The 106,912-nt window shown below is 46.7% G+C and overlaps 5 protein-coding genes across 10 annotated transcripts; 3 read left to right on the top strand and 2 right to left on the bottom strand.

Annotated features, from left to right (window-relative positions):
• Nucleotides 1-2,030: 2,030 nt before the first annotated feature.
• On the bottom strand, nucleotides 2,031-66,808 carry LOC136965315 (mitogen-activated protein kinase kinase kinase kinase 4-like). 4 transcript variants are annotated; one of them, XM_067259425.1, is made up of 32 exons: nucleotides 66,606-66,808; nucleotides 66,250-66,315; nucleotides 34,786-34,842; nucleotides 29,545-29,670; nucleotides 29,023-29,133; nucleotides 28,845-28,935; nucleotides 28,460-28,590; nucleotides 28,321-28,375; nucleotides 28,097-28,175; nucleotides 27,693-27,868; nucleotides 27,381-27,453; nucleotides 26,677-26,887; nucleotides 24,755-24,916; nucleotides 24,318-24,404; nucleotides 23,132-23,548; nucleotides 20,704-20,853; nucleotides 18,829-19,098; nucleotides 17,386-17,492; nucleotides 16,667-16,836; nucleotides 16,082-16,179; nucleotides 15,143-15,321; nucleotides 14,739-14,856; nucleotides 13,787-14,158; nucleotides 12,145-12,262; nucleotides 11,612-11,779; nucleotides 10,994-11,137; nucleotides 8,632-8,766; nucleotides 7,985-8,085; nucleotides 7,291-7,440; nucleotides 6,754-6,913; nucleotides 5,577-5,716; nucleotides 2,031-5,086 (listed from the first exon to the last, which is right to left on the bottom strand). In XM_067259425.1, the coding sequence occupies exons 1-32, from the start codon at nucleotides 66,660-66,662 to the stop codon at nucleotides 5,003-5,005; spliced, it is 4,563 nt and encodes a 1,520-aa protein (XP_067115526.1). In that variant the 5' UTR covers nucleotides 66,663-66,808; the 3' UTR covers nucleotides 2,031-5,002. The 4 variants fall into 4 exon arrangements, with proteins under 4 accessions (XP_067115526.1, XP_067115534.1, XP_067115541.1 ...); XM_067259433.1 differs by lacking the exon at nucleotides 23,132-23,548; XM_067259440.1 differs by lacking the exons at nucleotides 23,132-23,548; nucleotides 24,318-24,404.
• Nucleotides 66,809-73,435: 6,627 nt separating this feature from the next.
• ubxn4 (UBX domain protein 4) lies at nucleotides 73,436-78,700 on the top strand. 2 transcript variants are annotated; one of them, XM_067256210.1, is made up of 13 exons: nucleotides 73,436-73,595; nucleotides 74,188-74,290; nucleotides 74,395-74,423; nucleotides 74,787-74,905; nucleotides 74,989-75,190; nucleotides 75,312-75,438; nucleotides 75,572-75,626; nucleotides 75,751-75,915; nucleotides 76,440-76,567; nucleotides 76,738-76,834; nucleotides 77,141-77,272; nucleotides 77,465-77,673; nucleotides 77,945-78,700. In XM_067256210.1, exons 1-13 carry the CDS (start codon nucleotides 73,514-73,516, stop codon nucleotides 78,081-78,083), a joined length of 1,587 nt encoding a protein of 528 aa, XP_067112311.1. In that variant the 5' UTR covers nucleotides 73,436-73,513; the 3' UTR covers nucleotides 78,084-78,700. The 2 variants fall into 2 exon arrangements, with proteins under 2 accessions (XP_067112311.1, XP_067112317.1); XM_067256216.1 differs by lacking the exons at nucleotides 73,436-73,595; nucleotides 74,188-74,290; nucleotides 74,395-74,423 and adding an exon at nucleotides 74,438-74,668.
• An 87-nt stretch (nucleotides 78,701-78,787) lies between these two features.
• On the bottom strand, nucleotides 78,788-90,361 carry parp14rs3 (poly(ADP-ribose) polymerase family member 14-related sequence 3). The gene is made up of 25 exons (XM_067252312.1): nucleotides 90,067-90,361; nucleotides 89,698-89,901; nucleotides 89,309-89,479; nucleotides 88,406-88,645; nucleotides 88,052-88,285; nucleotides 85,747-87,809; nucleotides 85,448-85,565; nucleotides 85,250-85,348; nucleotides 85,053-85,115; nucleotides 84,763-84,939; nucleotides 84,337-84,521; nucleotides 84,158-84,200; nucleotides 83,925-84,029; nucleotides 83,698-83,760; nucleotides 83,153-83,329; nucleotides 82,698-82,873; nucleotides 82,426-82,504; nucleotides 82,213-82,332; nucleotides 81,902-81,964; nucleotides 81,569-81,745; nucleotides 81,206-81,388; nucleotides 80,355-81,032; nucleotides 80,085-80,248; nucleotides 79,796-79,970; nucleotides 78,788-79,668 (listed from the first exon to the last, which is right to left on the bottom strand). The coding sequence occupies exons 1-25, from the start codon at nucleotides 90,236-90,238 to the stop codon at nucleotides 79,373-79,375; spliced, it is 6,225 nt and encodes a 2,074-aa protein (XP_067108413.1). The 5' UTR covers nucleotides 90,239-90,361; the 3' UTR covers nucleotides 78,788-79,372.
• Nucleotides 90,362-90,428: 67 nt separating this feature from the next.
• On the top strand, nucleotides 90,429-94,582 carry nmi (N-myc (and STAT) interactor). 2 transcript variants are annotated; one of them, XM_067252314.1, is made up of 9 exons: nucleotides 90,429-90,640; nucleotides 90,818-90,880; nucleotides 90,967-91,125; nucleotides 91,531-91,647; nucleotides 91,928-92,084; nucleotides 92,292-92,398; nucleotides 92,647-92,839; nucleotides 93,345-93,448; nucleotides 94,044-94,582. In XM_067252314.1, the coding sequence occupies exons 1-9, from the start codon at nucleotides 90,587-90,589 to the stop codon at nucleotides 94,248-94,250; spliced, it is 1,161 nt and encodes a 386-aa protein (XP_067108415.1). In that variant the 5' UTR covers nucleotides 90,429-90,586; the 3' UTR covers nucleotides 94,251-94,582. The 2 variants fall into 2 exon arrangements, with proteins under 2 accessions (XP_067108415.1, XP_067108414.1); XM_067252313.1 differs by having other exon boundaries at nucleotides 90,815-90,880.
• LOC136958293 (glutamine synthetase-like) lies at nucleotides 93,473-103,023 on the top strand. The gene is given in 8 exon segments (XM_067252315.1): nucleotides 93,473-93,994; nucleotides 100,415-100,563; nucleotides 101,159-101,317; nucleotides 101,468-101,579; nucleotides 101,657-101,804; nucleotides 102,229-102,428; nucleotides 102,691-102,747; nucleotides 102,749-103,023. Coding segments are annotated over 8 exon segments (1,143 nt in total). The 5' UTR covers nucleotides 93,473-93,893; the 3' UTR covers nucleotides 102,966-103,023.
• The last annotated feature ends 3,889 nt before the right edge of the window (nucleotides 103,024-106,912 follow it).

The raw sequence follows: 106,912 nt of genomic DNA, 5'->3' as shown, positions 1-106,912 counted from the left end.
CACCCCATGCCTATAACGACAAACAGCACACAGAGATGATAAGATCCACCTCTCCTGGTTAGAGCAAAGAACCAGGTGTCTGCATCCCCAAACAGAACATGAATGCCCAGATCCAGGCCCCCCAAAAAGACCCACTGTCGCGTATAAGTGTTGTGTTCTGGCGTATGAGAGGGAAGGCGGGAGTCGCACTGGGCGGCTGTTTTTGTCCAGATGTGTTAACAAGGAAGGGAGATAGTGTAGAGACCCATGGGTATACTCCTCAACACGTAGGTAACTTATGTTATGTACAGTAGTTTAGGAGCAACTCCACCTGCACCCTTTGTAACCTAGAGCATAGAGTAGTCAGGTTAGAATTGAAATGCGAGTAGGTAGTCAGTGGTTTTCCAACAGGGCCAGTTCGGTCCTTAGAATAGTGCACTTGTTTGTCTCATCGGGAATCGCTCATAGTCCCTTCTCCGTGTCTTGTTTTGTTGCATGCCCATGTCTATTTTTGTATTTTGCTACGGGCGGTCAATACTTGCAGTGGTAAAATAAATGTACATCAACCGTCCTCAAGATCCCTCTGCATTGTGCTTGTGTTTTCACCATACCGTTGACCCATTGGCTAGGGTAGTACTTTTGACGTTGAACACTGTTACCTGAAACCTCGTACGTAACACCCAGGTGGTTAAGCAGGTAAACACGTACTTTTCGGATGTACAGTTCTATGTTGTTCTCCACATTGTGGCAGCATTAGCCTTTTGTGTGCATCTACATGTCCCACCTACTCTAGCCTGCTGTCTACGCATGGTGCGGGGAGCCACTGACAGGTCCACCACATGCTAGTCAGGACATTCAGAAGGAGTGTGAGCACATCTCCTTGGATTTATGGAGACCCTGGAGTTTGCGATCCCCAACAACACATGAATGACATGCTCCAGGTGGCGATGAAGCTGGTACATACACTCGCTTTCAAACCCACTTTCATCTCTATTGCTGTCCTTTTCCACAAGCTTAAGTGTCTTTATCGAACCTTCCCTCCATCCACGTCCTGCAGGCTGTCTGTGTGCTGGGCCAGGAGCCTCTGGCAGCCTCCGTGCTGGCTGCTGCTCTACCCCAGGACCAGATGCAGATGCTGGGAGAGTGGCTGTACCACCTGATCCAGGGCATCCAGCCCAGCTTGGTTGTTAGGGTCACTGTTATGCTGCTGGAGTTGGACAACACAGATATTCTCCAGCTGCTGTAGTCCCCATAGGCTGTGTGCGCCAGGGTTGATGAGGTGGTGGCTGTGTACGAGGCCTACTTGTACACAGGCTGCCAAGAACAATTAGACCAAACCGGAAGGTGTTACACACATCTACACCAAGGAATGGGGAACTGCAAAACTTTGAACAGAAAGACAGACATGCATGATGTAAAATTCCTCACCAGCAAGTGAGTCACCAGACAGCTAACTCGGCTGATTGACAACTCAGAAGCACAGTCATCAGTTTTACCGTCAACATCTGAATTTAATACTGAGACTTTGAGGAACTCTGACGCTCTTCCATAAAGTTGATTAAGAATTCTTCATATGCAGATTTTGACTGTGTGGCATGTGCTTTTGTGTGCTCAGGTGAATCCATGTTGGCACAAAGCTGATATGGGACTGCCACTTAGTGGGCCGTGTGGAAGGCAATGCTATGATCAATAACTCTATACCACAGTCCACGCATCCTTCCCTCTCTCTATCCATCCATCTGTGGCAGCCTCCTCTCTCTGGGTGCAGAAGAGCGATGACGGAGAACCCTTTGAAAGGACACATTTACATTTAGTCATTTAGCAGACGCTCTTATCCAGAGCAACTTACAGTAGGTACAGGGACATTCCCCCGAGGCAAGTAGGGTGAAGTGCCTTGCCCAAGGACACAACGTCAGTTGGCATGACCGGGAATCGAACTGGCAACCTTTGGATTACTAGCCCGACTCCCTCACCGCTCAGCCAACTGACTCCCTGTCAAGAGTGCTGACACACCACAAGAGTGTTGCAAGAGAAGAGACAAAGCGGGGAGGTTTAAATTACTTTAGAGTTTATTCAAAGAAAAAAGACCTTCAGGAAAATGCAGGACCTCCTGTCATACACATAGCGACTTCCTGTCATACACATAGGGACTTCCTGTCATACACGGAGAGGACATGTGCTAGAGTAGCAGAAACACTGGAGAGATAACACCTGCAATCAACGCTGTAGGTAACAGCCTCACAATGCTGCCACGACACTGTGACAACACTCTGACGTCATCGGAATTGTGTCTTCTTAATCCTTGTGAGTTTGTTATTTGAATGAAACTAGGATGTTTTATACAAAACAGGCAAACAAAAACAAAATGCAGGAAAAAAAATTGAACAAAAATAAGCTTTTTGAGTAAAACATAAATATCATGATGCACATTAGTGTATCAGAACATTGCCTCTGTAAACATAACATCCACATAAGGTGATCATTAGATTAAAACCACTGCAGTCGCGTAATTACAAGTAAGTAATCTTACAGAAACAACTGAAAACTCTCGTTAAGCTTCTCAACTAAGTCTAAAACTTAAGAATACACAAAGCTTCAAGTGAGATCTTAAAAATGTATTTTGATGTAGTGGTTTCTAATCATGTTTACACTTTAAATAATGTTGCCATCTTGTCACATCTTCAACTTTCTGTCAACAAGCAACTGCTTTTTTAACGGTTTTGTCAGTTAATAAGAATATCAATAGCCACAATTTGTGAATAAAGTTATATATTCCACGCCTAAAGGTCTTGATTCAATGACAATGACAGAGTGGATTATCTCTGGAGACTAGCACAACGAGCTCAGACAGAACAGCATAGGGTCCACCACTCTGACTGCTTAGCCATTGATAACAAAAACTAAAAGTTGACAAACAGCTTTACATACTCTATACACTGATTCCTAGTATGCTTCTAGAAACACCCATTTCTGGTCAGTGAAGGTCCACCACTGTGTTCAGATAATGTCTCATCACTTACCAGCCCCTCCCCCTGAGAGGGACATTGGTATAACCCATCACCATGGAAACACAGTCACAGTGCTTCCTGGGAAATGTAGGAAAAACTGTCAGGAAAAGAGTCAGTTGGCGTACTGTAGACAGGGTCAGGGACACGCAGGGGTGCTGGGACAGTTTCGTTAATAGTCTTAACATATACAGACTACCACACGGTGAACAAAACAACTCTACGCCAGAGCACTGTAACGATGCCACAGGCCCAGCAGTCCTCATTGAACTCAGCATGTATCTCTTCGATTGTTAGAACCTTCCACTTATGCGCTGTACTGCAGAAGGAGCAGAAGGAGCTCATATACTGGTTATTAAACCTTAACCTTGTGTTAAAACTAGGTCTAAGGTTAGGCGAGGTCTAGGCCCGGGTCCTGTGAAGAGCTTCATAGGCTGCTGTGAGAAGACCTTACAGAACCGCAGGCTTAGAAACGTCTCAAAGCTGCTTCCCACTCTGGTGAACGCTCCCAAAGTACAGTTTACAATGGGAGAGCCACAAGGGCAGAATCTTTTCTAAACAACATAAAAAGAAGCAGAGTTTTCCAAATACTTGAAATTGAACATCAAAATAGATCACCTGTGACAAGGAACCAAGTAACAAAAATGCCTCATGCCTTAGACCACCAAACAATTTATGTCATTCTACATTCCTGACACTTAGTGCGTTGCATTCATTAAAACGTACAATGAAAATAAATTGTTAAAATCTCAACAAAAAAACAAACATCACCACCTATCTGTTGAACTACTGAATGTTGCTGACCATGTGTTACCTTCCTGCTACAAACAACCACATCTTCGACTCTCCTGCCTGTAGGTCTATGTACATCCACATCCACACACACCATCCCCTCCCCGTCTCCTCCAACACGTTTACTTATATCCATCTATTCACAGCTGTGCTAACGCCTCAGTCCAGGGCACCGCTGATGGGGTCCGGCTTGGCTGAGGTGTCATGTCTGACAAATGGACTGACAAACATGACCACTGTCACTACCAATGAGATTGAATGAACTTTTTATTATACATAGAAACCATTGTTTGGATGAAACCCAACTCAACCTCCTTCCTCCTCAAAAACATCTGTTTCAGTGGGATGGGCGTAAAAGCAAGCAAACTGTGACTACTTTATGTGTATGCGTAATTTTTCAAAACAAGGTAAAATACATGTTTAACTCCACATAGTTACACTTATCATAGGGAATAATAATTCAAAAAATACTATTCTGAAGTCCGTCTGGTTAAAAAGCTGTCCTCTTGATCCCACTTGTCCTAATCTCATTAACACACACTTCCGTTGGGTCCCCTCGTATACTACCGAACTTACGGTAACGCTACCTAGACTCCTACCCGCCGTCGTCATGACAGCGCCAAGCCTAGCCATTGCTTCCCTTGCTTCCTCCGCCTCCTTCCTGACTGACAGCCTCAAACTCAGCCTGCTGTCAGCAGCGATTGGACCAAACAGAATAAAACATTTACATACTGTAGCATTAACACTGTAGGCCCAGCCCCTTGTCCCTCCCCGGAAGGTGAAGTGGGCGTGGCAGGGGGCGGGCCTCCTGAAAGATGCAGAGACACAGAGAGCGGTAGCAGGGAGAAGAGCTGCAGCCCCGACACAGGGCTGAGGAGCAAAGGACAACGCAAAGGGTCACGATGCAGTCACCATGGCAATGACCCCAAATAACCTGTCGTGCCCACGATCCCATAAGCACCAAAACATCATATTAATAACGGGGGAAACCACACCCCTTTTTTCACATTTCTCTTTCTCGCTCTCTCTCTCTCTCTCTCTCTCTCTCTCTCTCTCTCTCTCTCTCTCTCTCTCTCTCTATCAGATTTTTTTGTACAATTCTCATATCCAGTTTCAAGCCCGCAAGAGGCTGGTAGGGTGAAGTCAGAGGTGGTTGGCTGTTGTCCGTTGGCTGAAAGTTAAAAAGGCGGTGTGGGTGGTTCCAGTGTGGTGAGGGGGCGTGGCCTCTACCAGCTGAGCAGGTTGGTGCGCCCCAGGGTCATAAAGTACACCTGGCTCGATCCCCCAGACCGCACAGAGGCAAAGAACACCTGAGGGGAGGGAACACATACACACACATAAACACATACATACAAACACACACATAAACACATACATACACACACAAACACAGACGTACACACACACAAGCGCACACACAGAGACAATTATTGAATAAACAGATAAAGCATAGACTTTGCAAAATTGCAATCTAAAGCAACCTCAGGTATTAACAATGGCAATATACATTCATTTAAAAAATAGAAAAAGAGTAAATGGTGTATTTTAGAGGCAATGACTTGATTGTGACCATCAGTGCATCAGGGGGAGGTCAGACCTGGCAGAAGTGTCAGGATGTTTTAGTCAGAGGGAAAAGCCCTTCAACATAAGACCATCAACTGACCATGCACAACCTCAACAAGCCTGGACGCGTGGGGGTTTCATAACCATTCATGAATTGCTTCCTGTCTAAAAGCATGTGTCTCAGTGTGTGTGTGTGTGTGTGTGTGTGTGTGTGTGTTGTGTCTGAGGAAGCCTCACCTTGTCGTTCCTCTCACACAGGAACTTCAGTCTCTGGGCCCTCTTATGCATGAACACCCCGTCCAGGTGACCTGTCTCCACAGAGCGGATCTCTATGGCCTTCTCGCCCCAGCCCATGATCTGGTTAGAGCGAATGTAGGCTGGAGAGGGAGAGGAGAGAGAGAGGGATAGAGGAGAGAGAGGGATAGAGGAGGGAGAGGGATAGAGGAAGGGGATAGAGGGTAGAGAGAGAGAGGGATAGAGGATAGAGAGAGAGAGAGGAGAGAGAGAGGGATAGAGAGAGAAGGATAGAGGAGGGAGAGGGATAGAGGAGAGGGATAGAGGAGAGAGAAAGGGATAGAGGAGAGAGAGAGGGATAGAGGAGGGGGATAGAGGGTAGAGAGAGAGAGGGATAGAGGATAGAGAGAGAGAGGAGAGAGAGAGGGATAGAGGAGAGAGAGAGACAAAGGGATAGAGAAGAGAGAGAGACAGAGGGATAGAGGAGAGAGAGGGGGATAGAGAAGAGAGAGAGGGGGATAGAGGAGAGAGAGGGGGATAGAGGAGAGAGAGGGATAGAGGAGAGAGGGATAGAGGAGAGAGAGGGATAGAGGACAGGGATAGAGAATAGAGAGAGGGATAGAGGAGAGAGAGGGATAAAGGAGAGAGAGAGAGACAGAGGGATAGAGGAAGGAGAGAGAGGGGGATAGAGGAGAGAGAGAGAGGGATAGAGAAGAGAGAGAAGGGTAGAGGAAGGAGAGAGAGGGATAGAGGAGAGAGAGGGATAGAGGGATAGAGGAGAGAGAGGGATAGAGGAGAGAGAGGGATAGAGGAGGGGGATAGAGGGTAGAGAGAGAGAGGGATAGAGGATAGAGAGAGAGAGGGATAGAGGAGAGAGAGAGAGACAGAGGGATAGAGAAGAGAGAGAGACAGAGGGATAGAGGAAGTAGAGAGAGGGGGATAGAGGAGAGAGAGAGTATAAGTTGGTGGGAAGGAAGGAAGGAAGAGAGAAGCAGGAGAATAAGTAAAGCACTAAGTGTATGAGTTTGCATGCGTGTTTGTTTGTGTGTGGAGGGGGTGAGTGTGTGTGCTCTACGTGTTCGTCTAAGGGTGTGTGTGGATGTGTGTGTGTGTGTGTGTGTGTGTGTAGGAGTGTCTGTGTGCATGCATGTGTGTGTGTGAGATCCCGAGCGGGCCTTACCCACGGAGGTGGGCATCTCGCCCCACTGCAGCACCACGTCCTTGGTGATGCGCCCGTACGTGTTGACGTAGACGCCCTCGTCCTCGTAGCACACCAGCAGCTCGATGCCGTCCGTGTTGGGCAGGATGATGATGGCGTGGGACTGGATGCTGTTCTGGATCTGAGGGGAGAGCAGGGTCAGTGGAACTGGATCTGACAGCAAGGGGCAGCAGGGTGATGTGGGGTGTGCAGGATGGTATGGTATGTGTGGGATGTGTGTGGCTGGGTAGGATAGGGTGGAACTGTAGGGTGATATGTGTGGCCAGCTAGGGCTAGGGTTAAGGTAGGGTGAGGTTGAGGGTTAGGGTAGGATAAGGTAGGGAAGGGTAAAGTAGTGTCTCCGGGTAAGATAGGGTGGGGTAGGGTAAAGTAGTGTCAGGGTAGGGTAATGTAGATAAGGATAGGGTAGGGTTAGGGCTAGGTTAGGGTTAAGGTAGGTTTGGGGTTAGGATTAGGGTAGGTAAATTAAGGTAGGCCAGTTGCATCAGTGTAACATACATGTGTGGGCAGGTAGATGTCATAGACAGCTCCAGAGTCCACGTCCACAGCATGGAAGCCCGAGACCGAGCCATAGATGACCTTCAACCTCTGACCTTCCTCCACCGTCAGGTCCACCAGCAGGGGCTTGTGCACCAGGTCACCGAATGACTGCAGGGGGCAAAGGTCAGAGGTGATTTGAAATCCACTTGGACATACAGTAAGCTTAAAACTCACTTTGAGACATGCTGTGGTATTACACCTTTTTTACGTGTGTGAAAGGACAATATAACTACATCCTTAGTGTATCCTGGGGGAGCATAGGGGGAATGTCCCTGTACTTACTGTAAGTCGCTCTGGATAAGAGTGTCTGCTAAATGACTAAATGCTGCTAAATGACTAAAAATTTAAATGTATATTAGTATACTCTACTATGTACTTGTGCACTATTTGTATGTTGCTTTCGATAAAACCTCACTTCACCGCTATGTGAATACAATGTTAAATGTACAAAGGTAAAGGTTCAGAGTCATAATGGTTGAACAGTGTAGGAGTCATTGTGGAAGGTACAGTATTAGTGAGTTGACTCATCGTACGAGTTAGGGCCGGAGCACAGTAGAACTAACACCTCATCTACACACTGAACTCATTAAGGAATAAGTCCGTCATGTAGCATCATTACGTAACGTCAAATCATGCACCAAGTCGGACTCACCTTGAAGGCCATGAACTTGTGGTACGGTTTGGGAGCCCAGGCGTAGACCTCCACAGAGTTCTTCAGAGCCAGGACCAAGAACTTGATCCTTTCATATTTCACTGGGAAACACAATCAGAGACTTGTGAGGATGACGTCAATGTATAATATCCTATCAGACACACCTTTCACTCTGTACTCTGAAATCACTCTGTTAGAAAACAACTCAAAGTACATTCCAGCAAAGTTTGGAAATGATCACACATTAAAGTGAGGTGAGGACTATCCCCAATTCACCACCATCTACCGGTTAAGCATTGGGGCAGGAAGTGGATTTCCTGTCAGACAGTTTTGACTGGTTGGGGGATATTCCAAACCTGAGGCATTACAGTAACCAAGGTGACTGAGCGTGAGAGAGTGAACTTTAGGATGTTGCTGAAGTTTTCATGACCAAATGGAGGGCATTTCTGTCGCTCCCACATTGTTTCTATTTGGCGCTTGACTTCCACATACTGCACTTCTCAGTGTTTCTAATTTTACTCGGTCACATATTTCATGAATCCTGTGACAACGTGTGTTGGATATTCCATTTCCTGCTGAACTCCATGACCAGTACTCTGGCCATCAAACCTGGGAGACACTTCCTCTATGGAGAGAGAGGAACGTACCAACGTTGTAGTGCACACACCCTTCCAGGTCCCCCACGGTGGTCCAGCCCTGCTTCTTCTCCACCTCCGGGTCGTTGTGGAGGATCTTGTTCCTCAGCCAGGACAGGTAGTACACACGTAGCTTGTTCTTCTTGCCTGGAGGAAGGTCAGCATGATGAACATGTTGTGGCGCTGTCCAAGAGCAGCCCTGACGCATGCCTCACTTACTATAGTATTGCAACATGAGGAAGTTTGGTTTGTCAATCATGGAGGGGTCATCATAGAGATACCGTGACTGTGTAAACACAGTCATTACATTGTGTATCACTAACAAGCACTTCTGGGGTTTCTTAACATATTGCGCTGTTACATCAACACCCTGACCCAAAATTGAGATAGACTATGATGTCATAAGTTGTCACCTCAATACAACTCTTACACAGAATAATACCAAGGAAAGAAGAAACCATGAAATTCTACAGAGAGACATGATATCTAACGTCTGTTCATATGCTGATAAAAACATGGACCTTGGAGCTTTTTACAACTAGTTGCAACATAGTGGTAGTTTAGGCTTCTGAATGTAGGTCATATTAACGGACAGAGATCCTGTTTGTTTTGGCACGTGATTACATTGTATATCCCTATATTATTAATATCTGCACTTTAAGGTTGAAAAGAGTGCAGAAAAAAGGCTCTGTAAAAGGATAATTGGTCAGAAGTATCTAGGGCATTCAGATGCTCTTTGTCTCCTTGGACTGTGCACTCTAGCAGAGAGAAGAATTCAACCGAGTCTTGAGTTTGCCAGAACGCTATTCACGTCTAGTTTCGAGACCCCTTTAGAAGGAAGCTTACAGGTTGCCAGACAAGGAACTCAAATAAACGGACAAGATGTCGAACAGAGATATCGGAGATCACCCATTCCCTATGTGCAGACTTCTGAATGATTGTGGATTTTAGAAATTACCTTTGTAATATGTTTTTTTATTTTTATGGTTAGATTAGTAATTTGTATGTTATAAGACTGTATCTTTTAAAATTTAGGTTATTTTTAATTGTGGGTTAATTAGTATTGACGTTTTTATTGTAACAGCAAACAGTTGACAAACATCTTTAAAAACCTGTAATAATGCAGAAAATTCAATAAACAATAATATGTATGCATCATATATATATAATTATTGTCTATATCGCCTACTTTTGATATCAAGGGGTTATATTTAGCCTGCCAGTTCTGTTGTTCTCTGGTTCTCAGTTTCAGCCACTGATCTTAGATCACGTTACAACATTATAAGTCCAACTGTGCTTCCATCATGGAAAGCTTTGCTGTGTGTAACCAAGCGTGTTTTACACACACATGACCTTCCTTGCCCAACTTCCTCTGTGTTCAAATGACGGTTGTGAAATCTGTGACAACACTGAGTGATGCTAGCCATCGTGGTGGGGAGGGGGTCCGAGGGGTGTGAAGGCACGCAGGAAGGTGTGTGTCTTGTGAGGGTGTGAGCATGTGTGTGTGTGTGTGTGTGCAAGCATGTGTGTGTGTGTGTGCAAGCATGTGTGTGTGTGAGCATGTTTGTGTGAGCATGTATTTCCCAACAGATGTGTGTCTGCACGCACATGTGTGGGTGAGCATGTTTGTGTGTGTGTGTTCCCACTGGTGTGTAGGTGTGCTTGTGTGTGCACCGACAGATACATGTGTGTTTGTGTGTGTGCTTGTGAGCATGTATGTGTTTGTGTGTACAGACAGGTGTGTGTATGTTCCTGCAGGTGTGTCTGTGTAAGGGCAGATGTGTGTACGTTCCTGCAGGTGTGTGTGGGTTACTGCAGGTGTGTGTCGACAGATGTGAGTGTGTTCCAGCAGGTGTGTGTGTGTGTACAGGTGTGTGTGGGTTCCTGCAGGTGTGTGTATGTAAGGACAGATGTGTGTACGTTCCTGCAGGTGTGTGTGGGTTACTGCAGGTGTGTGTCGACAGATGTGAGTGTGTTCCAGCAGGTGTGTGTGTGTGTTCTCACAGGTGTGTGTGTACCGACAGATGTGAGTGTCTCCCATGAGGTGTGTGTGTACAGGTGTGTGTGGGTTCCTGCAGGTGTGTGGGTTCCTGCAGGTGTGTGTGGGTTCCTGCAGGTGTGTGTGTTCTCACACGTGAGTGTGTGTATACAGGTGGGTGTGAGTTCCTGCAGGTGTGTGTGTACAGGTGTATGTGTTCCTGCAGGTGTGTGTGTGTGTGTACAGGTGTGTGTGTGTGTGTACCTGCAGGTGTGTGTGTGAAATTGCCGCCCCTCTCTTCATGCCGCCCCAGGCGGCTGCCCGGTTCGCCCGTGCCAAAAAATGCTACTGTGTGTAACGACAGATGTGAGTGTGTTCCAGCAGGTGTGTGCATACCTGAGATGGTGACCAGGACGTTCAGGCCCTCCAGGACGTCCATCTGCTGGAAGCGTCGTCGACTGATGAGAGGGTAGACCTTCCCCTGACCACTACGGTCCAGCAGCATCAGACCGCTCTCCGTCCCCACTAGCAGGTTCACTCCTGGGGGACACACAGTCACGGTCACCCCACGGTCAAGCCAACATTCAGAGAGAACCAGATCGACAACACACACTGGAGCTTAATGAGATCATGCGGACAATGGCTGCCTGCAACAGCATCTCAAACACTGTGTTGTTTTCTATTCATAACATTATTATCTTCATCTGTTAATGGTTTATTCTCTACCTCTCTTTGATTTTTCTGTCTCTATATTCGAGTAACGTACTACACCAGATATTACAGTCCCTCACTGCCACACACTGGCCACAACTGGCATAACAGGATGATACACGACAACTATGGTATAGAGGTAGACAATAGGGAGCTTCTGTAATTATAAAAGGAGAAAATAACTATAAAATGTCAAACATATACAAGCTAACCCTAAACAACATTCCAAACATGACTGAATTGAATTGGATGATTAATAAATAAAAAAAGCAATTATAAGCTGTAGACGTCAGACTCCCTCACCCCAGAGAGCGGCACACAGGATCTCAGAGTTAAACCTCTTCTTGTACTTGCGGATCTCGGGCGTGTCGCTCTGAGGGCGCGTGTTGACCGGGTTCACGTTGACCACGGAGCCCTTACGAGATGCGTCCGCCCTCAGAGCCTCCGCCAGCCGAGCGTCGTTCCCGTAGCCTGTGGGGGGGGCAAAGGCCACAGGTGAGGGGTGACATCAGGTCAGGTCGACACTGGAACTCCACATCAAGCCAACTCGTTTGACTGACTTTGCTTTGATTGTTTCCTTTCTTTTCGGCGACATTACATCCCTCATCCCTCTCTCACTGTATCTCTCTACTAGTCTCTCTACTTGTCTCTTTACTAGTGTCTCTTACCGCATCCTCTGTAAGCTCTCTTTCCTGACTGTTTTCAACAACATGTTCTTTCTCTCCCTCTCTTTCCTCTCCCTGTCTGTCGTTACCGTGGAGCTCTGACAGTAGTACTTGGGTTGTGGAGGACGACGGGTCCTCCACGGGGACGTCTGTGTGGGGGGAGGGACTTACCCACGTTGTTGAGGGCGCTGCCGGTGGAGGGAGACACCTGCAGGAGGCGAGGGTCGATGAAGGGGGTGAAGGAAGAGGACGACTTGTGTTTCTGCATGGTGTTGCTGGCCGACTGGCTCTGCAACGGCAGGTAGACAGAACCCATGTTGGAAGGAGACAACCAAACATTCAGTACCGTTCTGTAATGGTACCGAGGGAACTTTTAAACCTTGACTACAAAATCCACTAAGAAACTACAGATACCAACATTCAATGTGCATGTCAAACACAGGAAGGAACTGAGGTAGAAATGTAAGGCATGCAGACAAAACGGCATTTCGACGAAGGGAAAAATATATACGAATACAAGGAAATATGCAAAAATAAATGATGGAGGAGAGTCAAACAGGCAAAACAAGATTTGTGGGGCGGGAGGGATGGAAGGTTTCCGGAAAATGCGGAAAAAATTAATCACAAGTAATGTACTTTCCTGGTAAAAAAATATTTGCCGACTCTTCAAACTTACTCCACTATGATCCTAAGCACATCTTTTATGAGCTGGTTTCCAGGGGGCGTGTCTCTAAGTCATACGATGGCGGAGCGCAACAACGGCGAAAGAGTATGTTAGACATTTGCAGTCTGGATGGGGGGTAGGTGTGGGGGGAGGTAAGGCTGGGTCTCAAAGGTCAACATGACCAGTTACATTCACCTGGGCCGACACAAACACACCTCTAGAGTTTGGCAAAACAGTATTTTCTAAATAAACTTTACTACATAAATCTTCTCTTTGTAACAGCAGCTTTGAATCTTAACAGATCTAATCAGTCTGAGAGAAAAATTGGCACCGGTGAGAAACCCTTTCAAAAATAAAGTTGACGCCAAAACAATCAAACAAATAGCCTTTACTGGCATGACCATCGTGACAGGTCTGGTAGTAGAGCACAGAGAGAGGGGGGACAGGCCTGGTAGTAGAGCAGAGAGAGAGGGGGGACAGGCCTGGTAGTAGAGCACAGAGAGAGGGGGGACAGGCCTGGTAGTAGAGCACAGAGAGAGGGGGGGCAGGCCTGGTAGTAGAGCACAGAGAGAGGGGGGGGCAGGCCTGGTAGTAGAACAAAGAGAGAGGGGGGACAGGCCTGGTAGTAGAACAAAGAGAGAGGGGGGACAGGCCTGGTAGTAGAACAAAGAGAGAGGGGGGACAGCAGCCAGAGACAGCGGAGGGAAAGCGAGAGAGGCTGTCCCTGGGGGACACAGCAGAGGGCACTGTTACCAACACCCAGTCCCAGGGCTGAACAGGAAGCTAGCCTTCTCAGTCACAACTTCATTTCAAAGCCTAATGTCACCATTAAAGGAACAGTTCACTCAAATGATTTGTTTATTGAGACAAGGATGTGTCAACTACAGACATATGGACCACACCACTGTTAATATCAACCTGCCAATACAGCTTACCGACATTTGAGTGGACTCTTTCTTTCATGGTTGAGCCAAAAGCTGACCGTAGTTCAGTGTTTCAAGAGATGTGGGGCAAAGATGCCCATGCTGCCCTCAGCCTTAGGTTTGAGGGTTAGTGTCTGCTTCAGAGTGTCTGGTTCAGAGAGTGTGTGTGTGTGTGTGTGTGTGTGTGTGAGGGCGTGGGACGTAGGGGCGAGGGGGTGGGACGTACCTCCATGAGCAGGGTGAGCTTGTCCAGGGGGCTCTGGGGGGACATGGAGGAGGGGCTGGCCAGGCTGGAGCAGGAGGGGGAGGTGGAGGCGGAGGATGACGGGGAGGGGGAGGGGTGATGGCTCTGCTGGATCAGGTCCGGTAGCAGGTGGATGCGACCGGCAAAGCCGTTCCGTTCCGGGGTGTGGTGGTGGGAGTGGGGGCCGGTGGGGGGGTGGTGGTGGTGGTGGTGGTGGGGGGCACCAGGGGTGTGGTGGTTCACTAGCCCCAGGCTGGGGACAAAGCCAGGGTTGGGGGGGCCCCCTGGGGCCCCAGGGCTGCTGTGGATGGGGCCAGGGATGGGGACCTGGTGCTTTTTGTTGTCACCTGCACTCTGGAAGTAAGAAGAGCAGCACACTGTGGGTCTGGAGGTGCACTCAGAGGCTGATTAGAGAGGCCAACGCCTGGAGGGAAGCTAGCAACTGGAATCGAGATCTGTCTCTTTAACTTAACCTGACTAGTAATACACGGCTAATGTGGAAAACACACTACTAAACCGTCTTCGTAGGGTCTATTGTGTTAAGAATTATTTGAATGTTTTACTTGATTCAAACTGTAGGATTGGATCCATTATATAACATGATTCTGTCAAAACATTTCTTTATCGTTGATATAGGATATTGATAGTGGATCTATTTTGATTTACTAACTTCCTGTCTGAGGCTACTCGATTTTATGACTTCCTTTCTGTCACCCTCTCCTATCTGACCTAGATCTGGATCCACCTTCACCAGCAACACAAATTCAAAACAAAGAAACAACCAAACAAGACCAACACGATACCAAACAAACACAGTGGCAAAACAAGAGGGAGTGAATGAGAGACTCATGATGCAGTGATTGAGGAAATGTGGATGTCGACTCCGATACCGGACTTGCCCGACCACCCCTCTTCCCTTGGTTGTCATGGTTACCTGTCGGACGATCAGTGTGCCGTCTTTGCAGGGCTTGCTGGAGGCGTCGCTCTCCCCCTCGTCGTGAACGATCATGGTCTTCACTGACTCTGTCTCTCCATTACTCAGCCTGGAGGAGCTGGGGGAAGATGGAGACACGAGAGAGGTGGAGAGAGTGAGAGAGGAGAATCTAATTTTATTTACATGATGGAAAAAAAACATTGTGGATATGTTGTATGTGTTAGTACTTATTTAGGAGTATTCTTTCCAGTACATATATACCGTTATTATATACGGTAGATCTATCTAATCAAACCTTGTATGAAGTAAATTGATATACTAAAACCTGTGCAGGATTATCTGAGGTTCACTGAGGGTGTGAGGGTCAGAGGTTAGAGAAAGGTTATAGGTCAGTTCCTACGTACACAGCACGGGAGTCCTCCGGCCCAGAGGTGGACTCCTCCCCTCCCTCCTGGTCCACCTCTTCATCATCGTCTTCATCGGTAGTCCCAGACTCCTCGCTGGAGGAGGAGTAGTCTGTCACCTTGTGGGGGGGACGCACATCCTCCACTGCACGCAGCTCCTTGGCCAGGGCTGTCAGGTCCTGGAGGGGGGTCAAAGGTCAGGGGTCAAACTCAGTGTCAAAAATGTCAGCCATTCTTTCCCAAGATTGGACTTGCAGTCGAGCCACTTGCGAGGGGAGAAATGCAGAATACAGGAAGCAGGTAGCTGCTAGGAAGGAAGTGAGGTCACACAGGTGCACCAGCCAATGAGAAGCCGGCCAGTGAGTAGCAAAGCCAATAGATGAGGAGAGAGAGAAGGGATGATGGGTGTGGCACATCGCTGCCAGAGTGCCCAGAGCTGCAGTGAAGAGCCAGGTTAATGCTACTGAGTAACAGAGAAGGATAGAAGCTGACATTATGAATGTGTGACAGGAAAACCATTAAAGAGACTTTAGAAATATGAAGAAGTGAAACATTAGGGTTAGAGAAAAGCGTGAGTAGAAGATGGCCACGCTGGCCAATCAAGAGAGAGCAAGCCATTAGTACAGAAACCCTTCAGCCAATGAGATCCGTGGATAGAAACACGTCACTGCACACAGGCTTACCACATCTCCCTATAGGGGTTCACATGAGAGGGTCACATGACATCACCCCATGGCGTCAATCCACACATACACACACACACACACACACACACACACCCAGAGAAGATAAAGATAAGAGTCAAAAAACGAACCCCATGAAACCCATTTTGTAGAGAGCATTGGCAAGTGCACTTTACTACAGGACTTAGTGTGCTACTGTGCTATGCTAGCTAGCGCACTAGCTAGGTCACGGGGATGACACGCGCCAAACTCTCACCGCCGGTCGGTTAGGCCTGACCAAGTCCTTCCTCTCCTCTGGCTTTTTCCCAGCATGCTCTGGGCGCTGGAGGGCCGAGCCCTCTGACTTTGAGGAAGCTGAGAGGGGATGACAGGGTACAACATTTAGAGCCATAGAACCAGCTGCTGTTAGCCAGGCTAGAGCCTAGCAGGAAACATGTCAGGTGTTGATAACTAGCTGGTGGTAGCCTGGATAGGAGCAAGCACAAAGCCCTCCTGTACTGATATGTAGTCAGTATGTGGGATGTGACACTGTTAAATATAGGCTCCTGTAAACCTGTCTTGTTATGGGAAGAGAGTTAGGTGTGAATGTATGGGCGGTAAATATATGAGGTGAGAATAACTACCGCTATGCCAGCTCAGTAGAGAGACTAGGCTCGCTGTGAACGTAGTTTTTCAAACAGCGGGTTGTGTGTGCTGTGAGTGTATGTATTTGTGTATACATTTGGGCTTGATCAGTCATCCAGTGCTCAGTGCAAGTGTGTGGATCATCTGTGGAGCCTGTGTCTACGTGTGCGACGCTCTCGGCAGGGCTTGCGTTGGGGTGAGTGCTCTGGAGACTCACAGCGGGCCCTGAACCTCTCTCCTGAGCCTGTGTGAGAGCCAGGCTGGGAGCTGGAGGCGCTGGAGCTGGAGGAACTGGAGCCCCCACTACCGCTGGTGCTGGTGCTGCCCGGCCCGGCCCGTGGGGTCAGCTTCTCCACCCTCTCCCACAGCAGACGGGGCTCTGCAGCACTGGGGGGGGGGGGGGGAGGACGGAGGGAGAGAGGGAGGGGAGGGAAGAGGGGGCATGGTAGGGAAGGGGAGAGGAAAATGGGAGGGATGAGGGAGAGGAGGTGGGTGGTGGTCGGAGAGGTAGGGGGAGAGGAGGGGTAGAGGAGGTGGCAGGTGAGGAAGGGAAGAGGGGGAGAAGAGGGGGGAGAGAGGGAGGTGCAAAACAAAGTAATAGTTAGGAGACGGCGCTCGGTGTGAAGGGTTAGACAGATAGGGCTGTTACATAAAGCACTCCCACTCATAGAGAGAAGAGATGGAGAGAGATAGCGGGGGGGAGATAGAGACAACGAATGAGAGAGCTTTGTGATGCAGAGTGTTTTACATTCAGGGCACTGGTGAACACCTAGAGGGTGAAGGAGAGACGGAGATGAAAGAGGAGGGATGGAGGAGAAAGCGGGCGAACAAAACGAGAGTTCGAAACAGAGAGGGGGTGGGCGTCTGTAAATGTGTTGTTTGCGTGTGTGTAAATGTGTGTGTGTTTGTGAGTGAGATACAGAGATGTACAGGTACCTGCTAGCGTTCCGTTGCCCAGGCTGGTTGCTAGGCATGGCGTTGCCTTGGTGAGGGGAGTCTCTACGCGTCAACACTGGAGACCTTGAGGTGGTCCTCACCGGAACCTTCCACAGAGACATGGCGCTCATACACACACTCTCTCGGAGCGTGTGCGTGTATGATAGCGATACGAACACAACCTAAAACCTGCAAGCCCTAACGCAGTCCCCACAACATCCAAACATCCTGACGTTCCTTTGACACACTACTTTAGTGTCGCTGCTGTGATGATGGTTCCACATAACAGAAAGGGGGGAAAACACAATATTGACGTTCTCAACCCCTGACCATGACACCAGACCACTTCTCACACAGTGGCAGAAAGACATGGGGTTAGGGTCATTCATTTTCCATTGAATGGCTGACACAAAGTTAGATGTGTAGAACATGGTTTCAGGCCTGCAGAGTCCATGCAAGTGCAGTGTCTGCCCTGTAACTGCGCTGACTGTAGGCTGTGTGTTGTGGTGTGTGTGTGAGTCCTGGGGGATGGTTGGGGCAGCATTCAAGAGCGTAGCAGTGCAGCTAAAAACACATGCAGTCCCTCCATACACGGACAACATAATGACGGGAATGTAGGCACCAACAAAGACCACCGCCAGGCGAGGTGAATGACGTCCATTACATGGCCATTCACAAGAGACTAATGACTATGGAGACTTGTCGGTATACAGAATGTGTCAAGTAATAGACTGATGGGATAGGGATTTTCATTCAAATTTCATAGTAGGATAAATGAATGAAATGCTGTTCAAGGCTCCCATTTCAGACATTTCTAAAACTAACAAGCAAGCGGATTAAAACGACACTAAAGAAATAAAAAATTGCAATCTTGTTTTTGAGGGATTCTGCTGAAAACCCCTCGGACAACGGGTGGGTTGTTCAATAGTTCTATCTTCTATTCCAACATCGCTCTCTGCCTGACCTTCTAAGAGCTCCCTCAACATTTCTGAGACATACTGGGTAGAGAAAAATAACTTTAGGCCAGTTGCTTTAATCGCCTGACTCCTTTAATACTAACCCAGATATACATTAAGGGATCTTCATTACTGAAGTATATTTCAAAGGAAACATCAGCTTTGGCCGGTTTGTATATGATCATCACTGGAGGGAGCAAGGGTTTGGGAGTCGCTGGTAATGGAAAGACATCTACCTATTCGGACTCAGTTATACGTTGTTCAGGGCTGGCCAACCCTGGCCCTCGAGAACTGCTGTCCTGCAGGCCACCTCAAGGCTCCAATCAGTTAGAACTCCCCTGACTCAGCCAGTCAACCAACATCATTAGAATCAGGTGTGTTTTAATTGGCGGGTTGGAGCGTGACACTGTGGCTCTCAAGGAGCAGGGTTGGGCAGCTCTGCTGTAACCTTACTACGCAGCTACATCAGGGCGGAGCCTGTCCTTACCCTGGGCGGGGCCTCGTCTGAGGGAGCCGGCTCATGCGGCGTGGCCCTAGGCTGGGGGTGTGGCTGCGGGTCAGTGCGTGCGGGCGATGAGGATGACGGGGAAGATGACTGCGGTGGTTGTGTGAGGCGGTGGTGATGGTGAGAGTCCTGGGGGCGGAGGTGGAGGTGTGCAAAGCTAGGAGCGACGGGCTCGCTGAAGGACGGCGAGCGCAACACGGCGGCGGGAGGGGCGGCGTTGCTCTTTAGCGCCGCCCGCTGGGACCATTGGACCTTCCGGAGACAGAGAGCACATGGGGGGGTCATTCGGGGGACAGAGGACAGAGAGGGAGATAAAGGGGTGGCGGGAAAGAGGGAGGGACAGACAGAGAGACAGACAGAGAGAGAGACAGAGAGAGAGAGATAGAGAGAGAGAGGGAGGTAGGGATGGAGGGAGCAAACACTGTGAGAAAACAAGACGGCAAACACAAGCAGTGACAGGACACTGAAGGATCAGGGAGCCTCGAAAGAGGGCGGAGCTGTCAATATGGTAGCCAATGGAAACTCTTTGGGGTTGACCTCTGAGCTTTCTCATTGGTTCACGGGGTAAAGACCATATTGTATTTTGGCTCCACCCAGTCTGAGGCTCCAAGACCTTCGTCATCTGTGGTGTTGTGAATGTGAATGCATTAAAACAAGGCATGTGTTTACATCAGGCTAGCATGCATGAAGACCATTCACATAACCACATACATGCACACATTCAACGACTCCCTGGGGAAATGGAAGAAATTCACCTGTGCTGTTTCTAACCATGCCCTAACACGACTTTAGCCTGACACTGAACTTGTCTCTAATTCCTACCAAATCCGTCAGCAAATACCCTTAAGCCAACCCAGAAAGATTTATAATGATACAAATTAGTATAGAACGTAAGGAGTCTATGTCAACAAGCATCCCGTTTGCACAACTGGCTAATCTTTTCTTCTTTCTTTTTTTACATTTTGGCATCAGTGAACAATGCGCCAATGAGCCACAGTGCGTCATCCCGACTGAATTCCGACCAGTTTCATTAAATCACCATGACATATTCCAAACGTATTGTCTTCAGTGCTGAACTGAGATTACTCATGCTTGCTTTAGTCACACACTCTGAAACGATGAGTAATTCACACTCTGAGTCACTGGAGAAACTTGAATATGCGTGTGGTTACCACACAGTCACGACGTAGCTACCTTCACAAGGTTACCTCCACTATCTCAACCAACAAGCACAGGTCATACACACACCTACACACACACACACCCAAACACACTCACACACCAACATAGTGTGGGCAACGCTGGGCAAGGATTTACATTCTAAAAGGCAGTCTGTGACACAACCTGGAGGCACCTAGTGAGGGATTTGAAGAAATGTCATTAAAAGGGAGCGGAGTTGTGGTCGCAATTTCTCCATCAACATTTTGCAGGACAGCAGCTAGAATATACATTTAGTCATTTAGCAGACGCTCTTATCCAGAGCGACTTACAGTAAGTACAGGGACATTCCCCCGAGGCAAGTAGGGTGAAGTGCCTTGCCCAAGGACACAACGTCAGTTGGCATGACCGGGAATCGAACTGGCAACCTTCGGATTACTAGCCCGACTCCCTCACCGCTCAGCCACCTGACTCCCATATATATATATATACCGCGGCAGGAGCAATCAACAACTTTAGATGAGATAGTTAACAAAACAATGACCTGCATAAAGACAGAAGGAGAGACAGAATGACATTGTGGAAGAGGCACAGATCGCTGGAAGTCAGCTGGAAGCCTGTCAGGAACAGGAAGTTGAGCAGGAAACCTAAAGGGACGAAGTGATGGGCAGCAAGGGACGTCCTGGTCGCTATAGTTACCTGTGGCTCCATGGGCCGGTGCATGGCTGGAGCCTCAGAGGGGTTCCCGTTTGAGAAGGACTCAGAGGAGCGAGGGGGAACCGGGGGCTGCTGCTTGGGCAGGGCAGCCTGTGGGGAACCCTGGATGTTCTTGCGATACCTCTCGTCGGCCTGGAGACGACACAAACAAACTGGTTCATATGGCTTGTAGAGACCTTCGTTTTTTAATGTTTCGTGTTCATTTTGTGTGTTTGCATGGTCATGGTTCACGGGGACAGTAATGGGGTGAGCAGACCCATCGTTGCCATGTTAGTTTCACCCACACAGCAGAGGCATGTCCAGCAGTACACACACACCAGCAGGCAGTGTAAATTAATCAGACACATTATCAATGATCCCCAACTACAGAAGCTCCAGGACTAAGACATAATGGTAGGTTGCTTCAGATTTTCAGAAGTTTTGTGCAAACACAGGAGGTGAGTTTACGCGTTCTCCCTATTTTTAAGACATTGGTGAATTACTCGTTAAAGGACATCATTGGCTAGCAATGCTTGAGTGATTTTTTATTTTTTATGACTGAACACAATAAATTTTTTAAAATGAAAATACTTGAAGCTAAACAAACCCTTCTGGAGAAAGTAACGCGGAGAATGTTTTCCCGAGTGTCTCAATTATACCAACACTGCACCAACCATGTCTCCACAGTCTGGATATAAGCAGGGCGATCTGACAGAAACAGTCAATACAACCATCTCTGCTCAGAATGGCACCTGAGGCATGTGACACAGAGAGGGTATAATAACAGACTTTATAATACCCTCCTACTTATTATAAACCATTGTCATTTGACCGACGTGATAGTCAAGTGCACTTGTTGAACGGATTTCCATACGTAGATCTATATCACCTAGAAGAAATGTAACCGCCTGTTTTTGTCGGAACCAACTGCTCGCAGTCCTCGTAAAAAAAACAAATAACTATTCCTTATCTTCTGCCTACGGCCATCTCTTCCCCCTCTCTCTCTCCCGCCGTCCATCTCCTCTCTCTCCCTTCATTCCCTATATTTGACTCCTCTCCCTCTCTCCATCAGTGCATCTCCTCTCCTCCGTCCCTCCCTGGGTCTGTCCTGTCTCCCTCCAGGTGATAATGAGCCCAGTAGGACAACAGTTGGGGAACACAGGAACTCGCAGTAGCCTAATGAGCCAGCTCTTTATCTGACGAGGTCATTAGCACTGAGGGGGGGGGGGGGGGGGGGTGAAGGATGGGAGACAACGAGTAGGCTAATTACAACAGCAGAGGTGCCCTCGCAAGGACAGTAGCCCACATTAAGCTCTCTCCTTGGAAGAATTGTATTTGAGGATAAACAACATCGCCTTTACGACTTGGCAACACTATTAAATGATATTTAGAAGAGTTTGTGTAAGACGAGGGTGATAGCTGCCATCTTTGGTATGATTTAGCTTGGCTTCTGGATTGATGTGGACAGGAGTGAGCAAAGCTGCACTGTGACAGCATTAATGAGAAAGAGAAGGAAATATCAATAAAATCATTCACTATATGAACCAATAAAGTGATTATGTTAAGACTATACATTAGCACATAACCCTTTATAACAGGATCATAAATAGACGCCAGACAAATAGTTGTTAGCCAATAAACACTCGGGATTGAGATGTTGCTAACTGCTGTCATGCAGCTGTCACAAAGTATCTGAGACCATGACAAACATTTACAAAGTCCTCAGTGTAATTGAATCAAAACCTTCAATTCATGTTTAATCCAGAGGATTAAACATGAATTGAGGTGGAAAGGTGGTACTGACAATGAAGCGCTTAAGTTCTTGAACACAATGTTATTGTGGGAATTTATGAGTGGGCAGTTTTATGTTCCCATGATGCTGTGTGTGTTTCCAACAGAGGTCTCCATTACCCAGAAAAAAACCTTCACTATCCATTAGCATCAGATTACAGAAGAAGGACGATTGTAAATGGTATGAATGATGGTCGGTAAGACTTGCAAGCCTCAAAGTTCTATGTGAATAGGTCCAATGATGTCGAACTAGCACTAGCTCGTAGATGTCTCTCCAGAAGAATAGATGTCTCTCTATCAATGGCAGGGCTGCCCATTCCTGCTCTTGGAGATGCCTATCAGCAGTTTTCTCGCTGCCTACACAGTTAAAAAGAACCTGATTTAACTTATCACCCAGTTATGTATTAGAATCAAGTGTGCTAGATTAGGGGTGGAGCTAAACTACCGGATAACAGCTTTCCAGAGAGAAGGTTAAGCAGTCCTGATTTAGGGTGTAAATGTGTCTTAGACAGCAGAAAGACCACCACCACCCACAGCCCCACATCAGCCACACCCACCCACAGAGGCCACGCCTCCGGCAGCAGAGTCAGTGAACAGGCAGCATTCCGTAAGAGGCGGAGCAACAAGCTGGAGGGTTCACCTCTCTGATTGGCTCATAGTCTGGGGCAGGTCGTTGAGGTCCATGGGTGTGCAACACGGCACCTTTGGCCTGCTCCAAGCTCCTCAGCCACTCCAAGTCCACGACATGTGAAGACCTAGTCTTCTCCGGATCTAGGTTCTGCGGAGATCTAGCTCTTTCCGGGGTCATTTTCGGTGGGGCCTTGCTCTTATCAGACCCAAGGCCGAGTTGGGACCTGGTCCTATCCACATCTCGGTTCTGCGGGCACCGAGTGGACCCTAGGCCTGGATCTTGAGGGGACTCCCCACTGTGTTGCTTTGTAGCTGGGGTCTTCTCTGGAGGCTGGTGGAGGGCTAGCAGATAGGTCTGCTCCAGCTGCAGCTGCCTCTGCAGCTTCTGGGCCTGACGCTGTTCCTCCAGCTCCCGCCATTTGCACTCCTGGGCGGAGTGGGGGCAGCGGCGCAACAGATGGAACCATGCGACATGTGACCTCTCAGAGATGCAGTGCTTTCATAGTGCTTTATATTTTGAATTGACACAGAAATTCTACTGATCATTCTAATTAGGCACACTGGCAGAATATCTGGGTAACATTATGATAAATCCGACCGAGGTTCAACTCTGAGACTGAACAATACTGGCTTTTATCGTAGAAGCTGAACGTCAAGGAATTGAATCAAATTAGTGTTGCTGAGAACAGACACAGTGTGAGAAAGAATGACAACAAGGACGAGTAGCTTGTGAAGCCAGGAGGCAGGGATGTGACTGGTCACATCCTCACATAAGCTAATGCCCTCTGACCTCTAAAGGAGCAGAAACCTTTAGTCATTTGAACACAGTCACCGGAACCCTCAGTACAGACCATCTCAACAGAATGTGCAACATTACGGAACAACAAGGGAAACCCATGTCTTCCTGTACAACGTTTCCTGGTGACATCATCACCTGGGGACTGTAAACATCGTAACTTTCCCAGCTAGGCACAAACAATGGCTGAAACCATAACCTCAACGACTGCTCCCTTGGAACAGATCTAGATTATGGCGTAGACTAAATCCAAGATCACGTCTCATAGATAAGCTAATAGAAGACTATCCATTCGACACATATCTAACTACACATCAACTGACCGACGCAGTTTGAAAGCGCTGGACTGAGGGGACAGCTAAGGATGGACGGAGAGGAGGACGGAGAGAGAGGTCCTCACCAGTAGCATGGCCTGCTCATGGAGAAGCTGCTGCTGCAGGATCTCCAGGTGCCTCTGCTCCTCTTCCAGCTGACGACGGATGTACTCCTGTCAATCAAAATACACAACCAATCAACGGTGAGCGGGTGGAAGAGGATGAGGCACCATGACGGCCAGGTCACTGAGGCATAGTTTAGAGGTATCAAACAATGTTTTTAAAAACACTTGTTTCTTTGTTCTAGTTTCCAGTTGGGTACTTGGGCCATCGCTTCACGATAACAGAGCACACCAATTGCCAATTCTCTTCAAAATCCTGAAACCAAAGCCTCTCCAAGAGGAGAGATACCGACTGACCACTAAAGTGACACCGAATGTGAATCTGTCTGTGTGGAGAGACCAGTATGGTTCAGCGGGGTCATAGTACAGATGGTTCACAACGGCATCCAACCCTCTCTCACCTGCTCGCGGTCAGCCCTCCTCTTCTCATCCTCCGCCCTCCTGCGTTCCTCCTCTTCTTTGCGCCGGCGCTCCATCTCCTCCAGGCGCCTCTTCTCCTCGTGCTCCCGACGGCGCTGCTCGCGCTCCTGCTGCCTCCTCATCTCCCGCTCGCGCCGCTGTTGCTGTGGGCGACCACACGGGGTGCCAGAGAGCAGGTGTCAGTAGCGGCCTCAGGATCACAAACTTGCTAATCTAGGCTAGGCTACTTATTTTTTCGCCGCCAGTATACGTTTTAAGTTTATCTGGAAGACGTGCTTCTTGCACCACTGGTACAGCTTCTTCGCCTCCTCCTCAAAACTGGCAGGGAAAAACATGCTAAGCTGAGCTAGGCTAGCTACCTTGTTGACATGGTTGTAAATATGCTCAGCTAGGCTAGACTTGGCTTGGCTGGCTATCTTGTCTGCCTGAATAAAGATGATTGGTCAGGCTGGTTTAATAATTCCTGATAACATACTGAACTTGCTTCGATTATTGGAACTGCACATGTGCACAAAACCATCTGATGAGCAGGACAGTGTGTACCCCCCTCCAGCACCACTGAGGTGTCAACATTTCATGTGAGGTTTCACGATTAAATTATTTAATCCAAGTTTAAATCTGAGGAGGCAACATGAACAAATCAGACAGATTAAAGCCTGCGATGGCCTTTTAGGCGTACAGTTGAAGCTTCGGTACTGGAGTGCTGGAGGCATCATGCAGTATCTTGTCTACATAATCTCTGAAGCAGAAAAGGGGTGATATCTCCAACAGGAGCTCACATGCACTGTGGTATTTCAACCAAATAGCCCTTGGTGAACTAACCTGAGAAGTTCACCTAAGCCTGTATGATTGATGACTGGGCTGTCATGCTTAGGAGGGAATGTTATGTTGGGAAAGGTCAGCGATTGTGTTTTGCAGATCAGACAGGTGCCGTTTGAGAAGTTGGCAAGCACAGTCATTAAAGGCAGGGTATCTAATGTGTTTAAAAAGCACTTTTTGTCATATTTGCCGAAATAAACTTCATATCTTGATAGCAACCAATACATCTAAAGGTTTGATGGTAACATGAAATCAATCCGATACCTGTGGGCATTGCAGAACTGTAATAAACATGACAAATCATTAAGACCGTTCCGAGACTAATGATTGGACGGGTTACCTGTCTGTCTACCTACCTACCTGCACGCATTCTGCCTACTGCCCCTGCACTCAATGTGCGTTACTGTAGTTTTGTGGGAGTGGCTTTGAAGGGAGGGGGTGGGATATTTTGGTTTAAATCATGTCAAACAGCAACTAAAATAGCTAGCTTCGCAAAATGTGCCTAACCCAGCTTTAATACCTAGTAATGAGAGGATATCTGTACATGGCTGAGGGGATGTGAACTCAAACTATGTGCACACAGACACACAAAAGTATCTAACGCACACTAACAACCCTACACTGCAGAAATGCCCTGCATACAGATGGGTAATGGAACTGGAGTGTGCTGTTCTGCTCCATCCAGCCAACTTCAGCAAGGTAATGTGCCTGAGCCTGTGGTCCTGGCCTCCTTATATGGGCTCCCAGTTCTCCTCAGAGATAAGAGACCAATTAGAGAGCAGACAGGCCCCAGAGCAGCAGATAGGGCTGTGAACACATGATACTCTGCAGTACTAATGGCTACTGCCAATACACACAGAAGAACAGGGCAATAACAGAGAGTTTACCTACAGAACAGCATGCACATAAAATAATCAAGCCACAACAAACAAACAGACTTTAGGGTAAACATCTAGACACACACATGTACACGCACAAACTCACAACAGAAAGAAAACGACATTGCGTAATGTTTTCTCTGTTGTACGTTTGTGTGTGTGTGTGTGTTTGTGTGTGTGAGTCAGACCGGACCACACGCTCCTACCTCCTCCAGCCTCCTTCTCTGCTCCTTCTGCTGCTCGATGCGCTTCTGCCTCTCGGCCAGCAGTTGGCGCTTGTACTCCTCCTGCTCCCTGAGCTGCTGCTCCTGCAGGAGCTGCTGGCGGCGCAGCGCCTCCGAGCGCTCCTTGTTCTCCTGCTGCAGGCGGATGAAGTCGCGGCGTAGGGTGGACTCACCTGGCACGTTCACGATGGAGCTGTCAGGAGCACAGGAGCTAGCACTTACTCTTTAGCTTGTAGCAAGCCTATTGGTAGGTTTGCTTGTTTGTGTTTGGGGCAGACCAGATCTGCTGTTAGCATGGAAGATGTTTAGAGTTAGTGGTAAAGATACATAGTTTGCCTGGCATGCTAGCTGGCAAATTAGCATTGTAGCAGATTTGTGGCAAGCCTGAGAAATATAAGCATGTAAGCTAATTTGTTAGCATGTGAGCAAATTTGTGGAATAGCATCTCAGCTAGGTTGTGGTATAAATGCATGTTAGCGTTTAGCTTCATGAAAGCTTGTTTGTGGTAAGGACCTACATTACCATGTTAGCTAGTTTGTGGTATAGACCCATCTTAGCATGTAAGATAGTTTGTGGTATAGACCCATGTTAGCATGTAAGTTAGTTTGTGGTAAAAACCCTTATTAGCATGTAAGCAATATTGCGGTATAAAGACATGCTAGCTTTAGCATAGCTAACCAACGTACCTTGGTTCTCCCTCCTGCTCCTGAGCCTCTTCTTCCTCTTCCTCACTGCCACTGTACTCATATTCCGTCTCATCTACACAAGAAGAGGAAAAATATATGATAATTACATGCAAAAGAAAATTTCAGGACGATTCAGAAAATCGCACATAAATCTGCTAATAGGCTTTCTACATTCAATAAATCCAAGTCAAACTAACATCTTACACATGATAACATTACCGGAGCAGAAAAAACTATGGTAGGACCAAGGTTTTCTCTAACTTCACAGACTACAGCAGTGACGCCAACAGCCCACCCTTCCCAGGAGCTTACCTTTCTCGCCCCTCTTCTTGCGCGTGCGGTCAATGTGGTCCTTCAGCTGGATGCGGACCTGCCGCTCGTTGGGCTGGTCCCGGATGTACGGGTGCTTCAGAAGTTGCTCGGTGGGGGGACGCTGGGTGTAGTTCTTCACCAGGCAGCCCTCGATGAAGCTGAAGAACTTCTTGGACCTGGAGGAGGGAGGGAGGGACAGAGAGGGAGGGAATGGAAAAAGATATGAAGAGATGAAGAGTAGGAGGAGACGGATGGATGAAACGAAGGAAGGAGGACAGTGAGAGGCAGGGGTAAGGAGATAGGGGTGGAAAAGTGGAAGAGAGGAAATATTCTTAGGTTTCTTTTGAGATGGTTGGACAGTGCATCAGATAGTTGTGGGCAGAGCAGGAGCTTTGGACACCCACCATTTCTTGGACTTGAGTCGAGGAGGCGGGTTTCTGGGGATGAGGAAGAGCGCTCTCATTGGGTGCATGTCGCAGAGCGCTGGAAGACAGGAGCAAACGCACACAGATCAAAACACAAAAAGTACAGATCGACCGAAGCAGGTTTGGCATTACAGTTGTGTGTACAGACGAGGGTGTTAGCTGTGGTTAGCTGTGGCAATCTGGAAAAAGGTAGTTTGACTTACGAGGAGCTCCTTCTGCCATCTCAATGGCTGTGATTCCACAAGACCACAAGTCACTCTGCAAGACAGACAACACAATGAGTATACGTGTGTATGTGTAGCGTGTGTGTGTAGCGTGCGTGTGTGTAGCGTGTGTTCTTACTCTGTAGTCGTAGGTAGCATCTGGGTTCTCGTCACAGGCAATGACCTCGGGGGCCATCCAATAGGGTGTGCCGATGAAGGTGTTCCTGCGGCCCACTGTCCGGTCCAGCTGGGCGCTCACACCAAAGTCCACTGGAGCACAGAGAACCAGTCAGAATCAATTACAAGCAGTTAAAAGCAGTCTATTGAAAGCAGAACCAGAGCACCAGTTTGAATGGGTCAGAACCAGTCTTTCGAAATAAGTAAGCTTAGAGAATTTCTATTTCAAGAATGCAAAGTAGGTGTATTCCATTGATCTTCTGCTGGGATCTTAAAGTTCTCTAACTTCAGCTTCTCCACTGTTCTTCACTGAACCGGGATACAGAACAGATAGGAGAGAGTCTCACCCAGCTTGACCTCTGCGTTCTCCGTCAGCAGCACATTCTGACCCTTGATGTCACGGTGGATCACGTGATGGGCGTGCAGGTGAGCCAGGCCCTGAGGAAACACACAGAAACACCCATAAAACCACATGTCCCAGCATGCATCGGTCGAGCTTCTGGGTTGACCCAAATGGGAACTCACCCTCAGGATCTCTCGGGAGATGTAGGCGATCCAGTCCTCCTTTAGGGTGTTGCCCTTGGTGTTCTTCACCAGGTCTGTGATGGAGCCTGCACCACAGAACTCCATCACCAGCTGCAGAGACACAGGGAGATGTGGTAAATGCAAACACACACTACACCAGTGAGAATGTAGTCAGTCACACAGCTGTGTGGAGCTGAGAGACGGGGGGCCCGACTCCCTGGCCTCCCTTTCTTCCTCTCTCTCTTTCTCTCTCTAGGAAAAGCTACGATGGGAGGTTTTTGTTCTCTCCGAACTTACTGGAGATAAATCTCTCACTTTATCTGCGGCTCTGTACATAACTCTCTGTGTCTCGCTCTCCCCTTGTCTGTGTATGTCTATTTGTCTGTGTGTGTGTGTGTGTGTCTGTGTGTGTCTATTTGTCTGTCTATGTGTGTCTATTTGTCTCTGTGTGTGTGTCTATTTGTCTGTGTGTGTGTGTGTGTCTGTGTCTATTTGTCTGTGTGTGTGTGTGTTGTGTCTCACCCAGAGCTGGTCGTCGTGTCCTGGAGGGCTCTTCTTGATGAAGGCCCCATAGTAGGTAGCTATGTTTCTGTGGTGTGAGTACTTCTTCAGCATGTTAATCTCCAGTTTAATCTCCTCCTCTTCATCCTGCAGAACACACAAACCACACACAAAGAATTACTACAGGAAGAGAACAAATTCCCATTGCCCTGGAGGGGAGGAAAAGTAATTCCGCGAGGTAACGGAGTGATTCGTAACAAATCACACATATCTCCCTTCCTCACTGTCCAAGTCAGACACACTATCAGCGGCCAAAACCCACCGACAACTGCATATCCACTCACTGAGACACATCCAGACGCACACAAACAATTTGAAGAGCATAATTTAGTTTCCAGTGTAATGGCGCTGTAACAATCCAACATGGCTGTTAACCACACCTGGGTGTTTCTGTCGGCGGGGTAAGGAGGACAACGCAAACAACAACAATAAAGTCACCCTCCGCCACACACACCAGGAGAACTCCACCATTCGTTGAGTTTGTCAGTGGGTGCGAGCATTCAATCACTGCGTGTGAGCCTTCAGTGATTGCATTTGACATGTCTGTGAAGAGCGTGGCCATAAAACAGGACACCATTTGAATCGTGAAGACTACTAAAAGACTCTTTTTTCATCTCGCTTACACACACACTCCCACACACACACACACTCCCACACACACACTCCCACACCCACACTCCCAGACACACGCGCACAAACACACCCAGATTTATCAAGACAAGCAAGCAGGGAGGAGTGAACCCATGTACACTGCACATCACTCTCCGTTCCCTCCTCGTGTCCAATCCTTGACATTTACGGCGTCTCGCTGGGTCCGCCGCTCCCTCCAACACAGCCGCTCTCCTTGTCTGACAGGATGTTTACCCCGGCCTACCAGGGGGAGATAAGCCGGGCCACCGGGGCTGAATGATTTAACACACAGGCAGGGCACTACATGGATTGCGGAGGGGAGTTTTGAAGTTGCCGGACGGTGTTTTCATACTAATAATGTATTCATGTAGCAGGCACTTTTATCCACTGCGACTTACGGAGAGGTGGGGATGGTGGCCTTATGAAGCTGTCCAACAAACTGAGCTGTTCTCACCCCAGTTGACATGTGAAGGCTTACAGGCTGGATGTGAAAGGGGGCCTGACTGTCACTACACACACAGATCTGCGTGTCCTCCACATAGACCTCCTGAGGAGGTCATGAGACCAGTCGGGAATGTGCACTTTGACCTTTAAGACTGAACTGTGTCGGAATTCCAATGGTCATCTGTGGTGGGTCAGTCAGACAGCCACACAGCAAATTGTGTTTGTCTAACAGCAGGAGTTCTTCTAAAGGTCCATCTCACGAGATTGGACTCTTTATTGAGTATTAAAACACTCAATAAGTAGAATGAACACTCCAGGTGTTTGAAATGTGCTGTGCAGCCAGCCAGTCAGACAGTCAGTAAGCCAGACAATTACGCAGTCAGTCAGACCTGAATACCTTCTTCGTGTCACAGTCATAAAGCCTCATCGGGTTTCACAGGAGTTCTCAAAGTAATCTGTCACACATGGCCAGACACACACCCCGGGTCTGTGTGTGTGTGTGTTTGTGTGTATGTGTGTGGAGGCATGGGGGGTCTAGGTTACAGCTGCTCAGGCAAGGAGACACTCATTCAATGACATCATCTCTCTCCTCTATCTCACCTATTCTCTCCTCAGCATTTTGTATTGGCGTTTCGTCGCTTGCTCTTTTCTGTCTCTCTCTCTCTCTGTTGCTCACAAACTCTCTCACACTCCCCCGGAACAGGACTTGAGCAATCCTAAAGCTACTCATTGTCGTTTGTTTTTGTGAAATGGTGGCGATGGAGGCGGACATCTTGATTTTAACACCACAAAACGGAACAGCCATCATACACAGCCCTGGAGAGATGTCCACAGAAGGCAGGTTTAATGAAACACCAAATATTCTAAGGACCCTCTGAGACGAACACACCGTGGGCAACACTTTCAGATGGGAACATGATGTAACACTATCTGTAAAGTGATATTAGATTTAGCTCTTCTAATACATTATACGCGCAAATTCAAAGAGAGCGCGGGATGTCGAGGGGAAGAGAGCCGAAGCACAAGAGAGATTGTGGGAAAGGAGAGATAGGGACGGAAATACAGAGAGAGAGATGGAGAGGGAAGGAAAAAGTGAGAGGAAGAAAAAGAGGGAGAGGTTGAAAGAGTGGATTGGAGAGAGAGAAATTGAGTTAGAGAGAGGGTGGGCAACTGACAAGACAAATATAGAGTAAGAGAATGAGTGAGAGACTGAGCGAGAGAGAGAGAGAGAGAGAGAGAGAGAGAGAGAGAGAGAGAGAGGAGAGAGAGAGCAGAGAGAGGAGAGAGAGAGCGGAGAAAGAGAGAGGAGAGAGAGAGAGAGAGAGAGAGAGAGAGGGGAGAGAGAGAGGAGAGAGGAGAGAGAGAGAGGGGAGAGAGAGAGGGAGAGAGAGAGAAGAGAGAGAGAGAGAGCAGAGAGAGGAGAGAGAGAGGGGAGAGAGAGAGCAGAGAGAGAGAGAGAGAGGGGGAGAGAGAAAGAGAGAGAGAGCAGAGAGAGGAGAGAGAGAGGGGGGAGAGAGGGGAGAGAAAGAGAGAGCAGAGAGAGGAGAGAGAGAGGGGAGAGAGAGAGCAGAGAGAGAGGGGAGAGAGAAAGAGAGAGAGAGCAGAGAGAGGAGAGAGAGAGGGGGGAGAGAGAGGAGCAGCAGAGCAGGAAGGAGGGAGGCGAGGAGACCGTGGAAAGCCCTCTTCTCCCTCCTCCCCTCCCATAATCCCACTGCACTTCTGCTGAACCTGCTCTGAGGAGAACAACACACTCCTCTTCTTTCACTCTCGTTCTGCCTGCTTTACTTTGGGTCCCTCCTTTCTCTCTCTCTCTCTCTCTCTCTCTCTCTCTCTCTCTCTCTCTCTCTCTCTCTCTCTCTCTCTCTCTCCTCCTTCCATCTACCTTTTTCTCCTCCCATCACTCGTTCCCTGTGTCGCCTCCTCTCTCTGTTCTCTCTTTTTGCATGTGAAACAGGAAATGGAATGTGGGTCAGGGAACATATGCTGAGATGTGGCTGTTGAGAGGGAGAGAGAGCAAAAATATCTAGCGTGATAGAGGAAAGGGAGAGAAACAAAGAGAGGGATGGGAGAGAGAGAGATAAAGAGAGAGAGAAAGGGAGGAGAAAGAATGAGGAAATAGAGAGGGAGAGATGAAAAAGGAGGGGAAGGAGAGAGGGGAATGAAATAGGGAGAAAGAGAGAAAGATACATAGATAAAGCGAGACAGAGGTAGAGAGACAGAGAGAGAGAGAGAGAGAGAGAGAGAGAGAGAGAGAGAGAGAGAGAGAGAGAGAGAGAGAGAGAGGAGCTGGAGAAGCACCGTTCTCATCTTGCTGAGCTGTAAAGCAGACCAGACGCACGGCCCTCTGGGCCAGGAGACACGTAGCCTGGAGGACTAACTGCTGAACGAGCACCACAACACCATGTGACCACAAGCGTCCGCCGCAAACCAATCACAGCATAGCACGGGATGAAAATCGGTTTCTAAAGTCAACAAGATCCCCCAACGGTCATTCCGGGTGCTCAGGCGAAGTGGAACGCTTGTTTACTAACGGCTGCGCTTGGAGAAAATGACCCTCTTAAAACGCAACAGCAAAACTCCCTGTGTGTTCTGTCTACCGCTACTGCTCTGTGGCGGCTTGTTTACATTAGGGACACGCAGCATGGAGAGGCTGTCCCGTTTACACTCCACAACCGTCAAGCCTTCTCTTCCTCGTCACCTCAGTTCGCAGTGATCTGTACCTGTCATCCTCCTATCTGCCTGTCATCCTCCTCTCTAACTGCCATTCTCTTCTTCACCAGTCTCTTCAACGTTGAATATTTCACTCCCAATGAAGGTATACTGTATAATAAATACATGTATCTGAGACTAGGTGGGATGCCATGTTTTTTCGACTAGACCAAACAACAGTGTTTTTGTCGTTTTTGTAGAGAAGACACCAGGATCCCACACTCCTGGGGGTTGGGGGGGTGACTAGTTTGTCCTTCAGGAAGGACAACAGCAGGAAACGGTTGTAATGTTTCCTGTGTGTGGGTGTGCTTGTTTCATCGCTCATGATTAAGATTCCTTTAGGGTGGCAAAGCATGAGAAGAAGAGGGACGACACCAGACACCTCTGCACATCCTCCAAAGTACACACACACACACTCACACATGGGATCTGACTTCATCGGATATGAGTAAGGGCTTATGAAACGCCGCTGTGGCAAACACACACACACACACTCACCCTATCCCTACACACTCCCTCCCCTCCAAACACACACACACACATTCCCAAACACACAGATGTTTCGTTCCTATACATATACTCTCTCCCACACTCTGTCTCTCCCAAGCCCACCCTGAACCTCCCAGATATGGCCCTCCCCTCACTTGCCTGCCATCATGGCCTATTTTGGGAGGGAAAACATACCGACTCGGTGGATGAGTATGAGGTAGTGAGCGCAGGCTGGACTTGGCGCTGAGAGTGAGGCAGTTTGTGTGTTAGGCTCTCAGAAGGAGGCCTAACCTGGATCAGAGTCTGGATGTGCTAAACCCCACCCAGGGGTCCAGAGTGTGTGTGGCTGGGGGGGGGGGGGGGAGCAGCTACTCAGCAGGGGTGAGAGAGCTGCTCCTGGGGGGTTGAAGGAGGAGGGGGGGTGGGTGTACAGGGGGGTAAAACCTAGATTCTTACCCTGTTGGATTTGAGTGAGGACATGGACATTATGTTTGATTGGGGACACTAATCTTGTGTTGGATTGGGGACACTAACATTATGTCTATGTCTGAGATGTACAGTGTACGCCTGTCCAATGTCCCCAAAGGACACACCTCTCTAATGAACACTGAACAAACTTGGAGATGTGAGACTAGATATGTTGTGTCACTCTGGTGTACAGTGTGATGAGGTCAGCAAAACAAACCATAGCCTAGAGAAATAGCTATATATAGAAAGCACAGACACACACACAGTCACCCTCTGTTGCCCTTCTCTTTTTCACTTTCCGTGTCACACACACAGTACATGAACTCTCACCCTTGTCTTCTTTCACACACACACACACACACACACACACACACACACACACACACACACACACACACACACACACACACACACGCACGCACACACACACACACTCACACCATATCTCAGGCAAAAGCTCACCTCAGTGACGTCCATGACCTTGATTGCGGCCAGTTGTCCTGTTTTGACATGTCGGCCCTGAGCAGAGAGAGAGAGAAGGGGGGGGGGGGGTGTTAACAGATGACACTTCAGCTCATTCACAAAGAGAAACATATTGAACAAACACAACAACAACACAGCTCGTTCCAGCGTTCCAGCCCTGTCCCCCCTGTCCCCCTGCCCCTCTGTCCCCCTGCCCCTCTGTCCCCCTGCCCCTCTGTCCCCATGTCCCTCTGTCCCCATGTCCCTCTGTCCCTCTGTCCCCATGTCCCCCTGCCCCTCTGTCCCCATGTCCCTCTGTCCCCCTGCCCCTCTGTCCCTCTGTCCCCATGTCCCCCTGCCCCTCTGTCCCCCTGCCCCTCTGTCCCCATGTCCCTCTGTCCCTCTGTCCCCATGTCCCCCTGCCCCTCTGTCCCCATGTCCCTCTGTCCCCATGTCCCTCTGTCCCTCTGTCCCCATGTCCCCTCTGTCCCTCTGTCCCCCTGTCCCTCTGTCCCCATGTCCCTCTGTCCCCATGTCCCCCTGCCCCTCTGTCCCCATGTCCCTCTGTCCCCATGTCCCTCTGTCCCCATGTCCCTCTGTCACTGTGACCTTGTCATCTGTCAGTGTTTGTGTATGTAACCCTTCTCCAGACGTGCCCTGGTGGGACACACCAAGGTTCATTAAAGTGAGCTGGTGGCTACAGAGACCAACAGTGGAACAGGCGAGGTAGGGAGTTGGCAGAGGGGAGGTGCCTTACTGAAAGAGTCAAATTAGCTGGCGATGCTAACCGTGCTAACCACTGCAGACTGGGATGACATCATTCTTTCACAGAGGAAGCAGAACACAGGGGCCCCCCCTTTGCTGCAGTAATACTGCCAGACAGACAGGGTCAACTTCATGGTGTGTGTGTGTGTGTAGGTACTATGTGTATTAGAGTGTGTGTATCAGTGTGTCTGTGTGGGAGTATGTATCAGTGTGGGAGTGTGTATGTGTGTGTTTGTGTGTATCAGTGTGGGAGTGTGTATGTGTGTGTAGCAGTGTGGGAGTGTGTCTGTGTGTGTGTATCATGGAGGGAGGGTGTATGTGTGCGTGTATCAGGGAGGGAGGGTGTGTGCACAAGGGGTGCTGGGGTCTGTGAGACCTCTGCAGGATTGGGTTTCCTTTGTGAGAACTGGGCTGGCGATACCTGAGCTGGACCTGCCCCCCCCCCCTCCCCCCCCCCCCCCCGCCTGTCTGAGATGGGCTAGTCCGGGGGCTGACTGATGAGGGATTAACCCACTTCAGCTTAACCGGAGGGGGGGGGGGGGGGGGGGGGGGGGGGGGAGTTAATGAGGAGGTCAAGGCTTTGTTGCAAGGGCCCAGGAGAAGACTAGAAAGCTGTTCAGTTCAACTGGGGCAGCTGGAGACATCTACTCCCAGAGACAGACAGGCAAAAGGAAACAGAGACACAGGAAGAGAGACGGAGAGAGACCAACCGAGAGAGAAGAAAAAGACGAGGAGAAACAGGCAGCGAGAGAGATTGAGACAGCGTCGGCAGTGTGGACCATATGTCCGCGTCGAGCTTCGGAGTTGCTCCGCGTCAGTCCTCCTCCCACAATGCTGTTCTCTCTGCACCGTCCTGCGACGAGCAGTCACCATGACGACGCCCATGGCCCCCCGTTGCGTTTAACGAGGGGAGGGGTGGCAGAGCATGGGCACAAACTGGCGGGCCTGAGACAGGTGTGTTTGTCGTGTGTGTGTGTGTTTAAAGGAGAATGCGAGTGTGTGTTACAGACACAGTTAGAGTGTAGGTGTGTGTAGGTTTGTGTGTAGTTGTGTGTCTGACTGAGAAAGCTAGTCTTTATGTGCGTGTGTGAATGTAGGTTTGTGTGTAGCTGTGTGTGTGACTGAGAAAGCTAGTCTGCATGTGCGTGTGTGAATGTAGGTGTGTGTGTGTGTGTGTGCGTGTGTGCGTGTGTGTAATTGAGAAAGCGATTGTCCGTTCCCTCGGGGGATTTGGCAGACCATTCGGCAGATTTAAAATCTCTGCTGAGACAGGCAGTGACAAAGACACCCTACTGGGAGAAGGGGCCTTCTGCCAGGAAGCAACCAGCCTCTAGCACCCCAGTACAGGACCCCAGTAGGACCCAACCACCTGCTACACAGCACTGCCCCGCCCGTAGCTGCCTGTGGATATGCCTGAAAGACCATCGTATGAACGCACCTTAAACACTGACCCACTCCTACAACACGGACTCTGTCCCAGTCTCTCTGTACATGTAAGGTGGTCAGGTGGGAAGTCCGAGAGACACTCCACAAGGAAGCTTGAGGAAGGGATGAGGAACTATCAGAGATGAGGAGCCCAACTCTTTCTGAGCTGGGAGGGGGCGGTGGGGGTTTCTGTCTGGAGGAGAGAGGGGAGGGTAATCTTGAGAGCTGTCGAATGACTGGGGGGATTAATGTTTGTCAAACATGCACACACACACACACATTCACGCACACACCCATGTTAACAGACCCCATCTGCCTCATCCTCTACCCAAGCAGAAATGAAACTACTAATCAACATCAAGTCTTACACTGTTCAACCACGAGACAGCCTGTGTGTGTGTGTGTGTGTGTCTGTGTGTGTGTGCCTGTGTGTGTGTGTGTGTGTTTGCCAGTTGGTTAGGGTTAAGGGATGACTCAGCAGCGATGGTATAATGGAGGAAGACACACTGGAGGAACATGGAGGCCAGCCTCTTAATGGAGGAAGACACACTGGAGGAACATGGAGGCCAGCCTCTTAATGGAGGAACACACACTGGAGGAACATGGAGGCCAGCCTCTTAATGGAGGAACACACACTGGAGGAACATGGAGGCCAGCCTCTTAATGGAGGCTGATGGAAGTCATCCTCTGGGGCTGGGGTGCACACCAAGGTTCACTTAAAGCACACACGCACACAAACATACCCACACTTTTAATCAGTACTCATAACTTTATATCCTATTCAGTCTGGCCCTTCCCTCACCTTGAGAATTTGTAGAACACATTCCTTTCTCCAAGGGCTTTTTGAACAATTTGCTGGTTCAAGCGCAAAGCAGTGTGAGCGAGGGGGGCTGGTAGAGGAGAGCCAGCGGGAAGGGGAGGGAGAGAAAGGAGACCGAAGAGGAGATGGGAGAAGTAGGCAGAAAGAGAGAGAGAGAGAGAGAGAGAGAGAGAGAGAGAGAGAGAGAGAGAGAGAGAGAGAGAGAGAGAGGTGAGGCTTTTTGCTGATCTAAGCTGTTATTCACCAGTCTGGGTAAAAGAGTGTGTCAAGTTGTCTTTATCATCTCAATGAGTCCCTATTAGAAACTCATTCTCACACACACACACACACACACACACACAAGCACAAAGTTACACACGTACACGCACTACAAATGCACACACACACACTAACACCCCGCACAAACACACTCACGGACACGCACCAAACATACATACTCGCACACACACACAAACACACACCCACACAAGCCCACACACACAAACAAAGTCACGCACACACAGACACACACATGGCGGCAGCACCTGTGTGGCTCCCCTGACATCATGACAGGCTGTGACGAGCATCTACTAAGTGTCAGCCTTAGGCTAGCTCTCAATGAGGCCCTCCCTCTCATTTCTCTTTCGCACCTTACCTTCCTCTCTGTCTCTCTCTCTCTCTGTTCCCTTACTGTCCTCCTACTCTCTCCTCCTGTCCTCCCATTGGCCCTGCAGCATCTCTCTCCCCCTCTCTCTCTCTTCCTTGTTTCTCTCCTTACTGTCCTCTATCTCAATCTCTCTTTCTTTCTCCCTCCTTACCTGCCTCAATCTCTCTCTCTCTCTCTCTCTCTCTCTCTCTCTCTCTCTCCGTACATTCCTCACTCTCTCCTTACCTTCCTGTCTTTCTCTCCTTCCCTTTCTCCCCCGTCTCTCTCTCTCCCTCTCAGTCTCTCTCTCTCTCCCTATCAGTCTCTCTCTCTCCCTCCCTCTCGCTCTCTCTCCCTCTCTCTCTCTCTCCCTCCCTCTCCCTCTCTCTCTCCCTCTCAGTCTCTCTCTCTCTCTCTCTCTCTCTCTCTCTCTCTCTCTCTCTCTCTCTCTCAGTCTCTCTCTCTCCCTCTCAGTCTCTCTCTCCCTATCAGTCTCTCTCTCCCCCTCTCTCTCTCTCCCTCTCTCTCCCTATCAGTCTCTCTCTCTCCCTCTCAGTCTCTCTCCCTCTCTCTCTCTCCCTCTCTCTGTCTCTCTCTCTCTCTCCCTATCAGTCTCTCTCTCTCCCTCTCAGTCTCTCTCTCTCTCCCTATCAGTCTCTCTCTCTCCCTCTCTCTCTCTCTCTCCCTCTCTCTGTCTCTCCCTCTCTCTCCCTCTCAGTCTCTCTCTCCCTCCCTCTCTCTCCCTCTCAGTCTCTCTCTCTCCCTCTCAGTCTCTCTCTCTCTCTCTCTCTCTCTCTCTCTCTCTCTGTCTCTCCCTCGATCGTTCTCTTCTTCTTCTCCTTCCTGAGGTTGGGTTTCAAACTCGTCTTTGAAGTGAAAATAAATCCTAGCTGATTGGCAACAGCCCACCAGGCCTCTCACTGAGTGTGTGTGTGTCCAGGTGTGTGCGCGTGCCTGTTTGTGTGTGTTTGTGTGTATGTCTGTGTGTGTGTGTGTGCATCCCTATGTCTGTGTGTGTGTGTCCAGGTGTGTGCGCGTGCCTGTTTGTGTGTGTTTGTGTGTATGTCTCTGTGTGTGTGTGTGCATCCCTATGTCTGTGTGTGTGTGCATCCCTATGTGTGTGTGTGTGTATGTGCATCCCTATGTGTGTGTGTGTGTATGTCTGTGTGTGTGTGTGCAAACGTGCGTGTGCGTGGGAAGGCGCTGCTAGAGAAAGGTGATAAAAGTGACCTCACATTGTGCAGTTACTTAACTATGAAGCTGTCCTGTACTCCGAGAAAATTGAGTCATAACTATTTCCATCTGTCTATCTATCTGACTAGCTGTCTGTTTGTCTATCTATCTATCTATCTATCTGTATGTATGTATGCATGTATCTATGTATGTCTCACAAAGACTACACTTACCGTACTGCTTAAATATTTATTTGACCAACAGCTGACTTCCTCTTAATGTTCTCTCTCCATGTCCAGTAAATGGATAGCTTAAGTACATGATGCTGCCCTGCTTCTGCCTATAGTGTTGAGTTACTGTCAGACAGGAAGTTGCACTGACCAATCACAGCAGCTACTGATGGAAACGTGTGCAAACCATGATTAGACCACGTGACGTACGCATCTCCCCTCCGCAGCCCATTCTACACCACGGCCTTTTGATAATCACCACTGACTACTACGAAACCAAATTCATTCCTATTAGCTGGACGTTGATTCAGTCCACAGCAGCTGACATGAACCCCATACTCACAGTAAACTAGCCAGGGATTAGGATCCACACAGTAAACTAGCCAGGGATTAGGATCCACACAGTAAACTAGCCAGGGATTAGGATCCACACAGTAAACTAGTGACATGTCTTTGGGAGAACTAACCAACACGAGACACAAACAGTAAACATTTAAAGACAACGCTCCCTCACAGGAGCCATTTTCAAAACGCTGCGACGAGTCCCAAAGTGTAGAGAGCTTCCATTAACTTCCCTACCCCCTAATCCCCCCCCTCCCTGGTCACCCTCAGATGAAGCTGTTTGAGGGGACAAGGACACATCCCCCCCCCCCACACACACACACACACACACACACATACACACATACATACACACACACCCTCCAGTTCATAAACTACAACCAGTAATCCGGCTAGGGGCTGACCCAGGAGCCAGGAACTCGGGGGGTTAATCTGGGGGTGTCATTAAGGGGTTCCTGTCTGGACAACACCCCCCCCCCCCCCCCCCCCCCCCCATACCCTCTCCCTACCTTAACTAACCATTTACCCCTGTCTCAACCGTAATAGCAAATGGCAGTTCAGACAGCCAGAGGAGTTTGACGTAAGCTGATTGGTTTAGCTCTGCAGTGATGCAATGACCATCAGGAACAGGGGAGGCGTAGTCATGGTAACGGTTCATTTAGGTTAGGATTGGAAAACAGGACAGAAGGCAGAAACCACAACACACTACAACAGCATCAGGAGAGAGAAGGGAGAAAAGGGGGAGGCGGAGAGACAGGATGATGAAGAGGAGAGACGAGGGTGAAGACGAGGATCAGGGGGAGATAGAGGAGGGTGAAGAGGAGAAAGAGGAGAGAGAGGAGGAAGAAGAGGAGGAGGAGGAGAGAGAGGAGGGTAAAGAGGAGGAGGAAGAGAGAGAGGAGGGTAAAGAGGAGGAGAAGAGAGAGGAGGGTGAAGAGGAGGAGAGAGAGGAGGGTGAAAAGGAGAAAGAGGAGAGAGAGGAGGAAGAAGAGGAGGATCAGAGCTGAGGAAGGCCCAGGATGTCATGTGTCTCTCAGGAAGATGTAGGCCAGATAAAATGGAGAACAGAGAGCTGCACTTCCCTGAGGAAATACCAGAGGAATATAGTCATTCTGTACCAACACACATACTCACACACACACACACATACACACACACTCACACACACATATAAATAGTATGTGAACATTCTCACAGGCTACAAAGATGATGAGGGTAACATAAACAACAAGTATACACACAGAAAAACTGAACTCTGCCCTGTCTGGACAGGATAAAGTGTGTGAGCGTGTGTGAGCGTGCGTGTGTGTGCGCGCGCATGTGTGTGTGTGTGACAGAGAATGAGAGAGAGAGAGTTTGTGTGTGTGTGCACGTGTGTGCATGTGTACCCAGTAGAGATGCATACAGGCCTGCACCTGGCCCCTTGTCCAGTCCACCAAGCCCAGAGGGATGCCATAAAGAACCCCTTGTCCGAAAAGAAGTCTCACACACCGGGACCAAACACATACACACACCACCAGCACCCCATCCCCCACCACCCCCATCCCCACACACACACACACACACACACTGTGGGCTCACCAAATTGCTCCCAAAACTTATTTACAGTCTCTGCCAACACTCAGTTGAGTTTAACTGCAAGTCTTCTAGTGTTAGCATGCTAATATATTGCTGTTAGGGGTGTTTATAGTAGTACAGGCCATGCTAGCTGTGCTAACCAGGCTATGCTAGCTTTGTACAATAACCAGGCTATGCTATCGATGCTAACCATCATTAGGCTTGGAGACGCTGCTGCTGTATAAGCTGATGGTCTGCCTCACACACACACACGCACACACACACACGCGCACACACATTGGGTGACATACTGCTGCAGAGCACTTAAGCGTTCCTCCCACACACACACACACACACACGCACACACACACACACACACCATGAACTGGAGAAAACAATAGGACACCAGTGTGGAGGAGTAATTAATGCAAGACCTTGCATTCCAGATGGCAGAATGCCCAAAACCTCTGAACATCTTCTAAACATCTAAACTAGTGCTCATGAAACTAGACATCTACATGTCTGTTCATACTACTTGTACTGTAACACTAGAGTACAAACTACATACGCTACATCTACACAGCTGTACATACTATTATACTGTAACACTAGAGTACATACTACATACACTACATCTACACAGCTGTACATACTATTATACTGTAACACTATACATGATACTTTACTAGAACACATCTACACTGCTGTTCATACTAGGATACTATAGAGCACCAGGCTATGCATACACATTCCAGAGCCAACCACGAAACAACCATGTTGACATCGACACCAGACCAGACATGCTATACTGGAACTGGGTCTCGGTTGATGCTGTTTTCCAGTTTCTGCACGCACGCACGCGCACACACACACACACACGACAGGAACACTTATGGACAGCCCTGTCGAGGCCTGTGATGCAGAGTTGTGTGGTAGAGTTGTCCCTAGGGAGCTCTCATGCTGTTCAACCATCTCACTAAGGAAGAGAGGGAGAGAGGAGAGAGAAGGAAGTGAGACAGAAAGAGAGAAGAGAGCATCGAGGGAGGGGATAATGGAGGGAAAGTAGAGAGAATGGAGTGAGACAGAAAGAGGGGGGAGAATGGAGGGAGAGAGGGAAAGGAGAGAATGGAGGGAGAGAGGGAAAGGAGAGAATGGAGGGAGAGAGAGAAAGGAGAGAATGGAGGGAGAGAGAGAAAGGAGAGAATGGAGGGAGAGAGAGAAAGGAGAGAATGGAGGGAGAGAGAGAGGACAGAGAATGAAGGGAGAGAGGGGAAAGGAGAGATAGTGTTGTGCTGTATCGTCCTGCCTCACCCAGACTCTTAGAGCTACTCTACTGCTGCATGTTGCGGTGTCTTTGTCCCTGTGCTCTCCCATGGCACCATCCCTGTCTCTCTACCACCACTGACTGCATTACCAGAAGACTGTTCACAGAATACAATAAAGGGGAAAAGAGCTCTATATGCTGTCTTCTTTGAAATGCTGATTATTTTGAGTCTAAAAGTGATGGTGTTGTGGTCTTGGTGCTGGTGTGGAAATGCATGTGGCTACAGATGTGATGAATGTGTTGTTCAGATATGGATTAAAGGTTCAGAAGGCTCTGGTTGGTTCAGGGTGAGGTGGGTTTGGTCACAATACTCGATTGAAATGGAGGTGGTTTGAGATGCAGAGATGCACCTGTATCTCCCTTCCTCTCCCTCTCTGTCACTCTTTCCCTCACTCTACCTCTCCCTCTTTTTCCCTGTCTCTTCTTCCTCTCTTCTCTCCCTCCCTCCTTCCCTTTCCCTCTGCCTCTCTTTCCTCTCTCTCTCCTTCCATCTCCCTTCCTCTGCCATAGAGGCTGGTCTGCCTGTGTGTTTGAACAGGGAGCTCTGTGTAAGTAGGCCAAGAAAACAGGCAGGCTCTGGAGGGATGGAGGGAGCGAGGGCGAGGGGTGGAGGGGTGGAGTGAGGGTGAGGAGCGAGGAGCGGAGGGGTGTGGGAGGCTGCCCAGTCGATGATAAACCACCATTGATCGTTGCACTGCAGCTGAAACTATATTGGTCTTCCCGAAGACAGACAGAGAGCTTTTAGTGCGGTTCTACTGCAAAACACACACACACGCACCACTTGTCAAGTGTTTCTTCACTTTGTCAACTTGTCACTTTCAGGTGAGGTGTGTTGAGCTACTCGAAATAAGAAGCAGGGTGAACATGTGAGTGATGGTCAGAGAAAACAAGCACTCTCTTTCTAGGATATGTGTGTGTGCGTGCATCCGTGCAAGTGTGTGTGTGTGTGTGTAGCTGCTATACGATAGGTTACAGTAGTAAAAGGGGTCTCCATTCTGGGCAGTGAGACAACTTTCCATCACGTAAGACCTACAGGTCCATTTTTAGATCCGCTGGAACTCACACACACACACACACACTCACACACACACACACACACACACACACACACACACACACACACACACACACACACACACACACACACACACTCACACACAGATATGGTTTACAGCCAGCAACACATTATAGCATGAGAGGTGTTCCAACATCAGCTCCCCAGATAGTGCTGAGTAAATGAACTCATCTCTGCCAGTGGTCACAGAGACAAGCTCCAACCGCCATAAACAACGGTTTAACAGTGGACCAATCGGATCCAGTGAAACATCCGTTCTAAGGGTATTACATCATCCAATTCAGTGTGCGAAGAGATCATTGGCTCTCCGTCCGAGCGGGCTGTCTTCTGACGGCATAGGAGTTTCACTCAGGTCACATGATCTGACACCAGATGAATTTTTCATCAGGTGTTTCTCCCCAGTACAAGGATCTACCAGATTGGGCCTTCAGAGTCACGAGGAGACGACTCAAGTTTCTAAATATAAAATCAAGATGACCCGGTTCTGGTTTTGTATTATTGAACAGCAGCTATAGTTTCAACTAAGTGAGAAGACAGTCTGAGGCTGGGGAACCGTTGATCCACTCTTCTATCATCCATGCATCACAGAGGAAGAGGATGAGGAGGAGGGAGAGAGGGAGGAAGAGGAGGGAGAGAAGCCAGCAATCCTCCACCCTCCCGCCGACTCTTGCCCTCATGACATTCCTCAGCCCGCCCTCTGAACCACGAGGATCAGCAGCAACAACAGCCAGCGGAGGTGAAGGTGGAGAGGCAGCCCCGCTCTCTCCCCCAAGTCCCCCCCCCCCTCTCCTCCCTGGGCCGCAGGGCCTGGCCCGAGACCCTGGATAAATCCCTGTGAAGTCCTGAGCACACAGAGGGCTTAGCTCGCTGTCTGACGCCGTTACCCGCGTCCTGACTGAGTGCTGGCGTCCAGAGCCCTAACTCCCCCTGGTCCAGGAAGAGAGAACACACAGGCCGAAGATTTGATTTCATACACTCATTGGCAGAGGCCTTGGCTAAGAGTATGCGAGTACTTTAATCAGATTGTACATCAAACAAACTCACTTAGGCTAACAATTAGGATCTGTAATCACATTTATAGTGCTTATTTATTTAGGTTCCATACTGGTTTTCTACCTGCTTTGATATTGTTATAACCCTTCTCACTGCTGCCGTTAAACTGCAATTTCCCACTTGGGGTATCAATAAAGAATGTTTGTTTCTTCATTTGTTTGTCTACAGTCACCTGCTGTACCACACTAGGTGACTGGAGCAACAACTAGCCACAAAGGGCATCTGGCACTGAAACAACTGTATACATGACCTTTGACCCTATTGTTTATGCAGTAGAGAAGAGTTGCCATAGAGACAGGAAGTTGGCCGGTGTGATATACGAGGACACTATGTTATGGAGAGACACAGGAGATGTCTGGGTAACGTTGCACAGGAAGAGTGTGTTTATATCAGGCCTACAGCTGGCTCCATGCCCACCAGACCCCCCTTTCAACTCCTTCAAGACGACCACACTGGTTCTAAGAAGTCTTATCCCCCATCTATTGCTACTCCCCCCCCCCCCTACTGGTACAGAACAGATCACTGAGGAGACAGTAACGCAGACAGGGAGACCAAGGACATGAATGGAAAAACTGAAAAGGAGAGAAAGCAATGGAGAGAAAGAGAATAAATGAGTTCAGTGGTTGTTGGGTTGTCTGTCTGTCTATTTGTCTGTCTGTCTGTCTATATGTCTTTCTTCCCATTCAAGAATCCATTCCTTCGTCAATCCATCCATCAAGCGACACAGCCTGACTACAATTCACCTGGAACCTCTGTCTGTGGTTAATGCCGGGGGGTCATTTAGCTTATTAGCAGTGAGCTGTCTGTGGGTTACCCATTAGCCTTGATGCTGCCATCGGAAAGTAGTGGGGAGTGCTAATGGTTGGCTTAGCGCTCGTTAGCGCTTATTGGGGGAGAGGGTCTGTGCTCAGATCCCACACTCATCCACTGGGTGACTCTGGGATTACCTCTGAACAGGAAGAAAACACCAAGAGGCTGAGAGAAGCTCTTCGAAACACAACACTAGGAGACTTTGTATAAAAAGTGTATTTATAGTTATTACACCCCAGTTCAGTACAGACTGAACTACTGATTGCACTTGACACGTTAACAGTGACCTCATGCCCATCTTTGTAAATGGAACACCCACAGTCCCAGTGTACTCAGGCACAGTCGACCAACCACACACCAAGCATGAACAACACGTGTTTGTCACAGCATCGCTGACTACACGTATGTGCCAGTAGTGACCAGCTGTGCATCCATTGTCTTTAAATGTGTGAGAAGCCGCTGGCTGGCTAGTTGGCTGGCCTATTTTCCTGGGCAGTGATGCAAGGAGAACACTCCTTAACAGGAGCATGGCTTTCTCTCCCAGTCCTGCCTGTGTCCTACCCAGGCAGGACTGGGTAGGACACAGGCAGGACTGGATCAGGACACGGGCAGGACTGGGTAGGACACAGGCAGGACTGGATCAGAACACGAGCAGGACTGGGTAGGACACAGGCAGGACTGGATCAGGACACGGGCAGGACTGGATCAGGACACGGGCAGGACTGGGTAGGACACAGACAGGGCTGGATCAGGACACGGGCAGGACTGGATCAGGACACGGGCAGGACTGGGTAGGACACAGACAGGGCTGGATCAGGACACGGGCAGGACTGGGTAGGACACAGACAGGACTGGGTAGGACACAGACAGGGCTGGGTAGGACACGGGCAGGACTGGATCAGGACATCAGTCAGGTGGCTGAGCGGTGAGGGTATTGGGCTTGTAATCTGAAGGTTGCCAGTTTGATTCCCGGCCGTGCAAATTACATTTGCGTCCTGAAGAATGTCCCTGTACATACTGTTTACATTTACATTTACATTTAGTCATTTAGCAGACGCTCTTATCCAGAGCGACTTACAGTAAGTACAGGGACATTCCCCCCCGAGGCAAGTAGGGTGAAGTGCCTTGCCCAAGGACACAACGTCAGTTGGCATGACCGGGAATCGAACTGGCAACCTTCGGATTACTAGTCCGACTCCCTCACCGCTCAGCCACCTGACTCCCTTACTGTAAGTCGCTCTGGATAAGAGTGTCTACTAAATGTAAATGTAGGACACAGGCAGGGCAGAATATTAATGAAAAGTATTTTCTACCTCTTCATGGCATGGCTGTGGCATGGTTAATGTTGACATCAATTCTCAAAACCTGTTCTTTGTCCATACATGGGTGGGAAATACAGAGTTTGAGTCTGAGTGTATTAGTACTGTGTGTGTGTGTGTGTGTGTATGTGTGTGTGTGTGTGTGTGTAAGGATTGACTATCTGTTTCAGTATGTGTCTGCTCCCGTCATTATGAATCTGTTTGCAGATCTCTTGTGTGTGTAGCGTCATGTATCTGACCAGTCCTGCAAGCATGCGGCAGGGGTGTGTAGGAGTGTGGGGAGCAAATTGAATGGGTAATTAGGTGAGCGTTGTTGACTCTGTATGTTTATGTATTAGCCTGTGTGTGTCGTGTATGTACCTGTGTGTGTGTTTATGCACTTGCCTATGTGTGTGTGTGTGTGTGTTTCATGACACCAGTGCAGTCATAGAGAACTAAGTGTATGTTTTGGCTCCCACCAGGCATCTGACTGCAGTTGCAGCATGAAGTGCAAGCCTTGCATCACCACGGAAACAGGCCAACGTCAAAACTCATCCACCATAGCAACCATATTCTCGTGGGTTAAAGGTCACAAAGGTCTTTTCGAAGGCAGCCTACATCCCTGCATCCACGTGTCTTTGTGTCCAGTGAGTGGCTGTATGTGTCGATGTATGTGTGTATGCATTTATGTGTGTGTGTGTGTGTGGCTCTGCCCTTCTCAGTTGGTAAGAGGCCTGGCCTGAGAAGGATTGTCCACTCAGCTGTGCTCTACTACTCTGTCCTCTGATTGGTCAAGAGTGGCCATAAGACTCCTATTTCCACAGCCTGATTTGACATAGAACCAGTCAATGGAATCATGCCCTCCCAATACGTTCAAATTAATGTGCTTCCTTTCGATCAGTTCTCTTCTCCTTCCTCTCCATTTAAGATCCATCCTGGCTTGTAACTGGAAGGGAGTTCCTGTTCCACAGTGGAGACCCTAGCTAGCGTAAATCTAAACATTCCACTCCATGAAACATCTTGAAACATGAAAAAACCAGAGCAGAGCTATTCTGAACCCTAAATGACAAACTCTCCAAGATCTCTCTCCGCAGCCTGTCATTTCCTACATCCTGCAGACAGGAAGTTGTTATCCGGAGCCTGCAGGGGATCTTCAAGGCTCCAACAACAACCCTCCATTTTGGTTAGATGAGGGTGGGCGATATCACGACCGCTGGAACTTTCTACACGAGTGGGTTTATCACCTCGCGGAATGGCCGAGTTGTGGTAAATACAGGGTGTGCAATGAGAGGGGTTCATATTCACAGCGGGCTGTGATAATAAAAGACTTGCTCGCGAGGGCGAGGTTCTGTTAATTAAGACAGAGCCCTTTTTAACCGCCAGTAAAAATATGAACCGAGAGAAGAAAGCGGCGGGCTGGTGAGAGCCGTCACCCAGGAGGGGGATCGGGTGGCGGGCCCCTGGGAGGAGCCCAGGCTGCAGTGTTGTTCCTGGGGATCTGTTCCTCACGCCACAGCAAGGCCGTGACAATAAGGTGGAGTCAGGTGGCTGAGCGGTGAGGGAATCGGGCTGGTAATCCGAAGGTTGCCAGTTCGATTCCCGGTCATGCCAACTGACGTTGTGTCCTTGGGCAAGGCACTTCACCCTACTTGCCTCGGGGGAATGTCCCTGTACTTACTGTAAGTCGCTCTGGATAAGAGCGTCTGCTAAATGACTAAATGTACAAATGTACAAGGTGGAGGTTTTCACCATCCCCGCCTCCCCACCCCACCACTACCTCCCCACCACCAGAAACGCTGTTCCTGTGGCACTACGCTAAGCTCAGGCACCACTGGAGACAGCACGAATGGTTTGAGTGGACCTTCTTTGGCTACGGAAAGGCAACGTTTGCCCAGGCAACATGGAAACGAACAGTCAGGGTCCTCTTTTTCCAAATGTGGAGCGTCGTCGACGCCCCGCCACAACGTAAACTTAGCGAGTCTTCTCTAGGCTGATGACACAAAGGAAGATTTGACAGTAAGGACCTTGTGAGATGCATAAGAAAGGCATCAGAATAACTTGACAGAGTTGTGAGACAGACATACTATAATTAAAAGTTTCACCCTGTTGCTGTGTAAAGCGACACATACCAACAGGTCAACAAAAGAGGCGTTAGAACAAATCACAGGAGGGCACAAAAATGTCCCTCTTAGTGTAAGGGTGACAGATTTGCCACTCCTGTCTCGGGGATGGAATCAGTGGCACCCTGCCAAACCCAAAGAGTACCACAAGGCTGTCAAGTAGGACCACTTACGTTTGCTAAGGCGCTGATGTAGCTAAGGGAACGTGCTAGAAATACAAGGTCAACAATGACCGTACAAAAGACCTGCCTTTGTGCCTCGCTCCAGGAGAGGGGCTAACCTGTGTTTGTCTTAGATTAAATATGTCCTTGTTTTCATACTTATAGTACCCAACCCAATCATAATAGTAACCGTGAAGCAGAAGTCTAATAATAGTGTGGTGTCTGTCTGCCTCTGTCCAGAGCTAGGCTTCATGACTGCCACCGCACCCTGCTTCTTCCTTCTGCAAACATACATACAGGGCCTGGGTTGTTTCACTGCTGTGTGTGTGTGTGCCTGTGTATTAGTGTGTATTATTGCTATGTCAGAGAGTATGAGCATGTAAGAGCCAGTGTGTGTTCACAAGTGTGTTTTCAAGTCTAAGGGGGCTCATGCTTAAAGCCCTCTCTGAAAGACGTGGACTTGGTCGTTGATGAAATGTTGTTTTTCCTTAAACTAAGCAAACACTAGGAGGTGCAAGGCTGGCTAGCCTTCGCCCCCCCCCCCCCCCCCCCCCCCCCCACCAGTCCTTGTACTAGCCTAGCTTAGCATAGCTTAGTCTATGTTAACCTAGATAAGCATAGCTCAGCCTAGCTCCACAAGCCTCACCCAGACTCAGTCAACCAGAACACATAACATGTGAAGCCAGCCCCCAGGTCGCAACATACTAACCCACAATTCAGCTGTGCTTCTGCGCGTCCTATAAATAGCCCTTAACCCACAGCGAAAGAGCACGGAGAGAGAGAGAAAAAAGCATTTAACTCGTCCTGTGCCAGGGCTATTCGGCTTGGTTAACAAGGCTCCCAGTACGGTTCTGCCTCTCGTCGGCTCTGACACAGCCTTCTGTGAACACAGCCAGCTATGTATAATTGATCTAGATGGCAAGAAGGGGGAACAGGGAATGGATAACGAACGGGATGGATAGAGGAGGGAGAAGAAGAAAAAAAAGAGGGGGGTGAGAAAGAATTGGAGCGAGGTTGGAAAGAGAAGCAGAACCATATGTGGGTCCAGGCAGTGGATGCAGCTGACGGGTCTATCTGCTGTCCAGGTGGACTTGCCTCTGCCTTGCATCAGCCCTCATCAGCCATCCCAGCCCTGACCCTCCGAGATGACCTCACCCCCACCACTACGTCCTCCCATGATGCTTTGCACCACACGGCTCCGGACACAAACAATATTTCCCTAAAAATAGGCCTGGGCTTCAAGTCTGGAGCTGGAGATGGAGGTTCTCTGGTGGCGGCCATGACAGGAAGAGTGGGGAGAGGGGATGGAGGAGGGGGACAGAGACACAGAGGGGGACTACAGACTGTACAAGACACCAGAGAGAGAGACCAGCTCTCTATCAGGTCAGCCCTCGGGAGACAAAGAGAGACTAGCAGGACTTTCCTATTCACACCTCTAACACCCTTAACCCTTTCGTGCTGGCCTGGCCGGACGCCTCCTCCCCTCCCTAGCTGGTTTCACCCAGGGGACTAACAGGAATAGCAGCTATCCCAGCATGCCCCACTAGTTGCTATGGGACTAAAACAACGGTGGTTGGCAAGGGCTTGTTTTAATCACGTGGGGGATGGGGGCATTAGTCAGAAGGAGGGGGGAAAAGAGATATAAAGACAGAGGAGAGACAGATAGAAAGAGGGAGGGAGAGCGTCAGAGCGATTACAGAATGATTACAGTGCACAATGATGGCATGGTGGTAAAACAAAGAATGAGGCCCTTCCCGGATATGGAGATTTCCAAATCTCAGAGAGGAAAGGGAGGAGGTGGAGGAGTGCAGGGAGGAGAAGGCGGAGGAGGGGTTGGGGAGAGCACATGCCTCTGTGCGACCCAGGATTGTATACGATGCACGATTGACTGGTTGCCAAGACACACATGTTGGCATACATACCACACACACACGCATTGATGAACAGACTGAGCTTGCATTCATGTACTACTATTGACTCCTTCATCCCACCCTGACCCTGGCCTACCGCTTCTCCTCTCCCTCATAAACCATGCAAAGAAAAAGGAAAGACAGAGAGAGAGAAAGAGAGAGAAAAGAAAGAAAGGGAGAGAATTAGAGGAAGGGACAGTGTGGACTAGTGAGCGACATCAGCTGACAGTCAGTCCCTCAGCCTGAATACCTCCACTTGTTCCAAAGCTCCAGTCAAAACGTGGGTCCCTCCACTCTGAAACTGCACCTTGTCACACACTTTCATCTGAAAGACACCCGACCTAGGCACACACCTCATAACTCTTGGTGCTATGCATGTCGTGCAGTAAGCGCTATGTCACCCGGTCCTGTCAGTGGATGTGCAATGCCGACACACACACACACACACGATAGTGTCAGCCTCTAAGCTCAGTACAGTAAAGAAGTAGGCCAGGTTATTTAGGGCAGGTCGCTCACCCTCAGTCTTCACACACCACTGTCACTGTCACTGTCACTGTCACTGTCACTGTCTTCCCCATGGCACACAACTCTCTTTCTCACTCTTTCTTTAGAAAACCCCAGTGCAGGTTGAACAGGCTGGCTGGAAGAGCAGACCAACAGTGACTCTCCCGTAGCTTGTTAAAGCAGAGGTTCGTTTTCTACATACATGTTCTACATACATCTTCTACATACATGTTTCTAATATATATACCAGGACAAAGACAGAAATGGCCCAGTAAGAGAAAGACTAGCACAGAGAGAGAGAGAGAGAGAGAGAGACAGAGACAGAGGCACCCCCAGCAGTGGTGCCTCTGTTTCTTCCTGCCCTGGTGTGAACACGCTCAAGCCAAGGATGCATCCATCCAGAGCAGAGCAAGAGCAGTCTCTCTCTGAACGCCTCCACTGTCAGGGAGACTGTGCGTGTGTGTGTGTGCGTTTCAATGCCCATTTAACAGGGAGAGAAAGTTATGTGCAGATGAATACATTATTACTGTAGTGTTACATAATGTGGTAGGGCGAGTGTCTATACAGGAGCATAATCCTGTCCCAACACAAAAGTCACACTCAGTTTCCAACTCAGTCGTTTCTCAACTCAGAGTTAACTGTGAGTGTGTGAGCCTGTGTGTGTGTGTGTGTTTGAAGCTCTTGTCCTGGTGGGACTTTATCAAGTCTGCCTGGCTACAAGAGGAAGTGCTGTGCAACTCCTGGCCAATCAGAGGCCCTGGTGGCTGCCACATGACACTGTTTCTGCGTTGTGAATCAGATGAAAACAAACCTAATGAGGCTCAGTCGTATGAACCAGCTGCCCTGAGAGAAGGGAGGAGGGAGGGAAGGGGGAGAGAGGAGGAAGAGGGGAGGGAGGGAGGGAGGGAGGGAGGGAGGGAGGGAGGGAGGGAGGGAGGGAGGGAGGGAGGGAGGGAGGGAGGGAGGGAGGGAGGGAGGGAGGGAGGGAGGGAGGGAGGGAGGGAGGGAGGGAGGGAGAATGGTGTCCCTGATGAAGAACAACAACTATTATGAGTCTGCCGGAGCAGTTGGGGACCCCGGCAACTAGTCCGTTCAAGAAAGTGTGTACGTGTTTGTTTCCATCAGTGTGCGTTTATGTGTTGTTGTGTGTTTGTTTATCTGTGGTGTGTGTGTATGTGTGTTCAGGAAGGATGGATTTGGAGTTCATGTCAACATCTTAAAACGTAATTGTGTTAAAAAAAAACATCAAGATGGACTTATTCAAAGAAACCAGATATTTAGGGGACATGGTCAGAAAATTAACTTTAGCGAGACAAAGCCCTCACTGACAGCCATCACATGATCCTCATGAACAGAGATACTAAAGAGCTCTGAAACAGAAAGAGTCCAAGTCAAACTAGAGAGGGTACAATTTCTGGGGAAATTGTAGGGTGTGCTTGCTTGCGTCGGTTGCACAGGGGTCTGTATATTTTATATAAAAATGCATCGGGCCTACTTATTATTTATAAAGATTACATAGATTTAAAAGCATCTTTTTTTTGCTGCTCATTTACAACTCAAAATACGAGTGAAGTGTAGAATGAAATATGATGTCTTCTCATTTCCCCTGCAAGAGGCAGCTGACAGGCTGAATCAAAACGAATACATTTGGCAGACCGGTGTACAAATGGACCTAATCTCTATGACTTAAACGTCCTTTTAAGTTGTCCCTTCTCGTGATATTTTCAGGCATTTAGCCTACTCATATTGCATTCATTCATTAACAAAGAACCCCCTTTGAAGATTATTCTACGACTTTACCGGCAGAAGATAGAATCGCGATTCAAACAGTACCATCTGCTAACTGAAAATATGCCCCCAAAAACGTAAATAAGCTTGACATTTATTTAGTGGAAAATAGCTCATTCATAAAAAGCTCACTGGTAGCGATCATTGTCAGTAACAACTCAAAATGCGATATAGCCCTGTGTGGAGAAGCTGCCCCGGTAAATTCTACTACTACAGTACAGTACTACTAGTAGACTACTGCTGTGTTCGTCTTGATAGCGATTGCGTTGGTTGAATTCGATTAAACGTTCCGTTGTACGGTTTAGGCTGAAATTAATTATTTTCATGAACAGATTGACAAAGTTTAGGCTGTGGCAATGAAGTTCAGGTTAGTAGTCAGATAGTTTCCCTACTGAAAGACTTTTGAGTAAGGGGAGTGCCGAACATGTTCTGTTGCCGTTTGACTTAAACAGCTGAGGAGTTGTTGTTAGCTACTCACACTAGTGTCTCGGGTACAGTAGGCTACAGCGTTGCAGTGAGCTACACTGGTTTGAAACCACAGGTAATGGTAATTTCACCAACAAATCGTTTACTAATGTCAGAATAAATCCTACAACGAAAATGTATATGTGAGGAATGTTTGTTTTAACGATTGAAAACAGATACATCATAGACCACTGTAGTATGTGTTGCCCGGGCAACACAGGCTAATGTCATGATGCTAATATGTCAGTGAAATAGTAGACTACTGTTTCCGAAAGTAGATGTACTTCCTTAATAATATCAGCTTATATTGTACATTACACATCACAATTGTGTGTCATATCACAAAGTAAAAAAATGAGTAAATATTTATCACCCTGGCCTCTTTGCTTGTGGCGTTTCTGCAGCTGCCTTGCAGTAAAGCTATAGTTAGCCTAGCTATCCCCCAAGTTAACAGATGCCAAACGAATGTTCTGCCAAAGGTAGTCACGCGTGTTTTCGTGACATTATTGCAGACCGGTGTAAAAATTGACCTAATCTCTATGATTTAAACGTCATTTTAAGTTTTTCTCTTCTCATGATATTTTCAGGCATTTAGCCTACTCATATTGCATTCATTCATGAATAAACAACCCCTTTGAAGATTATTCTACGACGTTACCCGGCAGTAGAAGATGGAATCGCAATTCAAACGGTACCATCTGCTAACTGAAAATATGCCCCCCAAAACGTAAATAAGCTTGACATTTATTTAGTGGAAAATTGCTCATTCATAAAAAGCTCACTGGTAGCGATCATTGTCAGTAACAACGCAAAATGCGATATAACCCTGTGTTGAGAAGCTGCCCCGGTAAATTGTACTACTACGGTACAGTACTAGGCTACTGCTGTGTTCGTCTTGGTAGCGATTGCGTTGGTTGAATTGGATTTAACGTTCCGTTGTACGGTTTAGGCTGAAATTAATTATTTTCATGAACAGATTGACAACGTTTAGGCTGTGGCAATGAAGTTCAGGTTAGTAGTTAGATAGACTTTTGATTTAAGTAAGGGGAGTGCCGAACATTTTCTGTCGCCGTTTGACTTCCTAAACAGCTGTGTACTGTAGCTAGATGTTTTTGTAGTGTGTCTCGCGTAAGCTACAGCGTTGCAGTGAGCTACACTGGTTTGAAACCACAGGTAATGGTAATTTCACCAACAAATCGGTTTCTAATGTCAGAATAAATCCTACAACGAAAATGTATACGTGAGGAATGTTTATTTTAACGATTGAAAACAGATAACGCTACATCATAGACCACTGTAGTATGTGTTGCCCGGGAAACACAGGCTAATGTCATGATGCTAATACTTCAGTGAAATAGTAGACTACTGTTTCCGAAAGTAGATGTACTTCCTTAATAATATCAGCTTATATTGTACATTACACATCACAATTGTGTGTCATATCACAAAGTAAAATGAGTAAATAGTTATCACCCTGGCCTCTTTTCTTGTGGCGTTTCTGCAGCTGCCTTGCAGTAAAGCTATAGTTAGCCTAGCTATCCCCCAAGTTAACAGATGTGAAACGAATGTTCTGGCAAAGGTAGTCACGCGTGTTTTCGTGACGTTAGTGACGCAGTGACGTTAGTAACGTCAGTGACTGTGGCTAGCAAATTAGCCACCGTTAGCTTCACTTTTCGCCACAAAAACTTAACTTACGCTTAAACCATGCAACGGAACGTAAATTCCAATAGAAGCAACTCAATCGCTACCAAGACGAAACTTTTGACACCTACGTTGTCTATGTAGGCCAAGTATTTACTGAGTTTTAGGGGGGCAAAAAGAAATAAAAATAATAATAATAATAATAACTAGAGAGGGTACAATTTCTGGGGAAATTGTAGGGTGTGCTTGCTTGCGTCGGTTGCACAGGGGTCTGTATATTTTATATAAAAATGCATCGGGCCTACTTATTATTTATAAAGATTACATAGATTTAAAAGCATCTTTTTTTTGCTGCTCATTTACAACTCAAAATACGAGTGAAGTGTAGAATGAAATATGATGTCTTCTCATTTCCCCTGCAAGAGGCAGCTGACAGGCTGAATCAAAACGAATACATTTGGCAGACCGGTGTACAAATGGACCTAATCTCTATGACTTAAACGTCCTTTTAAGTTGTCCCTTCTCGTGATATTTTCAGGCATTTAGCCTACTCATATTGCATTCATTCATTAACAAAGAACCCCCTTTGAAGATTATTCTACGACTTTACCGGCAGAAGATAGAATCGCGATTCAAACAGTACCATCTGCTAACTGAAAATATGCCCCCAAAAACGTAAATAAGCTTGACATTTATTTAGTGGAAAATAGCTCATTCATAAAAAGCTCACTGGTAGCGATCATTGTCAGTAACAACTCAAAATGCGATATAGCCCTGTGTGGAGAAGCTGCCCCGGTAAATTCTACTACTACAGTACAGTACTACTAGTAGACTACTGCTGTGTTCGTCTTGATAGCGATTGCGTTGGTTGAATTCGATTAAACGTTCCGTTGTACGGTTTAGGCTGAAATTAATTATTTTCATGAACAGATTGACAAAGTTTAGGCTGTGGCAATGAAGTTCAGGTTAGTAGTCAGATAGTTTCCCTACTGAAAGACTTTTGAGTAAGGGGAGTGCCGAACATGTTCTGTTGCCGTTTGACTTAAACAGCTGAGGAGTTGTTGTTAGCTACTCACACTAGTGTCTCGGGTACAGTAGGCTACAGCGTTGCAGTGAGCTACACTGGTTTGAAACCACAGGTAATGGTAATTTCACCAACAAATCGTTTACTAATGTCAGAATAAATCCTACAACGAAAATGTATATGTGAGGAATGTTTATTTTAACGATTGAAAACAGATACATCATAGACCACTGTAGTATGTGTTGCCCGGGCAACACAGGCTAATGTCATGATGCTAATATGTCAGTGAAATAGTAGACTACTGTTTCCGAAAGTAGATGTACTTCCTTAATAATATCAGCTTATATTGTACATTACACATCACAATTGTGTGTCATATCACAAAGTAAAATGAGTAAATATTTATCACCCTGGCCTCTTTGTTTGTGGCGTTTCTGCAGCTGCCTTGCAGTAAAGCTATAGTTAGCCTAGCTATCCCCCAAGTTAACAGATGCCAAACGAATGTTCTGCCAAAGGTAGTCACGCGTGTTTTAGTGACATTATTGCAGACCGGTGTAAAAATTGACCTAATCTCTATGATTTAAACGTCATTTTAAGTTTTTCTCTTCTCATGATATTTTCAGGCATTTAGCCTACTCATATTGCATTCATTCATGAATAAACAACCCCTTTGAAGATTATTCTACGACGTTACCCGGCAGTAGAAGATGGAATCGCAATTCAAACGGTACCATCTGCTAACTGAAAATATGCCCCCCAAAACGTAAATAAGCTTGACATTTATTTAGTGGAAAATTGCTCATTCATAAAAAGCTCACTGGTAGCGATCATTGTCAGTAACAACGCAAAATGCGATATAGCCCTGTGTTGAGAAGCTGCCCCGGTAAATTGTACTACTACGGTACAGTACTAGGCTACTGCTGTGTTCGTCTTGGTAGCGATTGCGTTGGTTGAATTGGATTTAACGTTCCGTTGTACGGTTTAGGCTGAAATTAATTATTTTCATGAACAGATTGACAACGTTTAGGCTGTGGCAATGAAGTTCAGGTTAGTAGTTAGATAGACTTTTGATTTAAGTAAGGGGAGTGCCGAACATTTTCTGTCGCCGTTTGACTTCCTAAACAGCTGTGTACTGTAGCTAGATGTTTTTGTAGTGTGTCTCGCGTAAGCTACAGCGTTGCAGTGAGCTACACTGGTTTGAAACCACAGGTAATGGTAATTTCACCAACAAATCCTACAACGAAAATGTATACGTGAGGAATGTTTATTTTAACGATTGAAAACAGATAACGCTACATCATAGACCACTGTAGTATGTGTTGCCCGGGAAACACAGGCTAATGTCATGATGCTAATACTTCAGTGAAATAGTAGACTACTGTTTCCGAAAGTAGATGTACTTCCTTAATAATATCAGCTTATATTGTACATTACACATCACAATTGTGTGTCATATCACAAAGTAAAATGAGTAAATAGTTATCACCCTGGCCTCTTTTCTTGTGGCGTTTCTGCAGCTGCCTTGCAGTAAAGCTATAGTTAGCCTAGCTATCCCCCAAGTTAACAGATGCTAAACGAATGTTCTGGCAAAGGTAGTCACGCGTGTTTTCGTGACGTTAGTGACGCAGTGACGTTAGTAACGTCAGTGACTGTGGCTAGCAAATTAGCCACCGTTAGCTTCACTTTTCGCCACAAAAACTTAATTTAAGCTTAAACCATGCAACGGAACGTAAATTCCAATAGAAGCAACTCAATCGCTACCAAGACGAAACTTTTGACACCTACGTTGTCTATGTAGGCCAAGTATTTACTGAGTTTTAGGGGGGCAAAAAGAAATAAAAATAATAATAATAATAATATATATGTGAGAGAACAAAGGTTGTGCTCTCGCCGAAGGCTTGAGCACACCCAATAATATATATGTGAGAGAACAAAGGTTGTGCTCTCGCCGAAGGCTTGAGCACACCCAATAAAGAACAACACACACACGCACACGTCCATCTTTGCTTCACAAGAAGTCACATAGAACAATACATACCTGTTGCTATTCATCTATTCACAGATTGAAACAAATCTCTCTAGAAGCCTTGTGGGCACAGACAGTCTTGTAAACACTCCCCCCTCCCCATACACACACACTCCACCCAAACCCCTCCAGATGGCTGTCCCTACCCAAGCCCCCACTAAAGCCCAAGGCTCAGACAAGCCACGACTGTCATAAGGCCGGACACAGACATAGGCCGAAGACCTCCTCACGTTGGCATGCTAATCACAACATTCATCTTCAAAGACTATGCTAAGCTAAATAACATCATACGGAACTGATGGAAATGTGTACCAGTCGACGTGCCAGCCTCCACTGTCTCCCGCCTCTCCAGCCGCACACATGCTAGCTGAGAGCAGCCACGGTGGCCATTTTGGCTCCAGACAGACAGGCTCTTTCCTCTGCTGTACCAGTCAGAAGGAGGCCACTGATACATTGATAGAGAGCTGCCGTCCGTGAGCTAACGAGCGTCTGGCTCCTCGATACACTAGCCAACTATGTGGATCAATACTGTAGAGGAGGGGTGAAGGAGAAAGATAGGGATAAAGAACGACATAAAGAACGACAGATGACTATCTGACTCAATGCTGCTGCCCCGCCACCTCACACATCATGAGTGTGTGTGTGTGTCACGTGTGGCGGGGGCCAGCAAGACACGTTGGACACGCATGACTGACAAAATGACCGAGGCACAAGTGTGTCTGAGTGTCTCTTTACACGGCTCAACCCTTACTTAGGCATACATTTGTATCCCTACTATAGTTTAGATAGAACACGTACATTTAAAAGCTACCTTGAGGCACTTTGTCTAGAACTGAAACTCTAAGGGGGGGGAGGAGAGAGAGAGAGAGAGACCGCTAGAAAGACAATAAGAGAGGGGCGAGAGGTCTTACACAACAAGTCATTTACAGTAGGTTCAAATTAAAATGCGGTTGCGTTTCATACACTTGAGAATGTCTCCACATTCCATCCTCAAATCAGCCTGAGCCCAAACCCCCCTGCCTTCCAGACAAAGACACAATTCTACCCGTCGACAAGTGAATAATTACTGCTTCCAACTTGAATCTGGGATGAATCACTGCATCCAGCTATCAACTGCCTGTGCACATAGGCACACTATTCTCACACTCTCTGAAGGAAAAGAGGTCTCTTTGTCTGCGAGTTTCACATTATTAAAAAGGCTCTCTATCCCTTTGTCTCATATGTTAGTCTGTTTGGCCGGTTCACCAGTGCACCAACACACACTGACTGCATTATATAACAATCGGCATCCACGCCAACACAGAGGAGCAGAGAGACATAAAGACGATCATGGTTCAAATAGGAATGAGGTTTAAGATGGTCGGCGGTCTGATTTACAGCTTCTGCTGTCGAGGCTCATGTGCCAGGTATGACGCGTGTGTCTGTGTGTGCGTGTACAGTGTGTGTGCGTCGCACCGAAGGAGTGCATTGAGCGCACCTCGATCTCCCCTCCCCGCATCGGTGACTCTTCATAATCCCATCATGATCCTTTCTTGAGAATGGCTTGACGCAGCCGGGGCAAAGGGGGCAGCTAGCCAAGAGGCCCAGGAGCACGGTACATATAGATCGATGATGTATCGGGTGTGTGGGTGCAGGGATATTATCATCCGGGTGGAGGGGGAATAACATCCGGGAAGGCGGAGGACAAGATCTAAATATACAGGAAAGAGGCTAGAGGAAAGAGCAACGGGCCCAGGAACAATCCTAGGGGGGGGTTGGAGGTGGTACAGGCCGGGGGTGGTAAACAGGGGGTTAACATGCTAATGGGGGGCAGGAGCAGGCTAGAAGGGGGGTGGGGGTGGTGTGGGTTTGGGGGAGGGGGTTAATGGCAGGGGCCGGGATAGCATGGAGAATCAGAGACAATCCTCAGGGTGAGTGGGTTCCAGGTAGCTGCATACTACCTGAGCCAGATGGAGGAACATACCACCCATCCAGAATTAAACAGGAGATTGGGTGAACACCAGAATATGTCATCTACAGTGGCAAACACACATTTTCCTATTTATTTCTGTCTCTTTTCTCACCCCCTCCCTCCTCCATGTCTTCAACCTTCTCTCTCTCCAACTCCCCCCTCCCTCCCTCCCTCCCTCCCTCGCTCTATCCTTCCCTCCCTCCCTTGCTCTCTCTATCCCTCCCTCCCGTTCTCTGCCTCTCTCTTCACTTATGGTATCACCCTGCGCGATTACGGCATCCGTGACGCCCGCCCCTCCTCCCCTTCCCCCTCTTCTCACTGAGTCACGTGACCCGAGCTGTGAGTCATGTGACGCGAGCTGTGAAGAGAGATGCTGAGAGTTCAGGAGCGAGTGCCCTTCTCCCCCTCCCCCTCTCTCGCCTCGCCCCTGTTCCTCTGCGTCCTGCTGGGCTCAGTCATCTAACCGCCGCTGTCATCATCCACTTCTTCATCCATCGTTCCCTCAGCCTTTCCTCCTCTGTGCCTCCTCTCTGCCTTTTGCTTTTATGGTTTCCGTCCTCTCCTTTCTCCCCATTCCCCTCTCCTCGACCCCTCCTCTCTCCTGTGGACCCATCCCAGGCCCTGCATTCCACAGTCAGGATCAGTCCACTGCAGCAGGAGCGGGGGTGAGGGCAGGGCCGCTATCTGCTTGCAGATTGTTCCACCTTTCACAGCAGGTTTTCAGGGAGCCTCAGAGCTTGGGTGGCCTGGCACTGGGACAAACTGGAGAGCTCTCTATAAAACAGGGGTTTAATCAAATCCAGTCCAAACTTCCAGCTACCAGTGCTTCCCTGCCTGCCCGGGTATATGTGTTCACCTGGGGCAGGTTGTTAGGGGAGCTAGGTGTTAACCACTACCAGCAGCAGTGCAGGGTGATAAACATGGTCAGGAATGCATCTCTAGGAGGAAAAGTTTCAGAAGCTGACAGTACAGGTCTTTATAGTACACTTCCTATTTTAAGGTGCAGTTGCATTTTCCAGTATGACAATTATTTATCACACAGGTTTACGAGAATAACAGTCAATGTGTACAGCAACCATGGATAGTTACCTAGAATGAATCAAATATTTGGTAAACCCAGGTTTACTCTGGGTTTATAACATCACTAGACCAGGATAATGGACAACACAAGGATTCTCCTGAGGCGTTTCAACCCGACCCTCCGACTCGCTCACTACCAGACCAGGCATACACACAGGACAACCTACAGGGTCACAGAGGGCTTCACAGACACCCACAGATCAGCACCTAAAACCAACGGAAATAAACCGTCAGAGAAGACAAGAAAAAATGGCCAAAAACTGTCAGAGAGAAGGAAGTGGCAGGAACCTCAGGAGAAGCAATTCAGTGACAACCCCCCCCCCCCCCCCCCTCCATTTAGAGACGGTTGCTGATGAATGTCCACCAGCTCGTGCTTTCCACACCAGCACCATGTGCCTCGTGTCTACAAGCGTTTGGGAGTGTCATATGGAGAGGGGAACTCAAAAGTGGTTGAGACTGTGGCCAGGCCAAACCGCCAACTTCTCGTCATTACAACAACAACAACTTCCGCTATTTTGCTACTTCCTCAGGTCTCACAAACATGAAATCACCCACTGCCAGCAGGACATAACCAGCCGGCCTGCGTTGTCACTTTCTGTACCTTTTATGAACAACACCCTTGTTTGATGACCGATTTACTGAGAGGCAATTATGTACAACACAGCAGCTCATTCAATGGATGCAGAAACTACCTGTAGCAGAGAGTACTGGGTAATTAAGCATCGTCATAATTGGGTTAAAACCATTTCCTCCTGGAGGGGAGTATCCCAGACTGCCATGTTGCCTCTTGGCTGTGTGGCTGGGCAGGGTTTGAACCCCGACTGTGTTTACCTCACGCAGTTCCAATTGGGTAGAACATTCTGGACAACAGCACCTTTGTGATAAAGGGATGAACATACGCATACACACACATGCATCGACATACACACTGACACACATGAATATAGACACACACACATAAAGCCATACACATAGACACACACAGGTATACACACACACACACACACACACAAGCAATATAGACATATGTGGGGGATAGCAGGAAGAGCCTGGTTCATCTCTGCCAAACTTGGAGCACGTGAGATGATTCACTAACTCCTGAGGAACTTCGACTGAAAATGTCAAGGCCAATTTGTGTTACAGCGCCTCTCTAAAGCCACTTGTTCCCCTTTAATGAAACATTTGCACTGCGGCCTTCTCGGCCCACAGCTACACAGAAAGGAAGATATTCACCCCCTTGTAGCAAAATAGTCTTGTTTTCAATGCAGTGGTGTGGCTTTGTTCCCTAGGCCACACATACACACACAAGCATTCACCACACACAGACATACATACACATAGGCAAACTAGGATCACTTTGTTCACTCTCTTTAATGCACACAGTAGTAACAAATTCACACACACAAACACACACCGGCCTTATCCCAGCCAGCCTCAGGCCTTTTCCACAGAGTCCATCCATATGCATTATAATTTGATGTGACGGTTTTCCCAGCCCAGCAAAGACAGTACAGTACAGCTGGCTGTAGTCTGTTATACAGTACCGTGCTGGCTGTAGTCTGTTATATACAGTACCGTGCTGGCTGTAGTCTGTTATATACAGTACCAAGCTGCCTGTAGTCTGTTATACACAGTACCAAGCTGCCTATATTCTGTTATACACAGTACCAAGCTGCCTATATTCTGTTATACACAGTACCAAGCTGCCTATATTCTGTTATACACAGTACCAAGCTGCCTATATTCTGTTATACACAGTACCAAGCTGCCTATATTCTGTTATACACAGTACCAAGCTGCCTATATTCTGTTATACACAGTACCAAGCTGCCTATATTCTGTTATACACAGTACCAAGCTGCCTATATTCTGTTATACACAGTACCAAGCTGCCTATATTCTGTTATACACAGTACCAAGCTGCCTATATTCTGTTATACACAGTACCAAGCTGCCTATATTCTGTTATACACAGTACCAAGCTGCCTATATTCTGTTATACACAGTACCAAGCTGCCTATATTCTGTTATACACAGTACCAAGCTGCCTATATTCTGTTATACACAGTACCAAGCTGCCTATATTCTGTTATACACAGTACCAAGCTGCCTGTAGTCTGTTATACACAGTACCAAGCTGCATATATTCTGTTATACACAGTACCAAGCTGCATATATTCTGTTATACACAGTACCAAGCTGCCTATATTCTGTTATACACAGTACCAAGCTGCCTATATTCTGCTATACACAGTACCAAGCTGCCTGTAGTCTGTTATACACAGTACCAAGCTGCCTATATTCTGTTATACACAGTACCAAGCTGCATATATTCTGTTATACACAGTACCAAGCTGCCTATATTCTGTTATACACAGTACCAAGCTGCCTATATTCTGCTATACACAGTACCAAGCTGCCTATATTCTGCTATACACAGTACCAAGCTGCCTGTAGTCTGTTATACACAGTACCAAGCTGCCTATATTCTGTTATACACAGTACCAAGCTGCCTGTAGTCTGTTATACACAGTACCAAGCTGCCTATATTCTGTTATACACAGTACCAAGCTGCATATATTCTGTTATACACAGTACCAAGCTGCCTATATTCTGTTATACACAGTACCAAGCTGCCTATATTCTGTTATACACAGTACCAAGCTGCCTATATTCTGCTATACACAGTACCAAGCTGCCTATATTCTGCTATACACAGTACCAAGCTGCCTATATTCTGTTATACACAGTACCAAGCTGCCTATATTCTGTTATACACAGTACCAAGCTGCCTATATTCTGTTACACACAGTACCAAGCTGCCTATATTCTGTTATACACAGTACCAAGCTGCCTATATTCTGTTATACACAGTACCAAGCTGCCTATATTCTGTTATACACAGTACCATGAAGCATCCCTGTGTGTACCTGACCCTCCCCAGAGGAGGAGAAACACGAGAGACCTCAGAACAAGGGACGCCCTCCACTCAAAAGAAAATGGCCACTGGGAGGCTTTTAGTGTCTACAAAAGGCAACGCTGCCATCAGAAGGAACGCTAAGCCCACACCCAGAGACTAGCACGGCCCGAAAGCTTAGAAGAGAGAATAACACACCGGAGAAAACCATTTGTCACATCTTGAATCTGCGGGCAGTCGGACCGTTTTCTCAGGGGAAAATGTTTCTGTTTTTCAACTCTCTACCTCTGCAGTAGCTCAGAGTACAACCTTCTCCTGCGGAACCTGATTTATGCACACTTTTGTCTAATCTCTAAAACTTCACTCTAAAGCCAGGCTGTAGCCTACACTGGCACTCTATGGATGCATCTGGTTGATGTGTAGGTGGGTGGGAAGGCCTACTGGCCTATGTATTGTGTTATGTAATGTTATTACACAGGCATAGCTAGCTTACGCCTTGAATGCTTACACAGTCAACACCAGACATGATGCCTACTGGGACTTTGATGAGAAATCACCACCACATAACAAACCAAGGCAAACATCAACAACTAAACCATTCACCACAACGTGCACTGTACTTCCTACAGTTTAAATGCACTATTTGCATGTCCCTTTTGCGTCTGTTAAAGGAACAAAATGCATTTTAATGCCTAATGTTTTCCCTGTCATATCGTTTTATACAACCAAGCCATGATCCATAACACACGCAAGTGATGCAAGTCGCTCTGCAGGGGCGAACAAGTCCGGGCATACCTCATATTCCCTTCCCTCTCTTTCTACCAGGCAACAGCAGCCTCACAACAGGATGTGATGTAGCACAGGCTACGCCGCTTGATCATCCAGTTTGAGATCGAGAAGAGCTCTCTGCTAACAGTGACACACTACTGACTACACACTACCTCATCAAACGCCACCCAAGTAGGTTATTAATCAGTGTCGTACGGATAACCCATCATCACTGTATAAAACGGACATGACGGTGTGGCAAGTTATGCGGAATCATTGCGTTCCCACCAAGTAGAGCACATGCAGATGTCGGTCATAGGACCTAAGTATGAAAGAGGGGATAACTTGGTGAGATGAAAGGCTTCTTTGACTGTCTTGGCGGATTGATAAACTGTCGTTTTGTTAAATAAAACATGAGAAATCTCGGAAACTCGGGGACAGTTTTTAAGCATTAGCCTAGAAGCATCGCTAATCCTGTCCAGCCTGTGCTGGACAGATGGGGTATAATTGTCACCTAAAGTCTGGGAGAAAAATATGTTTGTGCCAGTTTACGCCTATTTTGCTACACAGTTTTCAGTGTTTGATGCAGTATCCAAATGAAAGCCCACCAACCTTGTATACTTGTCCATAGGTGCCATTGCCGACCACTTCCACTAGTTCGAAAATCCCAGCCGGGTCCTAAATAAAAAGTAACACGTTATACGGTAAAAACAAATTGTGATTGATTGTGTGATTATTAATACAGCATGGTCTTCATTCTATGGGGCAGATGCACATGATTTTTCTTAAATGTGCATTGCAAACAAAGAGTAAATGACATTTTTTTCTGAATGTGTATCTATAACAAGAACTGGCACGTTTGGTCAATGCTTTTGTAGGTGTTTAGGAGCGATCGCGTAAAAGACCACTGATAAATTAGGAAAGCAATGATGCACTCATTGAATGCTCGTTCAATAACATGCACTCACCCGCAAAGATGCGAGGTCTATGTCCACAAGGCTTTTAGCAGGAGAATCGTTCGCCATTTTTCAAGAATAAATAGAAATCGCAAAGTATATTTTATCTCCGTCAAGATGATTGTTAACTTGCAACGCCGTATCTCATCGTTGAGTTGTTTTTCTTATTCCTTGGTTAAACAATTTCGGTCCTAAGCGGGTTTTTCTTTGTACTTCCCGACGCCGTTGTCTAACCGACGCGGTTACTCCATATTGAGCTACCGCGACTGGCAGTTCTAGCTGCTGTCTCTAGTCTCTCAGCCCTGCCTTCCTGCCTGCTCTCCCCCCTCGCTCTCTCTCTCTCTCTCTCTCTCTCTCTCTCTCTCTCTCTCTCTCTCTCTCTCACTCACTCCACCATTGCTAGCATCTCTAACACAGGAAGCTGAATCTGGAAGGTCCTGTGTGAGTGTATGAGAGAGAGAGAGAGAGAGAGAGTCTGCAGGGGCAATGGAGGGTAAGCATAACGTGATAAAGGCCTCCCCCATCTTTAACAGTGGAAATGTATCCACATAATCCCACATCATGATCTACTCCTGTCCACAATGTATTAGCATACCTCCCATAGGTTGAGCCATTCTGCTGTCATTTGATTAAGCCTGTAGTAGGCCAATCTCAAATATCATTAGAGGGCCTCAATAGTCTGACTAACTAATTCATTTCCCTCTGACTTTTTCACACCACTTTCTGACTTTTTCTCGTGCTTCCTCTCCTAACACAGTAAGAATGTGTTACTTACACCCCCCCTCTCACACTCCCTCTCCCCTTGCTTCTCTTCCCTAACTTTTTCTCTCTCTTTCCACCTCTATCCCCCCCTCCTCCCACTTCTTCCTAGGTGTGTAAGATAAGGCCTTTTTTTATGGTTCTTATCAGCCTTTTTACAATGACAGTTAACTGAACTTTATATTTATTTAAGAACTGCTGTTAAGCATAGAGAATCTACCCAACTAGAAAACCTGTCATTAAAATAGGTTGTTACACACATCATGCTAAGGGGTAATTAGAGCATGTGAAATGGAAGCAGTGATATAAATATTTCACCAGCGCTGTCAACTCTGGGATTGTTGTGGGGTTGGTCCGTTAAATCCCACCCTCGGTGATGCTAGGTCTACCTGCCATTCCAGACTGGGCACTCAGGGTAGTCTGACTAGGGTTCAAGGAGACATAGTTACAATGCTCAGCGTCAGCCTGAGGGGACAAGGAGACAACGACACGTTCATGTGTGACACGTTCAGCAAAAAAAAATTCTATGAGTTCTAGAACACTTAAGAGTGTTCTAATACTATGTTTACCAAAGTCCTGTCTTGAACTTTTGTGAACTAAATGAACTTGTTATATCATAGGCTAGTCTGGTTTAGCCTGGTCTAGTGTGTTCTAATATGGTCTGGTCTATCCTGGTCTAACCTAGTCTAATCTGGTTTTGTCAGGTCTAATCTGGTCTATTCTGGTCTAATTGGATATCTTCTGGTCTAGTCTGGTCTAATCTGATGTCTTCTAGTCGAACCTAGCCTAGTCTGTATTTGTCTGCCCTAATCTGGCCTAGTTTGGTCAAATCTGGCCTATTATAATATTGTCTGGTTTAATCTGGTGTGGCCTGGTCTAGTCTGTCCGCAGGTTTTTTTTAAAGATCCTGTAAAGTGGAATTAAAAACGAGTTTCAAGGTCACCACACCACAGAATAATGTATTATTAACTACCCATCCAAACTCGAATGAAAAAAAACACAGGCAAGTATGTTAAATTAGGCTTTGAAATCGTAATAAAATCAGCAGTCTTCTCTTTTTGAGACTGGGGGGGCGTGTCACCTGAAGGAGCTGAAGCTCGGCCCCCTCGCTGGAAGGCGCCGCCTCTCTCAAGTAAGCTACCTACAACCCAGATAATGAACGCTACGTCAAGCAGAACAAAACAGTATAGAATTATAATGTATTTGTTCAATGAGTGAAACATACAGATGCATATAAATGAAATATTCCCCTGAGCTGTAACACAGGAGTAAACATTTACAGCAGAGACAGCAGACAGTGAGCTCTCCAACTACTTCTAGCACATTAGCTAGGTTACCGTTTCACCAAAATACCATCATTCTACACAGAGTATCCTAATATCAAGTTAGCGGTTTGCACTAATTATAGCAGAGATACCTCTGGAAAAGTTATCTATTATAATTATAACAAGCACACAGAACTGAGTGATGAACTGCTGGCGGCGGTGGATGGTCCAGGTGCGATTGGAGGATGAACGTCCGGGGGGCGATGCTCGTTACGGCTCCGTGCTGCAAGAGAAGCCTTGTGTTGGTGAACCCCGTCTGTCTCTGGTCCATGTTAAAACTGTCCGCCGTGAAATGGTCAGTGGCGCAGAGGCGGCTGTTGGAATTTATTCTAAGCTTTCCATCACAAAATCTATCTACCTATTTTTCCTTTCATTATCAACAGGGAACTTAAATGGCGTCGCAGCGCAGCTGGAGTTCTTGTATCCAGGGAAGATGCAGTTGCGGGTGGTGGGAGACTTCCTGAAGCTAGCTAGCTAGCTGATGTAGGCTACAATAACAGTACAGCAGGAGGAGCCATTCAGTGATCTGACGTAAATGGGGCGAAATGACGTAGATAGGGCATTTTTTGGCTCCGCCCATTAAAACCTGATCTGAAAACGGAAGAGAAACTGTTCTTCGGTCTAACTCCACATTTCAGTGCGACAAAGTTTTAGCGCTTTGCACATACTTTCAGGAACTCATTTCACACGTATATAATGTACTTAGAAGCAAAACATGGAATTTACTTTACATGATCTTTAAGTGACATGGGTAACCCCAACCCTAGTCATTCAGACCTGAGAGACCCATACAATGTGAGCCGTTACCGTTGCCGTTGTCATAGTTCCTGAGGCTGAGAGAAACATCCCACGGTAGATTATTAACAGCAAAATGGAGGGGGGCTGTGTGTAGGTGTCAGTTTGTTTGGTGTGTGTGTGTGTGTGTGTACATGGTGTGTGTGTGTATCTGAGCATATGAGGGAGAGACAGTCTTTTATTCCATTTGGCCTCCAGTCACAGAATAGTTCTGCACAAAACAACAATAAGAACTGTCAACATTTCCACCCAAAGCTTCAGTTGACTGACTATCAGAATGTTCTCAAGCATTCCTTGCCCACTATTTTCCTAATTTATCTCCACAAAACATATGCTTCCATTAGGGCAGTAATCTTAATATATATTGGGGGGGACACATCCCCCATTCAAATCTGGTCAAAACGTCCCCCCCAATATATTGATAAAAAAAACATAAATGTGCTACCCTACGACAGGCAACCACGCACGCTGTCCGAAATTATCATAAAAATGTAATCATATTCTAACTATATAACTAAACATAACAAGTTTTCAGGTGGGGACCCTCAGCCTCCCCTGCAGATTTCGTCCCCCTCAATGTTGACTCCATGGCTACGGACTTGGCTTCCATTCTAAACAAACTTAAACATGCTGTTCATACTGTATTTATGTTATTACAATTGTCTGGAAGAACATTTTTCATGGTTTGTTTAGCTCACTATTACAACTCTAGTAAACTCCTAGTAATCACCAGTGCTGCTACAGGGATACTGTAGATAAACAAAAAATAATTAACTTTGTGTAATTCTGTAGGAGATAAGTGAAGTGTGTGTGTGTGTATGTATGAGTGTGTGTGCACGTGTGAGTGTGTTTTAAATGTAATCGTGTGTGTGTGGGTTAGGGTTAGAGAGAGAGAGAGAGAGAGAGAGAGAGAGATAGGTGTGTGTGAGCACTGGTCTGCCCCAGCAACAGTGAACCCCCTCCCTCGCCCTCAAAGTGAGTCAACAGCAGCGGTCTATCAGGTCTGACCAGTGCCAAGCAGGGAAAATAAGCCTGGGAAAAGCTGTCTGTGTTTGTGTGCCCCCATGGGTGCATGTGCCTACACATCACAGCACAGCACAGGGGCTTCAACACAAATGAATATATTTCAAACTCTACTGTTCAAAATATCTGCAACGTAATAGTAACCATACAGCCAGGATGTGTGTTAGGAATGTAATGAGCACACACACACACACACACTTCCTCTTCTAGCCTCAAAAGGAAGTTTGAAAAAGAATGAATTTGCATACAAAGGTAAGATGGAAAAACATTCAGAACCTATCCATTCACCAGAGTTCCTGGCACACACACACACAATCACACACACAATCACACACGCACACACATTATCACAAAAACACACACAATCACACACACACAGATACACACGCTCACACAGGAGGAAGAGCAGAAAAAGAGATGTTAGGTACGTATCACACTGACAGCCACTCATTCTCCAGGTTAGCTGGGATGATACTCAAATGATACAATGCAAATACTCCTCTTCCCTCTGTGGTGAATCAGGTGAAACTCAGACTTGTTGACATGGAGGGTTCATGTCGTGGTCCACACCAGTTTGTGTGCAGAGCAACCACGTGCATGTCTGTGCCCAGTCATGTGGGTATTTGCATTTGAGTGTGTGTATGTTTGCATGTGCCTGCATGTGCATGTCTGTTAGTGCATGTGTGTGCTTAAGGGTATTTGTGTGTACATCACAAAACACAGGCTCATAATATAACAACTTCACATGGCATAGACCAGCTCAGAACCTGCTCCTCTTGTCTGTCACAAGTATGGACATGCACTGAAGGGAGCTTCACCGGGGTTCAGATACACACAACCCACAACATGACGATGTGACAAACACAGATTTGCACTGCCGCAATGTCATGTTGCTGATCGATAGTGATGATACATACATTGTGAGATGAGAAAAATGTGAGAAAAACATTCATGGGTGGAAAATCATCATGTCACCATGGACTACAGGCCAGGCGGTTGGTCTGATATCGACGTGAGCTGGGCATGTAGGTGACCACTAAAGTCAGACTGGGGTGTGGTCTGTCTGTCTGTTGTTGTCTGTTTGAGAGAAAAAGGAGCTGTCTCTGAGAAATGCTCTCTCTATGAACCCTATGGCCCCAAAAGCACTGCCTGAGTTCCTGCCAACACAACACTGCCATCTTCTGGCCAATAATTCCTACTGCGTGAAGAAAAAACCCTGAATCAAAACATTCAACATATTTTTGCCCGGCAACAGACACAGAGTGTGGACTATATAAATTACCTCCAATGACAGAGACGTAGAGGAAAAAAGGGAAAGAGAAAGTGTGTGTCACTTCCATCTGGATGACTCCACATAGGCATGGAATAACCCAAACATAAGGTCACAGTTTTACCTTTGGGGTCCATGTCATCTTGTGTTTCATGGTTTCATCACCTTGGTCCCTTTCCTTGAACACTTTGAAGAAAACTTGCAGGAGCAATAGCAACAGGCATTTCATTTTGCTTAGTTATCTGGGTATAACGAGAGAAGAAGCCTTTTTAGCCTGTTTATAAATGTTTTCTGAATGTTGAAACAGGCATTCTGTAGGCTGTGAAACTGTGACAAGTGATGAGCATACATCTGCATTTTCACAGAAAACACAAGAAACTGCCATAGACCAGGTTTGAATCCATGGAAGTATTGGAATCTTCCGGGGCTCTGGTAATTTCTCTCCTGGTCTCTTCTCTCAACAAAGAAGGATGAGATCGAAGGAGTCTTCCTTCAGATCTTTACATTTACATTTAGTCATTTAGCAGACGCTCTTATCCAGAGCGACTTACAGTAAGTACAGGGACATTCCCCCGAGGCAAGTAGGGTGAAGTGCCTTGCCCAAGGACACAACGTCATTTGGCACGGCTGGGAATCGAACTGGCAACCTTCAGATTACTAGCCCGACTCCCTCACCGCTCAGCCACCTGACTCACTCTTTACTTTCAGGGCCAGGAGTGGATGGAAGGAGGAATCAAGTAAACATCTAGAGTTAACCTCGGACTGTGAGTCAGCCTGAACGCACTGCACTCCCAGCCACACAAGACTACGGGAGTTTGAAGTTGCATAACAAGCAGCCCTCAGTGTCTGCAGGCATCAAGGCTGGACCGAGACGAACATTTCATTCTCTCCATGACACACAAGGAGTGAAGACATGTTATAAAACAGAAGTTTGAGTGGAGCTGGCCAAGGCAGTGAGTTTGGTGAGATAGGGTCCATATTTTATCACTAAGGGAGGATAAAGAGATAATATTAGAACCAGAGTTAAGGACCATGGATGATCTATATAGTTCAAAAGTAGGCCTGGTCTGTGTCTGGAGTATGGATGGATGGGGGGGGCTGAGGTGGGGGAAAACAGTGTTATCTGACCTGTCGTTGCTCTGGGGATCCACTTTCACAACTCAAACTTCTACATTTGACGGACCAGTTTGGAGGGCCCTGATAAACAGAGCGTCCTCCGGGACATTGGCCCTTTTTGAATCCTCTAACAGCACAAAACCCAAAACACATTGAACAGGTGCAAAACAGAAGACAGTCAGCATTTCATCATTTTGCTGTTCATTTAATAATGTACTTATAATTATTATAATCATTTTTTTTTTTTTACAATTTAGAATATAACTTTATTTTACAAGATGGTCCATCCTCATTTAACATGGAGTAAAACACAAGATCATATTTCACACAGCCTGTTAGTTTGTGGTGTCTCTATATAACCTTTAGCCACATGGTAGGCTATAAGGTATTCAGCTGTGAAATTCAAGTAAGAGGTCTTTGTCATATTTGAAAGATGCACAAACACCCACTGAATTTCTGCCCTCTTCTAGTAGAAGTAAACTACAAATCCCATAACTAGCGGTAGCTTTATCTCAAAACTACATTTCCCTTGTCTGTGTAGTTCCGTGATGAGATTGAAGGTTCTAGGTACACAGGGTAGATGTGACTGAAGATTTAATATTATAACATAAAAGACAACTAATTGAAGAAAAATGCGCTGGTTTGAAGGTTCTATTCCAGCTGCCATCGCCGCTGCCAAACACCAGAGCCTTGTTTTCGTCGTCGTTATAACAGGTAACAGCTGTAATAATAGCTCGCTCGCTAGTTTGACATCGTCGTCAAGCGTAGAATTTCTTGCTGCTGGCTAGTTAGACTATACAGTAGATCAGCAAGCTAACCAGTTGAATGATTCGTAGAAAACGTAGTCTACGCTAGCTGAGCTATGTGCACTGTCACTAGCTATCACCGGCTATTGTGAAGCAAATAAGCTGTCATTGTCAAGAAAACATGACATATCACAAACGAATAGGAATGTCAGTTAATCAAGAGAAATGTGTGGGGCTGACAAGCTACTAATGCTAGCTAGCTAGCATAGCTTGTTAGCTAGCTGCTAGTTTGCTGTAATGGCAAGCTGTGACGCTGTTGACAGGTGACTAGCTTTTGATAGTTTTGGTAACAGTTTTGTTATAAATAATGAACTAGTAAGTTGCTGACAGAACTTGATCATTTTACATTGACAACATAAGCAACATGCCAATTCATAATTTTGATGTGTGGTCAGTTTAAGGCCATATAATTTTGCGTAGCTGTTCCAGTAGCACTTGGTGGACGTCGTGAGTGACTCAACACTTCTGAAAAATTGTAAAAATATTTTCTTGACCCCCAGGCGACGATGACCAGTCCACACAGATGATTTCCAGTTGGGAGGACGACAAAGTTGCCGATGCGTCCCTTAACACTTGTGTCGCAATTAAGGTGGATGCCAAGAGGTAGCCTAACTGCTTTTGACCTTAGTAACATTGCGAAAACGGTGAATTGAACAGTGCCACAGGACATGAACACATTCCTGACACGGTTTTCTCTTTTCTTACAGTGAGACATGTGTTCAGTTCTCCCAAATCTGTATCCTTTCATTGCCACACGGGTGATCAATCACAATGTTGCTGCGGTTTCATTACTAACTTGCCTTGTTTGTTTTCCACTGGCTACTTCTTAGCTATTTTACTTACTAACAGTAAAGTACTGCATGTCGCTGTAGTTGATGTTGTCAACGAAATATGTGAAAGCTGCAATAGCATATTGTGAAAGACTGAAAGCATGTGGATGGAATTCCTCCCACAACAAAAGTAGGCTCATCCGAAATAGGCGTATCTTTTTCTGCTTGTGGAGGCACCAATACAGGGTGTGAATCATTGTAGCGGTGTGCTGTAGGACTCCCTGAAGGCTGCCTCTGCTGACTTGACCTTAACCCAGCCCCTCGCACAGACCCAGTGGTGTGCATCCCCTCCAGCTTCTTCATCGGGGAGAACGGCATCCCTCTGGAGGTTATCGCCGGAAGCATTCCCGCTGAGGAGCTTAGGAAGAGAATTGACAAAGTCAAAGAGGTAGCGAGCTTCCTGACTCTCAAACACGAGCCCCCGTTCGATGTAGCCGAGGTGTTAGGTTTCTGACGTCCTGTGTGTGGCAGATGCATGCCCAGCAGATCCGTGCGGGGGTGGAGGCGGTCGCCCCCCAGGCTGAGATGGGGCTCCCCATGGAAGCCCCACCCCCAGAGGAGCAGGCCCCAGCCCCGGTCACGGCACTCCCGCTGTCCCCCCCTGCTCCACAAGACCTCCAGCCCACCCAGACACCAGCCACAGAGTCCACAGCCGCACCGTCGACATCTAAAGGTAACACTTAGGAATTGCTGGAGACCAGCTCTGTGTGAATCAACGGCATTCAGTGCTGTCGTATCGTCTGGATGGCAACATGGATGATGACGCGTTAAGCTTTGTCGCCTCTCCCACCCAGAATCCCTGTCCAGGCCTGTCGAGGAGGCTTCTGGTCATGTGACCCCCGGCGAGGACAGGAGCACCTCATCGGACGACGCCTCCGCCAGCTCTCAGCCCGATGAGGGCCTGGATGCCAAGGTGGAACGGTAGGGAAATCCACACACACACAACCACACACACACACGTATACATAATGCACACAGTAAGTCTACTTGCATACCGACTGACCAGTTTTCTCCTGCTTTTTCTTCTCTTCCGTGGATGACTTTCCCTGCCCAGGTTGACAAAGCAACTAGAGGAGAGGAGAGAGCAGAAGAAGAAAGTAGAGGAGGAGGTAAGTCCTGACGTGGCTGAGCTGGTCAGGGCTGGACACGATGCTCTCTTCAGCTGCAGGCTGGGGGACATGTGCCTCGGTGTGGTGATGCAGTCTGGTGTGTGTGTGTGTGTCGTCTGTTCAGGGCGAGATCAAGAAGGAGATGGAGAGGAGGAAGCAGGGCAAGGAGGTACTGGACTTTAAGAAGAAGCAGGAGGACGACAAGACCAAGCGGATCCTGGATGAGAGGAACAAGGACAAGGCAGAGGAGAAGGCGGCCAGGGAGCGTGTCAAACAGCAGATCGCCCTGGTATTGAGCCTCTCTCTCTCTCTCTCTCATTTTTCTCTCTTCCCCTGTCCTCTTCCTCCCTCTCTCTTCCGCTCTGTTTTTCTTCTATCGCCGTCGCTCTGTTTCTGTCTCGCTCTCTTTCTTTTTTCTCCTTTTCGTCGTCTTCTCTTCCTCCTCTCCGACGTCCTGAAGTGAACGCGGGCACTAGAGGTCAGATCTCATGAAATCAGCTGAAGTAGAGCCTCAGGTCCCTGTCATGGTGCATTCACCACCAGAGGCTGGTTGATGGGTCACAGTGTCAACAGATACTCCACTGCCCCCTACGGACTGGCATGTAACACTGCAGTCCACAGAGGATTCCGTCCATAGTTGAATACAAAGAATTAGAGATGGCTACATAAGTTCTTTATTCATCCTTTAGGGGAAATAACAGAATTGATCCTGAGCTGAGGAATAAAACCAGATCAGATGACCTAGGAGGAGTGAGGTGTGTGACGTGAGGCTTGTGTGACCCCCCCCCCCCCCCCCCCCCCCCCCCCCCTCAGGACCGTGCGGACCGGGCGGCCCGCTACGCTCAGAACCATGAGGAGCTGGAGACGGCTCGGCTGGCAGCCTTGCAGGCCAGGCAGGCGGAGCAGGAGGCCCGGAGAGAGACCCCGAACAGAGAGAGGAGGTACGGGGGCTGGAACTAGGCTTCACCATCAGGGCTTCCTTTTGTCTTCCTCCCGGATTCATATCGTGAATTGAATTGAAGGCTTACTTCATGGATAGTGGAGATTTTCTGTGTTCTGGTGTGTGGTTGATTTGTGTGTGTGTGTTTGTGATATGTGTTTTCCTCCCCAGCACCAGGATACAGTTCCGTCTCCCAGACGGTTCCTCCTTCACCAACCAGTTCCCCTCAGAGAGCAGGCTGCAGGAGGCACGACAGTTTGCTGCTCAGGTCAGTCTCTCGCTCTCTCTCTTCTTTTCTCTCTCTGTCTCTCTCTCTCTGTCTAACACTCTCTCTCTTCTTGTCTCTCTCTCTCGGTCTCTCTCTCTCTGTCTATAGAGAGACCATCAGCTTCCAGATAGCACGTTATCGCTAGACAGAAAGAGCCATACATTTGATCAGCTACCAAACGGTACATGTAATCTGTAGACGGGTGGCATCTCTACAGATCAACATGGCGTCCCTACGTCACCGTCACGTCGGCGCAGCTCACAACCATGGGTGTTTGTCACAGCCATTGGTGTTTGTCCTTTTCAGGAAGTAGGCAATCGCTACGGTAACTTCTCCCTGGCGACCATGTTTCCACGGAGGGAGTTCACCGGGGAGGACCTGGACAAGACCCTGCTGGAGCTGGAGCTGGCCCCCAGCGCCTCGGTTGTCCTGCTGCCTGTAAGCCTCACACACACGCCTGACACCTTCACACCCTGCTGGAGTCACGGGGCTGGACACGACTCGGGGTCTACTCTATCTGATCATATGTCCCAAGACAATCAGGACAGTGACAATTGGCTCTTTTCCACAAAACTGTTTGGAATCGAAAGTCATTTCTTGATTTGTCTGTCTCTCTCCCTCCCTCTGCAGCAAACGGGGCGCCCGGCCCACTCGGTGGTGCAGTCGTCCGAGGGTGGTCTGTGGGCTCTGCTGGGCTCCATCCTCTATCCCCTGCTCGCCGTCTGGAGGTTCCTCACCGGCTTCCTGTTCAGCAGCCCGGGCCCCGCCCCCTCCCCTGCCCCCTCCCAGAGACCCGGAACTGCCCCCGCCTCGGGCTCCTCTGGTGGGGAACCAAAGAGGTGAGGGCCTGGGGTCCCAACCCCCACCACCTGCCCCTCATGACCTCCCTCACCCTGCCTCACCTCAGAGGAGAGCTCCATAGCTAGCCTGGCAGGGACTGCAGTTGCGGAATGTTCTGGAGTAGGGGGATTAGGGTGGCTTGATGATATGGGGAGTTTGTTGTTGCATAACAGTCAAATTGTTGTCATAATTGTCATATTCATGCCTCTCGCTAATACTATTCTTCTCTCTCTATTTATGTTTCTATCTTTATCGCTCTCTCTGTCTCAGGGAATCCCTTCGCAAGCGCACAATGGAGAAGAGACCAGAGGACTTCAAGAAGGACGGTAAGATCCACAGACTTCGAACCCAGGAAGACAGCGAAGATGACAACAACACCTGGAACGGGAACTCCACCCAGCAGATGTAGCGCAATAACACTGGTTCTCTCTCTCTCTCTCTCTGTCTCTCTCTCTGAAACGGTTTGACTTTGTCGAGTGCGTGCCGTCGGTGTAACTGAAGATTATGCTGATTTTTAGGGCTATGTTTATTTGTTTACCGATTTTCTCCCTTTCCCGTCATCCAAGCTTGTTAAGTCCTCCTGCTTCTTCCTGCATGGGTAGATATAATCAAGGTAACCCAACCCTCCATGGACTTGAACAGACCCTTCTCCCGTTCCCCCTCTCTTTGTGTTGAAACTACTAATTGCTTCAGACTCGCCTGACCAGGTGTCTGTGTGGGGGGTCAGCGCTGGCCAAGGAGCTTCTCTCCAGTCTGTTAACTTGTCTGACGGCTGCAGAGGAGCTTGGAGTGTTTTATTTAACTGTAACCCAGCTGGGTGAAGCTGGACGAGCCAGTGAGTGGCTGTAGCGAGGGGGGGTGTGCATAGATAAGTTTTCTACCCTGGCTGTGGGGCCACTGCTGGCAGAGACTGCCTTGGCAGTAGAATGTGTTTCTACTAGTTGAACATGAGCAACCACTGGAACTGCTCCTGTATGTAACAATGGCAAATGATGATGATGATGATGATGATGATAATAATAATAATAAAAAAGTTTTTCAATAAATGATGTTGTTTGGGTTTGTAAGTACATTCTGAAGGCGGTCAAGCAGGTGCTAGGTTGTACACTGAGATGTAAGTTAATAACATTTTATAGTTTCTTCATAAATACAAATAATGCCAAGGCTTGATTTATTAGTCACAGTCTTATTCAAGAAGCATAGTGACTACTTTAAGGACTGCAGGTATCACTATGGCTCAGATTTGTTATTTAATATACATTTAAAATTATGAAGACACTGATGTGAATTGACATTCTTTAAGATTGCCATGCAAACCCTTATATTCCCAAGGCAAAGTTTCTGCTGTCAAGTATCACTGCTAAAAAAAGTTTTTTACGTAAGGCACACAGTGTAACACCGCTTCAAATCATTTCACACATTATAGCTCTTCTGACGATCTCTCCAGAAGCCATAAGATGGTGTGGAAGAAGTTGGATTTTCCTTCATATGTTCTGTATAACCTTCTCAATATGTCTGAACTTAATGCCTCAGAGAAACTTATATAACTATATAACAGCTATAACCGCTGTGTCTGACTTGGTCGTTATGTTGAGATGTTTGTTAAAACTCTCTTGCCAACACATAAACCCCAGAACTCAAGTCACTGTTAGCAAATAGGTAGATGGAACACTTTCTTCATCACCGTTTCAACATCTCTCAGACGGTCTTAAAGCTGATGAGGTAGTCTGGGTAGGCCCCGGAGTCGCAGAACACCACGTAGATGAAAGGGTTCTGCAGGTTGTCCACGGCGCAGTCGTACAGGTCGGACCCCGGGTCGCTGGGGTTCAGGGGGTCAGGCTCCCGGATGCCGCTCCTCCCCTGGCAGGGTTTACCCACCAGGACCCGGGCGCGGTACATGTACTTAAGCCCGCTGGCGTCAGGGTTGGAGTAGGTGTCCTGGCAGGAGTACCACGTCTCCTTGGCGAAGTAGGTTCCGTTGCCGAACATCGTCGCTGTGGAAGAATCCAAAAAGTCGTCAAACACACAACAGAGGGACACTAATGTGGTGAAATAAGAGTGTTTTTCTGAACACGGCCCTGGTAAGGAGTGTCGTTATCAGACAAGGGATGTCTTAGTTACCGTTCCTCCCACAGAAGCTCCTGTTGAAGCCATTGGTGGTGATCTTTTTGCAGATATCGTTTGTAGTCCCGTGGTAGAGGTTTAGCTCATTCTTTGTTTTGGGGTACTTCTGGTCCAGACCCTGTTTCTTCACAGCATACCTCTGCCACTGGTTCTTGCTCTGAATCCTCTGGATCTGAAGACGAGACCGACATATAGCTAGATATAGATATAGCTGACACTAGATTCAATTTGTACATTTACGAAACAAGGGTTTTAGAAGATAAAGCACTCAAGACAGCTCATTAACCTTGACCACTTGGATTTTTTGTTGCGTCTGAGTTTTTGGATTGTGGCTGGTTTGGAGAAACTCTTTCTCAACACTCTGGTACTCTGATGATGAGGAGACCAGGTCAACAATGGACAGGTCCTTGGAATCCATTTTGGTCCAGCTTGGCGGAGGTTGGATAACAGCTGTAAAACAATACACACAAAGTCTCACAAAATTTCCCTCACTGTTAACTTTTTTTGGGCCATCATACAAATGCCCTTAAATGTGAGAATCGTTTGACTTCTCTACCTATGTCTCCATCGGCTCTCAGAGTCCTCTTGACGCTGGAAGATCTTCCTCTGCTGTCTTTCTGCTGCATGGGTTTGAGGTCCACCTTGTACGTCTCCCCCTGGTGGGTGTAGGTGAAACTACCCTTTTTCCCGTGGTAAGCCAGCTCCAGGTCGTAGCTGAGACTGGAATCCAGTTCCCTCCAGACCTCCCCTTCCCCGACCTCCCAGCGCACCGTCTTCCTCAGCCTGCTCTCCTCCTCCGCCCGGCTCTCCCGGTCCTTGGCCTTCTGAAGGAAGTCTTTGATCTGGAGGACAGAGTCCAGCACGTCCTCCTTCTTCCCCGAGACGGTCACCCCATCCTGGGACGCGGTCACCAGGAACTGCACCTGGTTCTTCCGGCTGAGGGCCACGATGGCCTCCTTCTCAGGCTCCAGGAGGAGGTCCAGGTGGCTGGAAGGCACCAGCTGGCTGACACACTCCTCTGAGAGGAAGGAATCCAGGTGTGCCTTCACCTGGGCCAGGCTGGCTGGAGTGAGGCCGCACACCTGGACCTCCATGCTGGGGAAAGGCACAGCAGCAGTGGCCTGCCCCAGGCACACAGGATGTTTGGTAAGAGTCTGAACGGAAGTGGTTTTGGCAGGTTTGGTAAGAGTGAAGGTGGAAGTGGTTTTGGCATATTTTGGTGTGATTTTAGTGGCTGAAGGAAAAGGAGAAAGTCCACAAATTAGGAGTAGTAATTCTCATAGAGATTGACTAATAAAATCACTTGTAGTAGGAGTGTGGCACATTCTATCTTGTGTTACTGCTACAGAATCTGTTTTGGTTTTGAATGACAGAAATGTGGAATCCTTCTCTGCTGACCAGACTTACCACTGGGTTTGGGGGTCACCTTCTTAAACTGCTTCATAACCTCCTCAAAGTCCTTCATCATCGCAGCTTGAAATACAACTATGTGTATGGTGGAGACAGAGGGCTTCCTGAACATCAGCAGATAGTCTGCTATCGCCGCCATCATGGCATTCCCCACCTGCAAAGCTCCTAGATTTCCGGCACCTGTACAAGGATTTTACAAAACATGACACTGACCTGATCTGAGGTAAACATCTGTGTCAATCATCATTATATACATGTCATATTATTGTTATATAATCCACACATTGCGACATGAAAATACAACGTCATGACATGAATAGGACTAGAGATAGGAAGGGAGACAGCAACACTCATGCTCACCTGTTCCCAGAGCTGGGAAAGAGACTGACTGGACCTTCTGGTCTTCACACTTCTTCAGGGCTGTAACCATGGAGCTGGTGATGTCGACCTGCTTGGTCCTTCCCACCATGTGCATGATGTGCTTGCTGTGGAGATTCCCAGGCTTGGTGAGCACCACAGCATCATCGGGTTGTTTGCCTGATAAATTAATCGTGGGGGAAATTCACTGGAACTTAGAAGACCGTCTAAAATACAAGACCGTTTAAACTACAAGAACAATACAAGATTAATGTGATTGAAGCTGTAGTTATACTACTCAAGGTAGTGGGGTTTATAGGAGAAGCAAACTCATACCTAGAGCTTCACACTCATCCACCACGGCCTGTCCTGCAGCTTTAAGGATGGCCCCCGACACACCTACACAGGAAACACAGTGAGCTGTTCAACCAATAACACCTCAGATGCAACAAATATCCCATGGCTGTCAATCAGATTCATTGATAAAAAAAAAGAAAGTTGGACAATTATTTTTATGACCTTCCACATAAGACAATTGTGTTCTGTTCAGGCTGATGTGCTGTAAATACACAGTTTTTTGGATCAAAGCGCAAGAAGACGCAGCCTGCTGTGATTGGCTGCTGAGAGTGGAGGAACAGGAAGCTGACCTGTCTTCAGGTCGAGGGTGGCGTTCGTGCTGTTCACAATGACGTCAGTCTTCTCCTTGATAATGTCACCATGAAGCACTTTGACTTTTATTGGCCCAATTATGGCTTCAACTGTGTTGGCTGAGAAAACAGAGGATCAAAAAGCAGACTACGAAACAGACTTCTCGTGTGTATGGTTTGAAACCATTTGGAACGTATGAATGATTTACTGACTTTTCTGACTGCTGTCGTCACTCTCAGAGTCTGTTGTCCATGCATCACTGTCATCATCCTCATTACTGCTATCTTCATCCTAGATTACAGTCAGAAAAACATAACTAGAACGTTTTACGCACCAGTAAACTGAACATTCTTCAGAAATGCCAACCATCCAATATGTAAAAATCATCAGTCATCAAAAAAACATTTGAATGAGCAGATAAACCAAATAAAGCTGGAATGTTCCAGCAGGTATTAATTCAGATGTTTCTAAACATTTGAGATACCATGTGGCTGGAGGTCCAGAGGGAGAAGCCCTGCTGAAAGGCCTGCAGGATCGGATCCTGGTCCACCAGCAGGTAGATGAACCTGACCACGGAGGGGGTGGGAAGCTGGGTGAGATGGTTGTCGATGCCCTGGAGAATGGCACCCACGGAATCAGCCCCTGATAAGCCGCCACCACCTGTCACAGGGGCGGTTACATCAGACTTTTAGGACAAATTCATCAAAAATAGTCATGTCTTCATTGAGCAACATGCAGGATCTGTGACTGGGACCTCTTAATCTGCAGTCGAATGCTCTCCCACTGAGCTATACCCATCCCCATAACATGGAAAGTGCATTTAATTACATGAACAGGGGTGGTTGGATGAATTCAGTCCCATCATAGAGGCTGTTCAGAAGGGGACCTGAACCCAGCAGAGTCATGCTGTCTCGAGCGTGACCAGGTGGGTGTTCCTACCTGTTCCCACAGCAGGGAAGGAGACGGTGGTGATCTGCTTCTCCTCACAGCGCTCCAACACCTTGGTCACTCGCACGGTGGCGTCCGCCACAGAGTGGGGCCCCAGCATGTGCAGGATGAAGTCGCACTGTAGATCCCCTCCGCTGGTCACTCCAGCCACGTGACCCTTCAGAGGCCCTGCAGGGGAGCAGAAGAAGAAAAACAGAGTACATCACAACTTTCTCATCTCTGACTGCTTTAAAATGGGCCTGTGACTCTCAACAGCCATGCCTCAACTGAGCTAGACTGAGAAAACATTTGTAATGGAATGTATAGCAGATGCTTCTATCCAAAGCTATGGGGGGGATTTGAACCTGTGACCTGCAGTTGAAACGCTCCAAAACTTCAAACAAACACTACCACTGCAGTCAAATGCTCTACCAAAGCTCTACCACTGAGCTACTTAGCCACTTAGCCTAATTGCAGGTAAAGTGTAAGCCTGGTCCCAGAGATAAACCAGTGTCCCAGGAGCCAGAGAGGGTTATCTGAAGGAGAGAGCTGCTTACGGATCATCTGGTACTCCTGCTCCATGGCGCTCCCGGCAGCTTTGGTGATGGCCCTAGAGACTCCTGAAATCAACAAGAGCAGGTTTGAGGGATCAGAGCACCTCAGGTAGACTCACTCTAAAGATGTAGACAGCCATTCGCCTGGCATGAAATACTATTCAAAACATGTCATGAAATGTGAGTTTCATGATTTTGAGTGCGTGATCTTGTTGGATGAATATGCCTACCTCCTGTTAGGTTGAGGTCAGAATTGGTAGTGTTCACAATTCCTTGGACTGTTTCCCTGGTGATGTCGCCTTTCCTAACCTCGATTTTGATGCCGTGGATCATCACTAGTGTAAATGAATCAACGTTTAGCTAGATTACTTGATTTACCCCCAAGTTTGTGTTTATGAGAAGTTTGAGTTTATGAGAAGGATGCACAAACATTCTTATGTGAGATAAAGGTAAAGTGTCAAACCTTGATTTGAGGGAATTTTGGACTGAGCAGGTGCAGCCTTTGGCTGAACAAATAAAAAATGACAAACAAGTTACATCTCTAATCTGAAAACACACAGAGCTACTAAAACAGCTGACCTAAATGAAATCTCTGAACGACAATGGCTATTAGTAATATGAGTGTGTTTTATTGAGAGCTACCTTTTTAGGACGATGCATTCTCCTATTCAGTTTGGTCAAAATGTCGTTCATAGGGTCATAAACCTTCTGCTCAAAAGACACAATGAAGACCTCTCTGATGCTGGACCAGGCTGTCTGAGATGTGTGGTTATCCAGGGCCTCCAGTATGGCTATCAGGGAGAGTTTGGGGTCCATGCCACCTCCCCCTAGGGCACAACACAACCACAAAAAACGACTTTAGTAAGAAACCGCTGACAGGAAATTACCTGTACAGAATAAATCACAACAACCAACCACAGAGTTTGAAGTAGCATCAATATCTGTATGAGTAAATATATAGATAAATAGTGAATGAAATCGTGTACTGATCCATTTGCATGCTCTAAGCCTCACCACCTTGAAAGCACACCATTCCTGTGTCTGTGTGGAGGCTTAACAGTACAGTACCTGTGCCGATTGCAGGGACAGACACACTGACAGCTTGCTTGCTGTCACACAGCTTGAACACCTTCTCCATAGAGGCTGTGATATCTGCAGGGACACTGGGCCCGACCATCTGAGCTATGTGTTTACATTTCAGGTTTCCTCCCCCGGTGAGCACGACACCGCCATTATTCAGAGGACCTGTTGAAACATTCACTGTTAAGGAACAGTTCCAGGATACGAAACATCAGGTTGACCTGTCTGCTTCGACGTTGTTTTATAACCATGTAATGTCCGCTACGGTATTTGTTTACCTAATTGTTTACATTCATCCACAACTGATTGTCCGGCGGCTTTTAGAATGGCCCCAGACACACCTGTAAAAATCATGACAAGGCAGATTTACATTCACACAACTGGAAAGGCTAGTTTCAGATTTTTTTTTAATAATCAATCAAATGCACAAAACAAAAGAAAAAAAAGAAACACAGAATTCACAGAACTGACTTACCAGAATTCAGGTTTAGATTCTGGTTGTTGGAATTTACAATGACATCCACAGTCTCTTTGGTGATGTCTCCCATCTTAATGTTCACAGAGACCTGAGAGACTGCATAGACAAAACCAGGGTAAAAACCTGTCTGAGAAATTAAGGCTTAGTTGAAAGTGTAAGATTGCTAAAACTTTATTAATGGCTCAAGGAGATGACCTGGCTTAGCTGGTAGGGGCGGTGCTGAGTTTTGTGATGCTGAGCCTTGAGTGACAGTTGTCGTCTGTGCAGTAGTAGAAGTGGTTGCTGTGTTTGACACTGTAGTTTGATGATATCCCTGTTTAACACAGCAAGGTAGGATATATCCATTTGAATACATGCTTGATGCCATAACTACATATTCCACAGAAGCACCAAGGAATACACCTTGTGAGATTTATAAACCAGGAAAGACCTGGTGTCACTAAGCGGAATTTAGTAACCAGATACAGTGTTACTGAGAAGAAGGAAGAACTCACCAAGGCTTCAATGGCTGATTGGAAGTCCGCAACTAACTTGGCATCAGTTTCTATTATATTTATGTTCTTCAGGTTCTGGGTAGATGCCTGAAAGCCGGTAATGAACTGAAGAATTCCCCTTATCACTGCTCCGCCGCTCTCTTTGACGGGAAACCCAAAGGGGCCACAGCCTAGTGCTGGCATCCCAACAGAGGTGCACATCCTGTTCTCTGCCTTGATGAGACTGTCGTGCACTGCTGCCTCGAGATAGGTGATATTCTGAGTTGAGGACCCCCAAACAGGTATACCAGCATAGAGGAGCAGCTTCGCCTTGAGGGTGCCTGTTTTCGACTCAACCACATCTCCTGCCAGTAAACTCTGTTTTTCCTTCAGGAATTTGTCAAGAACCTTCTTGATCTCGGGACCCCCAGATTGTAGAAATTGCAGGGCGATTGGGTTATCCAACGCCAAGCCGCTCAGTGGACAAACTAAAGCATCTGATGCATGTTGGGAAATATTATCTTGACTAATGGTTAAAGTGATGCTGCCTTTTATATCATAGCTGGGCTTCTGAGGAACCGTAGCCACTTGTAGCCTTAGGTGCAGATCGCATTTCAATTCTTTAGCTTTTGCCTTTAGTGCTACTTCGTTCTTTTCTAGGGCTTTGGACTCCCCAGCCTTTGTGTACACGTGCTTCTCAGCAGTAATTGCACTGACCCGAAGTTTCACCATTTGTACGGCCTCTTTGATCTTCTCACTTGCCGCCGTGACCTTCAGACAGGGGGAGTGTGCATTTTTACACGCTAGAATAGTCACCCCCAAGGCCTTGAGATTGGGGTCGTCAGAAAGACCCATGCAAGACTCTGCGTATTCAACTTCTTCGAGTGAATTGAGAGGGACGTCCTCTGTCGTGGGCTTCTTGTTCTCCAGGTATCCAGTTATCTTGCTCAGCATGTCTGCCACCACACTGGAGACACCACAAATGCCGATCTTTGTAACTGAGGAAGAGATGTTGACATCTTTGTCATTCCCGCTGGTTTTAAGGTCACTGGTTAAATCTGTTTGGAACTGCCTCCACTGTTCACTGTTGGTCACATTGTTCTGCTCTAAGGTGAGTTTGATGACATTCTCTTTGATGACTTTGTGGAGTTTGTCTTCAGCTTTCTGGATTTCATCTTGTTCTCCGAGGATCTTTATTGACTTATCGGCACGGAGAAATACACATGAAATATTCATCGGACGGAAGTGGTCCCTTTCAAACTTCTTCAGGTCCAGCGACATCATGAAGTTTACAAGAGGGACAGACAGATCAAGCTCCTTAGCTTGGACATTCATCTGAATTTCTTTTACGACCCTCTCTGCTGTGTTCACCTTGTCCTTCAAACCCTTCACACATATGCTTTCATCTTCTTTGGACAGTTCCACATCTGCTACTTTGCCTGAGATACAGTCCCAGATGAAATCCATCTCCTCCTTGGAACCCAGGACGATCTTAGATTCTCTTGTGTCCCTCTCCGTCTCAAGATCTTCTCTGGCCTTCTTCACAATGTCCTCCAGCTCCTCCATGACCCCCCCAACCACAGCATGCGTTCCCACCACCACAATCTCAGACGTGCCTCTGCTGTAGGACACTCTGGCGTTAGGGCGGTTCAACCCAAGGCAAGTACTTTCAACTCTCTCCCAGACCTCCATGGCAGACGGCAGCTTGGCCTTCTTGTACTTCTCCAGCAGGGCCTGGGCTTCTCTGCGGGCGTTACCTTCCCACGCAGGGCCCAGACGCAGCGCCCCCAGAGAGTCCTTCTCCATGGTCATCTGTAGCTCCAACTGAGGAGGGTTGGCGGCCATGTTGATTGAAGCACCAGCGTGAACCTTGTCCAACATGGCCTTCATCTCCTTCTCGCGTCCCTCGTCACCGCTTATGAAGCCCAGGATGGCAGAGCAGAGAGGGATGGCCACCTTTGTGGGGAAGTCTGGTTGCAGAGCTGGGTCTCCGCGTAGAACCTTCTGCAGACTGGAGTAGAAGAGCTGTGCTGTGAGGACTACCCCGGTGAGAATGTGTTTCTGCTCCACCACCTTGCTTGCAACTGTGACAGAAAAACAACCAACCCATTGATGAAACATGAGGATAAAATGCCCGGTGTTGACATTAATAGAATAGTCAGAAGAACATATATCACTATAGTTTGAATGTACACAAAATTGATTGAGCACACATTCTTTTTTATGTTACAAGGCATTTCATGCTTGTGACAACATGATGCCACGTTTTTTCCCTGTACAGTTGTGTTCAAATCAAGCGTGAACCAATATATTTTGGATGACCTACCGTGACTCTCCTTAAAGGTTATGACAATGCTCTTGTGTTTAGTGACCCAGATCAGCGAGGAGATTTCTCCTCCTTTACTTCTCTTGTTGGAGAAATAGAGACTAATGGTTTCCTCGCTAAGCCGGCTCATGTCCCCCTGGACAAGCACAGAGTCGGTCTGCTCCAACCCAAAGGCTGCGATCTCCAAACCCTGGACCATCTTACTGTTGCATTTCTTCAGGAAGGACTTTCCATCTGTATGGGTGACAAATTGACCAGTATCCTTATCATTACACTCTGCAGTTTGGAGATTCACAATTCCTTCCTACTCTTTCTAAGTGGAAATGCATGAATATCATGTTAATGTCGACCCACCGATGTCCTCTTTGAAAGTGACCAGTATTCTGTATCCATCGTCAAGTGTTTCCCAGACATTCTCTGCCCCTTGGCTACAGCTGCCAATGTACAGAGATATGATGTCGCGTTTGATGTTGTCGTTGAACCCGCTGAGGATGAAGCGCCTGGGGTCCAGCTTTCCCTCCTCAACCCTCTCCTTGTGTAGCTCCACTGAGATGCCGTAGGAGTGTTCCTTCTTTGCCAGGATCTTCTCCACATCTGGGTGATCAGTAAGTGTTCAGAGCTTCGTGGTTATTCAACGGAACCCACACATTGACCCATTTAAATATTTGTTTTTATTCTATTTTTTTTTTAACATATTTTATCCCCTTAGTATTAGTTAGACTTTGTAAACTACTTATTTACGATTCTTATATGTTTAATGCATGCACCTTCCTACCACAGTAAATTCCTTGTCTGTGTGAACTTTCATGGCGAATAAAACCAATTCTGATTCTGATTCTGAAATCATGTCAGACTATGCATGCATGCATGCATCAAAGAAATAATGACGTATGTATTATTTTGATGTTATGAAAAATGTTGTTAGGGTTACTTAGTGAAAAGATCTTGATGTACACCGCAACTCTGGGGAAGTCAAATGAAACCATTTCTAATGACAGTAAGCTTGTTGTTTTCATATAAGTATTTCCTCATTCATTCCTTTGACCTCTATTGCCACGGTGATAAGTGATGTGATGAGTCATGCTGTTTTACAGACCACACATTCCAGCCACACATTTCTGCCAAGGCGTAAGCAGAGCTTTATCCAATCAGTTGAAATCTACTTGCATAAACTGAGAATTATGATTCTGTATTTTGCTAGTCTTGCTGTATGTAGCACCGTAACAAAGTCAAGACAATCACTACAAACAAACTTACCTGACCGGTTAGACAGTTTGAGGATCCAGCTCTTCTTGCCATGCCTAATAAGACGATACTCTGGCACAAACTGTTCAAAGTACATTTCAAGGATCTCTTTGGCGTCTTCACCAGTTTGTCGGACCAGTAGTGAGAAGGCCTCTGTCTTTGTATCTTCAACCTTTGTGGTATCTAAACAATGGAGTACACAAACAATTAGTGTAGTCTACACAGAAGTAACCCCTGTATATTACTGTACATTCTCTGTGAATTACTCTTTGTCCCCCAAGGAATAAGGAATATCAATCTCACCTGCATTTGGCTGCAAATGTAAAAAAAAAAATATTAGAGTCAAAGTATCATTTAAATGTAACTATTGATGACCTATATATAACAAGTAATGAATAGACTAGTAGTCACCTTGTTTTGAGTGCTGGGAACAGACATACCCAGCATTGTGAGTTTGCTTATGTCTGGACGAGGTAAAGTTTTCGGTTTAACTTTTTTCACTTCTGCTTGGTTATCCTTCTCCAGTTTCACATGAAGTTCAATCACTCCTAATGGTTCTTTGAAGTCAATCTGGTGTTTGCCTTTTGTTAAAACTTTTTGCATGACTATGGAAGAGATCATGATGAAGTTACAGTGTGTTGGATAGTGGAGAACTGAACGTTTGACTGGATGTTGAATTCCACATTTAAAAGACCTGTGTGATTTAATACATGAACACTACTACTGCACAGATGTAATTTAATTAAGTATTTCATATTGATAATAATTACCTCCATCGTCTTGATAAACGAGCAATGCTTTTCTTTTGTCTCCAGGGTAATCCAGGATGTCCAAAACCTCTCCCCCAGACCGCCTTTTGTTTTTGAAGTACAAATCCAACCTCTGTCTTACTTGGTGCAGGTCGTCCGGGAGACCCTCCAAAATAAGCCTTTTTTGTGTCATTTTGTGAGCCTGTCAGTCGGTAATTCAGTAACGACAGATCATAACTTTACTGAAAAGCGCTTGGAAATGCTGGTCCGGAGTCGACCGCTTCAAAGTCCTCTTAAATGAACTTGTTTGCGATTTACAATGCAATGGAAAAACCCTATACAGCTGTAGTTAACTTTCACTTTTGATTTGGGACCCATGTGACTTCTGGGAAATATTAAGAACAAGAAGTCTCAACGACAAAGAAGTATATACTCTGCACAGTTGTCTGTTTATTCTGTCTTATTTGGTAAGTTAATAGATTACAGCGTCTAATTACTAGTTGGCCAAATACATTAGCGCAAATACGAAGTGGACAGGCATATGTTCTCGTTTTCGCAGGCAATGGATGACGGCACGGCAAGAAAAGATGAAACTGTAAGTATTTTTCGAAATCTTAGTTTGGGTCATCGAGATTTGCAAAGCTATATGAAAAAGACGATCACGCATTATTAACTACATGTTACAAAATGTGTCAATTAAAAATGTGTTATTCTCATATAGTCCCAGGAAGAAACATTTTGATGTTGATTTTCTTATCTGTATGGATAGCAGGGAAATGAATTTACGGATGACAGTGCTATCCTTGAGGCTAAGAAAGAGCTGGAGAAATGGAAGGTATTCTTACAAAAGAAATCTGGGAAATAATGTTCACAGACTGTAATATTTTAGTTTGTGTTTAAGTTATATTTTTTCCTTAAAAGGTAATGGTGTTAAAGGAAGAGGACAAAAAATCTTTGATGATTTTGGAGAAAGTGGATAATGATGATTCAAAGACACGTGCCCAAAAAGAGATGGAAGCCCTTTTTAAAGAGATGGAGAGTCGTAAGAAAGAATTCTCTAACATATTGAATGGGATAGAGGTAAGCAATGTTTTCACCTGTTCACTAGGTCTTATGGTTCTGGTAGCTAGAGAGCTCCTCTAGTGTTCAAAGTATATGTTGGTGGGATATTATCTCTGTCAAAGAGAACTTTGTAAGGCAGGGAATCTGAGGGTTCAAAAATGTAATACAGAAAACCCTACAAAAGTGGAGGATTCCAAGTCATCCAGTTCTTAGATCTACGAGACATCATGTGGAATCATGAATATGTTTTTGACCAAGTGCATTATTGTAATGTGACCCTTTACACTCGAGCTTTACACATTGAAAATGTTAAATTCGGTTGTAAAATGTACAGATGAAGATTGTTTCATCTATGCATTGACTAACATGGCTAATATGTAGAGTCCGTTGATCGCTGCATTGTTTTGTTATTATTTATTAAAGAATGACATCTCCAACCTTGAGAAACGTAACGCAGAGCTGAGGGAGAATCTAAGGAGCAGTCTGGCCAAGGTCGAAGCTGGCAATGCTGAGTCTTTTAAACTTCAGCAGAAATTTAAGGTAAAGGCCCTCCTGGTTCTTGGACAAACTACTCACATGCTCCTGATATTTACACTGTCTCAGTGTAGGCTACATCTGTGACCCTTCTGTAAAGCCCTCCATTTCTCCCTGGACTTATTACCATCATGGGTGGTGACAATTGGGTTGGACTTAGACTGTTAGAACAGACACACAGCTTATTCCATATAAACTGCACACCATCGACACACAGAACTGGGAGAGTGTTACATATATACTGACACCACAGACAACTGTCATGTTTGCTGTTTCGTCCGTCCAGATTTTTGCTACCATCCCTGAGAAGAAAGTTAAGTTCTCCGGCAAGGCCAGCGAGGAGGAGATCCCGGAGGTCATCAAGGGGGTGTTCACCATCACACAGAGACCCTCGGTCATCCTCAATGGAGGCCAGGCTCTCATCACCTTTGAGGAGGAGAAAGGTAGCATCACAAGGAACCTGGGAGAAGCTTTAGTTGTCATATACACATGAACCCTCTCTATATATGGACACTGATTTTCATTCAGAAAATTGCCTTTTGTCAGTGTCCTGATTATATATATACTGAGTCAAACTTGTTTGGAGTGTTACACCACTCCATTCCTGTACAGGAAAAGCTTGTGTTTGATACATTTTTCTTATCCACCAGTGGCCAATCAGATCCTGAAGATGGCCAAGTGCTTGGTGACTTGTGATAAGGCCAAGATAGATGTGAAACCCAGGAGCTTGCAACTGGAGCCCTCAGTGAAGTTTGAGGTACACGGTTATCCCTCACAGTCACCATGGCTGTTTCCTAAGGCTACACGGAGAACATTCCTTATGTGATAGACTCAAGACAGACATTTTTCCATTTAGTGTACAGTATTTTGATCCAACTCACAGTGAATTATTAGAGATTCATAGTTTTAATAGTTGTTCTCAAGCAGACAAACAAGCAGTTGTATCCTGATATCTCTGACACTTAACGTAGTTGTAAACCAAGTTATGCTGTTGTTGCCGGGCAGATCCACATTGATGTCTCCAAGAAGTCAGTGGGGTTCATGGTGGGTGATGCCCCACCCACCATGGCGGAGGAGCGGATGAGAGACCGCCTGGAGATGAGCTTCTCCAGGCCCAGCCGGGGAGGAGGAGAGGTGGAGAATGTGGAGTATGATAAAGTCACTGGGACCGGACAGATCACATTCCTTCATACTGGAGGTAAGAGGGAGTGTGTGTCGGGGGGAGTGGCCAGGGAGGGGGGGGGGGGGGGGGGGGGGCTTGCGTTAGTCTGTAGCCCCATTATACAGAACTGCGAGGAGTCATTAGGGGGCAACATTACTGACTTGAACAGTCTGTGCAAAAAGGGCTTCTGTCTATGTTGTTGTGTATGCGCTTGTGTTCTGGTTTCAAGTTTTATTAGCTGTATACAAGCGCAGGTATATTGAAATACTTGCTCATGCAGTATCCTAAAACCTGAAGTCCCAAATCCTTTATAAATAAATATGGTTGTAGACATCCCTTTGATAATATTAAATATTTCGCAAAAAGTCTGTGTGTATGTGTAAATGAAGCATGACTTTAATGTGAGCCCACTGCCTTTGACATGCTAAAGGTCATCCAGTTTTAGAGAAAAATACTTTTGCCAACTCCGCTCCTCCGAGTCCCAGAGGAGTGTAAAGGCCCACCCTCTCCTACATCACCACCTCTGTGTCTCCCCCTGTAGTTGCAGAGAACCTGGCCCTGAAAAGGAAGTATCTTGTGGATGTGGAGCCAAACACAACTGTAAACGTTGGCCCAGTTTACAGTTACAAGCTGAAGAAGTTCCAGGTAAGATTCCAGGGTTGTAACAAATGCTTTCTGTTTCATGTCACGCCCAAGCATTGCCCAATAATGAGTCTCATCTTCAATCCTTCTCCATTTTAACGTTGTGAGGCTTGTCGAAACAGATTCTTTCAGACAGTGATCTCGTCACGAGCCGCGGAGGTTGTTTGCTCTGTGATATTTCTTTTAGAGACCTACTCTCTGGTTCCAACAGTGTTTGAAACTGGCAATGGCAAGGGTGGCAAATACATTGTGTTTGTTGGACAATATATCATCATTTTATATATATCATGATTAGTTTAATCACCATGATTAATGTTGTAAAGTTTTGCACTATCTACGCTGCTGTAATTCTGCAAATTTCCCCACTGTGGGACTAATAAAGGATTATCTTATCTTATGATGATTAGACTGTAAAATCACGTATAGGGGACAAGTCCAACCACGTAACATGCCCGGACATCATCGATACCCTCCAATAGCAGCCCAGCATGTTCTAACCTCAGCCCAGCGTGTTCTAACCTCAGCCCAGCGTGTTCTAACCTCAGCCCAGCGTGTTCTAACCTCAGCCCAGCGTGTTCTAACCGTTCCCTGTTCTCAGACGTTCTGCGGCACTCCGAAGCGGACCATCCTGCTGGAGGACGTGGAGGATGTGGAGGACGAGGAGGACCTGCAGGATCAGCTGGAGATCCATTTCCAGAAGCCCAGCAACTACGGAGGGGAGGTGGAGAGCATCAAGTACCTCTCGGCTGGGAAGAAGATCAAGGCCTTCTTTGGGGATGACACAGTTCAGCTGGAGGAGGCCTGACTGTCTTATATCCAACAGACTATCCTCCAGAGCCACTGAGACCATTTCTGACAATCAGGAAGTGGTTCAAAGTGATTAAGTGGTCTTTAAACCATAGATTAGTTTAAGCTTTAATGTTTAAATGTGTAATTGTCTATTGGGTAATATAAGGGGTTGAATGCTGCTATCATATATTTTCTCTTTGATCAGATTCCATAGCTACAGGTGGAGAAGATATATCTTATGATCGTCTCATCCCCTGTCTTAATCATTTTGTCTTTATTATAAAGTGAATTGTATTGCATTGGGTTGTATGAAGCAATTTTATGAATACAATTTTATGTTAAATTTAACATCTTGAATGATTGAATTTCTTATGTTGTGGGCATTGAGGGATCAACAGCATGGGTCTGTCTCTGTAATGACCTACAAATATCCACTAGATGGCAGTGAGTGACTGGTGTTTATATCAGTATCAAGACCCAAAGTCACAACACATCTATTATGGCAGCAATAAAAAAAAACATGAGGTGGGCTTAACATAAACTGGCCATTGAAATGTATTATAAAATACTAGAGAGGGTACAATCTCTGGGGAAACTGTGAGGTGTGCTAGTGACTGTTGCAGCTGGAGCATCATTTTCCCCCACCAAACTTATTGTTTAAACTATTTCTCAAACATCCAAACATTTGGAGAATTTTCATGAGTGTACTTACATTTTACAACTGATATTTATGTATATCATTTTTTGTAGTACCTATTTTATGACTTAAACTTCCCCCAATTTTTTTCCCTTCTACTATTTTTTAACATTTACGCAACCCTTTTGAAACAAGCTGATTCAAACAACCTTGTCACTCTGGCAGTATCTTAACTGGAATTGCGATTCAAGCAGTACCATCTACTAACTATGCCCCCCAAAACAGGTGTTAATATCCCAGGAAAGCATATCAAGCTACATATGAGACATTCTCACCCTGGCCTGTGCCTGTGGCCTTTTTGTTCTGTAACTAGCCTAGTGAATTTACAATTCTACCAGCTAATTGCTGACTGTGCCTAGCTAGTTTGAATGCACGCATTGTGTGATGTTGCGTGACGTATTGACGCCCTGACGTTTCTGACTGTGGCTAGCTAGTTAGCTACCGTTTGCTTCATTTTTCGGCACAAAAGTAGGCGAATTATGCTTAAACCGTAAAACGGAACGTTCGCGGAGATACAAGCAATGCAAATGTGACCAAGACAAACATTTGGACACCGACATTGTCTATGTACTGCAAACATTGAGAGACTAGTTAGGGTGGGAAAATAAATAAATAAAATATATGAGAGAGAATATAGGGTGTGCCTTGCAAAAGCTTTTGCTGTTTCTAAAAAGACCTGCAACAAACTGATGTAATATCTTACAGTTTTTCTCCATTGCTTTGGCTCATTTCACGAAACAGAAATGACATTCTCAAAACAACACGTGCAAACCTCCAAACCGCTAGGCACTCATTGGAATTTTTCATTCCTTTTATCAAATTGTATTAGCACGTCGTTGCAAATGACAAGTACTTTTGCCTACAGTTGCCACAAATTTCAAATTATTGAGCACATCTTTGCAAATGGTTAAGTACAATTGCCTTCAGTCAGGCCAATTACCAATTGAATATATCTTGCTGGTCTAAACTTACTGTTGCTTCACAGTCAAGTGGTTATTCTCTGCAAAATATATTGTGTACATCATCACCTTCAATACCTACAATAGTTCACTCCACTGTCAAAATCTTTCAGGCACATAATACCATTAAAAACATTATGGTATATACTATAATATGGATCTCTTGGATCATTTGCTTACAGTCATTGTCAGGTGCAACTAGAACTTTACTAAACAAGGGGACACATCCGATCATCAATCACACAGTAAGTTTAGTTAGCTGACAGGAGCTATCCAGGAGTATAAATGCTTCCATCAAATATATAGAGCTTGTCCCAGGCCAGCTCGGGGGCAACATCACCATGTGTGCTGCCATGCTGTCAGAGAATGGTGTAGTCACACATTCCCAGTCTTGGTCCATACAATACCCAGAAGCTCCTGGTGTTCTTGGACCGCCTGCACTCCGATCTTATCCATCTCCATGAGAGGGGTTAGGTAGGGCCTCACTTGCTTACATTTGTCATTGTGTGGGACAATGTAAGCTTCCACCGTGGCCCACTCATCAGGGTTCACTGCTCATCCAAGAATGCTGATGGTGCTCTTATCACCTTACTCCCCATTCCTCAATCCTATCGAGGAGTTTTTTTCTGCATGTAGGTGGAGGGTCTATGAGCATCGGGCTCAAAACCAGAGGTCCCTGCTCCAGGCAATGGATGCTGCTTGTGATGATGTCACAGCAGATCAGTGTAGGGGATGGTTGCGGCATGCACAACGATTCTTCCCCTGTTGCATCGCAAGGGAGAACATCAGATGTGATGTCGATGAAATCTGTGGCCAGACAGACAGGAGCGCGAGGATGAGCAGGAGAGTGAGGACCAAACTAGTGAAACTCCAGCTTTGCTTTACTTTCTTACTGTATGTGTTGTTAGTGTAGGTTATACATAATGTTAGTTTTGATGTGCTTATTGTATGACAGTATATTGTGCTGTACACATTTCCTGTTACAGTAACCATGATGTATGGCAATTACAGTAACAATTTCCATGGCAGTGTGAGTGCAATATGTGATGTGAAACCTAGGCTACTCTTGAATTACTGTAATCTTTTTTCTGTTTGATACACATTTACATTTTACATTTATAAATTTAGCAGATGCTTTTATCCAAAGCGACTTCCAAGAGAGAGCTTTACAAAAATGCATAGGTCAATGATCATAAACAACGAGATAGCCTCAAAACATTGCGGACGGCCAAAACATGAAGCATACATTGTGAAAAGCAAATAAGTGCCAATGGGAAGAAACATAAGAGCATGTTGTTACGTAAACAAGTTACAATTACTGTACATAAACAACACGAACCTCACAAGTGCAAGAGTGTACCTGTAGGAAAGCAAGCAACAATACAGTAATATAATTCACAGCGGGTACAAGAAGTTACAGTAAATCAGTTACAACAAGAGCAACAAGTCCCTCAATAAGAGTCATTGTTTCCTTGGAGGAAACTAACATCAGGTCCAGCAAATCATTCCTGAGTATCGTTGTGCTCCTGGGAACAAGTGCGTCTTTAGCCTTTTCTTGAAGGTGGGGAGACAGTGAGTGTCTCTGATGGAGATGGCATAATTGCACGTGTGCATTCCATAACGTTAAACTTTTGTTGCTGTATTATTTTAGTTGCAACCCTGGCAGTGGCAAACGTTATTGGGAGCAAATAAAAAAAATAATATAAAACCATAATTCAAAATGGTAAGTAGCAGTAGGCAATACTTGCACATATTTTAAGGCCAAAAAGTACAATGCTGAATTGCCTGAGTCAGTCCCTTTTGTAGGATATTGGTATAACTACAAAAGGCCTATAGAACAATGAAATTGCTTGCAGCCAACAGGAAGAAAAATTAGGCAAAGAAAACTGGGGGGGCCCTCCTCCACAGGACTTCACTCCTGCTGAGGAGCTGGCCCTCTCCAGCTATCAGGGTTGGCCCATGATGGAAGGAGTGGAAGGGGGCATTTCTTCAGACCCTGGTGGCAGCAGCTCGGAAACCCAGGCATATGTATGTTTCAAGTAATCTATGTGACCATGTTCATTCAACAATTGTTTATGAATATTGTAGGAGTGAAATGTATTACTGTTCTCTGCAGTGACAGGAAATACAGTGGTGTTGCTGCCACCACCCACTGTCGTCCCAAGTTCAGTCAGGCAAGACCGATCCCTGCACTCAGGCTTAATCATAGTGTACACTACTCACTCCCCCCGCTAAGAACGCCCTACCTTCCCCCGTTCCCTGGTCGGGCGGTCACTAGGGTTCAGGTCGATTAGCGCTCCCGCTATCAATTAATGGCGTCACATGATCCGTGCCTTTAAATATGATTCTCTCCCTGTGTAGTTTGTCCATGCTATCAAGTGCGCGACCCTCCACCACCCCGTCGCCACCCGGTTCCTGTCTCAGTCTTCGGCTCGATTGGTCGTCGGCTGCCGCCACAAGTGTCTGGACTCCGTGGGGGATTCTTCTTCGGGCGTTGGGCAGGCGCCTGTTGATCTATATAATTCCCTGTGGGGTTCAAGCTCCAAACACCATAGTACATTTATTAGTCTGTAATAAACATCCTTCACTCATCCCAGGTCTCTCCTGATTGAAATAGTCATACTACAGTATGTATGCCATATGTGGTTGCTGAATATTGATCAAATATGCCATTTATTTTCTCAAGTGGAGGTCCTAGATCAGGGGTGTCAAACCCTGGTCCTCGAGGGCCATTGTCCTGCATGTTTTAGATGTTTCCCTGATCCAGCTCACCTGATTCAATTAAATCGGTTGTTATAACGACCAGGGGTGATTCTAGGATCAGACCTTTAGGGGTGCTCAGCCCCCAATGAGAATGTGACATGAATACAGTGCCTTGCAAAAGTGTTAAACCCCCTTGCTAATAAATTCCTAATTTCACTGGATAACAATTAATACATTTATGTATTATGCAAAATATTGAATGAATGAAAAAAACTAAGGATATCCCTTTCTTCATGAACTACCAGCATCAAATGATAATGAACAATAATAAAATTGAGCTCAATATAGAGTATAAGAGGCTCGATATAGAGTATAAGAGGCTCTTAATTAAAAAAACAAGGCTGGCTTTTCTGTGTTCCTAGGGAAGGGAGAACACATGAGGATGTATTTGTTAAACTTTTTTCTACGTTTGTCTTTTTATACCTTTTTGTTTTTTTTTGTTGTTGTGCATTTTGAGTCTTTTGTGGGGGTTTTCACCATTTCTTTCTTTCAATGTCCTATTTATTCTTTTTGGAAAATGCTATAAAAGTGAAAGAAACATCGAAATTCAATGAAAGTAGTGAAATGATCCATTTATTTAACTTGTGAATAGCATTGTATGGTACCATACACTGTTATTTTTGGTTTGAAATGTTTTGGTTGAAAGAAACACACATTTATGATATGGAAATGATTAGAACATGTCTCAAAGCAACCCAAGGACAACAGAATGGGTTAAGGGGAGACACCCCAGGGATAACATATCAACATGAAACCGCCCCAGTTGATAACTAATATTAGGTCAAATATTGTTTTCATTACTAGTTTCCTGTAAATGTATGTTTAAATGCGCAAATGATGCATTAAGTTGTACAATATGATATAATTTGCATACATTTCCACAACGGAAATCAGAACATTGCATGAAGACAGAATTAAAATACTTGTTTCATTTTGTCAACATATTAAAGTCCAGTTTTTACAAAGGGCACTTTGGATAGTTCTTTTTCATCACTCTATTAATCAGAATATGGCGGCAACAGCCATTAAAGAAAATCCTTTGCAAATTGCACTTGAATTATCCTCAAGAATGAGTTAGTGGGCGGGGCTTTTATACCGGTTGATCTCTGATCTCCAACTTAACCTGCTCCCGACCAGGTTTGGCGTTCAGCATGTGTTTCCATGGTGATCTACCCCGGTAACAAGTGATCCACCGTCGTAGTACAGAAAACCCTGGTTTGAACCTGAAGTTACCTTGCTACCGCCAAATATTGATTCGTAGTACAGGCCCTAGAGGTACAAGGACATCGAAACAGGAAACAACGACTGACCAAGACTGAGCATAAAAAGGGACTTAATTACCAAAGCAAACAAGACACAGGTGAAAGCAACAACACTAACGAGAACATTGACGTTGACATTCAACCAGACACAGGTGAACCTAATAAACACTGGACACACTAGGGAAGGCAAACATAGGCACGGCTGTGGGTGTGACAACTGAAATACAACTAGAAATGCCTGTACTAAAATGTCAGGTACATTTAAAGGTTGCACGTAGCCTATCACGTTAGCTTGCATACTGTACCATTTAAAAACCCCAACAGGTTTGGGCACCTCACTCCTCTTCAGGAGTAATATCTCAGGTATTTCCTCTAAGCAACATTTCTTTTGAATGACAAGTTTACTTGTATAACATGTCTTGGAGTGATTCCACTAGGTAGGTCTTGTCTGTGTCCCCCCAGCAGGACTCCGCGTCGTGATTGCATCTGTGTCAGTCAGGTCTGGTCTGAACAAGACTCTGCAGCAGCACTACATGTCTCTCCCTCAGAGGGGCCTGTGTCAGGTCACCTACGTCTGGGTCAACGGCTCTGGGGAGGGGCTGTGCAACAAGACTCGAACCCTGGACAGAGAGCCCCAAGGACTGGAGAGTAACCACTCTGTGTGCAGTCCTGTGTGGACTGGTGGTGTGTGAGGGTAACCACTCTGTGTGCGGTCCTGTGTGGACTGGTGGTGTGTGAGGGTAACCACTCTGTGTGCAGTCCTGTGTGGACTGGTGGTGTGTGAGGGTAACCACTCTGTGTGCAGTCCTGTGTGGACTGGTGGTGTGTGAGGGTAACCACTCTGTGTGCAGTCCTGTGTGGACTGGTGGTGTGTGAGGGTAACCTCTGTGTGCAGTCCTGTGTGGACTGGTGGTGTGTGAGGGTAACCACTCTGTGTGCAGTCCTGTGTGGACTGGTTTTACTGTGTTGTTAAAATACCTTTTTTAAAAGCATTTACAATCTATTGGTTGGTAGAAATAGCACAAGCGCAGTTGTAAATGAATATAAAACCTTTTGTCTAAAATAGATTTGATATGAAATGTTTATTGCAGGACCTACCATTTGTTTCTTCAGGTGCAATAAAAGTAAAATTTGTCCCAAATCATATTTCCAAAATGACCAGATGTTACCATTATTGGTTTAAAAATGTACTTTATAATGCTGATGGTCTTGAAATGTATGCTTATTTTGGTCTGTTTGCCAGACATTCTGGAATGGAACGTTTTTGCCCCAACCTGCGAGACGGACCAGTCTAAAAGTGTCATGTACTTGATCCCAGTGCGCATTTTCAGTGACCCCTTCACTCTTGACCCCAACAAACTGGTCCTGTCTGAGGTGCTTCAATACAACCGCCTCCCTGCAGGTACCTGTAAACCAGTTTTTTTTTATCCTAAAACAAATATAGTTTTCTTCCTTTTCTTAACAAATAAGTCATGGTGTATAATAACATAGAATGTCATTTAAAAATGCATGTGATAGTCGGTCTGAGGAATCTCATGTCTCTCCTGGGCAGAGACTAACCCGCGCTCAGACTTTAACAAGGTGAAGGAGCGCATTCCCTGGTTTGGAATGGAACAAGAGTACACTCCCTTGGGGATAAATGGACGCCCCTATGGCTGGCCTGAACTGATCTTGGATCTAAATTATGCATGACATTGATGACATGGATGTTTCAATATCTGAAATCTCTCAATTCGCTTTTCTTTGGTCTTCCTGTTCAAGGCCCATACGACTGCAGTGTTGGTGCAGACAAATCTTACGGCAGGAACATTGTGGAATGCCACTCCAAGGCCTGTCTCTACGCTGGGGTCAAAATCTGTGGGACCAATGCAGAGACTATGCCTTCACAGGTACAGTAAACCTAATTATCTAATGTAGTTACTGTGCACAATACAGCTATTACCTCTTATTAAGCTTTCCTGCTGCTTTACAAGATCTGGCCGAGACATATTTTATGCTTTCACACAGCCAGTTTGTTTTGTCTTTCATCTCAATCATTTACATTTACATTTACATTTAGTCATTTAGCAGATGCTCTTATCCAGAGCGACTTACAGTAAGTACAGGGACATTCTCCCCGAGGCAAGTAGGGTGAAGTGCCTTGCCCAAGGACACAAGGTCATTTTGCACGGCCGGGAATCGAACTGGCAACCTTCTGATTACTAGCCCGCTTCCCTCACCGCTCAGCCACCTGACTCCCCCAATCATGCCGTCAAACCTCTGCTGGCTTTCAATATCCCTCCATTCCTACACCCCTTCTGGTTCTCCTGGCAGTGGGAGTTCCAGGTGGGTCCCTGTGAGGGGATTGAGATGGGAGACCACCTGTGGATGGCCCTTTTCCTGCTCCACCGCGTGAGCGAAGACTTTGGGGTCGTGGCTTTGTTGGACCACAAACCGATGACGGGGAACTGGAATGAGTCGGGTTGCCATACCAACGTCAGCACCAAAGACATGAGGGCAGAGGGAGGACTATGGTGAGTACACAAAGTACAGACCCACACGATCACGACACAAACTAACGCTCATACAAACTCTTGCTCTATGTGCATGCTGGGAGTGTAGTCTAAATACAAATTCACCAATGCAAAGAATATAATAGTCAAATGTTTTGGTTTGTGTTTACCACACCAGAATTTCCTTTTGAAATTACAATTAACAAAATTGAATTAAAATGTAGAAACCGGGTACTGTAACTATTAGATGAACTACAGCTCAGTTTCCCCCTGTGGTGCCCAGGTACATCCAGCAGGCCATAGAAAAGCTTAGCGCTCGACACGCGGAGCACATCAAGGTGCCACCCTCACAACGGCCAGGACAACATAAGGCGTCTCACCGGCCTCCACAAGACCTCCAGCATCCACAACTTCTCTGCCGGCGTGGCCAATCGTGGGGCGAGCATCCGTATCCCTCGTCGGGAGGGTCAGCAGGGGAGGGGCTACTTTGAAGACCGCCGCCCCTCCGCCAACTGTGACGGCCACCTTGCGCCCACATGTTTTCTGGATGAAGAATGAAAATAAGACCTTGTTGTTAATAAAGGTCATGTTCTGTGAAGGGGTACTGGCCAAAAGCAAGCACACCCAATAATGTGTTTAATGATGTTAAGGTGTGATGCAGTTACCTCACAAAGCTAAGGATGGGTACAGCACAGAGGTAGAACATTTAACTGCATATTAATAAGTTGTAGGTTCAAATACACCCTTTTAGATGAGCATCTACAAAATGAATACATTATTATTTATTCAGTTTCTCAGTCAAGGACCATCACATGTCCAATGGTCGTGGCCTTTGCAGACTCGCTTCATAACTGAGAAGTGATGCTGCTATCGTACCTTACCAGCAGCAGTAATTTATTTACTGATTTGACCTGATTTAGCCCTGATTTTAAATCAATAGATGACATGATTGTATAAGGTCGATTAAATCTACCATCTGGTATAGAGAGCGTGAGTATGATTTTATTAGGAGGACCTGGTTGTGGCTGAACATATTATAGCCCTATCAAGGCACAGGGGACATGAGAATCTGTGAGTTATGTAGTTAATTATTAATGTTAAATGACAGTAGCAGTACCTGTAGTGGGGGGGATGGGGAGGTGTTGAGGAGGGGTGAGTAAGTAGTGGGGGGGAGGTGTTGAGGAGGGGTGAGTAGGTAGTGGATGGGGAGGTGTTGAGGAGGGGTGAGTAGGTAGTGGATGGGGAGGTGATGAGGAGGGGTGAGTAGGTAGTGGATGGGGAGTTGAGGAGGAGGGGTGAGTAAGTAGTGGGGGGGTGGGGAGGGGTGAGTAGGTTGTGGGTGGGATGGGGAGGTGACGAAGAGGGGGTGAAGAAGGCCGAGGGGAGCTCGCTCTCCAGATCTCTAATTTACGAGGGGGTGGGTGTTTGATTCTCTCAGGCCTGGGCTTTAGCCAATGGGATTCTTGTGTGCCAGCTTGTGGAGGAAGTGATGTCAGAGTTGCACAGTCAACCATGTCCAGATGAGGCCTTTGGGAAGAATGGAGTCTGTTTTTTCTGGCTCACAGTGATACTGAAGAAGCTATTAGAGGGGTTGTGTCTCATATTCCTGGCTGGTCTTTTAGAGAGAAATGCAGTTTAAAAGGTGACAGAGAGAGAGAAATTGAGAAAAATGACAGAGAGGGTTTCACCACCAAAGTTCTTCATATTGGCATCTCCCCCCCTCTAGATCCCAAGTATTTGACTAGGGAGGGAGATTGCTCATTAAAACGTTGTTGGCGAGGCTCGCTACAACCAGCTCATCTGCCAAGACACAAGCTGCTGGCAACAGTGAGGCATCAAAATGAGCTAAACAAATTTCCTGGCCTGAATTATTTAGCCTTCGGTCCGTCAATCCAATAAGATGAATATCTCCCACTGGTAAATCATTCATGACCACAGTGTTCACTAGGCCAGTCGTACTGGCCACGGATCTGTTGATACCAAACCTGTTAGCTCCCATTAGCTGCATATTGCTATGGGGTCCAGGGACCAGTGAGATGGATTAAACCGGCCTAAACTGGATTTAGCACTACACCAGCGCCATGGCAACATATTGGCCTAAGATACAGATCAAGTCCCATGGGTCTCTCAGTATTGGTTTACTTGCCAAATTAGCCTACGGATGCCCAACCATGGAGAGACGGGTGGGGTGGGGTGGCTGGGGCAAGATTGTATCTACAGAGATAATTGGTTGGATTTGAAAGGAAATCCACAGTCAACTCTTATATGGTCACTGCCATTGTCATTTATTGTCACTGCTGTGCATTGTACTGTCTGCCACATGGCTACAGTTGTATTTGTCCTGTTGTGTGTCTTTTACTCTGCTGGCTTCCAGGAATTGAGTATAATATATTTGTCCCCCCAATTTCTTTTTTTAATTGGTAAAGTAGTTGCTAGCTGTTGGGGACAATGCCAGCAAACAAATGTGATGTCACACGCAGACTTCCAACATGTAGGCCTAAGCGCACCGTTCTTTCATTCTCTGTGTCTCGTCTTTCATACAGTGTAACTGTCTCAGCTACTCAGAAGCATCCAGTCAGGGATGCACTAAAACAAGCGACTGCCTGAACACACTTGGTCTTCAACAAGCATCTGGACGAGATTCTCTAACCTTCACAGGTGCTGAGGTCACATCTGTCCCTTCCCTGACAGGACACTCATCTTCTTCAGCCTCCAGAATCTCTTTCTGCTCTTCTGGAATGTACTTTCAGCTCAGTCTTGACGGCAGTTGCCTCCAAGCCGATGCAGGGAAGACAACCTCAAGAAAGGTTGAAGTGACAACCTAACTTGCAAGAAAGAAAAATGAAACTTGACAATCCTAGTGTTGGAGGGAGTGGAAGCTGGTGGCTGTCACTACAGAACTCTTTTACAGTTGGAACGCATAGTCGCCATGGAAACGAACCATGCAACGTATAGTGATCTGCTGTCACTATTACTGTGGGGGGTGTGTTACTGTGAGGGGTGTGTGTTACTGTAAGGGGTGTGTGTCTTTTTTCCTTCTCTTTATGTCTCTCCTTTTTATACCTCTCTTTGTTTCCCTCTATCTCTTTGTCTTTCTCTCTCATGGACTTGTCTGTTGTCATGGTATCCAAATATATTGATGCTTTGCTGGCTCCATTCTGGACACGACCTGCTCAGCGACACACACGTTCTGTTTCACACGATTCTCACAGACGCCATAGTTCATACGCTACTCTACTACTTGTGCACTGTGTACAAGAGTATGAGATGGAAACTGCTCAGAAATTAATTGCAAGTGATTGCCCAAACTGTAGACCTGCAATGTACAATCTCCTTAAATGTGTTTTACTGTTTGAAGTTAAGAAGTACTATGTGATGGTTCTGAACCTCAAACAGGTCACTGAGGAAAAGCACAGAAAAGAGCCATGGAACAACCAGAAAGTAAACTATGCTTTAAAGGACCCAGCAGGATACAGTATGCCTTCAAGCACTTCCAAAAGTCTAGTTCCAATTCTAATGAAAATATAGCGGTGTCCTTGGGCTTGGAGCTGTGAGGATCCAGTTCTGGTTCCCACCCAGTCCAGCAAGCCTGCAGACCCAGGGAGCGAGTGGCGTCACCGGCCTGCTGCCTCTCACAACCTTCTGGTTTTCATTAATCGTTGCCGGTTCAGACACTTATTACATGTGACTGCCCCACCTCATTAGACTGGCCCCCCAGCCTCCTTAGGCTCCAGTACTGATTGTAGAATAACAGTGACTTCACTAGCCGGCGAGACGGATGGAGGTCCTGGGCCCGTTAGAGGAAACACCACACATAGATGCAATCATGGACTGACGAATCAGGGTCCTGTTCGAGGATGTGATGTTGCGGTTGCCTTTTACACTGTAATTGACTAATCATGACATAGATGACTGGAGAGTAATGTACTGGGTACCATTTGTTTATCGACAATATGGGAGATGTAAATAATTGTAAAATGATACTTGTATTGTTATGGTTATATTACTGTTAAAACTGTGTCTTTATTATAACTATTCTTCTTTGTCTTTTTCTTCTGATTTTAGCAGTTGTCCTTGCTGTGTCACACCATATGCAAATGCAGCTGTCTGTTTGGTGTGACATCTAAATGTCCCGACAGGGTAGAGCCGGTCTCCGTGGAAACAGCAAGGGCAGGTCAGTGCTGTGTCATAACTGTGCGCAGCAGACTTCCTGCCCCCGAGTGACCCTTTCCTCCGCTGCCAGGAAGTGCAGATGTCCACTGTCATGTGGGTGGGGCACATCGGCACATCGGCAAATTTAGCACAACTGCTAAATTTGTGAAAGTCGACGAGGTATGAGTCACCTCAGAAGGCAGTAGGTTTGCCTGACCTTAAAAGAGTATTTGTTCTATTCACCAAAGCCTCACCCATTAAAATAAACATTAGATTACACATACAGGAAATACATGAATTATTTATATATGAAAAGCAAACACCTCACACGCAATCTCATTGATATTCTATGC

Source organism: Osmerus mordax, chromosome 2, assembly GCF_038355195.1.
Source record: "Osmerus mordax isolate fOsmMor3 chromosome 2, fOsmMor3.pri, whole genome shotgun sequence".
NCBI classification, from domain to species: domain Eukaryota; kingdom Metazoa; phylum Chordata; class Actinopteri; order Osmeriformes; family Osmeridae; genus Osmerus; species Osmerus mordax.
Note: the sequence above shows the minus strand (reverse complement) of the source record. Positions and strands in the feature narration are given on the sequence as shown.

Coding starts and splice junctions, on each gene's coding strand:
- LOC136965315 (XM_067259425.1), bottom strand. CDS start 66,662: ATGGCGAACGATTCTCCTGCTAAAAGCCTTGTGGACATAGACCTCGCA. Junction 24,405..24,754: donor GGAGGGCTGACCGCGAGCAG/GTGAGAGAGGGT, acceptor TTTGATTGACAG/GAGTACATCCGTCGTCAGCT. Junction 23,549..24,317: donor ATGAGCAGGCCATGCTACTG/GTGAGGACCTCT, acceptor CACTCCGCCCAG/GAGTGCAAATGGCGGGAGCT.
- ubxn4 (XM_067256210.1), top strand. CDS start 73,514: ATGCGCTGGTTTGAAGGTTCTATTCCAGCTGCCATCGCCGCTGCCAAA. Junction 74,906..74,988: donor GAATTGACAAAGTCAAAGAG/GTAGCGAGCTTC, acceptor TGTGTGTGGCAG/ATGCATGCCCAGCAGATCCG. Junction 75,916..76,439: donor TCAAACAGCAGATCGCCCTG/GTATTGAGCCTC, acceptor CCCCCCCCTCAG/GACCGTGCGGACCGGGCGGC.
- parp14rs3 (XM_067252312.1), bottom strand. CDS start 90,238: ATGACACAAAAAAGGCTTATTTTGGAGGGTCTCCCGGACGACCTGCAC. Junction 80,249..80,354: donor GAGAGCCGATGGAGACATAG/GTAGAGAAGTCA, acceptor ATTGTTTTACAG/CTGTTATCCAACCTCCGCCA. Junction 79,971..80,084: donor AAAAAATCCAAGTGGTCAAG/GTTAATGAGCTG, acceptor TCTCGTCTTCAG/ATCCAGAGGATTCAGAGCAA.
- nmi (XM_067252313.1), top strand. CDS start 90,587: ATGTTCTCGTTTTCGCAGGCAATGGATGACGGCACGGCAAGAAAAGAT. Junction 92,399..92,646: donor AGCCCTCAGTGAAGTTTGAG/GTACACGGTTAT, acceptor GTTGCCGGGCAG/ATCCACATTGATGTCTCCAA. Junction 92,840..93,344: donor CACATTCCTTCATACTGGAG/GTAAGAGGGAGT, acceptor CTCCCCCTGTAG/TTGCAGAGAACCTGGCCCTG.